This window comes from Myotis daubentonii, chromosome 15 (genome assembly GCF_963259705.1).
Source record: "Myotis daubentonii chromosome 15, mMyoDau2.1, whole genome shotgun sequence".
In the NCBI taxonomy this organism is placed as follows: Eukaryota; Metazoa; Chordata; class Mammalia; order Chiroptera; family Vespertilionidae; genus Myotis; species Myotis daubentonii.
In genome coordinates, this window is record NC_081854.1 from 2,907,083 (window position 1) to 3,047,883 (window position 140,801).

General features: G+C 51.8%; 6 protein-coding genes and 2 pseudogenes across 14 annotated transcripts in view; 3 read left to right on the forward strand and 5 right to left on the reverse strand.

The window, feature by feature from the left end:
- Positions 1-2,205: 2,205 nt before the first annotated feature.
- On the reverse strand, positions 2,206-13,663 carry LOC132216495 (leukocyte immunoglobulin-like receptor subfamily A member 6). The gene is made up of 12 exons (XM_059665732.1): positions 13,575-13,663; positions 13,380-13,415; positions 12,927-13,214; positions 12,480-12,782; positions 6,943-7,227; positions 6,494-6,796; positions 5,981-6,277; positions 5,425-5,727; positions 5,098-5,148; positions 3,679-3,786; positions 3,051-3,109; positions 2,206-2,972 (listed from the first exon to the last, which is right to left on the reverse strand). Exons 1-12 carry the CDS (start codon positions 13,606-13,608, stop codon positions 2,829-2,831), a joined length of 2,211 nt encoding a protein of 736 aa, XP_059521715.1. The 5' UTR covers positions 13,609-13,663; the 3' UTR covers positions 2,206-2,828.
- On the reverse strand, positions 12,219-86,571 carry LOC132216496 (leukocyte immunoglobulin-like receptor subfamily A member 6). Of its 2 annotated transcripts, XM_059665733.1 has the most exons (10): positions 86,339-86,571; positions 85,891-86,193; positions 49,059-49,343; positions 48,610-48,912; positions 47,094-47,378; positions 46,646-46,948; positions 40,950-41,234; positions 40,545-40,804; positions 29,217-29,259; positions 12,219-12,259 (listed from the first exon to the last, which is right to left on the reverse strand). In XM_059665733.1, exons 1-10 carry the CDS (start codon positions 86,433-86,435, stop codon positions 12,234-12,236), a joined length of 2,190 nt encoding a protein of 729 aa, XP_059521716.1. In that variant the 5' UTR covers positions 86,436-86,571; the 3' UTR covers positions 12,219-12,233. The 2 variants fall into 2 exon arrangements, with proteins under 2 accessions (XP_059521716.1, XP_059521717.1); XM_059665734.1 differs by lacking the exons at positions 12,219-12,259; positions 29,217-29,259; positions 40,545-40,804; positions 40,950-41,234 and adding exons at positions 43,347-44,915; positions 45,063-45,113.
- On the forward strand, positions 52,755-55,084 carry LOC132216503 (transcriptional adapter 1-like). Its single transcript, XM_059665747.1, has one exon. The coding sequence runs from the start codon at positions 52,808-52,810 to the stop codon at positions 53,813-53,815; it is 1,008 nt and encodes a 335-aa protein (XP_059521730.1). The 5' UTR covers positions 52,755-52,807; the 3' UTR covers positions 53,816-55,084.
- Positions 57,121-68,942, reverse strand: LOC132217147 (leukocyte immunoglobulin-like receptor subfamily A member 6; annotated as a pseudogene).
- Positions 86,572-92,319: 5,748 nt separating the features above from the next.
- Positions 92,320-119,288, reverse strand: LOC132217253 (leukocyte immunoglobulin-like receptor subfamily A member 6; annotated as a pseudogene).
- Positions 119,289-130,160: 10,872 nt separating this feature from the next.
- CDC42EP5 (CDC42 effector protein 5) lies at positions 130,161-135,747 on the forward strand. 4 transcript variants are annotated; one of them, XR_009448764.1, is made up of 4 exons: positions 130,161-130,591; positions 130,798-130,936; positions 131,521-131,574; positions 132,267-132,281. XR_009448764.1 is itself a non-coding variant. In XM_059665758.1 (4 exons), exon 4 carries the CDS (start codon positions 135,226-135,228, stop codon positions 135,685-135,687), a length of 462 nt encoding a protein of 153 aa, XP_059521741.1. In that variant the 5' UTR covers positions 130,167-130,591; positions 130,798-130,936; positions 131,521-131,574; the 3' UTR covers positions 135,688-135,747. The 4 variants fall into 4 exon arrangements, 3 of the variants coding, with proteins under 3 accessions (XP_059521741.1, XP_059521739.1, XP_059521740.1); XM_059665758.1 differs by lacking the exon at positions 132,267-132,281 and adding an exon at positions 135,226-135,747 and having other exon boundaries at positions 130,167-130,591; XM_059665756.1 differs by lacking the exons at positions 131,521-131,574; positions 132,267-132,281 and adding exons at positions 134,007-134,180; positions 135,226-135,747 and having other exon boundaries at positions 130,167-130,591.
- Positions 135,748-136,370: 623 nt separating this feature from the next.
- Positions 136,371-138,518, forward strand: LENG9 (leukocyte receptor cluster member 9). The gene has a single exon (XM_059665735.1). It carries the CDS (start codon positions 136,525-136,527, stop codon positions 138,079-138,081), a length of 1,557 nt encoding a protein of 518 aa, XP_059521718.1. The 5' UTR covers positions 136,371-136,524; the 3' UTR covers positions 138,082-138,518.
- The window catches only part of LENG8 (leukocyte receptor cluster member 8), an 11,225-nt gene continuing 8,570 nt past the window's right edge, over positions 138,147-140,801 (reverse strand). For 4 of the 5 annotated variants that reach the window (XM_059665729.1, XM_059665726.1, XM_059665728.1 and 1 more), the window contains one exon: positions 139,250-140,801. This exon is cut by the window's right edge and continues 1,013 nt beyond it. Coding sequence is in view for 1 of the 5 variants with exons in the window: in XM_059665730.1 (XP_059521713.1) it covers positions 139,231-139,393 (163 nt within the window). In the remaining 4 variants the exon portion in view is untranslated. The other variant, XM_059665730.1, reaches the window with a different exon arrangement.

Sequence of the window (140,801 nt, forward strand, 5' to 3'; positions counted from 1 at the left end):
ACTAGTTAAATATATTTAATGATTTTGTTGTTTAGATTAGACATTTAAGTGATTTTATGTGCAACCTGTCCTACTCTGGCTTATTTCACTCTGCATACAAACCGGCAGGTCCATCCATGCTGCGGCAGAAGGTAGGACTTCCTTCTTCCTCACAGCCGAGTAGTACTCCATCATGTAAACGTACCACAGCTTTTAAATCCACTCATCTCCTGATGGGCACCTGGCTGCTTCCACATCTTGGCTGTTGTAAATAATGCTACAGTGAACATAGGGGATGTGTATATTCTTTCAAATGAGTGTTTCAGGTTTCTTGGATGATATCCCCAGAAGTGGAATTATGGGGTCGAATGGCAGTTCCATTTTTTTTACTTTTTGAGGAACCTCCATGCTGCTTTCCACAGTGGCTGCACCTGGCTGCATCCCCAGCAACGGTGCACAAGGGCTCCCTCTTCTCCACTTGCCTTTCCCGGATGATTAGTGACTTTGTGAATATACAGTCGAGTGAGGGTGGGCTCTGCAATAAATGGTGCTGGGAAAATTGTACAGGTAAATGCAAAACAGAAAGAAAGAAAGAAAGAAAGAAAGAAAGAAAGAAAGAAAGAAAGAAAGAAAGAAAGAGAGAAAGAAGGAGAGAGAGGGAGGGAGGGAGGGAGGGAGGGAGGGAGGAAGGAAGGAAGGAAGGAAGGAAGGAAGGAAGGAAGGAAGGAAGGAAGGAAGGAAATTTACCACCCACTTACACCATACACAAGAGTACACTCAAAATGGATAAAAGACTTCAATGTAAGTCACAAAGCCATAAAATTCCCAGGAGAGTGAGACGTCCTGTGTTGTCACCTTAGAAGCAGGCTAGGAGCAGAAATTCAGAAACACTAACTCCATATTCAGCTCCTGTTGACCTGCACTTCCGGAGACTGAGGACTTGGGGACCAGGGTGCTTCTGAGGAAGAGGAGGCAAGGGCTGAGCCAAGCAGAGAAGGCCACAGGATGTGGGGGGCAGGGTCCTCACACCACCACCCACCCACTGTCCACAAGGTGCTTGCCTCACAGGAAGGCAACACCTTCTTCTCACCCTAAAAATAGCAGGTGCCGAGGGTCTGAGTGGAACCACATCTCCAAACAGCCTACATGTATTTGTTTTTTTATTGAATTTTTTATTTACTGGGGTGACATTGGTTAATAAAATTATATAGGTTTCAGGTATAGGATTCTACACTATGTCATCTGTATATGGTATTGTGTGCTTATCACCCTAAGTCTAGTCTATTTCAACAACACTTACCCCATTTTTATCCCCAGCATCCTTCCCTCTGGCAGTCACCATAGTATTGTCTGAGTCCATGAGTCTTTCTTTTATTTCTTTGCTTAATCCATTCACGCTTCTCCCTCAGCCTACCACCCCCTCTCCTCTGACAGCTGTGAGTCTGTTCTCTGTATACATGAGTCTCTCTCCACTATGTATTTTTTCTGTTTATTTTGTTTATTAGATTCCAAATATGAGTGAAATCATAGGGAACTTGTCTTTCTCCAACTGGCTTATTTCACTTGACATAATGCTCTCCAGGTCCATCCATGATGTTGCAAAAGGTAAGCGTTCCTTCTCTATTTTACAGCTGCACAATATTCAATTGTGTAAATATACCATAGCTTTCATCTGCTGGTGGGCACTTGGGCTGTTTCCAGATCTTGGCTTTTGTAAATTATGCTGCTGTGATCATAGAGGGGCATAGATACTTGTGGATTTATTGATGATAGCCATTCTGAAAGGTGTGTGGTTTGGATTTCTGTCTCTCTCTGATGATTAGTGATGTTGAGCATCTGTTCATATATCTACTGGCCATTGGTGTGCCCTCTTTGGAGAAGTGTCTATCTAGGTCCTATGCCCATTTTTTTTTATTGAATCGTTTGGGGGGTTTTGGTGTTGAACTTTATAAGTTCCTTATAAATGTTGGACAATAAGCCCTTATCAGGTGTATTGGCAAATAGTTCGCCTTTAGGTGGGTTGTCTTTTCATTTTATTGATGGTTTTCTTTGCTATGCAAAGCTGTATCATTTTCTCCGTACGCCTTCATTTGGAAAAAAATTTCTATTGTTTAAATAATCATTTTTTAATTGACCATTTTTATTAAAGCATAGTTGGCATACAATGTCATATTAGTTTCAGGTGTACAACACAGATATGATATTTATTATTGACTATCTTCCCTTCCCCTTCTCACCCATCCTTCTTTCCCTCCTGTCTGGCAACCATTAGTTTGTTATTTATTTCTATGGGTCTGCTTTTGTTTCCTTTGCTTTGAGGATGTGAAAAATCCCAGAGGTAAGTGACATCTTTCCTTGTCTGAATCATTTCACTCAGGTCCAAAATGGCAGGATTTAATTCTATTTATGGCTGGTTTATATTCCATTGTGCATACATGCCACATCTTTATCATCTAGTTGTCTACGGATCTAAAGATTCAATGTAATGTGTTTTTTTTGTTTTTCTGAATTCTTGACATGATAGATTACGCCATTGATTTTTTAAGGTTCTTAATTTTATTATTCCATAGGTTTGATGTGTCATATTTACATTACAATTCCAGTTAAAACATTCAGTTGTGTTTGTTCACACATTGATTCTTGGGAAGTCTGTTGCCTTGATTTCCAAATGTAGAGATATAGGCTTATCTTTGACTATAGAATAAGATGAATCCCCAAGAGTCCCAGGGGCACCTCAGGTATCCACGGTGCATGGGACACTAGCTGAGTGTCACTGGTGGCAGCTTTCCTGCCTACTGGGGTCCCTGCAGGCCCCCTCCCTGGAGTGTGGGGTCTGAGTCCCTCCTGAGCTAGTGGATGGCTAGAGCAGCGTACACACTGGGCTCTTCTGAGGGCTCCTTTGATGGGGAGGATGGGGGTGCACTTGTCTGTTGTCTATGGGCCAAGAGGTTCAGCTGCGCGTAGGTCACATCCTGGGGGGCATTGGATGCAGCCTGGAGCAGGGGGAGAGAGAGGGATGAAACATGGTTGGGGTTTGAGAAGCCTTGGGGCCTGGGGAGGATGGGACCCACCTGGTTGTCCTTCTGTCTGTTCTCTTCTGCTTGTCTGTCCTTCATGTCCAAACATTCCCCTGATAGGAAAGGAAGAGAGGTGGTCATTCCCTGCCTGAGTCTTGATGGTGAGCAGTTCACCTGGGCGTACAGACTCCCTGGGGGCCTTCATGCTGCCTGATCTGCTGGAGAGAGACAGTGAGACAGAACAGCGTCTCCTTGATTTCACTGTTGAAATCCTCCTGTCACTTATCTTCATGTTGCCAGATCCAGCAATAAATTAAAAAGATCACACACCATGACCAAGGAGGACTTTCTCTGGAGATGCAAGGATGGTTCAATATTCGCAAATCAATAAACGTGATACACCACATAAACAAAATGAAGGATAAAGATCACATGACCTTATCAATAGATTTGGAAAAAGCGCTTGTGAGAATGTTTCCTATTCATGAGATTGAAAAGGATGAAAGATGACCTTACCTCTGTCCATGTGTGCGGACAGTGAGTGTCTTCTTCCTAGGTTTTCTGATTTGAGATTCTGGAGAAATCCTTTTCCCAGCTGACCTTCTCCATCTATTTGATTTTCCTGTGGCAGGTGCTCTGAGCCCCCCATTGTGTGACCCAGGTCACCCCCTTCCCTACTCACCTGAGGTCCTGCCTTTGCTCTGACGCCGATGTCGGAGGAGGAGGAAGAGAAGAAGGGAGAGCAGCAGGACCAAGCCCACTAAGACAGCTATCCAGTACCATTTGGGACCTAGGACAATAGTGACCTCATGAATGAGCCAATGATGCTGTTTAATGATCACCTACTGTGTGCGAGGCACGTGCTGGGGTCTGTCATTCATCTCCTCTCACCTCACAGCAGTCATGCACCAGGCATTGCTGACCCACCACCCAATACACTGAGGCTCAGAGAGGTTAACCACATGCCCCAGGTCACCCAGCCTGGATGGGGCTGGACAGGGACTGGAACCCGGGACTGTGGGTTCCTTGTGCTGTCCTCACGAAAACCCCTCCCCACCTCCCAGGTGGGCAGCAGATTTGTGCTCTGGGCTCCTCCTCTGCAGGGGCCTGTCCACGTCTCATCTGGAGCTGAGGGTCCTTCCTCATTACCCGCCCCCAGCACGGCAGGGGCAGGGATGGGCAGGGTGTGGGGCGGACTCTGAGTCTCTCCTGGATCCCTCTCCACCCACAAGTCTCTGACAGCCCCCTAGGAAGGTCGGGCTGGGCTGGGGGTTCTGCCTTCCTGAGCTCTGTGAGGCCCTTCCGTCACCTCATCTCCCAGCAGCCTGTGAGCAGGATGGGACCAGGGATGAGCAGACAGGAACCCGACACTCAGAGGAGAGAAGGGACCGCCCAGCCCCACAGCAGGAGCAGCAGAGCCAGGAGCTGAACCAGGGTTGATCCACCCTATTCCCTCCTCTGAGCTGAGCCTGAGCTGAGGCGTAGGACTGGGTGCCTGGACCCTTATCCTGCCTGTCCCTCCCTGAACAGTGTCACCGTCACTGAGACAGAGGGGACAGGCCCCATAACATCACATCCTGGGGGCTTCCCTGTGAGGCCCCTCTCCCAGGAGGTCAGAGCCAGAACTGACAAGAAATCTGAGCTCTGGACAAGGATTCTGTCCTTTTACATCTGGAGACACTGAGGCCCAGAAAAGGGTAGGGCGTGTCCAAGTGAGAGACTTCAGAGGCACCAGAATCCCTTATAGCTCCCCATTCCCCGTTCCCCGTACCCACATGAAGGCACCTCAACCTCCCCACAGAGACCCTCACACACCGTGGGTGGGAGAGACCTATCCTCAGAGCCTCCAGGGTTCAGGATGGGGCAGGCAGGGTGGGGGCTGCCTTCTCCCCACATGAGCTCAGCTCCCACTCCCCAGCCTGTGCCCCATATCCCCCTCTGCATGACCACCCCACCCATCACCTGCCTCAGACCCTGGGACTCCCAGCCCCTTGGGACACAAGCCCGTCCTTGAGGATCTGGCTCACTCGATCCCCTGACAGACTCTCAGGACTTGCTGGGTGGGCTGTGCTCCCTCAGGGCAGAACTCCCTGAGACTCACCAGCTGTGGAAGTGGGCCCTGTGGGTGGGAGACTGGGGCCTCCAGAGGGTCCTGGAAATGAGGACAAGGAGAGGGTGAGAGGCTTGGGCTGAGCCTGGGCCAATTTCACACAGACACCCTCTTTCATCTGTGCTGTGACCCCTGAGACCCTCCCACTGCTTCAGTATCCAGGAGAGGAGAAGAGAGTGGACGGGGTGGGAGGCCTCTAAGGAAAAGATCTCCTAGGGATGACCATTCAAAGAGCACCACACTCCCTTTCAGCTCATAATCCTTATGGGAAGAGTTCTCTGAGTTGACAGCTCAGCAGACAGGGTCAGGGGCCCTCACCTGAGACCAGGAGCACCAGGGGCTCACTGGGGAGTGACAGCAGGAAGGGGGAGGTGCTGTGTGAGCTGTAGCACCTGTAGGTGCCCCCGTGGGCTGAGGTCACAGGACTCATGGGGAACTCCGCCTGGTACTGCTGAGCTCGGTACTTTGATCTCAGACGCAGGGGGGCATCTGATGCCCCCTCCTTGGACAGAAGGAACGTGTTCCTTGGGCTCTGTGACTGACACAGCAGGGTCACGTTCTCTCCTGAGGCCACGCTGGGGCCTGGCTGCACCGAGAGGGAGGGTCTGTCAGGCAGGTGTCCTAGAGAGAGGGAGGGAGGGTAAGGGCTGCCTGCCCACATTGTTCTGACCTGAGAGTAATCAGGCCTCTCTCTGAGGACCCTCCTCTCTGTCTGTCTCTGCTTCTCTGAGTCTCCCCCTCTCCCCTCCTACCCCCTGTCTCTCTGTCTCTCTCCCTCCCTGGGGCCTTCACTTTCACTCTGGCCTCACCGCCTGAGACCCACTGCAGGGCCTGTGCAGAGTCTGGTCCCTGACTGAACCCACTGGCTCCTCACCTGCCACCAGGATGTCCAGGGGGTCACTGGCCGCTGACCACTCAGAGGAGAGGTTGTATCCACCGTAGCATCTGTACCGCCCCCCGTGGGAGCTGCTCTCAGTGTTCAGGGGGAAGTGGGCCTGAGAGAGCCCAGCCTGGGGCTGCAGGACAAGGCTCTGGGGGAGGTCCCATCCCCCCTCCTTGTGCAGAGCAAATCTGTCATAGCCAACATCAGAGCGACACTGGAGGGTCAGACTCTGTCCAGAGGCCACGATGGGGCCCTGCTGGCTCAGGAGGGAGGGCTTCGCAGACTCACCTAAGGAAACCAGACGTGAATTATAGGGGCTGCTCCTCCCATAATCACCCTTCTCCTGGCCTGGCCTCCAGGTCTCACTGTCTCTCTCTGTGTCTCTGGCCCAAAAACCGCTGTGCTTTCCTCACCCCACTTTTTCACATGGGGCTCCCCTCACAGCAAAGATGCCAAAAACATGGCTGGTAGCTCAGTCCATGGATAAGCAATACTGGGACTCACCTGAGATCAGGAGCTCCAGGGGGTCACTGGCTGGTGACCACACCTGGGGGCTGTACCTGTAAGAGCCATAGCATCTGAACGTCCACCTGTTTCTGGGGGTAACGGGGCCCACAAGGAACAGGGCCTGGGACTGCCCCCTGGGCTTTGTCTGTGAGTCCAGGTTCCAGGAGAGCCTGTGGTCTCCTTCCTTAGTCAGAATGAACCTGCCAAATCCCTGCCCTGAGTTACACTGGAGGGTCACGTTCCCTCCTGAGGTCAGGACAGGGCTGGGCAGGGCTGAGAGGCTGGGTTTGCTGTAAGATCCTAGGGGAGGAGGAGGCAGCGTGTTAAATGGGGCTCACACCTCCCTCATGTCCCCCAGGGCTGGGCTGTGAGAGGGAGACACCCTGAGAGCAGACCCCCCTCCTGAGGGCAGAGCCTGAGGCTGGGACCCCTGAGTGTCCTCTCACCTGTCATCACCAGCTCCAGGGGGTCACTGCGCTCTGACCAGCCATCAGGGCTGCGATAGTAACAGCGAAATATCCCTGCATCATGCTCTGTCATGGATGGGATGGAGAACATCACCTTGTCTCTGGGTTTTAGTAGCTTCTCTCTTTTCCATGGTGCTGGGCTTCTCTCTTTATCCAGACGGTACTCCTCAGCCCCTGGGGTCCCCTCACACCAGATGGTCACAGGGCTCCCCCGGGGGATCACAGGGCCTGGCTCAGCCCAGAGGGTGGGTTTGGGGAAGGTCCCTAGAGAAAACAAGAGGCTGCATTACAAAGGCCTTCCCCACCTGCATCCCACAACTCAGCCCAAGACACTCTTATTATATTTCATCCACCCTAGCCTCACCTCTCCTGGGGACAGGACCCTGAGCTGACAGCTCAGCAAACAGGGTTAGGAGACACTCATCTGAGACCAGGAGCGCCAGGGGCTCACTGGGGAGTGACAGCAGGAAGGGGGAGGAGCTGTGTGAGTTGTAGCACCTGTAGGTGCCCCCGTGGGCTGAGGTCACAGGGCTCATGGAGAACTCCGCCTGGAACTGCTGAGCTCGGTGCTTTGATCTCAGACACAGGGGGGGATCGGCTGCCCCTTCCTTGGACAGAAGGAACGTGTGCCTTGGGCTCTGTGACTGACACAGAAGGGCCACGTTCTCTCCTGAGGCCACCTTGGGGTCTGGCTGCACCAAGATGGAAGGGCTGTCAGACAGGTGTCCTAGACAGAGGGAGGGTGAGGGCTGCCTGCCCACCTTGTACTTTAAATATAAATATATACTATAAACCCAGCCTGGGAAATTGCGTGAGACCCCAGACCCGCTGCATTGTGAGACTGAGACCCGCCATGCTGCAAGACCCATCAGTGCACCTCCTGGTGACCATTCGTTTGGGCATTACAGCCACTGGCCTTTCATAATATATACTAGAGGCCCGGTGTACAAAAATTTGTGCACTTTGGGGGGAGAGGGGGGCCCCTCAGCCCCGTCTGTGCCCTCTTGCAGTCTGGGACCCCTCAGGAGATAACAACCTGCTGGTTTAGGCCTGCTCTTGGGTGGCAGAGGGCAGGCCCAATCCTTAGGTGCAGCCCCTGGTTGGGCTCAGAGCAGGGCCGATTGGGGAGTTGGGGTGCCACCCCTGGTCAGGCACAGAGCAGGGCGATTGGGAGGTTGCGATGCCACCCTCAGTCACGCACAGAGCAGGGCCAATCAGGGGGATGGGGCGCTGCCCCTGTCACACACAGAGCAGGGCCCATCAGGGGGGTTGGGGCTCCATACCCTGTCATGCACAGAGCAGGGTCAATCAAGGGGTTGGGGAGCTCCCCCCTGTCACACACAGAGCAGGGCCCATCAGGGGGTTGGGGAGCTCCCCCCTGTCATGCACAGAGCAGGGCCAATCAGGGGGTTGAGGAGCTCCCCCCTGTCATGCACAGAGCAGGGCCGATAGGGGAGTTGGGGCACTGCCCCCTGTCACCCACAGAGCAGGGCCGATCAGGGGGTTGGGGCGCCGCCACTGTCACACTCAGGGCAGGGCCTATGGGAAGGTTATGGCTCTACCCCGCCACACACAGGGCAGGGCCCGTGGGGGTGTGGGGTTGGGGCGCTGCACCCTGTCACACACAGAGCAGGGCTGATCAGGGGGTTGGGGCGCCGCACCCTGTCACACACAGAGCTGCAGGGTGATCAGGGGGTTGGGGAGCTCCCCCCTATCAGGCACAGAGCAGGGCTGATCAGGGGGTTGAGATGCCTTCCCCTGTCAGGAACAGAGCAGGGTGGATAGGGAGGTTGTGGCCCCGCCCCCTGTCACACACAGAGCCGCAGGGCGATCAGGGGGTTTGGGTATTGCCCCCTGTCACTCTGATCCCGGTGCCAGGAGGCCTCGCGGCTCCGCTGATCCCGGTGCTGGGAGGCATATTACCCTTTTACTATATAGGATAGAGGCCTGGTGCATGGGTGGGGGCCGGCTGGTTTGCCCTGGAGGGTGTCCTGGATCAGGGTGGGGGTCCCCACTGGGGTGCCTGGCCAGCCTGGATGAGGGGATGATGGCTGTTTGCAGGTGGTCACACACCCTTCAGGGTAGGGGTCCCCACTGGGGTGCCTGGCCAGTCTGGGTGAGGGGCTGAGGGCTGTTTTCAGGCTGGCGGGTGACTGAGGCTCCCAACTGCTCCTTTTTTTCTTTTTTTATTCTGGGCCATCTTTAGCTCTGGCTCCAGCTCTGAGGCCTCTGCTGCTGAAAGCAGGTATCTGGATTTTTTGGGTTCTATAATCGAAATACTGTATCAACTCCAGCTCTGAGATCCCGGCTGGCTGAAAGCAGGTTTCTGGGGTTTTGTTTAGCTTCTATATTTGTAACAATGTTTCAAACTGCAAGCTCAGAGGCCAGCAAGGCAGGCCGGGAACGTTGGAGTCCTCTGTCACTGAAGCAAGCAAGCCTCATGTTCGCTTCAAGCTGCCTGGCTGCCGGCCACCATCTTGGCTGGCAATTAATTTGCATATCACCCTGATTAGCCAATGGGAAGGGTAGCAGACGCATGGCTAATTACCATGTTTCTCTTTTATTAGATAGGAGGATTGGTTTCACAGTGGACAGGAGAGGGACAGAGTGATAGAAATATCAATGATGAGAAAGAAGATATGATCAGCTGCCTCATGCATGCCCCTACCTGGGGATTGGGCCTGCAACCTGGGCATGCAACCTCAACTGGAATTGAACCATGACCTCCTAGATCATAGGTCAAAGTTCAAACTCTGAGCCATGTTGGGTGGGCTACCTACCTTGATCTTACCTGAGAGTCACCAGGCCTCTCTCTGAGGCCCCTCCTCTCTGTCTGTCTCTGTTTCCATCTCTCCTCCCACTCCCTGTCTCACTCTGTCTCTCTCCCTCTCTGGGGCCTGCACTTTCATTCTGGCCTCACCACCTGAGACCCCCCAGCAGGGCCTGTGCAGAGTCTGGGTTCCTGACTGAACCCACCACTGGTTCCTTACCTGACACCAGGATGTCCAGGGGGTCACTGGGGACCTACCTCTCAAAGAAAAGGTGGTTCTTACTCTAGCATATGTACCCGTCCCCTTGTCAGCCTCTCTGAGTGTTTAGGGGGAAGTGGGCCTGAGAGAGCCCAGCTTGGGGCTGCAGGACAAGGCTCTGGGGGAAGTCCTGTCCCCGCTCCTTGGTCAGAGTGAATCTGTCATAGCTGACATCAGAGCTACACTGGAGGGTCAGGCTCTGTCCAGAGGCCACGATGGGGCCCTGCTGGGTCAGGAGGGAGGGCTTCTGAGACTCACCTGGGAAGACCAGACGTTAATTACAGGGGCTGCTCCTCCCATAACCTCTTCTCCTGGCCTGGCCCCCAGGTTTCAGTGTCTTTCTTTGTGTCTCAGGTCCGGGAGCCCTTGTGATCCCCTGTCCTCACCCTCTAACATGGGCTCCCCTCAAAATAATGACCCTAATGACACCACAGTTTGGTGTCTGAATCAATGGATGGGATAATAATGGGACTCACCTGAGACCAGGAGCTCCAGAGCATCACTAGGGTTTGAGCACACCTGGGGGCTGTACTTGTAACAGCCATAGCATCTGAATGGCCCTTTATCGCTGGGGGTCACGGGGCCCACAGGGAACAGGGCCTGGAACTGCCTACTGGGATGTCGCTGCGAGTCCAGGGTCCAGGAGAGCCTGTGATCTCCTTCCTTAGTCAGAACAAACCTGCCAAATCCCTGCCCTGAGCCACACTGGAGGGTCACGTTCCCTCCTGAGGGCACGACAGGGCTGGGCAGGGCTGAGAGGCTGGGTTTGCTGTAGGATCCTAGGAGAGGAGGAGGCAGCATGTTAATGGACTCACTCTTCCCTCATGTCTCCCAGGGCTGGGCTCTGAGAAGGAGACACCCTGAGAGCAGACCGCCTCCCTGAGGGCAGAGCCTGAGGCTGGGACCCCTGAATGTCCTCTCACCTGTCGCCACCAGCTCCAGGGGGTCACTGGGATCTGACCAGCCATCAGTGCTGAGATAGTAACAGCGATATCTCCCAGCATCACGCTCTGTCATGGATGGGATGGAGAACATCACCTTGTCTCTGGGTTTTAGTAGCTTCTCTCTTTTCCATGGTGCTGGGCTTCCCTCTTTATCCAGACGGTACTCCTCATGCCTTAGGGCCTCCTGGCACCAGATGGTCAGGGGCCTCCCCAGGGGAATCACTGGTCCTGGCTCAGCCCAGAGGGTGGGTTTGGGAGAGGTCCCTGGAGAAAACAAGAGGCTGCATTACAAAGGCCTTCCCCACCTCATCCCACAGCTCAGCCCAAGACACTCTTATTGTATTTCATCCATCCTAGCCTGTTCTCTCCTGTGGCCACCATGGGGCCTGGCTGCACCGAGAGGGAGGGTCTGTCAGGCAGGTGTCCTAGAGAGAGGGAGAGGGAGTGAGGGCTGCCTGCCCACCATTATGTTAAATATATATATACTAGAGGCCCAGCGTGTGAAATCACACGAGACCCCAACCCTGCCAGCGGAACCGCAGACCCGCCTCGTCGCAAGACCCATCAATGCACCTCCTGTGCATTACGGCCACTGGCCTTTTATAATGTAGATTGGTTTCAGAGAGGAAATGAGAGGGACAGAGTGATGGAAACATCAATGATGAGAAAGAAGATATGAACAGCTGCCTCACGCATGCCCTTACCTGGGAATGAGCCGGCAACCTGGGCATGCAACCTCACCTGGAATTGAACTGCGACCTCCTGGTTCATAGGTTGAAGTTCAACCTCTGAGGCATGCTGGGTGGGCTGCCTACCTTGTTCTGACCTGAGAGTCACCAGGCCTCTCTCTGAGGACCCTCCTCTCTGTCTGTCTCTGTTTCTCTGAGTGTCCCCTCTCCCCTCCAACCCCCTGTCTCTCTCTGTCTCTCCTTCCCTGGGGCCCTGTACTTTCATTCTGGCCAAACCACCTGAAACCCCCAGCAGGGCCTGTGCAGAGTCTGGGTTCCTGACTGAACCCACTGGCTCCTCACCTGCCACCAGGATGTCTAGGGGCGGGGGTTACTGGGGTTCAAAGAAAAGGTTGTTCCTTCTCTAGCATATGTACCCACCCCCCTGTCAGCCTCTCTGAGTGTCAAGAGGAAGTGGGCCTGAGAGAGCCCAGCCTGGGGCTGGAGGACAAGGCTCTGGTGGACATTCCATCCCCTCTCCTTGTGCAGAGCGAATCTGTCATAGCCGACATCAGAGCGACACTGGAGGGTCAGGCTCTGTCCAGAGGCCATGATGGGGTCCTGCTGGCTCAGAGGGAGGGCTTCCCAGACTCACCTGGGGAGACCAGACAAGAATTACTGGGGCTGCTTCTCCCACAAAACCCTGCTCCTGGCCTAGCCTCCCGGTCTCACTGTCTCTCTCTGTGTCTCTTGCCCAGGAGCCCTTGTGATGTCCTGACCTCACCCTCTCACATGGGGATCAACTCAAAGTAATGACCCTAATAACACCCCAGTTTGGTGCCAGAATCAATGGAAGGGAAAATAATGTGACTTACCTGAGACCAGGAGCTCCAGGGGGTCACTGGGTTGTGAGCACACATGGGGCTTGTCCCTGTAACAGCCATAGCATCTGAATGTCCAACTGTGGCTGGAGTTGACTGGGCCCACAGGGAACAGGGCCTGGGACTGCCCACTGAGGTGTGGCTGTGAGTCCAGTGCCCAGGAGAGCCTGTGATCTCCTTCCTTAGTCAGAATGAACCTGCCAAACCCCTCCCATGAGCCACACTTGAGGGTCATGTTCCCTCCTGAGGTCACCACAGGGCTGGGCCTGGCTGAGAGGCTGGGTCTGCTGTAGGTTCCTAGGAAAGGAGGGGGCAGTGTGTTACATGGGCTAAGACTTCCCTAATTTCCCCCTGGGCTGGGCTGTGAGGGGGGACACCCTGAGAGCAGACCCCCTTCCTGAGGGCAGAGCCTGAGGCTGGGACCCCTGAGTGTCTTCTCACCTATCATCACCACCAGCTCCAGGGGGTCACTGCGCTCTGACCAGCCAGCAGGGTTGTAATAGTAACAGCGATATCTCCCAACACCACTCTCTGTCAGGCTTGTGATGCTGAACGTGCCCTTGTCCACCAGAGGCAGTGGTTTCACAATGCACCAGGGTGATGTGTTTCCCTCTTTCTCAAAACAGAACTGCTGGGACTCCAAAGTCCCCTGACACCAGAGGGTCACGGGGCTCCCCCAGGACATCACAGAGGCTGGCTCAGCCCACATGGTGGGTTTGAGGAGGGTCCCTGGAAGGAAACCAGAGGCTGCATTTCCAAGACGTTCCCCACCTTCATTTTCTAGCTTAGTGCTAGAGCCTCCTCTTTTATTACCTCAACCCAACACCTTCGTGCTCCCTCTTGAGCCCCAGGGGTGAAGTAAGAGGAGGGACATGGAGCCTGGTGAGGACTCACCTGCCTGCACGTGGATCCTCTGGCCCAGACTCAGCCCTGGAAGAGAGTGTCGGTGAGAGATTTGCACACGGACATCGGAGCAGATTTCCTTCCCATTAGGGCCCCGCCCACTCAAGCTGCCTGAGCCTGAGGTTCCCCATGAACAAGAGGATGCAGCTGCCCCTCCTGCTCCCCCTCCCCGTGTCCACAACTGACCGAGGCAGAGAAGAGCAGAGAGGATGGAAGCCATGGCGTCTGCTCTGAGGGCTCCTGCTCTGCAGATGGAGGAAGCCTGAGCCTGCAGAACAGAGCCTCACAGGATGTGACCAGTTAAAGGCTGTTGCAACCCTTCAGGGTTACCACACCCCACAGCAAGGAGTCAGCCCCGCCCTGGGCCTGGCACTGGATCTCCCCAGAACGAGGGCTCACGGGGCGTCCAGGTTTCAGGAGGCTGGTCAGCAGTGTCTGAGGTCTCACCTGATCCTCAGGGTCTCATGTGTCTGCTGGGCTGACTCCTGCTCAGGGAGGGCGGGACCCAGGTTCTGGTCCTGACTCAGCCCCTGAGAGTCTGGCTCTGAACAGCCCAATGGGACCCCCGACCATGGCTCTTGAGGGAGCTCATTTATGAAAGATTCTGCTGAGCAGATTCCCAGGGGCCTCAGCATTTCCTCGACTTTCCCTGGTTCAAGGGTCCTGGTAGGTTACATCCCTGCCCACCCTTTGTGTTTCCTGCCTTTTTCATGTTCCTTATTCAGTATTGGTACCAACCCTGTGGTTTGATGCATATTTATTTCTTCAATGACTTATAAAGCTCAGCACCTTTTATTTAAAAATTTGTTTTGTTACTCCTCACCTGAGGATATTATTTCCAATGATTTTTAGAGAGGATGGAAGGGAGAGAGGGAAGAAGAGAGCGAGAGAGAAACATCGATGTGAGAGACACATGAGGGCCATGGTCAAACCTGCAACCAAGGCACATGCCCTTGACCTGGAAGCAAACCTGTGACTCTTCGGTGGTCAGGCTGATGTGCTAACCACTGAGAAATACCAGCCAAGGTAGCTCATCACCTTAAACAATGTCACTGCACATTTGCAGGTCAATATCAGTTGCGTGTTAAGTTTTTGCTTGCTTCTCTATTGCTCTCTGCTGCCACATAACAACTTGTACATGTTTCCTAATGATCTGAGTGCCAGTCCGTGGTCTCATTTTGACATCGCAAATATCTATCATCTTCACTGTCTCGCTGGTGTCTATAAGGAACAGAAGTTCTTCATCTTAGTGGCTTCCACTGTGTCCATGTCCCCCCCTAAGTTCATGTTCTTGTGTCCACATTGCAGGAAAATGAGTCTCCCACAAACTAGTAAGATAGTTCCCCCTTTTCTTTTCACAAAAGAAAAAGAAATTGGTTTATTTTTCTTGTTTTGTTCCGTTGCCCATCTGACATTGATTATTGTAAATGGTGGAGGCAGGTAAGACGTTCACTGTGTCCCGCAGACTCACCCACTGGCCCAGCACCACCTGATGGAAAGGCCATGACCTCTCCGCAGCCCGGCAAAGGTCTGTCATGACCGAGGTGACTCCACCCAAGGGGTCTGATCTGGAGTCTTCCTTCTGCTCCTTTGGACAAGGCATCTCTGCCCTACAATTTCTCAAAACAGCAACATCTCCTTCTGCATTGAATGGCTGGTTTCGTTTCCTCCATATCGCAGGCCAGAAAAATTCTCATCATCTTTGTGTGGGAGGCTTTTGTTTTGCTGAGTAGTCAAGGGAGGAAGTAGCCTGCTCAAGTGTCCTTCAGCCACTCAGATGGTAGCGCCACAACTGATATTTAATGTGTTTGTGTGTGCTATGCCTTGGAACAGGACTCCCATGAATATTGTTCTTGTCTGAGTCCTGAAGAGTCTCCACAGTTTGAAGAGGAGAGTGACACCCGGCATCAAAGGTACTCTGAAGGGGCAGCAATGACTCCGATGATTCACCCCCAGGACATGGAGAGCTCCCGCTGCTCCGGGACAGAAAGTCAGGTGGAGCCTGTGTGAGACGTAGGACCTGTGTCCCAGGGCCAGGAGGAGGTGCTGAGCTGCCCTGTGGGAGCAGATGCATCTTGCACAGCCCCCAGGCTCCTCCCTCCCCCACCCCTGGGCTCACTGCCCTGAGGGCCCCTAGGTGTCCCCGGTCACCAAGGCAGGGAGGAGGTCACCTTCACACCCTCATGGAGCCATCACGTCCACCACCTTCCTGAGATCTGAGCTCCACACCCTCACTCCCTTCTCCAGTTCATCCTCCACATCTGCCCTTGCCACTCCCTTTCAGAAGCTGTTTATGGGTAAAACCTTCCATGGTCCTCACTGTCCTCAGGGTGAATCCAGGCTCTTCCTTCTGAACTCAAGGCTGTTCATGATCATCCTGATGTGACCCTCGCACCTCAGCTCTCACCTCTGCTTCCCTCAGACAGATGGGTATAGGTGCCCATGAACAAACATACACACACTCACACACACACACTATCACACGTACACTCTCACACACATATATACTCACACTCATACACCTGGATACTTACACACACATAAGCATACATATTTAACCACTCTTAGATACATACACTCACACATACACACTCACATCCATATATGCTAACACACACTGATGTCTACATACCGTTACACACATATTCACTCATACACACATATCCACTCTCATTACTAGTCACACAACTCTTACAGGGATAAGTGATCACAAACATACATACTCAGACACTCACACACATATACATTCACACACATGTACACAGTCACACTAAAACACCAGAACACATATACACTCAAACACTACACACTCACACATACACACCTACTGACACATATTTAGGCCCATTCAAACACACACAATACATACACTCACACCCAAAACACACAAATACACCTTCACACACACACACACACACACACACACACACATACAACTCTCTAACATTCACATATATATTCATACAGCCCACACATATATAGACTCACCCACACTCACACACATACACATTTATGCAAACACTTATACTCTCACACATATGCTCACACACATAAACACACACAAACACACATGGTTTTTTCTTTTTTCATTTCATAGGTTTGATGTGTAGTATTTACATTATCATTTAATCTAAAATATTCACTTCTGTTTTGTTTCACACATTGATTATTGCAAAGCCTGTTGATTTATTTCCAAAATGTAAGGAATACATTTTGGAAATAAATGTACTCTTTTTTGGTCTAGTAGGTTAGGAGAGGAGGGAGCTCTGTTCAGACGGGTTCAGGGGGCCCTGTGAGGGGCCACGATGTGGTCCTAACCCATGTTGTGTGTTGGGGGAGGGGAGGAGGTTCGCGGGATGAGTTAGGTTGAAGGAGGCATTGGCCTCACTCGGGCTGGAGAGTGTAGCTCAGCCTGATCATCAGCAGCATGAACTGCCGGGTGGAGATCCTGGATGTGGCTGGAGTCAGGGGGGACCTGTGGACAGGTTTTGTGCAGGCGATGGTCAGTGACAGGTATGTTTGGGGCCATGAGAATGAAACACCTGAGCCGACAGTGAGGGTCTGGAGGAGGCCAGAAGGAGCTGATGTGGTCACACCAACGAGCTGTCCTGGGTCTTCACCTGAGCTTGTCTGTGCGGAGAACTGGGTCTCAGGAAGAAGAAACGGGAGCCAGAACGCTGGGATTGGTTCAGTGTGTGAGAGAGAAAGGGGAGAATGGAGGGCTCCTCCTCTCTCCACCATGACTGCCTGCAGGAGCCAATGGGGCTGTATTCAGTTTGCTGACCCCAAGAGGAACAGGAGGCCTGGGGGACGTTACAAAACTTTCAACTCACCCACAGAGGCAACCAGCACCAGCCTCCAGGCCTGGGTGTGTGCTGCTGCTGCTTCTCCCTATCACTTCCTCTCTCTGACTTCCTTGTCTCCGTGAGCAGAGCTCCTGCTCTCCATCCCTCTCCATCAAACCTTCGCAGTCCTTCCTGCCTCCTCACCGCCTCTTGTCCCCCAGACTGTACCTCTTTGTCTAATGCTGTTTATTCCGTCTCCATGCTTTGGGTAGAAGAGCGTGTTGGAGACAATTCCCAGGTTGTAATCTACGAACTGGAGACACGTTTATTGACCCTCTATTTTGAGCCAGTCTCTTGTCCTCTTCCTCTTTGCCTGTTGGGCAAAATTGTGAAACCTCACTTCTGAGGGTTGTTATGAGGATCAGCAGTGCCTGAGTCATGAAGAGCACAAATCGGTTGTTAATGTCTTTCTTTTTTTAAAAAAGTATATTTTTATTGATTTCAGAAAGGAAGGGAGAGGGAGAGAGAGAGAGAAACATCAATGATCAGAGAGAATCATTGATCGCGCGCCTCCTGCAAGCCCCACACTGAGGATGGAATCCACAACCCAGGCATGTGCTCTGACCAGGAATAGAACCATGACTTCCTGGTTTAGAGGCCCACACTCAACCACTGAGCCACAACTGCCAGAAATCTGCTGTCATTTTCAGACCGGATGAAGGCGTGTGTATGGGAGGCGTGTGGTGGGAAGGGATATTTCGAGGCCACATGTGTATCCCCCAAGCCTACAAGGTGAATCAGAAGCTGTAGTGCATCCTTGGTTGAATGGTAGATGAGCGCAGACAAAAGGATGCAGGGGTGGTGGGTCTCATTTTGGCACCGAGACTCAGCCCCAGTCAGGAGTGAAGGTGGAAATTTAATGAGAGGGTTGGTCACTAAGCACTAAAGCACAGAGGGCACCTCTGACCTGGTGGGAGTCCTGCTCCCATAAAACTCCACGGACACAAATGGTGCTATCTCCAAGGTATAAGGGAGCTAAAGGGAACCACGCATGTTTCACTTGCATTTCTTTTTATTGAAGCAACATTCACATAAATTACAATTAGGCCTTTTGAAATATGAAATTCACTAGAATGCAGTAAATACACGATGTCTCAATGACAGTGTCTCTCTTGTTTCAAGAAAGTTTTAAACTCCCCCCCCAAAACAAACAAACAAACAAAACAACAACAAGAAACAGTCCATCTCCCATCTGTCCTCCTGGTCAGCCCCAGAGAAACCAATCTGATTTCTATTTCTCTGGGTTTCCTTCTCCTGGACATTTCAAATAAAGAGAATCACACAAAACCTGATTCCATTTTGTGTCCGGTTTCTGTCCCTGAGCTGCATTATTATGACATTTTCCCACTATGGACCAGGTACCTGTCCTTTGTTCTTTATGGTTTAAAAATAATTCCAGGTATGTGAAGATACCTCATTTTGTTGGGATGGATGTGATCCAGCATGAATGTATATAGATGTGAATCTAAACCAGCCATGTGAGATGGACCTTCACATCACAGGATCAGAACAGAAGGGCAGTGGAGGAGAGTGAACGAGGACAGGGAGGGAGGGAGAGCACCCAGGTGGATGGAGGGGGCGTCCTCTACAGGGACGTCGGCCCATGTTCTCCTGCACCCAAACCTCGCATACCACGTCTTCTCCCCTGGACATTCTCAACAGACAGATTCCCCAACTATGGTCCCCACTTTCCTTCGGCACCTCCTGGGATCCTCAGATGGGCTCCAAGCCTCCCTCTCTGAACGGTGCGTTGTTCCCTCTGTGTTCACATCCTGGCTGCATGGAGGGTCCTTATGGGGTTGTTTCGAGCCCCAAATAGCAGTACCCCGAGGACCACCAGGACCAAGCCAGCCACAACAATCCGGATAAGATTCTCCACTGTGTAGTCTTGGGGATGGGAAATGAGAATTGTGGGTAAAGAAGTCTCAGAGGTCAGGGCAGACCCAAATCTCTAGGTTTTGATGTTCAACCTGGGCTCCCACCTCCCCTTGACATCAGTGTCCCTGTGATGTCTGAACTCAGCACCTGCTCTGACTCACCTTGTTCAGAGTTCGCTGTGCCCACGAACTGAGGATGAGTAAGAAATGGTCTCAATTCAGAAATAACTAATAGCTGTGTGTTCTGTGTTCAGTCTGAGCATGAAGACCCCATGAGCTTATTCCCCTACAGCTGAGAGATCCCACCTTCTCAACAGCTGGGGACCCAGGGTCCATGGAGTAGCGGTTGGTGTCAGAGGCTCCTGAATCTCAGAAGCATGATGGGGTGAAAGTCTGGGCTGGGTCTCCTTCACCCCACCCCGCCCAGGCCCCTCCTCTCATGGGTCTGCTATGTTCTTCTTCACCTGAAGTTGTTCATCTATCGATTCTTTTATTAACTCATTTTATTTTACAATAACAAATACCTAAAGTGGTAGATAAATTTTCCAGATGAAAAATATGTGTATGTGGAAGGTAATCATGTGATATTTTTTTAAACTCAAAAGACAACTAAGATCGAAACCAAGGAAGTCCACATTTCTGATTCAAATTTAAATCACTGAGAAAATCCCCCTAATTTAAATAGTTATTGAGCACCAAAAGTAGGAAATTAGGTCAATCTCTTACCCCATTTTTATATAAATCCAATGATGTAAACAGAAATTATGGATTGTCCCTCATTACAGTGGTCCATGCATTAACTCTAAATGTCAGCTCCACAATTCAGAAAATGCACATGGATGATCCGCGTCACTCAGTTGGGTTAATATCCAAGTGGGTGATGCCAAGAAGCCTTTGTAATGTGTGTCATGTGGTTAAAAGTCAGAGAAAGGATAATTAGGAGGAGATGTGTGTCTGTCAGGAAAAGAGAGCATTCCTAGTAAACCCTAATGAAACAGAAGAATGGATTGGAACAAAGCGGCCAATATTGCTTTCAATATAAAATGTAGAATTCTAAATGGGTTTGCCATGACATAAGGTTGGGTGTGAATTAAGCTGTTTTCCAAAGGGAAACTCTGGAACATTTTAATCCCTCATTTCATTGTATTAGGTGTGGAGTGAGAAAACTAGGTATGCAATTGGGAATAAAGAAGTGACATTTCCTTGGCCTGGTGGGGATTATAATTTTATCAGCATGTTGGAGGGATCAACTGAAAAACAGTCCACAGGGAGAGAGTCTTTAGGAGGCTAACAGGTCGTGAGATAACTATGCCCAAACCAAGAGCTTTCCTATGTGCACTTACTACCATTTAGAAAATCTACAGGAATCAAACAGCTTTCTCACAAACTACAATGTTAGAGGTGCAATTCTCAAGTGGGCTGGGCATTTACACAGTTTTGCAAAGAGCTGTCAAGTGCTTCTAAGGTTCATGCATAAAGCTGATTTGAAAATGTGTAAATGTAGACTTTAAATAAACAAGAAGTTATTCTTCATTAAAAAAATGTCTGAATTTAACCTGCTCCCAATGAAAAGAGGAATAGAATGTTTATATTTCTATCTGGACTCCATATAATGTCAGTTAAATTGTGAGCTTATAGACTGAAGTATTGCCTGAAGGTTCTCTAAAGGGAGCCATAATAGACCCGTGTGCACAGACACTGAGCAGAGGGGAATGCACAGAGTCTGGGCAGGAGGCCCCAGGTCCCCACGAGGCCTGCAGGGTTCCTCCTTGTTCTCAGGTGAGCACTGAGGCCCTGGAGGCCTCCAGGTGAGCACAGGGGGCCGTGCAGTGTGGTACCCACAGGCAGGATGCTTCTCTATTGGAGAGTGTCCAGTGGAAGCTGGGACTACAGGGACCAAGTTTCTGAGATGATTGTCAGGAGGTGAGTGGTGGTGGTGGAGGGGCCGGGGTTATGTTCTCTGCTCAGTCTAATCACATTCCTGCTCATTTCGCTCACATCTCACTTGCCCTCCCTCCTCTTCTCTCTGTTGAGGTTCAGAAGTGGGGTCCAGGAGTGGGAGGTCCTGTCTGTCTCTACTCTTTCATGGGCTGGACTCTGCTCTGTGGAACTTCCTCCACCTCCTTGTTTATTACTGTCACCCACACTCCTACGGACAGGGCCCTGAGCTGACTGAGCACAGAAAGGACGGGGTCAGGGCTCCTCACCTGAGACCAGCAGCTCCAGGGGGTCACTGGGCTGTGACAGCAGGTAGGGGGAGGTGCTGTTTGAGCCATAGCACCTGTAGGTCCCCTGGAAGCCTGAGGTCACAGGACTGAGGGTGAAGGTGGCCTGAGAGGGTGCAGACGTGTGCAGATGGAGGTGCTGGGGAGGGTCCAGTGACCCCTCCCTGTGCAGGTAGAAGGTGTCCAACCAGATCTCAGAGCCACACTGCAGGGTCACGTTCACTCCCCAGGGCACTGAGGGTCCCGGCTGGGCTGAGAGGGAGGGTTTCCTGTACATTCCTGGGGAGAGGAAGGTTGTGATGTGTAGAGAGCCACCCCTCCCCTCACGCCCTTGACCCTGAGCTGAGGGACCTTGTCCTTTTCCAGAGACTCTGTCTGTGACCCCTCTCAGCTCCTCTCAGTCCCCCTAAGGGGGTGGGGTGTCTTTTTATCTCCTTTTAACACCTTTCTCACCCTCTCCCTCCTTCAGCAGATGGAAAGGGCCCCATGTGAACCATGAGCTACAGGAGAGGGACACGTTCCCTCCTGAGGCCACCACAGGGCTTGGCTGGGCTGAGAGGGAGGGTGCACCATCCACTCCTGAGGGAGGAGAAAGGGTCTGTGTTAAAGGGACCGTCACCCTCATGTCCCAGGTGTGTTCTGTGAGGGGTGAGGTCCCTCTGAGGGCACACTTTATTCCCTCTGCCTGTGACCTGGAGCCCACAGTGGGGAGGGACCCGGTGTCTCCCTTACCTGTCACCACCAGGAGCAGGGGGTCACCCAACTCTGACAGCATGTCCTCAGTGCTGTAATATGCACACTGGTACAGCCCTGCGTGGGATGGGGTCGTGGCTTCAATGAGGAAACTGGCCTTGTTGCTGGAGTCCTTTGGGGTCTTCGTATCCAAGGGCTCAGAGACCCTGTCATTATACAGAACGTAGACACTAGCCTGCAGAGACCCCTGACACCAGATGGTCACAGGGCTCCCCTTGCTGACGACGGGGCCTGGGTCAGCCCAGATGGAGGGTTTGGGGACGTCTCCTGGAAAGGAATCAGACATGAAAGGTCCTGGGGAGCCCTCATCCCCTCATGACGTCATGAATGAGGAAAGGATGCCATTTAATGAGCACCTACTGTGTGCGAGGCACAGGCTGGGGTTTGTCACTCATCTCCTCTCACCTCACAGCAGTCATGCACCAGGGAATGCTGACCCACCACCCATTTCTGAGGCTCAGAGAGATTAATCACGTGCCCCATATCACCCAGCCTTGATGAGGCTGGTCTGGGACTGGGACCCAGGACTGTGGATTTTCTGTGCTGTTCTCACATTGCCCATGCCCCCACCCCCCAGGAGGACACCAGCTTCGTGCTCTGGGCTCCTCCTCTGCAGGGGCCTGTCCACATCTCATCTGGAGCTGAGGGTTCTTCCTCATTATCTGCCCCCAACACAGCAGGGACAGCGAGGGGCAGGGTGAAAGGCAGAGTGAGGGGTGGACTCTGAGTCTCTCCTGGATCCATCCCCACCCACAGGGCCCTGATGCCCCCTTGGGAAGGAGCTTGGGCTGCTCCTCGCATAAACCCCCTTCTCCTGTCCTGGCACCCAGGACTCACTGTCTCTCTGTGTGTCTTTGACACAGTGGCCCCTGTACTTCCCCCCTAACCCACTCACAGGGGGGTTTCCTCCCAGCAAAGATGCCAATAATGTATCTGGAGCCTAAATCCATGGATGGGGCACTAATGGGACTCACCTGAGACCAGCAGCTCCAGGGGGTCACTGGGTTGTGACCACACCTGTGATCTGTTCCTGTAACAGCCATAGCATCTGAACGTCCACCTGTGGCTGGGGGTCACGGGGCCCACAGGGAACAGGGCCTGGAACCGCCCACTGTGCTGTGGCTGTGAGTCCAGGGTCCAGGAGAGCCTGTGATCTCCTTCCTTAGTCAGAATGAACCTGTCAAATCCCTGCCCTGAGCCACACTGGAGGGTCACGTTCCCTCCTGAGGTCAGGACAGGGCTGGGCAGGGCTGAGAGCCTGGGTTTGCTGTAGGATCCTAGGAGAGGAGGAGGCAGCATGTTAAATGGGCTCACACCTCCCTCATGTCCCCCAGGGCTGGGCTGTGAGAGGGAGACACCCTGAGAGCAGACCCCCTTCCTGAGGGCAGAGCCTGAGGCTGGGACCCCTGAGTGTCCTCTCACCTGTCACCACCAGCTCCAGGTGGTCACTGCTCTCTGACCAGCCTGAAGGGCTGTAATAGTAACAGCGACATATCCCAGCATCATGCTCTGTCATGTGTGTGATGGAGAACTTGGCCTTGTCTCCAGGCTCCTGTGGCTTCTCCATTTTCCATGGTGCTGGGCTTCCCTCTTTATACAGATAGAACTCTTGGCCCTTCAGGGGCCCCTGACACCAGATGGTCATGGGGTTCCCCGAGGGGATCACAGGGGCTGGCTCAGCCCAGACAGTAGGTTTGGGAAGGGCCCCTGGAAGGAAACCAAAGGCTGGCTTAGAAGGCATTACCCACCCCCACATTTCTAAGATGCCCCACATCCATTAACCCAGAACCATTGTTCTCTATCCCCAGATGCACAGGCTGTAACCCCTTGTCCCATGTGAGAGGGACCTGGGAATCCTGAGAGACTCACCTGCCTGCACTGGGGTCCTGAGGTCCACACTCAGCCCTGGAAGAGAATCCCTGTGAGAGATTTGCCCTGAACCCTGAGCAGCACCCTCCTCCCCATGAGCCTCCTGAATCCTGGGGTCCTGACAGACCAGAGTCCCCTCCCCGTCCCATCTCACCGAGGCAGAGCAGGGCCGTGACGGTGGGGGTCATGGTGTCTTCTCCCGGAGGCCTCAGCTGAGCAGATGGAGGAGGCCACGGTGCTAGTAGGGTGGACAGACAGATGCACTACCCACCCCCAGGGTCCAGGGTCCAGGAGAGCCTGTGGGTGATGGTCACTTGGAGGCTGACTCTGCCTGTCATGGGTTGTCACGCCAGTAGCCTACAGGCGAGGGCACAGCCTCTCTCTAGCAGCCTGGCTCTCACTTTCATAGTGAAGCAGAAAATAGACCCAGAGCCTCCCTCCTGAGAGGCCCCTTGCAGGTGAGGTGACCCAGGGCATGTCCTTCCCTGTCAGAGCCTCCACCATGGGGTCTCCTCCCACCTCAGCCCATCCATCAGCTCCTCACTGTCATCCTCACCGTGGATAGTGCCACCTGGGCCCTGGAGACGCTTCAGGAAGACGTGGGTCCCTGTGGCCTGCAGAGATCAGATCAGCAGAGACACGCTCACCCTCTCACTGCACAGCTCAGGGCGATGTCACTGTGATAGTGAGCACTGAGGGGAAACACAGAACAAATACAGGAAGGAAACAGGTCCCTTCTATGGCCCCAGATTGTAGCTTTCTCTCTATCACACCCCCTCTATGGACTTCTCCTTTTTCTTGCAATGGCATCCACCCAAGTTTCCTGGAAATAAGATATGGCTCATTCCTCCCTCCACAGTGATCCTTGTTCCTTAAGCAAAGCTGTACCCTCATCCTGTCCTCCTCTCTTCAGCTTTTGGGGTCAGTAAGGGGTCCAGTGCTCTGATGTTGGGGACAAAGCTCATATTTAAATATTTCACTATCCTTTATGGTCTGTGTGACTTGAGCAGTACTGGCCAATCTCTGCACTTTGGATTCCTGGTGTGAATCACGTAGGCATGAATCCAAATTCTCAGAGTGTTGTGGGATCAGTGGTGTCTGGAATGTGGGCAAGATCAGCCCTTGATAATTTGCAGACCTGATTAAGATGTGTGGGATGAGACATAAGAGGATCAAGGTGTCTCACTTCACAGTCAAAATGAGGGATGGGTGTGTCCACTCAAGAGCCCTCATCTGTTCCTACTTCTGAGAAATAATATTTCTAAAAGATGCAGCCACACTCAATGCAGTGGAAGTGAAATGAGAATTCCCCAAACAGAGAGGGAACCACAACAAATAAAAGGGATCAAGCGAGTGGCCACTTGTGACCACAAGTGGTCTTCTATGAGGAGTTCTCCACCTCCGTGTGGACAGGAGAGGGACAACAGGGTTGTCAAAGGCAGGGAGGGGATAGGGCACAAGGTGATAGGTGGGTTGCCCCATTTCTCATGCTTGAGGATGAGCATTGAGGCATTTCTATGCACTGACTCAGCCAACGGTCAGCACTGAACCGTGTGTGTGTGAGTGTGTGTGTGTGTGTGTGTGAGTGTGTGTGTGTGTGTGTGTGTGTGTGTGTGTGTGTGTAACAAATTCAATCAAGCCTAGTCCAACAAGAGCGTCTGTCCAGGTGTGAGTGTGAGGCTCACATTGGAGCCATCCCTGCTGGGCTCATCACAGTCAAAAGCTGAGTTTGGGAGAGTGGATGCTACAACTCACCATCCCCTTCAGATTCCAACATCAGGTGAGCCCTGGGATTAACTCTCTGTGGAGAATCAGGTGTGAGCATCTACAAGGAATAGATGCCAACAAGTACTCTAATTATGAAAAATAATGCTAAGAAGGGCTACCTACAGAGTCTTTAATGCAGGTAGTCATATATGAGACAACAGAACACTAGGAATATAAGAAATGCATTTTAATCAAAGATTGTTGAAATGTCAGAAACAATGAAGGCGAAAATTAATTATTGGAACAACCCCGGGGCTTATATGATAAAAGTGTAGAGAATTTTGGAAAGGCATTACTTAAACAACATAGTGGTAAAAAGGAATAAAAATAAAAGCATGATTTGATTTAACACTCTCAAATATTTTGTTTTCACCCAGGAGAAGATACAGCTGAAGATACAATAACAAAATTGGAAGACAACATTGAGGAAATTTTGTAGAATACAAGACAGAGAGACTGGAATTGAGAACTTTACATGCATGAGAATAGAGACTTCTGGTCAAGATGGTTGTGTAAGTAAGCATGGTAATTGGAACCTCCCACAACCACATCAAATTACAGCTAAACTACAGAACATTCATCATGCAGAATTGCCTGAATTGTAGCCTAATAGAAGTTGTATAGCTGAGTATATACAGAAGCCAAATAGAGACTGATAGAGAGGAGGGGAGGAAAAGGAACTGGTCCCATACCCATGTGGGCTGGTTAAAAACTGGAGCAGGGGGGCGTCTAGGTTGTGAAGGTCCTCCCTCAGTTGTGAGGGGTCCCAGACCACCATCAGAACCTCCAGCCCAGGGTTACAGTGCGGGGAAGAGAAGTCCCCATAACTTTTGCTTAAAAGAACCTGTGATGATTGTGGTTGAGACAGAGGGTTTCTGGAGTCCCAGGTGTTCCTCTTAAAGGGCCTATGAACACATTTACTTGGATTCCCTTGCCCTGAAGCACTCCAGGATCTCCATTGCAGCTTGGAAGCTACCAGGGACATACAGGGAGGACTTAATTATCATCATACTAAAGCTGAGGAGGCAGTTTCCTCCCAGACAGAAGTGCTGGCAGATGTACGGGAATAGAAAAAGAAGGGCCATGTGTGTTGTTTCAGGAAGAATGAGGTGAGGAGGACATTGGCTACACCTACGGGCCAGTGGGTGGCTATTTTTCAGAGAAGCAGAGAGAACACGCAGTGTCAGGTGCATGAATATACACATGAAATGTGTGTCTTCATAGTTCGTGTCAAGTGGAGGAAACAAATGAGAACTGACTTTATTGTACACTAGCTCTCCCTTACAAATAAAAAAAAAAGCCAATGGATATGGTAAAAGTATACTGAAGGGGTAAATTGTTAGTGAAGAATTTTATAAACACCCAAATTATTATATTAAAGGGCAAAGGGGAAAGGACCAGAGGGGAGAAATCTATAAGGAGGAGGAGAGAGTGGTCGGGACGGAAAGGGCCACAGTTCAAGGGCAGATGGTCCAGCCCTTGTTCCTGTACATGAGCGATGACTCCTCCATCTGTAAGGAGCCTCAGACAGGTCCCTCAGCATATGTCCCATGTTATCTTCCAGAACCTTCTGGGCACATGAGTTTCATTCCAAAGGCTTCCGCTCTGAACAGGGCATTGTTCCCTCTGTGATCACGTCCTGGCTGCATCCTGGGTCTGTTGCTGGCTGTTTCTAGACCAAAATAGCAGCACCCCGAGCACCCCCAGGACCAATCCAGCCACACCCAACCGGATGGAATTCTCCAAGGTGTAGTCTTGGGCCTGGGAAGCTGGGAATTATGGGTAAAGAGGTCACAGAGGTCAGGGCAGGACAAACTCACCCAGGACCCTGGATGTCCACCAGGGCTCTCACCTCCCCTTGATAGGATACGACCGTCTATGCTCAACCCCATAACTGAATAGCGTCTCATACTCACCACTCTTGGGGTCTGAGTTGTTCTGTGAGGGGCTGATGGTGTTGGCTGCTCCTGAGAACCAGAAACCAGTGGGGCTGTGTGAGGTGTTGATGTCACTCAAGCCCAGCGTCCCCACTACTATTCCCTTTCTCATGACCTAACTGCTACCAGTCCCTCCACAATCCCTTTCTCTGCTGGAGAAGGGTCCTGGCTGCTTTCATGCATTCTTCTGTGAGTCTCTTTGGGGCACAGATTGGCTTTGCCTGGAGAATTCAGGACTGGGGAGACATATGGTCTCTCATTGCAGAAAACAATGAGTTATGTCAATCATTCTTCTCATTGTGGGATTCTGAGCCATGGAAGCTACCTCATCTGGGTATAAGAGCTTATATTTAAGCAAAAGCTGAGGACCAAGTATCTATGGGTTGGTCTGGGATATACAGACATGCATTTATGTAGACCTTGAGCAATTCTTGAGCAAAGGGTGTGTTCAGTTTTATGAATACAACTGGTAAATGAATCTGGAAAAAAAATACACAACACCTTTGAAGCATCTTTTCTAAGACAGTTCGAGTAGAGTTACCTCGTTTAAGTCCTAAATGTTTGAACCTTAAATTTATATGTGTAAGTAACTATTGCTTAAAAGTTTTCATAGCAAAAGCAATAATAGAGAGGTGTGTGCAAAATATGTCAGAGGTTAAAATGCTAAGCAAAGTAAGCTAGTGACAGAAACACAGATATCACATGATCTTATATGTGGAATCTTATATGTGGAATCTAATGAACAAAATAAAATGAAGAAAAAGAATTGAACCAGAGGCCTGGAAACATGGAACAGACTGATGGGTCTCAGAGGGACAAGGGAAGAGGTGGGAAGAGATTAACAAATGAATTTACATGCATATACGCATAACCCATGGACACAGAGAATAGCGTGGTGAGGGCCTAGGAAGAACAGGAAGGGAACCAGGTGGAGAAGGGTTGAGGAAGAAAAAAGGGGGGGGCATCTGTAATACTCTCGACAATACAGTTGTGGGGTTTTTTTAAAATGTACAGAGCAGCCACGAATTTCACATAGAGTCTGGGCAGGAATCCCCTAGTTCCTCACTAGCTGTCCATGGTCCCCCTTGAGTCTCAGGTGAGCACTGACAGCCTGGAGGCCTCCAGGTGAGCACAGGGCCAGGCAGAGTGGTGCCCACAGGTGGGAACACATCTCACTCCAGCAGTGTCCAGTGGAATCATGCTCTGGGGAAGGTCCGTTCCCCCTCCTTGGACAGAGCGAATGTGTCATAGGAGACATCAGAGTGACACTGGAGGATCAGGCTCTGTCCAGAGACCATGATGGGGCCCTGATGGATCAGGGGGAAGGACTTCCCAGACTCACCAGGGGAGAACAGATGTGAATTACAGAGACTGCTTCTCCCATAACCCTCTTCTCCTAGCCTGGCCCGCAGGTCTCACTCTCTCTGTGTCTCTGGCCCAAAAGTCCTTGTGCTCCCCTCACCCTCTCACATGGGGCTCCACTCAAATTAATGACCCTAATAACACCCCAGTACTTGGTGCCTGAATCAATGGAAGGGACAATAATAGGACTCACCTGAGACCAGGAGCTCCAGGGGGTCACTGGGGTGTGACCACACCTGAGGCTTGTTCTGGGAACAGCCATAGCATCTGAATGTCCCCCTTGTGGCTGGAAGTCATGAGGCCCACGGGGAAGAGGGCCTGCGGCCACCCATTGTGCTGTGTCTGTGAGTCCAAGAGCCTGTGATCTCCTTCCTTAGTCAGAATGAACCTGTCAAATCCCTGCCCCTCACCTGAGACCAGGAGGTCCAGGGGCTCACTGGAGAGTGACAGCAGGTAAGGGGAGGGGCTGTGTGAACTGGAGCACCTGTAGGTGCTTTGTGGCCTGAGGTCACAGGGCTCATGGAGAACTCTGCCTGATACTGCTGAGCTTGGTACTTTGATCTCAGAATCAGGGGGCATTAGGGGCCCCCCTCCTTGGACAGAAGGAATGTGTCCCTCCAGCTCCGTGACTGACACAGCAGGGTCATGTTCTTTCCTGAGGCCACCCTGTGGCCTGGCTGAGGGAGTGGGAGGGCCAGTCAGGCAACCATCCTTGGGAGAGGGAAGGAGGGTGAGGATTGCCTACCCACCTTGTACTAGCCTGAGAGTCACCAGGCCTCTCTCTGAGGACCCTCTTCTCTGTCTGTCTCTATTTCTCTGAGTCTCCCCATGTCCCCTCCCTACCCCCCCCCTCTGTCTCTCTCCCTGGGGCCCTGCACCTTCATTCTGGCCTGACCACCTGAGACCCCCAGCAGGGCCTGTGCAGATCTGGGTGCCTGGCTGAATCCACTGGCTCCTCACCTGACACCAGGATGTCCAGGGTGGCACTGGGGGGTGGGGGGGGCTACTACAAAGAAAAGATTGTTCCTACTCTAGCATATGTACCCACCCCCACTGTCAGCCTCTCTGAGTGTCCAGTGGGAAGTGGGCCTGAGAGAGCCCAGCCTGGGGCTGCAGGACAAGGCTCTGGGGGAGGTCCCGTCCCCCTCCTTGTGCAGAGCGAATCTGTCATAGCCGCCATCAGAGCGACACTGGAGGGTCAGGCTCTGTCCAGAGGCCACGATGGGGCCCTGCTGGGTCAGGAGGGAGGGATTCCCAGACTCACCTGGGGAGACCAGATGTGAATTACAGGGGCTGCTCCTCCCATAAGCCCCTTCTCCTGGCCTGGCCATCAGGTCTCACTGTCTTTCTCTGTGACTCAGGCCCAGGAGCCCTTGTGCTCCCCTCACCCTCTCATATGGGGCTGCACTCAAATTAATGACCCTAGGAACACGCCAGTATTTGTTGCCTGAATCAATGGAAAGGACAATAATGGGCCTTACCTGAGACCAGGAGCTCCAGAATATCACTGGGGTGCGACCACACCCGGGGGCTGTTCCTGTAACAGCCATAGCATCTGAATGGCCCTTTATCGCTGGGGGTCACGGGACCCACAAGGAACAGGGCCTGGAACTGCCCATTGGGCTGTGGCTGTGAGTCCAGGGTCCAGGAGAGCCTGTGATCTCCTTCCTTAGTCAGAATGAACCTGTCAAATCCCTGCCCTGAGCCACACTGGAGGATCACATTCCTTCCTGAGGTCAAGAAAGGCTGGGCAGGGCTGAGAGGATAGGTTTCTAGGCTCACCTGTCACCACCAGCTCCAGGGGGTCACTGCGCTCTGACCAACCATCAGGGCTGCGATAGTAACAGCGATATCTCCCAGCACCACTCTCTGTCAGGCTTGTGATGCTGAACGTGCCCTTGTCCATCAGATATAGTGGTTTCACTCTGCACCAGGATGATGTGCTTCCCTCTTTCTCAAAACAGAACTCCTTGGCCTCCCCAGGCCACTGACACCAGAGGGTCACGGTGCTCCCCCAGGGCATCACAGAGGCTGGCTCAGCCCAGATGGTGGGTTTGAGGAGGGTCCCTAGAAAGAAACCGGAGGCTGCATTTCCAAGACCTTCCCCACCTTCATTTCCTAGCTTAGTGCTAGAACCTCTTCTTTATCACCTCAACCCAGCACCTCTGTGCTCCCTCCTGCACCCCAGGGGTGAAGTAAGAGGAGGGACATGGAGCCTGGTGGGGACTCACCTGCCTGCACGTGGATCTGCTGGCCCAGACTCAGCCCTGGAAGAGAGTGTTGGTGAGAGATTTGCACCCGGATGTCTGAGCTGATTCCCCTCCCATCAGTGCCCCATCCACTTGAGCTGCCTGAGCCTGAGGTTCCCCATAAACAAGAGGATGCAGCTGCCCCTCCTTCTCCCCCTCTCCGTGTCCACAACTGACCGAGGCAGAGAAGAACAGAGTGGATGGAGGCCATGGCGTCTGCTCTGAGGGCTCCTGCTCTGCAGATGGAGGAAGCCTGAGCCTGCAGAACAGAGCCTCACAGGATGTGACCAGTTAAAGGCTGTTGCAACCCTTTGGGATTACCACACCCCACAGCAAGGAGTCAGCCCCGCCCTGGGCCTGGCACTGGATCTCCCCAGAATGAGGGCTCACGGGGCGTCCAGGTTTCAGGAGGCTGGTCAGCAGTGTCTGAGGTCTCACCTGATCCTCAGGGTCTCATGTGTCTGCTGGGCTGACTCCTGCTCAGGGAGGGCGGGACCCAGGTTCTGGTCCTGACTTAGCCCCTGAGAGTCTGGCTCTGAACAGCCCAATGGGACCCCGGACCACGGCTCTTGAGGGAGCTCATTTATAAAACACTCTGCTTAGCAGATTCCCAGTGGCCTCAGCATTTCCTCAACTCTCCCTGGTTCAAGGGTCCTGGTAGCTTCCCATCCCTGCCCACCCTTTGTGTTTCCTGCCTTTTTCATGTTCCTTATTCAGTGTAAGTATTGGTACCAACCCTGTGGTTTGATGCATATTTATTTCTTCAATGATTTATAAAGCTCAGCACCTTTTATTTAAAAATTTGTTTTGTTACTCCTCACCTGAGGATATTATTTCCAATGACTTTTAGAGAGGATGGAAGGGAGAGAGGGAAGGAGAGAGAGCGAGAGAGAAACATCGATGTGAGAGACATGTCAATAGATTTCATCCCACATGAGGGCCATGGTCAAAACTGCAACCAAGGCACATGCCCTTGACGTGGAAGCAACACTGTGACTCTTCGGTGGTCAGGCTGATGTGCTAACCATTGAGAAACACCAGCCAAGGCAGCTCATCACCTTAAACAATGTCACTGCACATTTGCAGGTCAATATCAGTTGCGTGTTAAGTTTTTGCTTGCTTCTCTATTGCTCTCTGCTGCCACATTACAAGTTGTACATGTTTCCTAATGATCTGAATGCCAGTCCGTGGTCTCATTTTGGCATCGCAAATATCTATCGTCTTCACTGTCTTGCTGGTGTCAATAAGGAACAGAAGTTCTTCACCTTAGTGGATCCACTGTGTCCATGTCCCCCCTGAGTTCATGTTCTTGTGTCCACATCACAGGAAAATGAGTCTCCCACAAACTAGTGAGATAGTTCCCCCTTTTCTTCTCACAAAAGAAAAAGAAATTGGTTTATTTTTCATGTTTTGTTCCGTCGCCCATCTGACATTGATTATTGTAAATGGTGGAGGCAGGTAAGACGTTCACTGTGTCCGGCAGACTCACCCACTGGCCAAGCCCCACCTGATGGAAAGGCCATGACCTCTCCACAGCCCGGCAAAGGTCTGTCATGATCGAGGTGACTCCACGCGAGGGGTCTGACCTGGAGTCTTCCTTCTGCTCCTTTGGACAAGGCATCTCTGCCTTACAATTTCTCAAAACACCAACATCTCCATCTGCATTGAATGGCTGGTTTCGTTTCCTCCATATCGCAGGCCAGAAAAATTCTCATCATCTTTGTGGGGGAGACTTTTGTTTTGCTCAGAAGTCGAGTTAGGAAGTAGCCTGCTCAAACACTACACACTCACACGTACATACCTACTGACACATATATAGGCCCATTCAAACACACATAATACGTACACTCACACCCAAAACACACAAATACACCTTCACACACACACACACACACACACACACACACACACAACTCTCAAACATTCACATATATATTCATACAGCCCACACATATATAGACTCACCCACACTCACACACACACATTTATGCAAACATTTATACTCTCGCGCATATGCTCACACACATAAACACACACAAACACACATGGTTTTTCCTATTTTCATTTCATAGGTTTGATGTGTAGTATTAACATTATCATTTAATCTAAAAAATTCAATTCTGTTTTGGTTTACACATTGATTATTGCAAAGTCTGTTAATTTATTTCCAAAATGTAAGGAATACATTTTGGAAATAAATGTATTTTTTTCGGTCTAGCAGGTTAGGAGAGGAGGGAGCTCTGTTCAGATGGGCTCAGAGGGCCCCGCGAGGGGCCACAATGTGGTCCTAACCCAGCTTGTGTGGGTGGAGGGGAAGAGGTTCAAGGGATGAGTTAGGTTGGAGGAGGCATTGGCCTCACTGGGATTGGAGAGTGTAGCTCAGCCTGATCATCAGCAGCACGAACTGCCGGGTGGAGATCCCTGAATGTGGCTGGAGTCAGGGCGGACCTGTGGACAGGCTTTGTGCAGGGGATGGTCAGTGACAGGTACTTTTGGGGCCATGAGAATGAAACACCTCAGCGAAGACTGAGGGTCTGGAGGAGGCCAGAAGGAGGCTGATGTGGTCACACCAATGAGCTTTCCTGCATCTTCACCTGAGCTTGTCTGAGGGGAGAACTGGGTCACAGGAAGGAGAATCGGGAGCCAGAACGCTGGGATTGGTTCAGTGTGTGAGAGAGAAAGGGGAGAATAGAGGGCTCGTCCTCTCTCCACCATGACTGCCTGCAGGAGCCAATGGTGCTGTATCCAGTTTGCTGACCCCAAGAGGAACAGGAGGCCTGGGGGACGTTAAAAAACTGTCAACTCACCCACAGAGGCAACCAGCACCAGCCTCCAGGCCTGGGTGTGTGCTGCTGCTGCTTCTCCCTATCACTTCCTCTCTCTGACTTCCTTGTCTCTGTGAGCAGAGCTCCTGCTCTCCAGCCCTCTCCATCAAACCTTCGCAGTCCTTCCTGCCTCCTCACCGCCTCTTGTCCCCCAGACTGTACCTCTTTGTCTAATGCTGTTTATTCCGTCTCCATGCTTTGGGTAGAAGAGTGTGTTGGAGACAATTCCCAGGTTGTAATCTAAGACCTGGGGACACGTTTATTGACCCTCTATTTTGACCCAGTCCTTGCCCTCTTCCTCTTTCCCTGTTGGGCAAAATTGTGAAACCTCACTTCTGAGGGTTGTTATGAAGAACACCAATGGGTTGTTAATTTCTTTCTTTTTTAAAAAAGTATATTTTTATTGATTTCAGAAAGGAAGGGAGAGGGAGAGAGAGATAGAAACATCAATGATAAGAGAGAATCATTGATCGGGCGCCTCTTGCAAGCCCCACACTGAGGATGGAATCCACAACCCAGGCATGTGCTCTGACCAGGGATAGAACCATAACTTCCTGGCTTAGAGGTCCACACTCAACCACTGAGCCACAACTGCCAGAAATATGCTGTCATTTTCAGACCTGATGAAGGCATGTGTATGGGAGGCGTGTGGTGGGAAGGGATATTTCGAGGCCACATGTATATCCCCCAAGCCTACAAGGTGAATCAGAAGCTGTAGTGCATCCTTGGTTGTATGAGGGCAGACAAAAGGATGCAGGGGTGGTAGGTCTCATTTTGGAAATGAGACTCAGCCCCAGTCAGGAGTGAAGGTGGAAATTTCATGAGTAGGTTGATCCCTAAGCACTAAGGCACTTAGGGCACCTCTGACCTGGTGGGAGTCCAGGTTCCCATAAAACTCCATGGACACAAGTGGGGCAGCCTCCAAGGTATAAGGGAGCTGAAGGGAACAACGCGTGTTTCACTTGCATTTATTTTTATTGAAGCAACAGTCACATAACATACAATTGGGCCTTTTGAAATATGAAATTCACTAGAATGCAGTAAATACACAATGTTTCAATGACAATGTCTATCTTCTTCCAAGAAAGTTTTAAACTCCCTTCCCCCCCCCCAAAAAAAACAAACAAACAAACAAAAAACAACAGCAAACAGTAAGTCTCCCATCTGTCCTCCTGGTCAACCCCAGACAAACCAATTTGATTTCTGTTTCTATGGTTTTCCTTCTCATGGACATTTCGAATAAGGGAATCACACAAAACCTGATTCCATTTTGTGTCCGGATTCTGTCCCTGAGCTGCATTATTATAACGTTTTACCACTATGGACCAGGTGCCTGTCCTTTGTTCTTTATGGTTTAAACTAATCCCAGGTATGTGAAGACACCTCATTTTTGGGATGGATGTGGCCCAGCATGAAGGTATACAGATACGAATCCAAAGGAGCCTTGTGGGATGGACCCTCACATCACAGGGGAGAACAGAAGACAGTAGAAGACAGTCAGCAAGGACAGAGAGGGAGGGAGAGCACACAGGTGGATGGAGGAGGCGTCCTCTACAGGGAAGGGCTCATGTTCTCCTACGCCCAAAACTCACCTACCAACTCTACTTCCCTGACCATTCTCAGCAGACAGTTCCCCCAACTATGGTCTATATTCTCTTTCAGCAGCTCCTGGGATCTCAGATGGGCTCCAAGGCTCCCCAACTCTGAACGGTGCGTTGTTCCCTCTGCGTTCACATGCTGGCTGCATCAAGGATCCTTATGGGGTTGTTTCGAGCCTCAAATAGCAGCACCCCGAGGACCATCAGGACCAAGCCAGCCACGCCCATCCGGATGAGATTCTCCACTGTGTAGTCTTGGGGATGGGAAATGAGAATTGTGAGTAAAGAAGTCTCAGAGGTCAGGGCAGACCCAAATCTCTAGGATTCTGAGGTTTAACCTGGGCTCCCACCTCCCCTTGACATCAGTGTCCCCCTGATGTCAGAACTCAGCACCTGCTCTGAGTCACCTTGATCACAGTTAGCATTGCCCAAGAACTGAGAATGAGTAAGAAGTGGTCTCAATTCAGAAATAACTAAGAGCTGTGTGTTCTGTGTTCAGTCTGAGGATCAAGACCCCATGAGCTTATTCCCCTACAGCTGAGAGATCCCACCTTCTCAACAGCTGGGGACGCAGGGTCCATGGAGGTGTCAGGGGCTCCTGAATATCAGGAGCATGAAGGGGTGAAAGTCTTGGCTGGGTTTCCTTCACCCCACCCTGCCCAGGCCTCTCCTCTCATGAGTCTGCTATGTTCATCTTCACCTGAAGTTGTTCATCTATTGATTACTTTATTAACTCACTTTATTTTACAATAACAAATACCTAAAGTGGTAGATATGTTTCCCAGATAAAAAAATATGAGTATGTAAATGCTAATTATGTTGTTTTGGGTGTTTTTTTTTAACTCAAAAGACAACTAAGTTCAAAACCAAGGAAGTCCACAGTTCTGGTTCAAATTTAACTCACAGAGAAAATCCACCTAATTTCAATATTTAGTGGGCACCAAAAGTAGGAAATTAGGTCAATCTCTTACCTCATTTTTATATAAATCCAATGATGTAAACAGAAATTATGGATTGGATTGTTCCTTATTACAGTTATCCATGCAACAATTCTAAATGTCAGCTCCACAATTCAGAAAATGCACATGGATGGTCTGCATCACTCAGTTGGGTTAATATCCAAGTGGGTGATGCCAAGAAGCCTTTGTAATGTGTGTCATGTGGTTAAAAATCAGAGAAAGGATAATTATGAGGAGATGTGCATCTGTCAGGCAAAGAGAGCATTCCTAGTAAACCCTAATGAAACAGAAGAATGGATAGGAACAAAGCGGCCAATAGTGCTTTCAATATAAAATGTAGAATTCTTAATGGGTTTGCCATGACATAACGTTGGATGTGAGTTAAGCTGTTTTCTAGAAGAGAAACTCTGGAACATTTTAATCCCTCATTTCATTGTATTAGGTGTGGAATGAGAAAAATAGGTATGCAATTGGGAATAAAGAAGTGACATTTCCTTGGCCTGGTGGGGATTATAATTTTATCAGCATGTTGGAGGGATCAACTGAAAAACAGTCCACAGGGAGAGAGTCTTTAGGAGGCTAACAGATCGTGAGTTAACTATGCCCAAACCAAGAGCTTTCCTATGTGCACTTACTACCATTTAGAAAATTTACAGGAATCAGACAACTTTCTCACAAATTACAATGTTAGAGGTGCAATTCTCTAAGTGGGCTGGGCATTTACACAGTTTTACAAAGAGCTGTCACATGCTTTTAAACCTCATTTGAAAATGTGTGAAAGAAGATTTTATATAAACAAGAAGTTATTCTTCATTAAAAAATGTCTGAATTTAATTTGCTCCCAATGAAAAGAGGAATAGAATGTTTATATTTCTATCTGGACTCCATAAAATGTCAGTTAAATTGTGAGCTTATAGACTGAAGTATTGCCTGAAGGTTCTCTAAAAAGAGCCTTAATAGACCCGTGTGCACAGAGACACTGAGCAGAGGGGAATGCACAGAGTCTGGGCAGGAGGCCGCAGGTCCCCATGAGGCCTGCAGGGTCCCTCCTTGTTCTCAGGTGAGCACTGAGGGCCTGGAGGCCTCCAGGTGAGCACAGGGGGCCATGCAGTGTGGTGCCCACAGGCAGGATGCTTCTCTCTACAGGGGAGTGTCCAGTGGGGGCTGGACTACAAGGACCAAGATTCTGAGATGAAGTCGTCAGGAGGTGAGTGGTGGTGGGGGTCTGTGTTCTCTGCTCAGTCTAATCACATTCCTGTTCATTTCACTCACATCTCACTCCCCCTCCCTACCCTTCATCTCTGCTGAGGATCAGAAATGGGGTTCAGGAGTGGGAGGTACTGTCTGTCTCTACTCTCTCCTGGGCTGGACTCTGCTCTGTGGAACCTCCTCCACCCCCTTGTTTATTACTGTCACCCACACTCCTAGGGACAGAGCCTTGAGCTGACTGAGCACAGAAAGGACAGGGTCAGGGCTCCTCACCTGAGACCATCAGCTCCAGGGGGTCACTGGGCTGTGACAGCAGGTAGGGGGAGGTGCTGTTTGAGCCATAGCACCTGTAGGTCTCCTGGTGGCCTGAGCTCAGAGGACTGAGGGTAAAGGTGGCCTGAGAGGGTGCAGACGTGTCCTGCAGATGGAGGTGCTGGGGAGGGTCCAGTGACCCCTCCCTGTGCAGGTGGAAGGTGTCAAACCAGATCTCAGACCCACATTTAAGGGTCACGGTCACTCCCCTGGGCACTGAGGGTCCCGGCTGGGCTGAGAGGGAGGGTTTCCTGTACATTCCTGGGGAGAGGAAGGTGTGATGGGTAGAGAGCCACCCCTCCCCTCACGCCCCTGACCCTGAGCTCAGGGACCTTGTCCTTCTCCAGAGACTCTGTCTGTGACCCCTCCCAGCTCCTCTCTGCCCTCTTGGTGAGGAAACTAGCCTTGTTGCTGGAGTCCTATGGGATCCTCATATCCCAGGGCTCAGAGCCCCTCTCTTCATATAGAACATAGGCACTAGCCTGCAGAGTCCCCTGACACCAGCTGGTCAAGGGGCTCCCCTTGGTGATGATGGGTCCCGAGTCAGCCTAGATGGAGAGTTTGGGGATGATTCCAGGAAACAAATCAGACATGAAAGACCTGGCAGCCTGTCTCCCCCTCATAACGTCATGAATGAGCCAGTGATGCCATTTAATGAGCACCTACTGTGTGTGAGGCTCCTGCTGGGGTCTGTCACTCATCTCCTCTCACCTCATGCACCAGGGATGCTGACCTCTACCACCCGCTTCACTGAGGCTCAGAGAGGTTAATCACCTGCCCCAGGTTGCCCAGCCTGGACGGGGCAGGGCTGGGACTAGAGCCCAAGACTGAGTTTCCAGTGCTGTCCTCATGCTGCCCCCCAGGGAGACACCAGCTTCGTGCTCTGGGCTCCTCCTCTGCAGAGGCCTGTCCACTTATCATCTGGAGCTGAGGGTCCTTCCTCATTACCCGCCCCCATCACAGCAGGGACAGGAGGGGAAGTGTGGGCTGGACTCTGGGTCTCTACCTCATCCATCCCCACCCTGCAGGCCCTGATGCCCCCTTGGGAAGGTCAGGCTGGGCTGGGGTCTCTGCCTTCCTGAGCTCTGGGAGGCCCTTATGTCACCTCATCTCCCAGCAGCCTGTGAGCAGGATGGGACCAGGGATGAGCAGACAGGAGCCCGACACTCAGAGGAGAGAAGGGACCGCCCAGCCCCACAGAAGGAGCAACAGAGCCAGGAGCTGAACCAGGGCTGATCCACCCTGGTCCCTCCTCTGAGCTGAGCCTGAGCTGAGGGGTAGGGCTGGGTGCCCGGACCCTTGTCCTGCCTGTCCCTCCCTGTACAGTGTCACCGTCACTGAGACAGAGGGGACAGGCCCCATAACATCACATCCTGGGGGCTTCCCTGTGAGGCCCTTCTCCCAAGAGGTCAGGGCCAGAACTGACAGGAAATCTAAGCTCTGGACAAGGATTCTCTCCTTTTACAGTTGGAGACACTGAGGCCCAGACAGGGGTAGGGCGTGTCCAAGTGAGAGACTTCAGAGGTTCCAGAACAGTCTCATGACTCAGCCCTTGTTCCCTACAGGGAGGCACCCACCACCTCCCCACAGAGACTCCCAATTCCCCTCTGTGGGCCCAACTCCCTGGGTCGGGGGAGGAGGAGGGACCATTGCTCAGAGCTTTCTGGGATCAAGATGAAAGGCGAGGGGCAGGGTGTGCTTCTCCCCACTTGAGCCTGACTCCCCCTCCCCCAGCCTGAGCCCCAACATCTCCCTCAGCCATGACCTCCCCACCTGCCACCTGCCTCACTTCCCTCTCTAAGGCCTGACTCCATGTGAGGGGGGGAGAGGTGAATCCTCGGGGACCCTGGAGGCCTGTGCTTCCCCTGAGATCTCTCCCTGACTCCCTGTCCCCCTGGGAAACAAGCCTGGCCTTAGGTCTATAGGGGGTCATTAGATCTTCTGAGAGACTCAGACATCCTGGGGTGGCCTGTCTCTATCTGAGCAAAGAGGACACTACGTGTGCAGAGCTGGGGTCCCAGAGGAGGGTCCTGGGAAGGAGAACAGGAGAGGTGGGAGGCTGGGACTGACTCTGGAGTTCCCACCTCACTCGGACTTCTCCTGCATCTGCCAGGGGTCCCCACACTAAGACCCTCCCACTGCCCACCTGAGACACCTTCTGGCAACAGGGGAGGCAGAGGGGTGAACAGGGGTAAGGCTGTGTCTAAGGGACAAACACTTTCCAAGTGACCATCTCTACAGCCACCTCACTCCCCTTTCAGCCCATGATTGTTCTGAGGACTGGACCCTGAGCTGACAAGCAGAGACACAGGGTGAGGGGCCTCACCTGAGACCAGGAGCACCAGGGCATCGCTGGGGTGTGACCACACCTGGGAGCTGTTCCTGTAACAGCCATAGCATCTGAACGTCCCCCTGTGGCTGGGGGTCACAGGGCCCACAGGGAACAGGGCCTGGGACTGCCCACTGGGTTGTGGCTGTGAGTCCAGGTCCCAGGAGAGCCTGTGATCTCCTTCCTTAGTCAGAATGAACCTGTCAAATCCCTGCCCTGAGCCACACTGGAGCGTCACGTTCCCTCCTGAGGTCAGGACAGGGCTGGGCAGGGCTGAGAGGCTGGGTTTGCTGTAGGATCCTAGGAGAGGAGGAGGCAGCGTGTTAAATGGGCTCACACCTCCCTCATGTCCCCCAGAGCTGGGCTGTGAGAGAGAGACACCCTGAGAGCAGCCCCGTTTCCTGAGGGCAGGGCCTGTGGCTGGGTCCCCTGAGTGTCCTCTCACCTGTCACCACCAGCTCCAGGAAGTCACTGTTCCGTGACCAGCCAGTGGGGCTGAGGTAGTAACAGTGATATCTCCCTGCATCATGCTCTGTCATGTGTGTGATGGAGAACTTGGCCTTGTCCCCAGGCTCCAGTGGCTTCTGTTCTTTCCATGGTGCTGAGCCTCCCTCTTTATAAATTAGGTACTCCTGAGCCTTTCGTGTTCCCTGACAGCAGATGGTCACGGGGCTCCCGCTGGGGATCACAGGGCCTGGCTCAGCCCAGAGGGTGGGCTTGGGGAGGGTCCCTGGAAAGAATCAGAGGCTGTCACAGGACATTCCCACCATTGGTCCCCAGGTCTCAGTCTCAGATGTCCCCCATCTGTCAGACAGATCTGCACCCCTTCCCCTTTTGCCTGTGGGGTGGCCCATGTCCCCTGAGAACAGCGGTACCTGGGACACCTGGGGAGACTCACCTGCCTGCACTGGGATCCTGAGGCCCACATTCAGCCCTGGAAGAGAGTTCCTGTGAGAGATTTGCCCTGAACCCTGAGCAGCACCCTCCTCCCCATGAGCCTCCTGAGTCCTGAGGTCCTGACAGACCAGAGTCCCCTCCCCCTCCCATCTCACCGAGGCAGAACAGGGCCGTGATCGTGGGGGTCATGGCGTCTTCTCCCGGAGGCCTCAGCTGAGCAGATGGAGGAGGCCACGATCCTAGTAGGGTGGACAGATAGATGCATGGGTAATGATCACTTGGAGGATGGTCCTGCCTGTCATGGGGTTGTCACGCCAGTAGCCTACAGGCGAGGGCACAGCCTCTCTCTAGTAGCCTGGCTCTCATTTTCATGGTGAAGCAGAAAATTGACCCAGAGCCTCCCTCCTGAGATGTCCATTGCAGGTGAGGTGACCCAGGGCATGTCCTTTCCTGTCAGAGTCTCCCCCTCAGGGTCTCCTTCCTCCTCAGCCGGTCCATCAGCACCTTCCTGGGGTCCTCACCATGGACAGTGTCACCCGGGCCCTAGAGACACTTCAGGAAGACATGGATCCCTGTGGTCTGCAGAGCTCAGATTAGCAGGGACACGCTCACCTTTTAACTGTGCAGCTCAGGGTGATGTCACTGTGATAGTGAGCACTGAGGGGAAACACAGAACAAATACGGGAAGGAAACAAGTCCCTTCTATGGCCCCAGATTGTAGCTTTCTCTCTATCACACCCCCTCCATGGACTTCTCCTTTTTCTTGCAATGGCATCCACCCCAGTTTCCTGGAAATAAGATATGGCTCATTCCTGCCTCCTCAGTGATCCTTGTTCCTTAAGCAGAGCTGTCCCCTCATTCTGCCCTCCTCTCTTCAGCTTTTGGGCTCAAGAAGGGGTCCAGTGCTCTGATGTTGGGGACAAAGCTCATATTTAAATATTTCACTATCATTCCTGGTCTATGTGACCTTGAGCAGTACCAGCCGATCTCTGCACCTTGGATTCCTGGTGTGAAGCACGTAGGCATGACACCAAATTCTCTGAGTGCTGTGGGATCGGTGGTGTCTGGGAAGTGGGAGGGATCAGTCCTTGATAATTTGAAGACCTGGTTAAGATATGTGGGATGAAAAAAAAAAAGATATGTGGGATGAGACATAGGAGGATCAATGTGTCTCACTTCACAGTTAAATGAGGGATGGGTGTGTCCACTCAAGAGGCCTCATCTGTTCCTACTACTGAGAAATAGTATTTCTAAAAGATGCAGCCATAGTCAACGCAGCGGAAGAGAAATGAGAGTTCCCCAAACAGAGAGGGAACCACAACAAATAAAAGGGATCAAAGCGAGTGGCCACTGGTGACCACAAGTGGTCCTCGATGAGGAGTTCTCCACCTCCGTGTGGACAGGAGAGGGACAACAGGGTTGTCACAGGCAGGGAGGGGATAGGGCACAAGGTGATAGGTGGGTTGCCCCATTTCTCATGCTTGAGGATGAGCATTGAGGCATCTCTATGCACTGACCAAGCCCAGGATCAGCACTGAACCATGTGCGTGTGTGTGTGTGTGTGTGTGTGTGTGCACGTGTGTGTGTGTGAGTAAGAAATTCAATCCAGCCTAGTCCAACAGGAGCGTCTGTCCAGGTGTGAGTGTGAGGCTCACATTGGAGCCACCCCTGCTGGGCACATCACAGTCAAAAGCTGAGTTTGGGAGAGTGGATGCTACAACTCTCCGCCCCCTTCAGATTCCAACATCAGGTGAGCCCTGGGAGTAACTCTCTGTGGAAAATCAAGTGTGAGCATCTACAAGGAATAGATGCCAACAAGTACTCTAATTATGAAAAATAATCCTAAGAAAGGCTGCCTGCAGAGTCTTTGATGCAGGTAATCATATATGAGACAAAGGAACACTAGGAATATAAGAAATGCATTTTAATCAAAGATTGTTGAAATGTCAGAAACAATGAAGGCGAAAATTGAATTATTGGAACAACCCCGGGGCTTATATGATAAAAGTGTAGAGAATTTTGGAAAGGCATTACTTAAACAACATAGCGGTAAAATGGAATAAAAATAAAAGCATGATTTGATTTAACACTCTCAAATATTTTGTTTTCACCCAGGAAAAGGTACAGCTGAAGATACAATAACAAAATTGGAAGACAACATTGAGGAAATTTTGTAGAATACAAGACAGAGAGACTGGAATTGAGAACTTTACATGCATGAGAATAGAGACTTCTGGTCAAGATGGTTGTGTAAGTAAGCATGGTAATTGGAACCTCCCACAACCACATCAAATTACAGCTGAACTACAGAACATTCATCATGCAGAATTGCCTGAAATGTAGCCCAACAGAAGTCGTATAGCTGAGTATATACAGAAGCCAAATAGAGACTGATAGAGAGGAGGGGAGGAAAAGGAGCTGGTCCCATACCCATGTGTGCTGGTTAAAAACTGGAGCATGGGGGCGTCTAGGTTGTGAAGGTCCTCCCTCAGTTGTGAGGGGTCCCAGACCACCATCAGAACCTCCAGCCCAGGGTTACAGTGCGGGGAAGAGAAGTCCCCATAACTTTTGCTTAAAAAAACCTGTGATGATTGTGGTTGAGTGAGACAGAGGGTTTCTGGAGTCCCAGGTGTTCCTCTTAAAGGGCCTGTGGACACATTTACTTGGATTCCCTTGCCCTGAAGCACTCCAGGACCTACATTGCAGCTTGGAAGCTACCAGGGACATACAGGGAGGACTTAATTATCATCATACTAAAGCAGAGGAGGCAGTTTCCTCCCAGACAGAAGTGCTGGCAGATGTACGGGAATAGAAAAAGAAGGGCCATGTGTGTTGTTTCAGGAAGAATGAGGTGAGGAGGACATTGGCTACACCTACAGGCCAGTGGGTGGATATTTTTCAGAGAAGTAGAGAGAACACGCAGTGTCGGGTGCATGAATATACACATGAAACGTGTGTCTTCATAGTTCATGTCAAGTGGAGGAAACAGATGAGAACTGACTTTATTGTACACTAGCTCTCCCTTACAAATAAAAAAAAAGCCAATGGATATGGTAAAAGTATATTGAAGGGGTAATTCTTGTTAGTGAAGAATTTTATAAACACCCAAATTATTATATTAAAGGGCAAAGGGGAAAGGACCAGAGGGGAGAAATCTATAAGGACGAGGAGACAGTGGTTGGGATGGAAAGGGCCACAGTTCAAGGGCAGATGGTCCAGACCTTGTCCCTGCACATGAGCGATGACTCCTCCATCTATAAAGAGCCTCAGACAGGTCCCTCAGCATATGTCCCATGTTATCTTCCAGAACATTCTGGGCATATGAAATTCACTTCCAAGGCTTCCCCTCTCTGAACAGGGCATTGTTCCCTCTGTGATCACGTCCTGGCTGCATCCTGGGTCTGTTGCTGGCTGTTTCGAGACCAAAATAGCAGCACCCCGAGCACCCCCAGGACCAATCCAGCCACACCCAACCGGATGGAATTCTCCACGGTGTAGTCTTGGGCCTGGGAGGCTGGGAATTATGGGCAAAGAGGACACAGAGGTTAGGGCAGGACAAACTCACCCAGGACCCTGGATGTCCACCAGGGACCTCCCCTCCCCTTGATAGGACACGACCGTCTATGCTCAACCCCATAAGTGAAGAGTGTCTCCTACTCACCACTCTTGGGGTCTGAGTTGTTCTGTGAGGGGCTGATGGTGTCGGCTGCTCCTGAGAACCAGAAAGGACTGGGGCTGTGTGAGGTGTTGATGCCACTCAAGCCCAGCGTCCCCACTACTATCCCCTTTTTCATGACCTAACTGCTACCAGTCCCTCCACAATCCCTTTCTCTGCTGGAGAAGGGTCCTGGCTGCTTTCATGCATTCTTCTGTGAGTCTCTTTGGGGCACAGATTGGCTTTGCCTGGAGAATTCAGGACTGGGGAGACATATGGTCTCTCATTGCAGAAAACAATGAGTTATTTCCATCTCTCTGCTCATTGTGGGAATTTGAGCCATGGAAGCTACCTCATTTGGGTATAAGAGCTTATATTTAAGCAAAGGCTGAGGACCAAGTATCTATGGGTTGGTCTGAGATATACAGACATGAATTTATGTAGACCTTGAGCAATTCTCGAGCTAAGGGTGGGTTCGGTTTTATGAATACAACTGGTAAGTGCATCTGGAAAAAAAATACACAACACCTTTGAAGCATCTTTTGTAAGACAGTTCGAGTAGAGTTACCTCTTTTAAGTCCTAAATGTTTGAACCTTAAATTTATATGTGTAAGTAACTATTGCTTAAAAGTTTTCATAGCAAAAGCAATAATAGAGAGGTGTGTGCAAAATATGTCAGAGGTTAAAATGCTAAGCAAAGTAAGCTAGTGACAGAAACACAGATATCACATGATCTTATATGTGGAATCTTATATGTGGAATCTAATGAACAAAATAAAATGAAGAAAAAGAATTGAACCAGAGGCCTGGAAACATGGAACAGACTGATGGGTCTCAGAGGGACAAGGGAAGGGGTGGGAAGAGATTAACCAATGAATTTACATGCATATACACATAACCCATGGACACAGAGAATAGCGTGGTGAGGGCCTAGGAAGAACAGGAAGGGAACCAGGTGGAGAAGGGTTGAGGAAGAAAAAAAGGGGTACGGGGCATCTGTAATACTCTCAACAATAAAGTTTTGTATGTGTTTTAAATGTAAAGAGCAGCCATGAATTTCACATAAAGTCTGGGCAGGAATCCCCTAGTTCCTCACGAGCTGTCCATGGTCCCCCTTGAGTCTCAGGTGCGCGCTGACAGCCTGGAGGCCTCCAGGTGAGCACAGGGCCAGGCAGAGTGGTGCCCACAGGTGGGAACACTTCTCACTCCAGCAGTGTCTAGTGGAATCATGCTCTGAGAAAGGTCCGTTCCCCCTCCTTGGACAGAGCAAATGTGTCATAGGAGACATCAGAGTGACACTGGAGGATCAGGCTCTGTCCAGAGACCACAATGGGGCCCTGATGGGTCAGTGGGGAGGACTTCCCAGACTCACCAGGGGAGAACAGATGTGAATTACAGAGACTGCTTCTCCCATAACCCTCTTCTCCTAGCCTGGCCCGCAGGTCTCACTCTCTCTCTCTGTGTCTCTGGCCCAAAAGTCCTTGTGCTCCCCTCACCCTCTCACATGGGGCTCCACTCAAATTAATGACTCTAATAACACCCCAGTACTTGGTGCCTGAATCAATGGAAGGGACAATAGTGGGACTCACCTGAGACCAGGAGCTCCAGGGGGTCACTGGGGTGCGACCACACCTGGGGGCTGTTCCTGTAACAGCCATAGCATCTGAATGGCCCTTTATCGCTGGGGGTCACGGGGCCCACAGTGAACAGGGCCTGGTACTGCCCCCTGGGCTGTGGCTGTGAGTCCAGGGTCCAGGAGAGCCTGTGATCTCCTTCCTTAGTCAGAATGAACCTGGCAAATCCCTGCCCTGAGCCACACTGGAGGGTCACGTTCCCTCCTGAGGTCACCACAGGGCTGGGCAGGGCTGAGAGGCTGGGTTTGCTGTAGGATCCTAGGAGAGGAGGAGGCAGCATGTTAAATGGACTCACTCCTCCCTCATGTCCCCCAGGGTTGGGCTGTGAGAGGGAGACACCCTGAGAGCAGGCCGCCTTCCTGGGGGCTGAGCCTAAGGCTGGGACCCCTGAGTGTCCTCTCACCTGTCACCACCAGCTCCAGGGGGTCACTGGGCTCTGACCAGCCTGCAGGGCTGAGATAGTAACAGCGAAATATCCCAACACTAAGCTCCGTCATGTGTGGGATGGAGAACATCACCTTGTCCCCGGGCTCCAGTGGCTTCTCTCTTTTCCATGGTGCTGGGTTTCCCTCTTTATCCAGACGGTACTCCTGAGCCTCTGGGGTCCCCTGACAGGAGATGGTCAGGGGCCTCCCCAGGGGGATCACACGGGCTGGATCAGCCCAGAGGGTGGGTTTGGGGGAGGTCCCTGGATAAAACAAGAGGCTGCATTACAAAGGCCTTCCCCACCTCTTCCCACAGCTCAGCCCAAGACACTCTTATTGTATTTCTTCCATCCTAGCCTCACCTCTTCCTTGCAGAGAACCCTCAATGACTGAGCTCAGAAAGGACAGGGTCAGGGGCCCCTCACCTGAGACCAGGAGCTCCAGGGGCTCACTGGGGAGTGACAACAGGTAAGGGGAAGGGCTGTGTTAACTGGAGCACCTGTAGGAGCCTCTGTGGACTGAGGTCACAGAGCTTGTGGAGAACTCTGTCTGGAACTGCTGTGCTTGGTGCTTTGATCTCAGAATCAGGGGGGCTTCCGGGGCCTCCTCCTTGGACACAAGGAATGTGTCCCTCTAGCTCCGTGACTGACACAGCAAGGTCACGTTCTCTCCTGAGGCCACCCTGAAACCCGGCTGAGGGAGGGGGAGGGCCAGTCAGGCAGCCGTCCCCGAGAGAGGGAGGAAGAGTGAGGGCTGCCTGCCCACCTTGTTCTTCCCTGAGAGTCACCAGGCCTCTCTCTGAGGACCCTCCTCTCTGTCTGTCTCTGTTTCTCTGAGTCTCCCCATCTCCCCTCCCACCCCTCCCTCTCTCTGTCTCTCTCTTGGGGCCCTGCACCTTCATTCTGGCCTCACCACCTCAGACCCCCCAGCAGGGCCTGTGCAGATCTGGGTGCCTGGCTGAATCCACTCGCTCCTCACCTGCCACCAGTATATCCAAGGCATCACTGAGGGGCAACTACTCAAAGAAAAGATTGTTCCTAGTCTAGCATATGTACCCTCCCCCCACTGTCAGCCTCTCTGAGTGTCCAGGGGGAAGTGGGCCTGAGAGAGCCCAGCCTGGGGCTGCAGGACAAGGCTCTAGGGGAGGTCCCATCCCCCCTCCTTGGACAGAGTGAATCTGTCATAGCCGACATCAGAGCGACACTGGAGGGTCAGGCTCTGTCCAGAGGCCACGATGGGGCCCTGCTGGCTAAGGAGGGAGGGCTTCCCAGACTCACCTGGGGAAACCAGATGTGAATTATAGGGGCTGCTCCTCCCATAACCCCATTCTCCTGGCCTGGCTCCCGGGTCTGACTCTCTTTCTCTGTGACTCGGGCCCAGGAGCCCTTGTGCTCCCATCACCCTCTCATATGGGGCTGCACTCAAATTAATGACCCTAGGAGCACCCCAGTATTTGTTGCCTGAATCAATGGGAGGGACCATAAAGGGCCTTACCTGAGACCAGGAGCTCCAGAGGATCACTGGGGTGCGACCACACCTGGGGCTTTTCCCGGTAACAGCCATAGCATCTGAATGGCCCTTTATCGCTGGGGGTCATGGGGCCCACAGTGAACACAGCCTGGTACTGCCCCCTGGGCTGTGGCTGTGAGTCCAGGGTCCAGGAGAGCCTGTGATCTCCTTCCTTAGTCAGAATGAACCTGGCAAATCCCTGCCCTGAGCCACACTGGAGGGTCACGTTCCTTCCTGAGGTCACGACAGGGCTGGGCAGGGCTGAGAGCCTGGGTTGGCTGTAGGATCCTAGGAGAGGAGGATGGCAGCATGTTAAATGGACTCACTCCTCCCTCATGTCCCCAAGGGTTGGGCTCTGAGAAGGAGACACCCTGAGAGCAGGCCGCCTTCCTGAGGGCAGGGCCTGAGGCTGGGACCCCTGAGTGTCCTCTCACCTGTCACCACCAGCTCCAGGGAGTCACTGGGCTCTGACCAGCCATGAGGGCTGCGATAGTAACAGCGAAATATCCCAGCATCACGCTCTGTCATGTGTGTGATGGAGAACATCACCTTGTCCCCGGGATTCAGTGGCGTCTTGCTTTTCCATTGTGCTGGGCTTCCCTCTTTATCCAGACGGTACTCCTCAGCCTCTGGGATCCCCTGACAGGAGATAGTCAGGGGCCTCCCCAGGGGGATCACAGGGGCTGGCTCAGCCCAGAGTGTGGGTTTGGGGAAGGTCCCTGGAAGGAAACCAGAGGCTGGGTTAGAAGGCATTACCCACCCCCACATTTCTAAGATGCCCCACATCCCTTAACCCAGAACCACTGTTGTTTATCCCCAGATGCACAGGGTGTAACCCATTGTCCCATGTGAGAGGGACCCGGGACTCCTGTGGAGACTCACCTGCCTGCACTGGGGTCCTGAGGTCCACACTCAGCCCTGGAAGAGAGTCCCTGTGAGAGATTTGTCCCTCAATCCTGAGCAGCACTCTCCTCCCCATGAGGCTCCTGAGTCCTGGGGCCCTGACAGAGCAGGGCTCCCCTCTCCCTTGAAATCTCACCAATGAAAAGCACAGCGATGAGGGTGGAGGTCATGGTGTCTCCTCGCTCCGGTGCAGAGTGAATGCGATGGTGCCCTCTGGGCAGGCACAGAGGGTGTGGGCACTGGGAGACGGGCGCTCCCTCTCTCGTGGTTGTCACATCATCAGTTCCTCATGAAAGGGAACAACCTCTATCTAGCAGCCTGGCACTCATTTTCATGGTGAAGCAAAAAATAAACCCAGAGCCTTCTGAGATGCCCCTTGTGGGTGAGGTGACCCAGGGCACCTTCTTCCCTGTCAGAGCTTCCCCACGGGGTCTCCTTCCTCCTCAGCCCGTCTGTCAGCACCTCCCTGGGGTCCTCAGCATGGATATTGTCACCCGGACCTGGAGACGCTTCAGGAAGACGTGGGTCCCTGTGGCCTGCAGAGCTCAGATCAGCAGGGACACGCTCACCCTCTCACTGTGCAGCTCAGGGCGATGTCCCTGTGACAATGAGCACAGAGGCAAATGCAGGGAAATAAGGGAAGGGAAACCAACTCTTCTCATGACCCCAGAGTGTGGGCTTTCTGTGTCTCTCAGGCCCCTCATGACCTCCTTTTTGTTGCCACAGCAGCCACCCTCTCCTTCCTGGGAGCAAGATTATGACTCACTCCTGCCTCCTCAGTGCCTTGTTCCTCAGGCAGAGCTGTGCCCCATCCTGTGAGCCTGGCCTCCAGTCTTTAGCTCAGGAAACAGTAAGTGATCAGTGGCCTGATGTTGGTGAGAAAACTCATTCTTATGAGAATGTTTCTCCATCGTCCATGGCCCTTGTGCCCATGAGCAGTAACATTCAATCTCTGAGCCTCAGTTTTCCCATCTGCAACATGTTGTTATGAACCCAACTCCTCAGACTGGTTGTGGGTTCAGTATTGCTCAGGTCCTGGAAGGGGTCAATCCTGTTGATTCCCAAGTCGGATGAGGATGGGTGGGGTGACACAGGAGAGAATCAAGGTATCTGACTCCACAGTCAACATGGACAATGGATGTGCCCACCCAAGAGCCCCCATCTGCTCTCAATGCTGAGAAATGCTACTTATAATATTTCTGAAAGATATAGCACAGTCCATGCAGAAAAGGGGAAGTAAAAGTTCCCAATAGGAGAAGCATCTATAGCCAAGAAAATCGGCCCAAGCTGAGTGGCCTCCGATGCCTGGGACTCGCAAGGGGTCATCGGAGGGGAGGGTCCCACCTCTGTGTGATCAGAAAAGATTCTGAAGGTGCTCACATGCAGGGAGAGAGTTGCATGCATCGTTGGCTGTTCTACGTGCTTTGGGAATGGGCACAGGGATATCTCTACCCATCGACCCAGCCCATGGCCAGCACTGAGCCACATCCCCTGTGTGCGAGAAACAGAGTCAACAATCCAGTCTAGTCCAACATGGGCTTCTGTCCAAATGTGAGTGTGAGGCTCCTATTGCAGCTGAACCTGCCAGACACTACAGTCAGATGCTAAGTGTGAGAGAGTGGACACCATGGGGCAGGACACTTCCCCCCTTTCAGGTATGAATGTCAGGACAGCCTTGCGAAAACTCTTTAAGGAACTCTCCGGTGTGTGGGAGGTGAGTGTCCTACAGTAATGGATATCAAAGAGAAACTCACAAAATAATACATAGTGGTATGAAGGACTGTCCACAGGGTCATTAAGGGGATTATCATCATTTTTTTTGAGAAAACAATAAGAATATATATAACACATTTTGATTTAAGCATATTTAAATACCTGGGATAAGATGAAGAAGGAAATTGGATTCTTGGAACAACAACCAAAAAAGGTTATTATAGAAAAGAATATAGAATTATAGAAATAAATTAGGTAAATACGTTAGAAGTGAAAAGAAAGTAAAAATGTGATTTAGCCACACTTAAAACATTTTGTCCAACAAAGAGAAGCTACAGCTGAAGATAGAATTAGGAAACTGGAGGACAACATTGAGAAAATTTTGTGGGAAGCAATAGAGAGAGAATGGAATTAGACAATTAAGATACATGGAGAGCAGATAGAGATAAAGACCAATAGATATTGTGAGATTCAAGAGAAATGAGGTGAGGATGACATGGGCTATAGACCTAGAGACCAGTGACTGGATATTTTGCAGAGAAGTGGAGGGAGAGCACACAGTGTCTGGTATCATGAATATGCCAATGAAATGTGTGTCTTCATATTTCATATCAAGTGGAGGCAATAGATGAGAGCTGATTTTATTGCATGCCAACTATATATATATATATATATATATATATATATATATATATATATATATATATATATATATCTCGCTAATATGCTAAATGTTTGACCATCCAGGTCATGAAGTAACATAGCAACTCCGGCTTCCTCTCCCTAGCGACTAAGCTCCTTGAAGTTTCTTCAGCCCAGGGCATGACTTCCTTCATAGCCAGGAGGAAACATTTCACACTGTAACCAAAAGTCTGTGAAGCGTTTTCCCGTGCTTCATCTCATTTGATCCTCACAGAAGTCCTGGAGCGGGTAGATAGGAGACTCGGTGGAACACTATTTTTCTTTTCATTAGCCGGAAAATGGAGATTTAGAAAGCTCAGAAACTTGACCCGACTGAAAAGAAGTAAGAAATGGTGGACCTTGAAAATGACTTCAGGTTTTCTCACTGTGCAGAATATAGGCAAACATGGCTGCAGTTAAATATTTTACCCTTTGTTATCCCTGCGTGATCTACAATAATAATCTGCTTCATGTTGATATTTAGTGCTGTGTTGTTGACAATTACCTGAAAGAGAAGTTGCGGTGCTTCACTGGGCTGAAGAAAGTTTAGCAAAATCAGAAAGCCGGTCTAATTAACCAAGTTTATTCTATATCTATAAAAAGCTAAGTTGACGCATGCATGCGTGATACATATAAAGCTCTCTCAGGCGCCAATCACATGTGTGTGTTTCCATCTGTCATTGTCGATTGTGAATTTGGTTGACACTTCTATTATAGAGAAAGGGCAAATAGTGATATTAAAATATCTCTTCTAATTAATTTCCTTTCAATGTGCACAAATTCATGCACTGAAGCACTAGTCCTTTAATAAATAAAAAGAAGGCCGGGGTTCTTCGGTTGCGCGGCGCGGCGGCCGGCTCTGCGGTCGGGCCGGGAGCTGGGAGCAATGGCGACCTTTGTGAGCGAGCTGGAGGCGGCCAAGAAGAACCTGAGCGAGGCGCTGGGCGACAACGTGAAACAATACTGGGCCAACCTGAAGCTGTGGTTCAAGCAGAAGATCAGCAAAGAGGAGTTTGACCTGGAAGCTCATAGACTTCTCACACAGGATAATGTGCACTCTCACAACGAGTTCCTCCTGGCCATTCTCACGCGGTGCCAGATTTTGGTGTCTACCCCAGAGGGTGCCGGCTCCTTGCCCTGGACAGGCGGCTCCGCAGCCAAGCCCGGGAAGCCGAAGGGAAGGAAGAAGATGTCTTCTGTGCGCCAGAAATTTGATCACAGATTCCAGCCTCAGAACCCCCTCTCGGGAGCCCAGCAGTTTGTGGCAAAGGATCCCCAAGATGACGATGACTTGAAACTATGCTCCCACACAATGATGCTGCCCACGCGGGGTCAGCTGGAGGGGCGGATGATCGTGACGGCGTACGAGCACGACTTGGACAACGTCACCGAGGAGGCCGTGTCGGCTGTGGTCTACGCCGTGGAGAATCATCTTAAGGACATATTGGCATCAGTTGTATCACGAAGGAAAGCATATCGGTTGCGAGACGGTCACTTTAAATACGCCTTTGGTAGTAACGTGACCCCCCAGCCGTACCTGAAGAACAGCATCACGGTGTACAACAGCTTAATAGAAAGCCCTCCAGCCCTTCCTGCCTCCTGTGTCGGCCAGAACGCAGCTGCCCACCTGCACCCCGATGATGCGGAGCAGCAGGCCGCACTCCTGCTGGCGTGCTCCGGGGACACCCTCCCCGCACCCCTGCCTCCCGTGAACATGCATGACCTTTTTGAAGCTCTGCAGGTGCACAGGGAAGCCATTCCCTCGCACACTGTGTACGCCCTCAACATCGAGAGGGTCATCACGAAGCTCTGGCATCCCACCCACGAGGAGCTGCGGCAGGACCAGGTGCACAGGCAGCGCCTGGCCGCCAGGGGGGGGCTTCTGCTCTACTGAGTCGCCCCCTGCTCTGCCGAGTCACGCCGCAACATACTGGTTAGTGAGCATTGACTGTCTCGGGTCCACACTTCAAGACTGGAGTGGACGGTGTAAATATAGCCTTTCCTATGGAAATGTGACATTGAGTACATTTTGTGTTGCTACTGTGAAGCCATTAGTAGAAATCTGACTTCGCGAGGGACCCATATCTGTGTGTGGACGTGTCCCCGTAGGGTGGGCGCTGAAAGTTGCCTGCGTGGGAATGGCCTGGCCCTGAGCTGCCGGGTCCTCTGGTCTGCGTGTCAGGTAGGTGACCTCCTAGAACAAGGACGCTGTTAGAACTCTGCCCCCGTGACCTGCAGGACACCCATGTGTTCAGTGGCATCCTCTGCTCAGTGCCCAGCAGGCCCAAGGTTCCGCCTGCCTCCTGAGAGAAGCGCGCTCTTGGAATTCGGTGGAAGTAACGTACAGTGTTAACAGTCAGACGCCTCCCTCGGTGACCAGCTGATTGTCAGCAGATGTTACCTGGCAGCACCTACAAATCAACACCGCTCCGAGACAGGATGGCTCAGGCAGCCTGTGCTACTGGACATGCCACAGCAGACGCAGAATGAATTCATTCACCTCGTGAGATGTCTCCTCGAGACTCAGGTTCCCTTCATGTGGTTCATATTCCCGGACGCTGACTGGCAGGCTCACCTATTCGTCGTTCCCATAGGATGCTTACAGTTTATGTGAACGTGTTGCATTGTACGTGTAATTCCCCAGTTCCTGTGTCTATCCTTTCAAACGATAAAGTGAACGTAATTTACACTTGGCAGTGTTACCGACACCAGGCTTTTTTAGAGAGGTATTGCTGTTTACTCAAGAGGAAGTGCTGGTGGATATGCAGTTGACTCCTGAACAGTGTGGGTGTTAGGGGCGCCAACCCCAACGCATCGGATACGCACTCACAACTTGTGACTTCCCAAAACTTCGCTACCCTCAGTACCCGTGGGGGCTTGGTTCCTGGACCCCCACTGATGCCAGAATCCTCGGGTGCGCAGGTCCCCGATACCACATGGTGCAGAGCCACGGAGACTCCCAACCGCAGGCTTTAGTCCGGGTGTTCACCGGAGAAAATTCATGTATATGTGGCCCCGCAGTTCAAACCTGTGTTGTTCAGGATCGGCTGCATTAGAATGAGTTCTGTGGGTTAGTAACATGTATAAATATGTACAAATGGGAAGCTGGCTGTGTGTGCTGGATTTTGTACCTTCAATGTGACAAATAAACCTTTTGGGAGAAAAAAAAAAAAAAAGAAGGCCGAAACCGGTTTGGCTCAGTGGATAGAGCGTCGGCCTGTGGACTGAGAGGTCCCAGGTTTGATTCCGGTCAAGGGCATGTACCTGGGTTGCGGGCATATCCCCAGTAGGAGATGTGCAGGAGGCAGCTGATCGATGATTCTCTCTCATCGATGTTTCTAGCTCTCTATCTCTCTCCCTTCCTCTCTGTAAAAAATCAATAAAATATATAAAAAATAATAAATAAATAAATAAATAAATAAAAAAGAAGGCCAATAAATATGGTAAAAGTACATTGAAGAAATTTTGATTGAAGAATTTTATATTCACACAAATTATTATGTTAGGGGTAAAGGTGGAAGCATCAGAGGCGAGGATTCTATATGGTGTCCCCAAATTCACCCAAGATTTGCAATTCAATTCAATTGCAAATCTTGCGTGAATTTTGGGACACCCTATATAAGGATGAGGAGACTAAGGCACGTTTGACCAGCTTGAACTCACAGCTCACCTGTTAAAGCCACAGGTCAGGCTCTGTCTTCAGGAGGTTTGAGGAGGTTTGGGAGGTAGACACTCAACCATCACCTTTCTGGAAGCCTGGCAGTCTACCAGAGAAGGTACAGCATGAGGTCAAAGCAAAACTTTGGAGAAGAGACACATTAAAAAGAATGTGAAGAACACTTTCCTTTGGAACCAATCCCAATGCGGAACCAATCCTGAGATGGTGAGCCCCAATTCCTGGGGTCCCTTGGAGTTTAGGAGAAAAACAGCAGAGAAACAAAGTGTGGAGGCACTTTAGTGAGAGTGCCATGGCTCCTTAGTCTTGAGGCTTTTTATCTCAATGTGGCTCACTCTAGACTAGAGCACACCCTTACCCCATTCCGGGCATGAAGACGTTATTTCTTCCTGCATTGTAATGGTCTCTATGAGACTTGCAAACAGGGGAACAGTGGGGATTGGCACCTCATCCTGGGCTCACCCCCTGGTCTTGTTTCCAAGGCCCTCTTTTTCTCTGACTTCCCAGGGAGCTAACAGCAGACCCGCCCAGGGTCACTTCTTTCCTGAAACATTTCTAGAGAACAAAAGCAGATCCTAGGCTCTCCTGTTGCTTCTTACACTAAGTACCGCCCTTGTCTCACTGTCCCAAGTTGTAATAAACATGCTCTCTATATCCTCTGAACTTTTGCTGTGAAATCTTTCCAACAGGAAGTGAAGAACCCACACACTACTGACAAGCCTGAGGGGATCTGCTCTGAGCCGGAGTCTGACCAGTGACAACATGGGTACTTGACGTTGGCCATGAAGAGGACATATAGAACAGAGAAAATGGCAAATTCCAAAAATCAGTGTTTTTAAAATTAAGTTTATTGGCATGCCTTCAGTGAATAACAGGACATAGGTTTCAAGGGTGCACATCTGTAACACGTGGTCTGTGTTTCGCTGTGTTTTGGACAATGGGGTTTTCAGAGGCAGCACGGTCCAGGTGACCCCTTCAAACCACCAGGTCTTGATTCCAATGAGTGAGGCTGCTTCAGAAAGCACACAGGTGGCATCCGATGGCCAGGGAAGGGCGTGTGGAGTCCAGAGAGGGTGTTAGGACCTGCCTGTGGGTTTATCTCTTACAGGATGGATTGTGCACCTTGTAGATTACAATAGAGAACATTCTCTGGACTCAGGAGATGGGGACTTCATACAGACATGAAGGTCCGTGTAAACAGAAATAAAGAAAAACATATTCCATGAAAGTGTATGGAGGTGTGGACCTGTACCTGCCAAGTGGAATTAATGATAATTTCACCAAAATGAGGAAAGTGAGGATCCAGTCACAGGACTCACAGTGGTTATGAGGGAAAGGACCACAGTTCAATGGCAGAAGGTCCAGACCTTGGCCCTGCACATGAGCAATGACTCCTCCACCTGCTATGGGGTGCAGATAGATTCCTCAGCATATGTCCCAGGTTATCTTCCAGAACCTTCTGGGCACATGAGATTCACTTCCAAGGCTCCCCCTCTCTGAACAGGGAATGGTTCCCTCTGTGTTCACGTCCTGTCTGTATCCTGGGTCCTTCTCTGGCTGTTTCAGGCCTGATAGAGCAGCACCCCCAGCAGCACCAGGACCAATCCAGCCACGCCCAACCGGATGGAATTCTCCACGGTGTAGTCTTGGGGCTGGGAGTCTGGGGATTGTGGGAAAACAGGTCAGAGAGGTCAGGGCAGGACAGAGTCACACAGGACCCTGGATATCCCCCAGGGCACCCTCTCCCCTTGACAGGTCATGACTGTCTGTGCTGAGCCCATAACAGACAGTGTCTCCTACTCACCACTCTTGGGGTTTGAGTTGTTCTGTGAGGGGCTGGTGGTGTCAGCTGCTCCTGAGAACCAGAAAGGAGTGGGGCTGTGTGAGGAGTTGATGTCACTCAAGCCAAGCCTCCCCATAGCTCATGACCTAACTGCTACCATTCCCCGGAAGAACCCTTTCTCTGATGGAGAAGGGTCCTGGCTTCTTTCATGGATTCTTTGGTCTCCCTGGACCTTTTGAGTTTAGACTTTTCTTATGAGTCACTTTGAAACACAGTTTGGCTTTGCTTTGATAATTCAGGATTGGATTGGGAAGAATTATGGTCTCTCGTTGCAGAAAACAATGTGTTATTTCCATCTCTCTGCTCACTGTAGGATTCAGAGCCATGGAAGCTACCTCATCTGGGTATAAAAGCTATATTTATGCAACAGTGAGGACCCAGGAACATCGGTTGATCTCAGATATACAGACATGCATTTATGTAGAACTTGATCAATTCTTCAGCTATGTGTTGGGGAAATTATATGAATAAAACTGAAAAAAAATGGTTCTGAAGTAAAAAACAAAACACAGCACCTTTGAAGCATCTTTGGTAATTCCAGTTGAATTACCTCTTTTAATTCTTAAATGTTTGTAACTAAAATTTTAATGTGTAAGTAACCATCATGTAAAAGTTCTCAGGACAAAAGCAATAATAGAGAGGTGTGTGCAAAACATGCCGAGATCATTATGCTCAGTGAAATGAGCCAGTCAAGAAGGGCAAATATCACCTGATCTCACTTATATGTGGAATCTAAGGAACAAAATAAAGTGATGGATAAAATAAAACCCAAGGCATGGGAACACGGAACAGACTGAGGAATCTCAGAGGTAAAGAGGAGAGGGTGGGAAGAGATTAACCAAAGAACTTGTATGCATATATCCATGCCCATGGACACAGAAAATAGTGCAGTGAGGGCATGGGAAGGGCTGGGAGGGAGCCAGCTGGAGGAGGGTTATAGAGGAGAAAAGGTGCGGGGACACCTGGGATTTTCTCAATAATAAAGATTGAAATGCAGAGAACAGCCATGAATTTCAGAGTCTGGGCAGGATTCCCCTGATTCTTCATGAGGTGTCTATGGTCCCCCTGAGTCTCAGGTGAGCACTGAGGGCCTGGAGGCCTCCAGGAGCACAGGACCTTGCAGAGTGGTGCCAACAGGTGGGGATACTTCTCACTACAACAGGATGTCCAGTGGGGACAGCACCGTCACTCACAGCAGGTCCTACTTTGTTGAGAGCAGGCACTGTCCTGCTCTGAGAAGCTCAGGTCCCACCTATGTGGTGAGGGCTTCCATCTAAGGGGCTCAGGAAATGAGCAGCTGAGGGAGTGTTTCCTGTCCTCTCTCCACCTCTCCCGGCCTCTCCTCCCCCATCAGCAAAGCCATCTTCCCTGTGCTACAAGCCAGGCCTGGGCACCAAAGGCTGACCCTCTCCATCTCCCACTCCACACACTGTCCACTTGCTTAGGGACCCGGGGACCAACCTAACCATGCAGGGCTGCTGGCTTTTAGTGGAAAAACCCCACAGATTCTGTGTGGAACCAGGAGGAGCTGAGATGCTACGTGGGAGTTTCCCAACCTTTGGTGTCCATAACATTGTGGCTCCTCTTGCTGAGCTGAGCCCCCAGGCCTGGTGGGTAATCAGTGTACCTGCCCCCTGACTCCCTCAGCTTTTCAATCCCTACAAGGTCACAGTGACTGGGAGCAGCAGGACAGGCGCAGAGAGGCTGCACCCGGAGCAGGTCTAGGACAAGCCAGGTGTCAGGTGCCTCAGGAAGTCAGAAATGAAAGTGCCCCTGCAGGTCATGGCAGGCAGCCCCTTTGTTCAGAGGGAAAGGTTCTCAGAGTTCACCTCCCAGGAGAGCTGAGTCCACACACACTCAGCCCCATTTTCAGGGATCCTGCCTGTGGGATGTCCCCCTGGGAGCAGCAGTGCTCTGCTCTGAGGTGGAGCCACCAGGAGTCAGCGGGTAGGGCTTCTGTCTGGTCACTTCAGTTAAATCTCACTTCCTGTTAACATCACCGGAGTAGTGCCACTTCCTGCCCTCCCTCAGGCCTGTCTGAGACTGCAGGGCTGGGCTGTCCCAGGGGAGGGAGGTCCCCGCCTGTGTCCACCCTTTCAGGAGATGACCCTCCTCTGTGGAACCACCCAGTGCTCCCACTACTTTCATCACATCTCAGACTTAGATGAGGACAGAGACAGAGATGACCTTGGAGCCCAGAGAGGACAGGACAGGGCTGCTCACCTGAAACCAGGAGCTTTAGGGGCTCACTGGGCAATGACAGCAGGAAGGGGGAGGAGTTGCGTGAGCTGTAGCACCTGTAGGTGCCCCCGAGGGCTGAGGTCACAGGACTCATGGAGAACTCTGCCTGGAACTGCTTAGCTTGGTGCTTTGATCTCAGACGCAGGGGGGGATCGGCTGCCCCCTCCTTGGAAAGAAGAAACGTGTCTCTCGGGCTCTGTGACTGACACAGCAGGGTCACGTTCACTCCTGAGGCCACCCAGGCTCCTGAATGCATGACCATCGAGAGGGAGGGTCTGTCAGGCAGGTGTCCTAGAGAGAGAGAGGAGGATGAGGACTGACGGCCCAGCTTGTTCTGTCCTGAGAGTCACCAGGCCTCTCTCTGAGGACCCTCCTTTCTGTCTGTCTCTGTTTCTCTGAGTCTCCCCCTCTGTGCTCCCACCCCCTGCCTCTCTCTGTCTATCTCCCTCCCTGGGGCCCTGCACTTTCATTCTGGCCCCACCAACTGAAACCCGCAGCAGGGCCTGTGCAAATTCTGGGTCCCTGACTGAACCCACTGGCTCCTCACCTGCCACCAGGATGTTCAAGGGGTCACTGGGGGCCGACCACTCAGAGGAGAGGTTGTATCCACCGTAGCATCTGTACCGGCCCCCATGGGAGCTGCTCACAGTGCCCAGGGGGAAGTGGGCCTGAGCGAGCCCAGCCTGGGGCTGCAGGACAAGGCTCTGGGGGAGGGCCCATCCCCCCTCCTTGTGCAGAGCGAACCTGTCATAGCCGCCATCAGAGCGACACTGGAGGGTCAGGCTCTGTCCAGCGGCCACGATGGGGCCCTGCTGGCTCAGGAGGGAGGGCTTCCCAGCCTCACCTGGGGAGAGCAGACATGAGTTACAGGGGCTGCTCCTCTCATAAACCCCTTCTCCTCTCCTGGCCTCCAGGTCTCACTATCTTTCTCTGTGACTCCGGCCCAGGAGCCCTTGTGCTCCCCTCACCCCACCTTCTCACATGGGCCTCCCCTCACAGCAAAGATGCCAATGACTTGGCTGGTATCTCAGTCCGTGGATGGGGCAATAATAGTACTGACCTGAAACCAGGAGCTGCAGTGGGTCACTGGCTGGTGACCACACCTGGGGCCTATTCCTGTAGCAGCCATAGCATCTGAACCTCCACCTATGTGTGGGGGTCACGGGGCCCACAGGGAACAGGGCCTGGAACTGCCCACTGGGCTGTGGCTGTGAGTCCAGGGTCCTGTAGAGCCTGTGGTCTCCTTCCTTAGTCAGAAGGAACCTGTCAAATCCCTGCCTTGAGCTACACTGGAGGGTCATGTTTCCTCCTGAGGTCACCACAGGACTGGGCAGGGCTGAGAGGCTTGGTTTTCTGTAGGATCCTAGGAGAGGAGGAGGCAGCATGTTAAATGGGGCTCACACCTCCCTCATGTCCCCCAGGGCTGGGCTGTGAGAGGGAGACACCCTGAGAGCAGACCCCCCTTCCTGAGGGAAGAGCCTGAGGCTGGGACTCCTGAGAGTCCTCTCACCTGTCACCACCAGCTCCAGGGGGTCACTGTGCTCTGACCTGCCATCAGGGCTGTAACAGTGACAGCGATATCTCCCTGCCTGTAGCTCTGTCATGTGTGGGATGGAGAACTTGGCCTTGTCCCCGGGCTCCAGTGGCTTCACTCTGTCCAATGGCACTGGGGTTCCCTCTTTATATAGAAGGTACTCCTCAGCCTCTAGGGTCCCCTGACACCAGATGGTCACAGGGCTCCCCCAGGAGATCACAGAACCTGGCTCAGCCCAGACTGTAGGTTTGGGGAGGGGCACTGGAAGGGAACCAGAGGCTGGGTTAGAAGGCATTACCCACCCACACATTTCTAAGATGCCCCACATCCATTAACCCAGAACCACTGTTGTCCATCCCCAGATGCACAGGCTGTAACCCCTTGTCCCATGTGAGAGGGACCTGGGACTCCTGTGGAGACTCACCTGCCTGCACTGGGGTCCTGAGGTCCACACTCAGCCCTGGAAGAGAGTCCCTGTGAGAGATTTGTCCCCCAATCCTGAGCAGCACTCTCCTCCCCATGAGGCTCCTGAGTCCTGGGGTCCTGACAGAGCAGAGCTCCCCTCTCCCTTGAAATCTCACCAATGAAAAGCACAGAGATGAGGGTGGAGGTCATGGTGTCTCCTCGCTCTGATGCAGAGTGAATGCGATGGTGCCATCTGGGCAGGCACAGAGGGTGTGGGCACTGGGAGACTGGCGCTCCCTCTCTCATGGTTGTCACGTCATCAGTTCCTCATGAAAGGGAACAACCTCTATCTAGCACCTTGGCCCTCATTTTCATGGTGAAGCAAAAAATAGTCTCAGAGCCTTCTGAGACACCACTTGCAGGGAACGTGACCCAGGGTACCTTCTTCCCTGACAGTACTGCCCCCACAGGATCTCCTTCCTCCTCAGCCCGACCATCAGCACCTCCCTGGGGTCCTCACCATTGACAGTGTCACCCGGGCCCTGGAGACGTTCAGGAAGATTGGGTGACTGTGGCCTGTAGAGCTCAGATCAGCAGGGATGCGCTCACCCTCTCACTGTGCAACTCAGAGGGATGTCCCTGTGACAATGAGCTCAGAGGGAAATGCAGGGAAATAAGGGAAGGAAAACCAACTCTTCTCCTGGCCCCAGAGTGTGGGCTTTCTGTGTCTCACAGGCCCTTCATGACCTTCTCCTTTTTGTTGCCACAACAGCCACCCTCTCCTTCCCAGGAGCAAGGTTATGACTCACTCCTGCCTCCTCAGTGCCTTGTTCCTTGGACAGAGCTGTGCCCCATTCTGAGATCCTGCCCTCAGATATACAGCTTTGGGGAAAGTGAATGGTCAGTAGGGTTGGTGATAAAGTTCATTCTTATGTAAATTCTCCTTCATCATCTATGGGCCTTGTGCTCTTGAGCAGTACCATTCAATGTCTGAGCCTCAGTTTCCCCATCTGCAACATGTTGTTATGAACTGAACTCCTCAGAGTGCTTGTGGGTTCTGTGGTGCCCGGGCCATGGGAGGGGTCCGTCCCTGTTGTTCCCAGATCAGATGAAGATGGGTGGGTGGAAACATGAGAGAATCAAGGTATGTAACTCCAGAGACAACATGGACAATGGATGTTCCCACCCAAGGGCCTCCATCTGCTATTAATACTCAGAAATGCTACTTATTTCAGAACTAGAGTCCTGACACATGAAATTTGTGCATGGGTACAATCCCAAGGCCTGGCCTGCGATCAGGGCCATCTTCCCACCTGATGGCAGCTGGTCCTGCCCCCCGCTGCCATGCACTCCCAGTTCACCATAGGGTGATCAAAGCCTGCCGGCTGGGGAAAGGGACCGAGAGGTGATCAGTGCACCTCATAGTGACTGGTCGAGCGGTCGTTCTGGTCGTTCCGATGTTAGGGTCAATTTGCATATCACCCTTTTATTATATAGGATTATGTACCACAGTCAATGCATAAAAGAGAAGTAAAAGTTCCCAAGATCAGAACCACCAGCAACAAATAAAATCGGTCCAAGCTGGGTGGCCCCTGATGCCTGGGACTCCCAAGGGGTCATCAGAGGGGAGGGTCTCAGCTCTGTGGGGTCAGAAAAGCTTCTGCAGGTGCTCGAATGCAAGGAGGGATGTGGAACAGAGAGATGTCTCCACCCATTGATCCAAACCATGGTCAGCACTGAGCCACACGGCCTGTGTGTGTGAAACAGATTCAATAATCCAGGTGAGTCCAGCATGGGCATCTGTCCAGGGGTGAGTGTGAGGCTCACAGTGGAGCTGTCCCTGCCTTGGCTCACTTCTTTCCTATAACTTTCCCAGAGAGCCAAAACCCTGCCTAAGCTCTCTCCTATGGCTTCTTCTACCCTAAGCCCTCCCTGTGTATCACTGTCCCCAGCTGTAATAAACATCCTCTCATCGTCACCTGGACATCGTTGTGAAGGCCTTCCTACATGAAGTCAAGAGCTCACACACTGCCAGCTGGTGTGGCTCATGGTTGAGCATCGACATAAGAACCAGGAGGTCACAGTTTAATTCCCCGTCAGGACACCAGCCCTTGTTGCAGGCTGGATCCCAGTATGGGGCGTGCAGGAGGCAGGAGATCAATGATTCTCTCTCATCATTGATGCTTCCCTCCCTCCCTCTCCTTTCCTCTCTCAAATCAGTATAAATATATATTTTTTTAACAATTTTAAATAACCCACAAACTATGGGCCAGCCTGAGGCTGACCCATTCTGGGCGAGTCCCTCTACAATAACAACATGGGCATTTCACATTGGCCATGAAGGAAGCATATATACCAGAGAAAGTGTCAAATGCCAGGATTCAGAAGTTTTTTTTAAATTAAATTTATTGAGGTGCCATCGGTGAACAACAGGACATAGGTTTCAAGGGTGCACGTCTGTAACACGCTGTCTGTGTGTTTCACTGTGCTTTGGACAATGGGGGGTTTCAGAGACAGCACAGACCAGGCAAGCCCCTTCAAACAACCAGGTCTTAATACCAAGGAGTGAGGTTTCTGCAGAAAGCACACAGGTGGCCTCCGAGGGTAAGTGAGGGGCGTGTGGAGTCCAGAAAGGGCATTGGGACCTCTTGTGGGTTCATCTCTTGCAGGATGGATTGTGCTCCTTGTAGAATGATTCCAATAGACAGCATGCTCTGGACTCAGGAGATGGGGACTCCACACAGACATGAAGGTCCATGTAAATAGAAATAAAGGAAAATGTATTCTATGAGAGTGTGGGTTGTTGTGGACCTGTAGCTGCCATGTAGGATGAATGCAAATTTCACCAAAATGGGGAACGTCAGGAACTGTTTCTGGTCAGGAGGGAAAGGACCACAGTTCAATGGCGGAAGGTCCAGACCTTGTCCCTGCATGTGAGCGATGAATCCTCCACCTTCAAGGAGCCGCAGACAGGTCCCTCAGCATATGTTTCACGTTATGTTACAGAAACTTCTGGGCACATGACATTCACTCCCAAGATCCCCCTCTCTGTACAGTGCATTGTTCCCTCTGTGTTCACTTCCTGGATGTGTCATGGGTCCTTCTCTGGCTGTTTCAGGCCTGATAGAGCAGCACCCCGAGTGCCACCAGGACCAAACCAGCCACGCCCAACCGGATGTAATTTTCCACGGTGTAGTCTTGGGTATGAGAGGCTGGGGATTCTGGGAAAACAGATCACAGAGGTCAGAGCAGGACAAAGTCACCCAGGACCCTGGATGTCCACCGAGGCACCCGTCCCCTTGACAGGACATGACCATCTGTGCTAAGCCCATAACAGAGAGAGTCTCCTACTCACCACTCTTGGGGTCTGAGTTGTTCTGTGAGGGGCTGATGGTGTCGGATGCTCCTGAGAACCAGATAGGAGTTGGGCTGTGTGAGGGGTTGATGCCGCTCAAACCCAGCATCCCCATAACTCTCCTCTTTCTCATGACCTAACTGCTACCAGTCCCTCCATGAACCCTTTCTCTGCTGGAGAAGGGTCTTGGCTAGTTTCATGGATTCTTTCCATCTCTCTGGGGATTATGAGTTTAGACTTTGCTTCTCAATCACTTTGGAGCACAGTTAGTCTGTGATGGAGAATTCAGGATTGGGAAGAAACATGATCTCTCATTGCAGAAAATCCATTAGTTTCATCTTTGTGCTCCCTGTGGGATTCTGAGCCATGGGTGCTAACCCATCTGGGTACAAGAGCTTATATTTATGCAACAGCTGAGGACCCAGCATCAATGGGTTAGTCCCAAATATACAGACATGCAATCATGCAGAACTCTAACAATTTCTTAGCTACTGGTGTGGATAATTTTTGAATAAAACTAGAGGCACAATGCACGAAATTTCATGCAAGAGTAGGCCTTCCTTCCTTGAGGTTCTAGCACCGGCTTCCCTCCATCACTCGGGACCCAGACTTCCCTCCTCCGGCCACCCGTAGGCACCTGGGACCCAGGCTGGCTTCCCCTGAGCCACATGCAGGCACCCGGGATCCGGCTGGCTTCCCTCTGGCCCTAGCTTCATCAGGAAGGACGTCCAGAAAGATGTCTGGTCTAATTAGCAAATTACCCTTTTATTATTATAGATTGCAAAAACCATCTAAAGTAAAAAAAAAAAATCTGAAGCAACTTTTATAAGACAGTTCATATTAATTAAAATTATTCTTCATAATAAATGTATAAATTTAATATATTTCCTATTAAAATAAGAGTAGAAATATCATTTTGAACTCCTAAATATTTCAAACTTAAATTTATATGTGCAAGTAACTGTTGCTTAAAACTTCTCAGAACAAAAGCAATGATAGAGAGGTGTGTGCAAAATATATTGGAGATTAATATGGCAAGTAAAATACATTAGTTAAAGAAAAATATCTCATTATCTCGCTTATATGTGGAATCTACTGAACAAAATAAAGTGATGAATAAAATAGAACCAGAGGCATGAAAACATGGGGCAGACTGATGAATCTCAGAGGGAAGTGTATCGGGGCAGGAGGCGATTAACCAATGAACGTATAAGCATATTTGCAGTGCCTGTTGTCACAGACAATAGTGTGGTGAAGGCCTGGGGCAGGACAAGCCCCAGATGGAGGGAGGTTATGGAAGGAATGGTAGGACATCTGTAATATCCTCAACAATAAACATTTTTTTTAAATGCAGAGAGTAGCCATGAATTTCACAGTCTGGGCAGGATCCCGCTAGTTCCTCATGAGCCTTCCATGGTACCCTCTCAGTCTCAGGTGAGCACTGAGGGCCTGGAGGCTTCCAGGGGGCTCAGGCATCTTGCAGAGTGGTGCCCACAGGTGGGGACACTTCTCACTACAGCAGGGTGTCCAGTGGGGACAGCATCATCACCCACACCAGGTCAGAGCAGCCACCGGTCCTGCTCTGAGAAGGCTCAGGGACCCCACCTGTGTGGGTGAGGGCTACCATCCAAGAGGCTCTGGAAATGAGCAGCCATGGGAGTGTCCCCTGTCCTCTCTCCAGCTCTCCCTGCATCTCCTCCCCCTTCAGCCCAGACATCGTCCCTGTGCTGCAAGCCAGGCCTTGACACCAAAGGCTTCCCCCTCTCCATCTTCCACTCCACACACTCTCCACCCTGCTTAGGGACCCAGGCTCCATACCAACTATGCAGGGCTGCTGGCTGTTAGTGAAAATCCCTCAGATCTCTGTGGAACCCGGAGGACCTGAGATGCTAAGTGGGAAGTTCTCTGAGTAACCATCCCCAGAGTCCACACTCCCTTTCAGCCCATAATTATTCTGGGGAGAGGACCCTGAGATGACAGCTCAGCAGACAGGGTCAGGGGCCCTCACTTGAGACCAGGACCTCCAGGGACTCACTGGGGAGTGACAGCAGGAAGGGAGAGGAGCTGCGTGAGCTGTAGCACCTGTAGGTGGCCCCGTGGGCTGAGGTCACAGGGCTCATGCAGAACTCTGCCTGGAACATCTGAGCTCGATGCTTCGATCTAAAACACGGGGGAGGTGGGGAGGCTGCCCCCTCTTTGGATAGAAGGAACGTGTCCCTGGGGCTCTGTGACTGACACCATAGGGTCACGTTCACTCATGAGGCCAAACTGGGGCCTGGCCGCACCGAGAGGGAGGGTCTGTCAGGCAGGTGTCCTAGAGAGAGGGAGGGTGGGTGAGGGCTGCCTGCCCACCTTGTTCTGCCCTGAGAGTCACCAGGTCTCTCTCTGAGGACCCTCCTCTCTGTCTGTCACTGTTTCTCCGAGTGTCCCCCTCTCCCGTCCCACCCCCTGCCACTCTCTGATTCTTTCCCTCCCTGGGGCCTGCACTGCCATTCTGGCCTCACCACCTGGGACCCCAGCAGGGCCTGTGCAGAGTCTGGGTCTCTGACTGAGCCCACTGGCTCCTCAACTGACACCAGGATGTCCAGGGGATCACTGGGAGCCGACCACGCAGAGGAGAGGTTGTATCCACCGTAGCATCTGTACCGGCCCCCATGGGAGCTGCTCACAGTGTCCAGGGGGAAGTGGGCCTAAGAGAGACCAGCCTGGGGCTGCAGGACAAGGCTCTGGGGGAGGTCCTAACCCCCCTCCTTGTGCAGAGCAAATCTGTCATAGGCTCTGTCCAGAGACCACGGTGGGTCCCTGCTGTGTCAGGATGGAGGGATTCCCCGACTCACCGGGGAAGACAGACGTGAATTACAGGGGCTGCTCCTCCCATAAACCCCTTCTCCTGTCCTGGCCCCCAGTTCTCACTGTCTCTCTCTGTGACTCTGTCCCAGGAGTCCCTATGCTCCCCTCTACACACCATGTCACATGGGGCTCTGCTCCCAACAAAAAAAGCCAATAATGTATCTGGTGCCTCAATCCATGTGTGAGACAATGATGGGACTCACCTGTGACTAGGAGCTCCAGCGGGTCACTGGGTTGGGAGCACATGTGGGGTCTGTACATGTAACAGCCATAGCATCTGAACGTCCACCTGTGGGTGGGGGTCACGGGGCCCACAGGGAACAGGGCCTGGAACTGCCCGCCGGACGGTCGCTGTGAGCCCAGGGCCCAGGAGAGCCTGTGATCTCCTTCCTTAGTCAGAAGGAACCTGCCAAATCCTTCCCCTGAGCCACACTGGAGGGTCACGTTCCCTCCTGAGGGCACGACAGGGCTGGGCAGGGCTGAGAGGGTGGGTTTGCTGTAGGCTCCTAGGAGAGGAGGAGGCAGCATGTTAAACGGGCTCACACCTCCCTCACGTCCCCCAGGGCTGGGCTGTGAGAGGGAGACCCCCTTTCTTAGGGCAGAGCCTGAGGCTGGGACCCCTGAGTGTCCTCTCACCTGTCACCACCACCAGCTCCAGGGGGTCACTAGGCTCTGACCAGCCATCAGGGCTGTGATAGGAACACTGATAGCTCCCTGCATCAAGCTCTGTCGTGTGTGTGATGGAGAACTTGGCTTTGTCCTTGGGCTCCAGTGCCTCCTGTCTTTTCCATGATTGTGGGCTTCCCTCTTTATCCAGATGGTACTCCTTGGCCTCTGGGGTCCCCAGACACCAGATGGTCACAGGGCTCCCCCAGAGAATCACAGGGCCTGGCTCAGCCCAGATGGTAGGTTTGGGGAGGGTCCCTGGAAGGAAACCAGAAGCTGGGTTAGAAGGCATTACCCACCCCCACATTCCTAAGATGCCCCACATCCGTTAACCCAGAACCACTGTTCTCCATCCCCAGATGCACAGGTTGTACTCCCTTGTCCCCAGTGAGAGGGACCTGGGACATCTGGGGACATTCTCACCTGCTGTCACTTGGTTCCAGAGGTCCATACTCAGCCCTGGAAGAAAGTCGCTATGAGAGATGTGCCCCTCAGTCCTGAGTAGCACCCTCCTCCCCATGAGCCTCCTGAGTCTTGGGGGTCCTGACAGAGCAGGGCTCCCCTCTCCCTTGAAATCTCACCAAAGCAAAGCACAGTGATGAGGGTGGTGGTCATGGTTTCTCCTTGCTCAGATGTGGGGTGTGTAGATGGAGACGATGCTCCCGTCTGGGTGGATATAGAGGGTGTGGGCACTGGGTGGCTGGCCCTCCCTCTCTTGTGGTTGTCATGTCAGCATCCCCACACGATTGAGAACAGCCTCTTTCTAGCGGCCTGGCTCTCATTTTCATGGGGAAGCAGGAAAGAGACCTGCAGCCTCCTGAGATGCCCCTTGCAGATGAGGAGACCCAGGGCACGTCCTTCCCTGTCAGAGCCTCGCCCACGGGGTCTCCTTTCTCCTCAGCCCGTCCATCAGAACCTCCCTGGAGTCCTCACCATGAACAGTGTCACCCGGGCCCTGGAGACGCTTCAGGAAGACGTGGGTCCCTGTGGCCTGCAGAGCTCAGATCAGCAGGGACACGCTCACCCTCTCACTGCGCAGCTCAGGGCGATGTCACTGTGACAATGAGCACAGAGGCAAATGCAGGGAAATAAGGGAAGGAAAACCAAATCTTCTCATGACCCCAGAGCGTGGGCTTTCTGTGTCTGACAGGCCTTCTCCTTTTTGTTGCCACAGCAGCCACCCTCTCCTTCCTGGGAGCAAGATTATGACTCACTCCTGCCTCCTCAGTCCCTTGTTCCTCAGGCAGAGCTGTGCCCCATCCTGTGAGCCTGGCCTCCAGTCCTCAGCTCAGGGAACAGTAAGTGATCAGTGGCCTGATGTTGGTGAGAAAACTCATGTAAATGTTTCTCTACCATCCATGGCCCTTGTGTGCACGAGCAGTAACATTCAATCTCTCAGCCTCAGTTTTCCCATCTGCAACATGTTGTTATGAACCCAACTCCTCGGAGTGGTTGTGGGTTCAGTATTGCCCAGGTCCTGGAAGGGGTCAATCCTGTTGATTCCCAAATCGGATGAGGATGGGTGGGGTGACACAGGAGAGAATCAAGGTATCTGACTCCACAGTCAACATGGACAATGGATGTGCCCACCCAAGAGCCCCCATCTGCTCTCAATGCTGAGAAATGCTACTTATAATATTTCTGAAAGACATAGCACAGTCAATGAAGAAAGGGGAAGTAAAAGTTCCCAATAGGAGAAGCATCTACAGCCAAGAAAATCGGCCCAAGCTGAGTGGCCTCCGATGCCTGGGACTCGCAAGGGGTCATCGGAGGGGAGGGTCCCACCTCTGTGTGATCAGAAAAGATTCTGAAGGTGCTCACATGCAGGGAGGGATATGGAACAGGAAGACAGTTGGAAGAAGGGTTGGCTGCTTTACATGCTTTGGGAATGGGCACAGGGATATCTCTACCCATCGACCCAGCCCATGGGCAGCACTGAGCCACATCCCCTGTGTGTGAGAAACAGAGTCAATAATCCAGTCTAGTCCAACATGGGCTTCTGTCCAAATGTGAGTGTGAGGCTCATATTGCTAGAACACTGCCAGACACTACAGTCAGATGCTAAGTGTGAGAGAGTGGACACTATGGGGCAGGACAAGTCACCTCTTTCAGGTATGAATGTCAGGACAGCCTTGGGAAAACTCTTTATCGATACTCAGCTGTGTGGAAGGTGAGTGTCCTACAGGCATGGATATCAAAGAGAAACTCATAAAATAACACATAGTGGTATGAAGGACTGTCCACAGGGTCATTAAGGGGATTATCATATCTGAGAAAACACTACAAATATATAAAACACATTTTGATTTAAGCATATTTAAATACCTGGGATAAAATGAAGAAGTAAATTGGATTTTTGGGACAACAAAATACAGGTTATTATAGAAAAGAATATAGAATTATAGACATAAATTGGGTAAATACCTTAGAAGTAAAAAGAAAGTAAAAATGTGATTTAACTACCCTTAAAATATTTTGTTCAACAAGAAGATACAGGTGAAGATACAATTAGGAAACTGGAGGACAACATTGAGGAAATTTTGTGGGAAGCAACAGAGAGAGACTGGAATTAGACAATTGGGATACATGGAGAGCAGAAAGAGATAAAGACCAATGGATATTGTGAGATTCAAGAGAAATGAGGTGAGGATGACATTGGCTGTAGACCTACAGGCCAGTGGCTGGGTGTTTTGCAGAGAAACAGAGAGAGCACACAGGCCAGGTACATGAATATGCAAATGAGATGGTGTCTTCATATTTCATATCAAGTGGAGGCAATAGATGAGAGCTGATTTTATTGCATGCCATATATATATATATATATATATATATATATATATATATATATATATATATATAATGCTAAGTGTCCAACCATCCTGGTAATGATGTAACATAGCAACGCCAGCTTCCTCTCCCTAGCGACTAGCGTCCTTGAAGTTTCTTCAGCCCAGGGCATGACTTCCTTCATAGCCAAATGGAAACATTTCACACTGTAACCAAATGTCTGTGAAGCGTTTTCCCGTGCCTCATCTCATTTGATCCACACAAAAGTCCTGGAGTGGGTAGATAGGAGAATCGGTGGAATCCTGTTTTCTTTTCATTAGCCGGAAAACAGAGATTTAGAAAGCTCAGAAACTTGACCCGACTGAAAAGAAGTAAGAAATGGTGGACCTTGAAAATGACTTCAGGTTTTCTCACTGTGCAGAATATAGGCAAACACTGCTACAGTGAAATATTTTACCCTTTATTCTCCCTGTGTGATCTACAATAATAATCTGCTTTATGTTGATATTTAGTGCTGTGTTGTTGACAATTACCTGAAAGAGAAGTTGCGGTGCTTCACTGGGCTGGATAAAGTTTAGCTAAATCAGAAAGCAGGTCGAATTAACCAAGTTTATTCTATATCTATAAAAGGCTAAGTTGACGCATGCATGCACGATACATATAAAGCTCTATCAGGCGCCAATCCCATGTGTGTGTTTCCATCTGTCATTGTCAATCATGAACTTGGCTGACACTACTATTTATAGAGAGAGGAAGAATAGCGATATTAAAATATTTCTTCTAATTCATTTCCTTTCAATGTGCATGAATTCGTGCACCAGGCCACTAGTCCTTAATAAATAAAAAAGGCCAATAGTTATGGTAAAAGTACATTGAAGGAATTGTGAGTGAAGAATATTATACTCACACAAATTATTATGTTAAGGGGCAAAGGTGGAAGCATCAGGTGGCTGGTGCGGGGGCGAATCTATAAGGATGAGGAGACCAGGGCATGTCTGACCAGCTTGAACTCACACCTCACCTGTTAAAACACAGGTCAGGCTCTGTTTTCAGGAGGGTTGAGGAGGTTTGGGAGGTAGACACTCAACCATCACCTTTCTGGAAGTCTGGCAGTCTACAAGAAAGGTACAACACGAGGTCAGAGCAAAACCTTGGAGAAGAGACACATTAAGAAGAATGTGAAGAACACTTTCTTTTGGAAGCAACACCAATATGGAACCAATCCTGAGATGGTGAGCCCCAACTCTGATATCTCCCCCACATCCCTTTGCTGGGCTTCCTCCCAATTTAGATTTTAGGGCCACTGTGGGTTAGAAACTCTCATGGAGCCAGTTTAAATTCCAAATTGCACATCACGAACTATTGGCCATGGGTTTCCTTCTGACCCCAGTTTGTCACCTGCAAGGACTCGCTGTGGGATTGGTAATCGGTGGGGCTGATGAGGCAAGTGAGCCCATGGGTGTGCGAAACACAATGTGAAGTGTTTGCTGCACGGGATCAGAACCACTTTGTGGTAGATGTGGCCACTCATGTAGGGCATGGCTTTCAGATCCTTCCCTTCACTCAATTGTGTGGAAAATAATGATGGTTATAGAGGAGAAATGCACTACCCACCAGCTGTGATGTTATCAGACAGGAGCCAGGCTGGGGGCAGGTCTGCCTGGGACCTGCCTGTACTGTGTGGATTTTTGACTTTGTATAGGAATGATTTCTCAACCTGAATCCAGATAATTTTGAGAGTAAGTTTATTAAAGCTACAATCCATGAAACAAAAGAATGTCTTAAGGTAGAAGAGGAAAGAGGAGAGATAAAGTCAGGGGAAAAAAGGGAACCTTGAAGATAGGATGAGGGGTAAGCCCAACATGGGCTGCCGCTGCCCGCTACTCCCCTGGTTGCAAGTCTCCTGGGGTCCCTTGGAGTTTAGGAGAAAAACAGCAGAGAAACAAAGTGTGGGCACACTGTAGTGAGAGTGTCATGGCTCCTTAGTCTTGAGGCTTTTTATCTCAATGTGGCTCACTCTAGACTAGAGCACACCCTTACCCCATTCTGGGCATGAAGATGTTATTTCCTCCTACATTGTAATGGTCTCTATGAGACTTGCAAACAGGGGAGCAGTAGGATTGGCACCTTGTCCTGGGCTCACCCCTTGGTCTTGTTTCCAAGGCCCTCTTTTTCTCTGACTTCCCAGGGAGCTAACAGCAGACCCGCCCAGGGTCACTAATTTCCTGAAACATTTCTAGAGAACAAAAGCAGATCCTAGGCTCTCTTATTCCTTCTTACACTCAGCACTTCCTCTGTCTCACTATCCCCATATGTAATAAACGTGCTCTCAATATCCCCTGAATACATGCTGTGAAATTTTTCCAACAGTGTTGGAGACCGGGTGTAAACTGACAAGGTCTTTGCACCTGAACGGGCTAGCAAGGCTGGGACCCTTATCCACACAGTTTTCCCAGACTTGTTTGGATGGCGATTATCAGTAGAATGAGAGCAACCTTTGTAGAATGAGAATAGCCTTTCATGGCTTACCAAGAAGTCTGTAACTATTTACTGAGATTTGCTGTACCGAGAATTTGTCCTTCTGCTGTGTCTCTCCATTAGAGATTAAGAGGAAACAAAGAATACATTCCTCTTGACAGACCTCCTATTCAGTGTCATGTATAAAAGGCGTTATGTGCTTAATAAACTTGCTGCAGTTCCTCGATTGAGCTGCAGTCCTCCTGATCCCGCTTTCCTGTCTTTCTTTCTTTTCTCAATTCCCACCTCCTTACCTCAGCCCAGCTCAACCTGTCAGGCTGGCCCTGACACAACAGGAATTGAAGAACCCACGCACTACAGACCAGTCTGAGGAGACCCGCTTTGAGCCGGACTCTGACCAGTGACAACATAGGTGCTTGACGTTGGCCATGAAGGGGACATATATAACAGAGAAAATGGCAAATTCCAAAAATCAGTGTTTTTAAAGTTAAGTTTATTGGCATGCCTTCAGTGAATAACAGGACATAGGTTTCCAAGTTGCACGTCTGTAACACGTGGTCTGTGTGTTGCACTGTGTTTTGAACAATGAGGATTTCAGAGGCAGCTCAGACCAGGTGACCCCTTCAAACCACCAGATCTTGATTCCAATGAGTGAGGTTGCTGCAGAAAGCACACAGGTGGCATCCAATGGCCAGGGAAGGGCGTGTGGAGTCCAGAGAGGGCGTTAGGACCTGCCTGGGTTTTTATATCTTACAGGATGGATTGTGCACCTTGTAGATTGATTACAATAGACAGCATTCTCTGGACTCAGGAGATGGGGACTTCGTAAAGACATGAAGGTCCATGTAAATAGAAATAAAGAAAAACGTATTCATGAAAGTTTAGGGAGGTGTGGACCTGTACCTGCCAAGTGGAATTAATGCTAATTTCACCAAAATGAGGAAAGTCAGGATCTAGTTACAGGATTCACAGTGGTCATGAGAGAAAGGACCAAAGTTCAATGGCAGATGGTCCAGACCTTGGCCCTGCACATGAGCAATGACTCCTCCACCTGCTATGAGGTGCAGACAGGTTCCTCAGCATATGTCCCAGGTTATCTTCCAGAACTTTCTGGGCACATGAGATTCACTCCCAAGGCTCCCCCTCTCTAAACAGTGCATTGTTCCCTCTGTGTTCACATCCTGGCTGTATCCTGGGTCCTTCTCTGGCTGTTTCAGGCCTGATAGAGCAGCACCCCCAGCAGCACCAGGACCAATCCAGCCACGCCCAACCGGATGGAATTCTCCACGGTGTAGTCTTGGGGCTGGAAGGCTAGGGATTGTGGGAAAACAGGTCACAGATGTCAGGGCAGGACAGAGTCACCCAGGACCCTGGATGTCCACCCAGGGTACCCCCTCCTTTGACAGGTCATGACTGTCTGTGCTGAGCCCATAACAGACAGTGTCTCCTACTCACCACTCTTGGGGTCTGAGTTGTTCTCTGCGGGGCTGATGGTGTCGGCTGCTCCTGAGAACCAGAAAGGAGTGGGGCTGTGTGAGGAGTTGATGCCACTCAAGCCAAGCCTCCCCATAGCTCATGACCTAACTGCTACCATTCCCCGCAAGAACCCTTTCTCTGATGGAGAAGGGTCCTGGTTTCTTTCATGGATTCTTTCTGTCTCCCTGGGCCTTTTGAATTCAGACTTTGCTTCTGAGTAACTTTGAAACACAGTTTGGCTTTGCCTTGATAGTTCAGGATCGGGAAGAATTATGGTCTCTCGTTGCAGAAAACAATGTGTTATTTCCATCTCTCTTCTCACTGTGGGATTCAGAGCCATGGAAGCTACCTCATCTGGGTATAAAAGCTATATTTATGCAACAGTGAGGACCCAGGACCATGGGTTGATCTCAGATATACAGACATGCATTTATGTAGAACTTGAGCAATTCTTCAGCTATGTGTTGGGGAAATTATATGAATAAAACTTAAAAAAAATGGTTCTGAAGTAAAAAACAAAACACAACACCTTTGAAGCACCTTTGGTAATTCGAGTTGAATTACCTCTTTTAATTCTTAAATGTTTGCAATTAAAATGTAAATGAGTAAGTAAATATTGCTTAAAAGTTCTCAGAACATAAGCAATAATAGAGAGGTGTGTGCAAAACATGCCCGAGATCATTATGTTAAATGAAATGAGCCAGTCAAGAAGGACAAATATCACATGATCTTACTTATATGTGGAATCTAACGAACAAAATAAAGTGATGGACAAAATAGAACCAGAGGCATGGGAACACGAAACATACTGAGGAATCTCAGATGTAAAGAGGAGAGGGTGGTAAGAGATAAACCAAAGAACTTGTACCCATATATGCATAACCCATCGACACAGAGAATACTGTGGTGAGGACCTGGGAAGGACAGGGAGGGAACCAGCTGGAGGAGGGTTATGGAGGGAAAAAGGGGGAGAAACATCTGTAATACTCTCAACAGTAAAGATTAAAAATGCAGAGAGCAGCCATGAATTTCACAGAGTTTGGGCAGAGACCCACTAGTTCCTCAGGACACATGCATGGTCCCCCCTGAGTCTCAGGTGAGCACTGAGGGCCTGGAGGCCTCTACGTGAGCACAGGGCCTTGCAGTGCGGCGCCCACAGGTGGGGACACTTCTCACTACAGCAGGGTGTCCAGTGGGGATGGCACAGTCACCCACACCAGGTCTCACCTTGGCCAGAGCAGCCACCTGTCCTGCTCTGAGAAGCTCAGGGCCCCCACCTGTGTGGGTGAGGGCTTCCATCCAAGGGGCTCTGGAAATGAGCAGCCAAGGGAGTGTCCCCCTGTCCTCTCTCCAACTCCCCCAGCCTCTCCTCCCCCATCATCCCACCCATTGTCCCTGTGCTACAAGCCAGGCCTGACCCCAAACGCTGCCAAATAGGCGCCCTCTCCATCATCTACTCCACACACTCTCCATCCTGGTTAGGGACCCGGGCGCCGGGCAAACTATGCAGGGCTGCTGGCTTTTAGTAAAAAACCCCACAGATTCTGTGTGGAACCAGGAGGAGCTGAGATGCTAAGTGGGAGTTTCCCAATCTTTGGCGGCTCCATACCATGGTGTCTCCTCTTGCTGAGCTGAGCCCCCAGGCCTGGTGGATAATCAGTGTACCTGCCCCCTGACCCCCTCAGCTTTTCAATCCCTACAAGGTCACAGTGACTGGGAGCAGCAGGACAGGCGCAGAGAGGCTGCACCTGGAGAAGGTCTAGGACAAACCAGGTGTGAGGTGCCCCAGGAAGTCAGCAATGAAAGCGCCCCTGCAGGTCATGGCCAGCCAGCCTGGCTCCTCCTTTCACAGCCTGGACCCCAAAATCTCTCTCTGCCATGACCACCCCTCCTGTCACCTGCCTCACCTCCCCCTCTTGGGCCAGACTACATGGTGGGGGGTGAGGGGATATGTGAATGCTCAGGCCCCTGGAGCATGCTGGTTCCCCTACCATCTCTCCCAGGCTCCCAGGCCCGTGGGACACAAGCCACTCTTAGGAGTCAGGGGGCATTAGATCCTCAGAGACTCAGAACTGCCCTGGGGTGGTCTGTTCTCTCTGAGCAAAGAAAAACTAGTGGTTCATCAGCTGTGGACATGGGCCCTGTGGGTGGGGGCTGGGGTCCCAGAGGGTCCTGGGAAGTAGGACAAAGGTGTGAGAGTCCGGTGCCAAACTTGGCCTCCCCACCTCACTCAGACTCTACCTGCATCTGCCCTGTGGCCCCTCAGACACTCCCTTGAACCACCGGGGACCTACTGCTTCCAGTGAGGGTAAAGGCTGAGCAGGGGGAGGGGACCCTCTAACAGGAAGACCTCTGGGTGGCCATCTCTAGAGCCCCTCACTCCCCTTTCAAGGCATAATTCTTCTGGGGACAGGACCCTGAGCTGACAGGGTCAGGAGGGAGGGCTCCCAGACTCACCTGGGGAGACCAGATATGTGTTACAGGGACTGCTCTTCTCATAACCCCCTTTTCCTGGCCTGGTCCCCAAGTCTCAAGGTCTCTCTCTATGTCCCTAGCCTAGGAGCCCTGTGCCCCCCATTCCCTCTCCCATGAGGCTCCCCTCCTAGCCAAGATGCCAATAATGTATTTGATACTTAATTCCATGGAGGGACAATAATGTAACTCACCTGGGACCAGGAGCTCCAGGGGGTCACTGGGGTGTGAGCACACCTGGGGGCTGTTCCTGTAACAGCCATAGCATCTGAATGGCCCTTTATCTCTGGGGGTCACGGGGCCCACAGGGAACAGGGCCTGGGACTGCCCACTGGGCTGTGGCTGTGAGTCCAGGGTCCAGGAGAGCCTGTGATCTCCTTCCTTAGTCAGAAGGAACCTGTAAAATCCCTGCCCTGAGCCACACTGGAGGGTCACGTTCCCTCCTGAGGTCACCACAGGGCTGGGCAGGGCTGAGAGGCTGGGTTTGCTGTAGAATCCTAGGAGAGGAGGAGGCAGCATGTTAAATGGGCTCACACCTCCCTCATGTCCCCCAGGGCTGGGCTGTGAGAGGGAGACACCCTGAGAGCAGACCCCCTTCCTGAGGGCAGAGCCTGAGGCTGGGACCCCTGAGAGTCCTCTCACCTTTCACCACCAGCTCCAGGGGGTCACTGCGCTCTGACCAGCCTGCAGGGCTGTAATAGTGACAGCGATATCTCCCTGCAGGTAGCTCTGTCATGTGTGTGATGGAGAACTTGGCCTTGTCCCCCGGCTCCAGTGGCTTCACTCTGTCCAATGGCACTGGGGTTCCCTCTTTATATAGAAGGTACTCCTCAGCCACTGCGGTCCCCTGACACCAGATGGTCACAGGGCTCCTCCAGGGGATCACAGAACCTGGCTCAGCCCAGACTGTAGGTTTGGGGAGGGTCCCTTGAAGGAAACCAGAGGCTGGGTTAGAAGGTATTACCCACCCTCACATTCCTAAGATGCCCCACATCCATTAACCCAGAACCATTGTTCTCCATCCCCAGATGCACAGGCTGTAACCCCTTGTCCCATGTGAGAGGGACCTGGGACTCCTGTGGAGACTCACCTGCTTGCACTGGCATCCTGAGGTCCACACTCAGCCCTGGAAGAGAGTCCCTGTGAAAGATTTCTCCCTCAATCCTGAGCAGCACTCTCCTCCCCATGAGGCTCCTGAGTCCTGGGGTCCTGACAGAGCAGGGCTCCCCTCTCCCTTGAAATCTCACCAATGAAAAGCACAGCGATGAGGGTGGAGGTCATGGTGTCTCCTCGCTCTGATGCAGAGTGAATGCGATGGTGCCCTCTGGGCAGGCACAGAGGGTGTGGGCACTGGGAGGCTGGCACTCCCTCTCTCGTGGTTGTCACGTCAGCAGTTCCTCCTGAAAGGGAACAACCTCTATCTATCAGCCTGGCTCTCCTTTTCATGGTGAAGCAGGAAATAGACCCAGAGCCTTCTGAAATGCCCCTTGTGGGTGAGGTGACCCAGGGCACGTCCTTCCCTGTCAGAGCCTCCCCCACGGGGTCTCCTTCCTCCTCAGCCCGTCCATCAGCACCTCCCTGTGGACCTCACCATGAACAGTGTCACCCGGGCCCTGGAGACATTCAGGAAGACGTGGGTCCCTGTGGCCTGCAGAGCTCAGATCAGCAGGGACACACTCACCCTCTCACTGTGCAGCTCAGGGCGATGTCCCTGTGACAATGAGCACAGAGGGAAATGCAGGGACAATGAGCCCCAGAGTGTGAGCTTTCTGTGTCTCACAGGTCCCTCATGACCTTCTCCTTTTTGTTGCCACAGCAGCCACCCTCTCCTTCCTGGGAGCACGATTAGGACTCACTCCTGCCTCCTCAGTGCCCTGTTCCTCGGGCAGAGCTGTGCCCCATCCTGAGATCCTGGCCTCAGATGTCCAGCTTCGGGGACAGTGAGTGGTCAGTAGGGTTGGTGACAAAGTTCATTCTTATGTAAATTCTCCTTCATCAGTTAAGGCCCTTGTGCTCTTGAGCAGTAACCTTCAATCTCTGAGCCTCAGTTTCCCCATCTGCAACATGTTGTTATGAACTGAACTCCTCAGAGTGCTTGTGGGTTCTGTGGTGTCTAGGCCATGGGAGTGGTCCATCCTTGTTGATTCCCAGATCAGATGAATATGGGTGGGTGGAAACATGAGAGAATCAAGGTATGTAACTCCAGAGACAACATGGACAATGGATGTTCCCACCCAAGGGCCTCCATCTGCTATTAATACTCAGAAATGCTACTTATTTCAGAACTAGAGTCCTGACACATGAAATTTGTGCATGGGTACAATCCCAAGGCCTGGCCTGCGATCAGGGCCATCTTCCCACCTGATGGCAGCTGGTCCTGCCCCCCGCTGCCATGCACTCCCAGTTCACCATAGGGTGATCAAAGCCTGCCGGCTGGGGAAAGGGACCGAGAGGTGATCAGTGCACCTCATAGTGACTGGTCGAGCGGTCGTTCTGGTCGTTCCGATGTTAGGGTCAATTTGCATATCACCCTTTTATTATATAGGATTATGTACCACAGTCAATGCATAAAAGAGAAGTAAAAGTTCCCAAGATCAGAACCACCAGCAACAAATAAAATCGGTCCAAGCTGGGTGGCCCCTGATGCCTGGGACTCCCAAGGGGTCATCAGAGGGGAGGGTCTCAGCTCTGTGGGGTCAGATAAGCTTCTTCAGGTGATCGAATGCAAGGAGGGATGTGGAACAGAGAGAGAGTTGGAAGCAGCGTTGGCCCCTCCACATACATGTTTGGGGGATGGGCACAGGGATGTCTCCACCCATTGATCCAACCCATGGTCAGCACTGAGCCACACGGCCTGTGTGTGTGAAACAGATTCAATAATCCAGGTGAGTCCAGCATGGGCATCTGTCCAGGGGTGAGTGTGAGGCTTGCAGTGGAGCTGTCCCTGCCTTGGCTCACTTCTTTCCTATAACTTTCCCAGAGAGCCAAAGCCCTGCCTAAGCTCTCTCCTATGGCTTCTTCTACCCTAAGCCCTCCCTGTGTATCACTGTCCCCAACTGTAATAAACATGCTCTCATCATCACCTGGACATCGTTGTGAAGGCTTTCCTACATGAAGTCAAGAGCTCACACACTGCCAGCTGCTGTGGCTCATGGTTGAGCATCGACATAAGAACCAGGAGGTCACAGTTTAATTCCCCGTCAGGACACCAGCCCTTGTTGCAGGCTGGATCCCAGTGTGGGGCCTGCAGGATGCAGGATATCAATGATTCTCTCTCATCATTGATGATTTCATCTCTCCCTCTCCTTTCCTCTCTCTAGTCGGTAGAAATATATATAAATTTTGTTTTATTGCTTAAAATGTTACAAAGAGTAGTACATGTGTCTCCTCCCCCCCCCCTCCGCCCCGTTGGGATAGGGGAGGCCAAGGGAAGGTCAAGGGGAAATATATGTTTGGTTTTTTTTAACAATTTTGAAGACCCACGAACTATGGGCCTGCCTGAGGCTGACCCATTCTGGGCAAATCCTTCTCCAATAACAACATGGGCATTTCACATTGGCCTTGAAGAAAGCATATATATCAGAGAAATTGTTAAATGCCAGGATTGAGAATTTTTTAAAAATTAAATATATTGGGGTGCCATCGGTGAACAACAGGACATAGGTTTCAAGGGTGCACAACTGTTACATGCCGTCTGTGTGTTGCACTGTGTTTTGGACAACGGGGGGGGGGGGCGGTTCAGAGGCAGCGCAGACCAGGCAACCCCTTCAAACAACCAGGTCTGGATACCAAGGGGTGAGATTGCTGAAGAAAGCACACAGGTGGCCTCGGAGAACAGGTGAAGGGCATGTAGAGTCCAGAGAGGGCGTTAGGACCTTCTGTGGGTTTTTCTCTCAGGATGGATTGTTCACCTTGTAGACTGATTACAATAGATGGCGTGCTCTAGACTCAGGAGAGGGGACTCCATACAGACATGATGGCTCGTATAAATAGAAATAAAGGAAAACGTACTCCATGAAAGTGTAGGGAGGTGTGGACCTGTACCTGCCACGTGGGATAAATGCTAATTTCACCAAAATGAGGAGAACCAGGAACCAGGCACAGGACTCACAGTGTTTGGGAGGGAAAGGAGTCCAGTTCAATGGCAGAAGGTCAAGACCTTGTTCCTGAACATGAGTGATGACTCCTCCACCTGCATGCAGCCAAAGACAGGTCCCTTAGCATATGTCCCACGTTATGTTCCAGAACCTTCTGGGCACATGAGATTCACTCCCAAGGCTCCTCCTGTCTGAATCATGCATTGTTCCCTCTGTGTTCACATCCTGGCTGTATCATGAGTTCGTCTTTCACTGTTTCAGGCCTGATAGAGCAGCACCCCCAGCAGCACCAGGACCAATCCAGCCACGCCCAACCGGATGGAATTCTCCATGGTGTAATCTTGGGGCTGGGAGGCTAGGGATTGTGGGAAAAGAAGTCACAGAGGTCAGGGCAGGACAAAGTCACCCCTGGACCCCAGATGTCCACCCAGGCACCTCTCTACCCTTGACAGGACATGACCGTCTGTGCTGAGCCCCATAACTGAGTGTGTCTCCTACTCACCACTCTTGGGGTCTGAGTTGTTCTGTGATGGGCTGATGGTGTCGGCTGCTCCTGAGAACCAGAAAGGAGTGGGGCTGTGTGAGGTGTTGATGCTACTCAAACCCAGTGTCCCTATAGCTCTCCCCTTTCTCATGACCTAACTGCTACCAGTCCCTCCATGAATCCTTTTCTGCTGGAGAATGGTCCTGTGTGCTTTCATGGATTCTTTCTGTCTCCCTGGGCCTTTTGAGTTTAGACTTTGCGTCTGAGTCACTTTGAAACACAGTTTGGCTTTGCCTTGATAATTCAGGATTGGGAATAAATATTGTCTCTCATTGCAGGAAACTATGTGCTATTTCAATCTCTCGGCTCACTATGGGATTCAGAGCCATGGAAGCTACCTCATCTGGGTATAAAAGCTTTCTTTTATGCAACAGCTGAGGACCCAGAATCCATGTCTTGATCTCAGATATACAGACATGCATTTATGTACAACTTGAGTAATTCTTCAGCTACATGTGGGGGAAATTTTATGAATAAAACTGAAAAAATGGTTCTGAAATAAAAAACAAAACACAGACCTTTGAAGCATCTTTGGTAATTCAGGTTAAATTACCTCTTTTAATTCCTAAATGTTTGTAATGAAAATTTTAATGCATAAGTAACCATTGCTTAAAAGTTCTCAGAACAAAATAATAATAGCGAGGGGTGTGCAAAACATGCTGGAGATCATTATGCTCAGTGAAATGAGCCAATCAAGAAGGACAAATATCACCTGAACTCACGTATATGTGGAATCTAAGGAACAAAATAAAGTGATGGATAAAATTGAACCAGAGGCATGAGAACACAGAACAGACTGAGGAATCTCAGAGGTAAAGAGGAGAGGGTGGGAAGAGATTAACCAAAGAACCTGTATGCATATATCCATGCCCATGGACACAGAGAGTAGTGTGGTGAGGGCTTGGGAAGAGCAGGGAGAAAGCCAGCGGAAGGAAGGTTATAGAGTAAAAAAGGGGGTGGGACATCTGTAATACTCACAACAATAAGGATTTAAAATGCAGAGAGCAGACATGAATTGCACAGAGTCTGGACAGGAGCCCCCTGGTTCCTCATCAGTCCTCCTTTGCCCCCCCTGAGCCTCAGGTGGGCACTGACGACCTGGAGGCCTCCAGAGGGCACAGGGCCTTGCAGAGGGTGCCCAAGGTGGGAACACTTCTTACTACAGCTGGGTGTCCAGTGGAGACAACACTGTCCCCCACAGCAGGTCCCACCTTGACCAGAGCAGCCACCTGTCCTGCTCCAGGAAGGCTCAGGGACCCCACCTGTGTGGTGAGGGCTTCCATCCAAGGGGCTCTGGAAAGAGCAGGAAAGAGCAGGGAGACGAGGGAGTGTCCCCCTGTCCTGTCTCCAAATCTCCCGGCCTCTCCTCCCCCATCAGCCCAGACATCTTCCCTGTGCTGCAAGCCAGGCCTGGGCACCAACGGCTGCCAAATAGGCACCCTCTCCATCATCCACTCTACACACTCTCCACTGGGGCTAGGGACTGGGCACCAGGTGAACTATGCAGGGCTGCTGGCTTCTGGTGGAGAACGGCACAGATCCTGTGTGGAACCAGGAGGAGCTGAGATGCTAAGTGGGTGTTTCCCAATCTTTGGCGGCTCCATACCATGGTGGCTCCTCTTGCTGAGCTGAGCCCCCAGGCCTGGTGGATAATCAGTGTACCTGCCCCCTGACTCCCTCAGCTTTTCAATCCCTACAAGGTCACAGTGACTGGGAGCAGCAGGACAGGCCCAGAGAGGCTGCAGCCGGAGCAGGTCTAGGACAAGCCTGGTGTCAGGTGCCCCAGGAAGTTAGAAATGAAAGCGCCCCTGCAGGTCATGGCCAGCCAGTGTTGTTCCTCCTTCCACAACCTGGACCCCAAAATCTCCCTCTGCCATGACCACCCCACCTGTCACCTGCCTCGCTTCCCTCTCACAGGCCAGACTACATTGGCGGTGGGGCGGTGGGACGTGAATGCTCAGGCCCTCAGAGCATGATGGTTCTGCTACAATTTCTCCTAGGTTCCCAGGCCTGTGGGACACAAGCCTTTCTTATGAGTCGGGGGGGGAGGGCATTAGATCCTCTGAGAGACTCAGAACTTCCCTGGGGTGGTCAGTGCTCTATGAGCAAAGAGTACCCTGTGGTTCATCAGCTGTGGACATGGGTCCTGTGCCGGGGAGGAAGCTGGGGTCCAAGAGGGTCCTGGGAAGGACTACACAAGGTGTGAGAATCTGGAACCAACCCTGGGCTCCCCACCTCACTCAGACTCCTCCTTCATCTGCCCTGTGGCCCCTCAGACCCTCCCAATACCCACTTGGCACCTTCTGGATCCACGCGAGGGGGAGGGCTGAGCAGGGGGAGCAGAGCCTCTAACAGGAAGATTTCTGGGTGACCATCTCTAGAGCCCCTCACTCCCCTTTCAATGAAGAATTGTTCTGGGAACATAACTGAGCTGACAGCTCAGCAGACAGGGTCAGGGGCCCTCACCTGAGACCAGGAGCTCCAGGGGCTCACTGGGGAGTGACAGCAGGAAGGGGGAGGAGCTGTGTGAGCTGTAGCACCTGTAGGTGCCCCCGTGGGCTGAGGTCACAGGGCTCATGGAGAACTCTGCCTGGAACTGCTGAGCTCGGTGCTTTGATCTCAGACGCAGGGGGGGATCAGCTTCCTCCTCCTTGGACAGAAGGAACGTGTCCCTGGGGTTCCATGACTGACACAGCAGGGTCACATTCATTCCTGAGGCCATCCTGGCTCCTGAATGCACCACCACCGAGAGGGAGGGTCTGTCAGGCAGGTGTCCTAGAGAGAGGGAGGAAGGGAGGGTGAGGGCTGCCTACTTAGCTTCTTCTGAGCTGAGAGTCACCAGGACTCTCTTTCTGAGGACCCGCCTCTCTGTCTGTCGCTGTTTCTCTGAGTCTCCCCTCTCCCCTCCCACCCCCTGACTCTCTCTGTCTCTCTCCCTCCCTGGGGCCCTGCACTCTCATTCTGGCCTCACCACCTGAGACCCCAGCAGGGCCTGTGCAGAGTCTGGTCCCTGACTGAACCCACTGGCTCCTCACCTGCCACCAGGATGTCCAGGGGGTCACTGGGGGCCGACCACTCAGAGGAGAGGTTGTATCCACCGTAGCATCTGTACCGGCCCCCGTGGGAACTGCTCACAGTGTCCAGGGGGAAGTGGGCCTGAGAGAGCCCAGCCTGGGGCTGCAGGACAAGGCTCTGGGGGAGGTCCCATCCCCCCTCCTTGTGCAGAGCGAATCTGTCATAGCCGACATCAGAGCGACACTGAAGGGTCAGGCTCTGTCCAGAGGCCACGATGGGGCCCTGCTGGCTCAGGAGGGAGGGCTTCCCAGAGGGACCTGGGGAGACCAGAAGTGAGTTACAGGGGCTGCTCCTCCCATAAACCTTTTTCTCCTGGCCTGGTCCGCAAGTCTCAAGGTCTCTCTCTATGTACCTAGCCCAGGAGCCCTGTGCTGTCCCGATTCCCTCTCTCATGGGGCTCCCCTCCCAGCAAAGATGCTAATAATGTATTCGCTGCTTCATTCCATTGATGGGACAATAATGCGACTCACCTGAGACCAGGAGCTCCAGGGGGTCACTGGGGTGTGACCAAACCTGGGGGCTGTTCCTGTAACAGCCATAGCATCTGAACCTCCAGCTGTGGCTGGGGGTCACAGGGCCCACAGGGAACAGGGCCTGGAACTGCCTACTGGGCTGTCGCTGTGAGTCCAGAGTCCAGGAGAGCCTGTCATCTCCTTCCTTAGTCAGAATGAACCTGTGAAATCCATGCCTTGAGCCACACTGGAGGGTCACGTTCCCTCCTGAGGTCAGGACAGGGCTGGGCAGGGCTGAGAGGCTGGGTTTGCTGTAGAATCCTAGGAGAGGAGGAGGCAGCGTGTTAAATGGGCTCACACCTCCCTCATGTCCCACAGGGCTGGGCTGTGAGAAGGAGACACCCTGAGAGCAGACCCCCTTCCTGAGGGCAGAGCCAGAGGCTGGGACCCCTGAGTGTCCTCTCACCTGTCGTCACCACCAGCTCCAGGGGGTCACTGCGCTCTGACCAGTCAGCAGGGCTGTGGTAGAGACAGCGATATCTCCCTGCATCATGCTCTGTCATGTGTGAGATGGAGAACTTGGCCTTGTCCCCGGGCTCCAGTAGATGCTCTCTTTTCCGTGGTGCTGGGCTTCCTCCTTTCTCCAGATGGTACTCCTCAGCCCCTGGGGTCCCCTCACACCAGATGGTCACGGGGCTTCCCCAGGGGATCACAGGTCCTGGCTCAGCCCAGAGGATGGGCTTGGGGAGGGACTCTGGAAGAAAGCCTGTGTCAGGGTCACAAGACATTCTCACCCTCAGTCCCCAGCTTTCAGTCCCAGATGTCCCCCATCTGTCAGGTCAGAATTGCTCTTCTTCATCCCCAGCTTCCCATGGGGTGGCCCTTTGTCCCCAGGGAGGAGTGGGACCTGGGACACCTGGGGAGACTCACCTGCCTGCACTGGGGTCCTGAGGCCCACACTCAGCCCTGGAAGAGAGCCCCTGTGAGAGATTTGCCCTGTACCCTGAGCAGCACCCTCCTCCCCATGAGCCTCCTGAGTCCTGGGTATTGAGAGACCAGGGGTCCCCTCCCCCTCCCATCTCACCGAGGCAGAGCAGGGCCGTGATAGTGGTGATCATGGTGTCTCCGTGCTCTCGTCAGGGGTGTGCAGATGGAGATGATGATGCCCTCTAAACAGACATAGAGGGTGTGGGCACTGGGAGGCTGGCCCGCCCTCTCTTGTGGTTGTAACATCAGCAGCCTGCAGGCAAGGCCACAGCCTCTCTCTAGCAGCCTGGCTCTCATGTCCATGGTGAACCAGGAATTAGACCTGGAGCCTCCCTCCTGAGACGCCCCTTGCAGGTGAGGTGGCCCAGGGCACGTCCTTCCCTGTCAGAGCCTCCCCCATGGGGTCTCCTTCCTCCTCAGCCCGTCCATCAGCACCTCCCTGGGGTCCTCACCATGGACAGTGTCGCCCGGGCCCTGGAGATGCTTCAGGAAGATGTGAGTCCCTGTGGCCTGCAGAGCTCAGATCAGCAGGGACAGGCTCACCCTCCAACTGTGCAGCTCAGGGCGATGTCCCTGTGACAATGAGCACAGAGGCGGGACGAAGGGAAATAAGGGAAGGAAACAGGTCTCTTCTCCTTGCCCCAGAGTGTGGCTTTCTTTCTACCATAGCCGCCCTCAAACGTTTTTTTGTGACAGCATCCACCCCACCTTCCTGGCAACAAGCCTATGAGTCATCCCTGCCTCCTCAGTGCCCCTTGTTTCTGGGTTGAAGTCTCTTCCTCATTCTCTGGTCCTGCCTTCTAGCTTTAGGGGACATTCATTGAGGTTAGAGTGCTGATTTTGACTTAAAAATGACTTTTATTTAAATGCTCATCACCCGTGTAACCTTGAGTGGTGATGTCCTATCTCTAAGCCTCAGTTTTCCCATTTGGATCCTCAGAGTGGTTGTGAGTCAGTGTGGCTGGGCCCATGGGAGGGAGACATCGACTTCAGACCAGATGAAGACCTGAGTGGGTGGGCGATGAGGAGATCGAGGCATCCACAGTGAAGTGCAGGATTGTTACACCCACTGGAGCCCTTGTCTGCTCTGAAGACCAAATAAAGCTTCTTACAATAGTTCTATAATTTTAGGAACAGACAAATGCAGAAAAAGGGGAAATGAAAGTTGCCCAAAAGGAGAGGGAACTACGGGGAAAATCCGTGACAAAAGCTGAGTTGGTCACCAGTGTCTGAAACCATCAGCAGGTCATGAGAGAGGAGATTCTATCCTGTATGGACACAGAGAGGGCCCCCAGGTCCTCACAGGAAGGGAGAGGTCAGGGTCCAGGTGAAGGTCGGAAGCCCTGGTCACCCTGCCCGTGTTTCTGTACATGAATTGGGACATCTCTGTCCACTGCAGTGAGCCCATGCTCAGCAGTGAGCATCCTCCCCTGTGTGGCCTGAAAAAGACCACGTCCAGCATTGTCAGCCACGAGTGTCTGTCCCCTGTGTGCCTGTGAAGCTCCCATTGGACTGGCCCTGAGGAGCAGAACCCTGGGCAGATACTGAGTCTGAGAGAGTGGTCACCATGCGGCAGGGGCAGCTGCCAAAGCCCCTCCCTCAACAACCTGACTCCCAGGACAGTCCTGGTAACAACCTATGGAAGGTCAGGTGTGTGAGGGGCGAGTCTTCCAACAAGAATGCACAGTAGAGTCATCCTGATAATGATAAACAGTGCTACGGACAGCAATCTCCTGATGATGGGGACTGTCGTGTGCAATAGAGTAGAGCCAGTAGGAAAGTATGAGAGTAATTGGAGATTAATCATGCTTCAATATCTGGAACATAAAAGGCAGAGTCAATTTTTGGCACAAGAAGAATATGGATTCTTTTCTAGAAGAGCCTAATGAGTTAGAACTTTGAGAGATGAAAAACCCAAGAGAAGGAGCACATTAAAACAATTCAACCCCTCAGGGAAGAGACACAGCTGAAGAGACGATCATGAAAGTGGAGTATAATACTGAGGAAATTCCCAGAACACAGCATAGGGGGACTTGAAGTGGGGATGTAAGGTACTTGAGGAGTACAATGAGGATGGCCAGTGTCATATCCCTGATGTCAGAAGGAAAGAAGTGAGAATGATGTCTAGTAACCACTCAAGAGATAAATAATTGAAAATTTTACAGACATGAGAAAAGACCAAACAAGTGATAAGGTGCGCATGCTTAAAAATGAAATCCCCAAAATCTGCAATCATGATCTTGATCTTTTGTGGTAAATGAAGGATAAATTTTTTAAAAGTATATCCTACACTGAACTGTACACATTAAAATGGTTGATTTTATGTGAATTTCAACTCTAAAACAAATCAAGGAGGACTAGACTGGGTTTCTAAAAGTGTCATCACCTTACTTTCTAGAGAAAAAAGCAAATCGCCATAATGACAAGCTCCCTGGGACCAGACTTCCTCACAGGAAAAACCGATACCAGAAGATAGTGGAGAAATACCTCCATGGAGCCGACTGTTAGTGAACATTGTGTCCTGAGCCACATTCATTTTAAGGGACAAAGGTGAACGTGTCAGCAGGGGCAAATCCCTGAGCAAGAAGTAGTGTCTCCCTCCTTAAACCCACCAGGTCAGGCTGGGTCTCCACGAGGGAGACCAGGTTTTGGGGGAGAGATTCTTCAACCTCCAGGCGTGGTTTTCTGCTCTTTGGAAATGCCTGTGTAAGTTTGGGATGTGTGTGTGTGTGTGCGGGGGGGGGAGGGGTAAGTGCATAAACATTTGTAAGAAACCACCAATGAAGCCTCCTGAACTGATATATCTATACTAGAGGCCCAGTGCATGAAATTCGTGCAATGGTAGGCCTTCACAACCCACAGGTCATTCCAGAAGGTCATTCTGAAGGTCGTTCCACCATCCAGTCTAATTAGCATATTAGCTCTTTATTATATAGGATATTGCAAGAGGAGGACCACCCTGGCCTTAGCTACCAGCTCTCTCCTGTCCCTGAGTTGCCGTCTCTCTCTCAGCAACACACAAGAATAAGATAACTGGGGTTTTAGCTATAACACCATGCTGTGCATTAGAGTCCCGGGATTTGCCAGTCTTGTAACTGGAAGGTTGTACCTTTTAACCAATCTCTCCCCATGTCTCCCTCCCTCCCCTGACTGCTCTACTCTTTGTTTTTATCATATTCCACAGCGCTCATGTGCAGGGCAATGTTTATCATGTGTATTTACTATATACATAAGGTGACACCGATTTTCTACTAACTCTGATGTCTACTTAGTAAACTGTACTTTTGAACATGTCCACTTTTTAAAAAATATTTTTATTGATTTCAGAGAAGAAGGGGGAGGGGAGAGAGAGATAGAAACATGATGAGAGAGACTCTATGATCAGTTGCCTCCTGCATGCTCCAAACTGGGGATGGAGCCCACAACCCGGGCATGGGCCCTGACTGGGAATCAAACCATGACCTCCTGGTCCATAGGTCCATGCTCAACCACTGAGCCACACCAGTGGCTAATACGTTGGCATCAAATTTTATTTTCTTAATTAGAGAGAAAGAGAAAGGGAGAGAGAGAGAGAGAAACATTTATTTGTTGTTCCACTTATTTATGCATTCATTGGCTGATTCTTGCATGTGCCCTGACCAGGGATCGAACCTGCGGGCTTGACGTATTGGGGTGATGCTCTAACCAACTGAGCTAACTGGGCAGGGCCTGGCATCAAATCGTTTATCATGTTGTGGTATCTGTTTAAAGTCTATAGGATCTGTGATGCTGTCCTCATCATGGGAATGTGTGCCTCTTCCCCTTTTTCCTTGTCTAAGGTGGCTAAGATTTATCAGTGCGATTACAGTTTTCAAGAATAAAATTTTTGGACTTTGCTGCTTTTTCTGTTTTTGTCTGTCCTCACTAGTAGCTACTCATTATTGCATCCCTTGTTCTACCCTCATTTAGAATAATTGTCTATTCGTCTTCTAAATTCTTGATGTAATAAATTAGGTCTTGACCTTTTAGGTTTTTCTTTTCTAATATATTCACTCATGCCTCTTAATTCTTTTATTTCATAGGCTTGATGCATAATATTTACATGATCATTCATTGGAAGCGTTCGCTCACTTCCTGTCAATAATCAATTCACACGTTGGTTATTGAGAAGTCTGTTGCTTTGATTCCATAATGTAGGGATACTAGTCATCTCTGATTGCAGAATCAGGCGACTCCCAGGGGCATCCCAGGAGCAGTGGGGGGTCCACATCAGATCTCCAGACTGGCCAGGGCACTGAGTGTCCATGGGGGCCGCTCCAGTGCCCGCAGGGGTCCTGGCAGGCCCTCTCCCTGCACTGTGGGGTCTGGGCTAGTGGATGGGCAGAGCAGCGTACACACTGGACTCATCTGGGGGCTCCTCTGATGGGAGGAAGGGGGTGTTGTCCTCTATCTGAGGGCCGAGCAGTTCAGCAGGGCATAGGCTGTATGTGGGAGGGCATCCGATGCAGCAGCCTGGAGCAGGGGGAGAGAGAGAGGGGGATGAAACGTGGTTGGGGTTGGGGATGTCCTAGGGGCCTGGGGAGGATGGGACCCACCTGACTGTCCGCTTCTGCTTGTCTGCCCTTCTGGTCCAGCAACCCCCCAGAAGGGGAGGAAGGAGAGGTGGCCATTCCCGGCCTGGATCTTGGTCTTGAGTGGTTCACCTGGGCGTACATCACTCCCTGGGGGCCTTCACCCTGCCTGTTCTGCTGGAGACAGTGAGACACAACAGTGTCTCCTTGATTCCACAGTAGAAATCCTCCTGTCTATTATCCTCATGTTGCCAGAGAGATGATTGACACTTTAGATAGATCAGGCCCCTCTCCTGGTGGAATCTGCAGGGCCTTCCCGAACCTTGGGGCCTCTGGGTGCTTCTATGGTTCTGACTCTTATCCTAACGCGCTCTCTCTTGCTCACTGGGCTCCAGCCTCATGGCCCGTCCTCCTGAAGAAGCATGTCCTGCCCCAGGACCTTTACACCCGCTCTTTCCCTGTCCCCCCACCATGCACTCTATCCCCTCCTCTTGCTTTATGTTCCTTCACAGCACTTTGCTCTCTGGGACACTGTCCACTTGTTTGTATATTGTGTCCCTCACCCACAGGGGAGCTGGAGGCGTGTGGAGACAGTGTGGCTCAGGGCTGCACCGTGGCCCCTAAATGGAGCCGGGAAACAGTGAGCCTGGTCACATCTGCTGGGGGAATGAATGAAGGGGATCCTGGGGACCTGTGGGTGAGTCACTCATTCCTGCCTCCTCCTGAGACCTGGGGCTGCACAAGGTCAGACAGAGGACGAGGGGCCGGCAAAGGGGACCATGCAGGAGGGACCATGAGGTCACAAGGAAACCAGGAGAGTGAGACACAGCAGGACGACCTAGGGGCCCAGAGGGAGGTCAGTGTGGACGCTGCTGAGAAGCAGGTGAGGTGGGACAGGGAAGGGTCCATTGGATTAAACTGGGCAACAGAAGGTCCTTGGTGGCCTGAACAGGAGCAGGGGTCTCACCGAAGGGTCCAGCTCCACACTCTCCCCAGGCTGCGGGTCCATCACATCAGCATCTGCTGGGGCAGAATGGGTGGGTTGTCTCCTGGCAGGTCCTCCAAGATCTCAGGACCTCAGACCCACCTGCTCCCAGATGGGCCACTAACCCAGGGTGAGGTGCAGAGCCAGGTCACACAGTGTGGGTCTCAGTCCTTCTCACCCTGACCCCCATCCTCCCAGCCTAACCCTCCCCATCATCTCCCCAAAACCCTGTTCCCCCTCCCCAAGGGCAGCTGTCTCTTCCTCTCACAAAGGTGCTCCTCTTGGGTGTGCACAGCTGGGCTGGAGCTGAGGGAGGAGACAGGAGTGTTAGGGGCAGAGCTGGGCTATGGATGGTCGGAGTCTGGGGTCTTCAGGGTAGGAATTACCTGATCTGCAGGCCTCTGTCCTTGAGCTCTGGGCCTGTGGTCCCTGCAGGAGGTTGGACATGAGCCCCTCTCTGGGCTGGACAAGAGGGACAGTCTCAGCCCTGGGAGGTTAGAACCCTTCCCCCCCCCCCCCCGTGATTCCACAGGAAAGATGAAAACATAACACACACTTATGCATAACTTTCATGTTTCATGGCATTGACAATAATGAAAGATTACCTAAAATACATACACGTGTGCTGACATTGAGTGCTACATTTTCTGATACGAGATCCTGGAGAAATCCTTTTCTCAGCTGACCTTCTCCATCCATTTGGTTTTCCTGTGGCAGGTGCTCTGAGCCCCGCTCCCTCCTATGACCCAGGTCACCCCATTCCCTACTCACCTGACGTCCTGCCTTTGCTCTGACGTCGGTGTCGGAGGAGGAATAAGAGGAGGAGGGAGAGCAGCAGGACCAGGGCCACCGAGACCCCGATCAGGATGATCATGTACCATTTGAGACCTTGGACAAGGGTGATGTCATGAATGAGACAATGATGCCATTTCATGAGCACCTACTGTGTGCCAGGGTCTGTCACTCATCTCCTCTCACCTCACAGTAGTCAGGCACCAGGCATTGCTGACCCCACCACCCACTTCACTGAGGCTCAGAGAGGTTAATCATGTGCCCCAGGTCACCCAGCCTTGAAGGGGCAGGGCTGGGACTGGAAACCAGAACTGTGGGTTCCCTGTGGTCTCCTCACACTGCCCCCCAGGGGGACACCAGCTTCATACTCTGGGCTCCTCCTCTGAAGAGGCCTGTCTATGTCTCATCTGGAGCTAAGGGTCCTTCCTCATTACCCGCCCCCAGCACAGCAGGGACAGGAGGGGAAGGGTGTGGAGTGGACTCTGAGTCTTTCCTGGATCCAACTCCACCCTGCATGCCCTGATGCCCCCTTTGGGAAGGTCAGGCTGGGGTGGGGGCTCTGCCTTCCTGAGCTCTGTGAGGCCCTTATGTCACCTCATCTCCCAGCAGCCTGTGAGCAGGATGGGACCAGGGATGAGCAGACAGGAACCCGACACTCAGAGGAGAGAAGGGACCGCCCAGCCCCACAGCAGGAGCAGCAGAGCCAGGAGCTGAGCCAGGGCTGATCCACCCTGTTCCCTCCTCTGAGCTGAGCCTGAGCTGAGGGGTAGGACTGGGTGCCCGGACCCTTGTCCTGCCTGTCCCTCCCTGTGCAGTGTCACGGTCACTGAGACAGAGGGGACAGGCCCCATAACATCACGTCCTGGGGGCTTCCCTGTGAGGCCCCTCTCCCAGGAGGTCAGGGCCAGAACCGACAGGAAATCTAGGCTCCAGACAAGGATTCTCTCCTTTTACACCTGGAGACACTGAGGCCCATGCAGGGGAAGGGTGGGTTCGAGTCAGCGTCTCCAGTGGCACCTGAAGCCCCGCATGGCTCTGCTGCTGTCCCCATGGAGGCACCCACCACCTCCCACAGAGACCCTCACTTACCCTTCTGGGGTCCTGACTCCATGGGGGGGAGCTGCGGATCCTCAGAGTCTCCTGGATATCAAAATGTGGGGTGATGGGTGGGGCCTGCCTGCTCCCCCCTTGAACCTGGCTGCTCCTACCCAGCCTGGGCTTTAATATCTCCTGCTACCATGACCTTCCTGCCTATCACCTGCCAGTCTCAGAGCCTAGGAGCCTGTGGTTTCCCAGCATCCCTTCCTGACTCTCAGCCCCCCTGGGACACAAGCCTGTCCTTAAGTGTGAGGAGGGTGTGTGTGTGGGGGGGGTGGAATTTAATCCTCTGCAGGACTCAGAACCACCCTGGGGTGGTCTGTCTCCCTCTGAGCAAATGGGCTCCTGTGGGTGTGGTACTGGGATCCCAGAGCATTCTGGGGAGGAGGACAGAAGTGGGTGAGAGCCTGGGGCTGACCCTGGAGTCCCCACCTCACTCAGATTCCTCCTACATCTGTCCTGTGGCCCATGAGACCCTCCCAATGCCCACCTGGCACTTTCCGAACCAAGGTGAGGGGAATAGGTGAACAAGGATAGCAGGGTCTCCAAGAGGAAGATCTCTGGGTGACCAGCCCTAGAGCCCCTCACTCCCTTTCAGCCCATAATTCTTCTGGGGATAAAACTCTGAGCTGAGCGCCCAGCAGATAGGGTGAGGGGGGGCCTCACCTGGGACCAGGAGCTCCAGGGGGTCACTGGGGTGTGACCAAACCTGGGGGCTGTTCCTGTAACAGCCATAGCATCTGAATGTCCACCTGTGAATAGGGGTCACAGGGCCCACAGGGAACAGGGTCTGGAACTGCCCCCTGGGCTGTGGCTGTGAGTCCAGGGTCCAGGAGAGCCTGTGATCTCCTTCCTTAGTCAGAATGAACCTGCCAAATCCCTGCCCTGAGCCACACTGGAGGGTCACGTTCCCTCCTGAGGTCACCACACGGCTGGGCAGGGCTGAGAGGCTGGGTTTGCTGTAGTATCCTAGGAGAGGAGGAGACAGAGTGTTAAATGGGGCTCACACTTCCCTTGTGTCCCCCAGGGCTGGGCTGTGAGAGGGAGGCACCCTGAGAGCAGACCCCCTTCCTGAGGGCAGAACTTGAGGTTGGGACCCCTGAGTGTCCTCTCACCTGTCACCACCAGCTCCAGGGGGTCACTGAGCTCTGACTCAGCAGCAGGGCTGCGATAGTAACAGCGATATATCCCTGCATAATGCTGTGTCATTGTTGTGATGGAAAACTTGGCCTTGTCCCCGGGCTCCAGTGGCTTCTGTCTGTCCCAGGGCACTAGGCTTCCCTCTTTATACAGACGGTACTCCTGGGCTTCCAGGGTCCCCTGACACCAGATGGTCACGGGGCTCCTCCAGGGGATCATAGAGCCTGGCTCAGCCCGGATGGTGGGTTTGGGGAGGGGCCCTGGAAGGAAACCAGTATCAGGTTAACAAGATAATCCCACCCCCAGTTCCCAGCTCTCATCCCACATCCCTCTCAGACATCTCCCATTTGTCAGCCCAGGAGTGGTGTTTTTCTCCAGCTTCCCATAGGGTGGCTCTTGCCCCCATGGAGGATTGAGGTCTGGGACACGTGGGGACAGACTCACCTGCCTGCACTGGGGTCCTGAGGCCCACACTCAGCCCTGGAAGAGAGTCCCTGTGAGAGATTTGCCCTGAACCCTGAGCAGCACCCTCCTCCCCATGAGCCTCCTGAGTCCTGGGGTCCTGACAGACCAGGGTCCCCTCCCCCTCCCATCTCACCGAGGCAGAGCAGGGTCTTGAGGGTGAGGGTCATGGTGTCTCTCTGGTCGCAGCTGTGCAGATGGAGGAGGCCACAGTGTCCTCAGAACAGGCTGACACAGGGTGTGGCCCCCAAGAGGCTGGTCCTCCCAGTCATGGGGCTGTCACGTCAGCAGCCCCAGGAAAGGGAACAGCCCCTCTCAGGGAGCCTGGCTCTCATTTCCTCAGGGCTGAGGACTGGGCAGGCAACAGGCCTCTGCAGACATTTCTGATCCCGTCTCAGGCCCCATTTCATCCATAAGCTTCTGCCTCACTGGCCTGAACTCCTCTTTGACCCAAGCATCCACCCGTATTCCTTGAGGATTTGCCATGTGCTTGGCCCGGGAATGCACCACTGAACCAAACAGATTCCAACTCTGAGCTTGCAAATCTCAGATTAGCCAAAACAGAGCAAAGCTGCATCACCACCTCCAAAAATGAGAGAGAGAGAGAGAGAGAGAGAGAGAGAGAGAGAGAGAGAGAGAGAGAGAACTAGTGTCCTGTTGCTGCTATAACAAATAACCATATGCTTAATGGGTTAAAGCAACACAGATTTATCATCTTTCCATTCAGGAGTCAGAATGGGATTCCTTGTCTCTCAAGCTTCACAGACTGCCCATATCTTGTGCCCATTCACCTTCAGGGCCAGCAGTTAATCACTGTCCACGCTTTCTTCGTCACATCTCTTTGGCTCTGTCCTCCTGCCTCCCTCATTCAATTCCCAGGACTTTCTGATGGCATGGAGCCCACCCGGGTCACCAAGGGCCATCTCCCATCTCAACATCCTTAACTCCATCACACCTGCAAAGTCCCTTGTGCCATGGCAAGTGACATAGGCACGGGTGCTGAGGAGTAGGAGATGCATATCTTTAGACGGTCCTTGCTGTGCCTGCCTCATGCCTTTGGGGACTTCTTGAGCCACATAAACCACTTCTTTCTGGGGCTGGGGTGCTGCTGGGCACGCTCCGTTCAAGTTGTGCTCAGGTATCACGCCCCATTCCATGATGGGCATCTCATGCCTCATGGTGATTTGGCCAAGATGACCTCTGGTAGAGCCCAGTATCAACGCCAACATTGTTTCACAGAGGAGAATAGTCCTCCACGGAAATGCATAGTGTGACTCCAAAGTAGCAAATGTCTGTGCTTTATTATTGATTGATTGATTGATTGATTTTTGTTAATCCTCACCTACGGATATTTTCCCATGGATTTTTAGGGAGAGTGGAAGAGAGAGGGGAAGACAGAGAGAAACACTGTTGTGAGAGAAGCACATCGATTGGTTGCCTCCTGTATGAGCCCCGACCAGGACCCAGGCCAGGGAGGAGCCTGCAACCAAGGTAGGTGCCCTTGACTGGAATCAAATCCATGTCTCTTTGGTCCACAGATCAACGCTCTATTCACTGAGACAAACTGGCCAGGGCCAAATGTCTGTGTTGTAACTCATCTGTAGTTCCCTTCAAGATTCTGTATAATGACCTCATCTGCCATAAGTTCTGAACACAATTGGATCTCCTGGGTCACACAGCCCAGGCAGCCTGGACCTGCTGCAAAGCTGTCTCTTGTTCGGGTCCCCACCCAAAACCAGCAGCCTCTCAAGACGCTCATGCGTGGGTGGAGGTGACATGCCCAAGGAGGAATATGTTGTCTCCAACTTCCAAACAAGGTCCACCAGGAATTGTGTTTGCTCCTCGTTCACAAGAGGGTCCGATGGAGCTGAGTCCTCACCATGGATGGGCTATCTCACCATGCCCCGGGGAACTGGACTCCTAGGAATTTCCCCCGGACAGCAAGGCCGGAGATGTGGGCAGATCCCTGCCCCACACTCTGGAACGCATCAGTCTTACGAAGGGCCTGGATCAGTTGCTAACGTCCTATTTCTTCAGGTCCAATCCACGTGGTACGTAATGTCCTGTGGGATGTCCTGCCCAGTAGAGGGGTGATCCTGGTCCCTGTGGCCTAGGTTAGGGCTCCGGAGAGTTCCTCTCTCCTAGGAGAGGGCAGTTAAGTGTGTTGTTGGCCCTGACACGCAGAAGCAGACTGACATTGTAGCCATTAGAGATAGACCCAGAGAGAGTCCGTTTTCACCAGATGAAGAGCTGTACACCAGGAGATGTCCGGGTGTTTTTTTTGGGGGGGGGGCGGGTCTAGTAATGAAGACTCCATTGAGGCAGAAATTAAAATCAACACCTAGTACACAGGAACCCACTGCGATTCTTCAAGGTCCATTTGTCCTCGGCAGAAGCCAAACAGGGGAGTCGCATGGGGATGCAGATGGAATCCTGGTCCCTGTGTCTTCCACGTCCTTGGTGGCGGCACAAATCTGTGCAGTCCTACCAGGTGGGAAGGGCATTTCCAGTGCCGTCCACCACACCCCCGGTCTTTCCTCCATTGTATCTCTTACTCCACAGCTCGGGTGTTGAGGATGTCCATACCATTGGGGAATTCCAGAACTAGGGAAATAGCTACAGGGCAGGTTCAAAGACCCAGGCAATCTGCATCCATCGCCTCACCTTTTTAAGCCTCCACTCTGACTGGCAGGTGCCAGTGGTTTGGAGATATCCAGGAGTAATTGAATATTTAACAGAATGACAAGGTCAAAAATCAATAGAAAAGAATCTGCAGAAAATTACAGGAATTACAGGTTACTATTTTACCAGTAAAAAGGGTGATAATGCCCAGGCAGTGTTTCTCAGTGGTTTTACCTATGAACCAGGAGATCATGGTTTGATTCTGGGTCAGGGCATAAGCTCTTGTTGCAGGCTCTGCCCTGGTAGGGGGCATGCGGAGGTAGCTGATCAATGATTTGCTCTCATCATTGATGTTTCTCTCTCTCTCTTCCTCTCCCTCTCTGAACTCAATAAATATATATATTTTTAAAAGGTGAGGACATAGCCCTAACCAGTTTTGGCTCAGTGGATAGAGTGTCGGCCTGTGGACTGAAGGGTCCCAGGTATGATTAAGGCCAAGGGCATGTACGTTGGTTGCGGGCACATCCCCAACAGGGGGTGTGCAGGAGACAGCTGATTGATGTTTCTCTCTCATCGATGTTTCTGAATCTCTATCCCTCTCCCTTCCTCTCTGTAAAAAATCAATAAAATATATTTTTAAAATAAAATAAAAGGTGAGGACATTGTTTTTAAATGATGGGAGACTCAATGACCAGAAAATAAAAAGCCCACACACAGAGACTGGTGACACCCACTCCGTTATCAACTTCCAAAGTACTTTCCAGAACGTGAATGTGCATGAGGGCCAGCTCGTAAATCTTTCTCTTCCCTGGAGAAACGGGCTCTTGGAAAGAAGTCCGCATCTCTGGTTATCCCACTAAGAAATTCCTGCTCGGTGACTTCCCATTCCACGGCAGGTGTCAGATTTGAATCTGCCTCTCTTGTCGATTGTCCACTCCCATCTCACCTTGACCTCTCCCAAACCCTCCCCCAGCCCCATAAAAGCATCCTGTCCCCTGTGGATCCCAGCATCATCTTCTCACCTGGTGTTCAGGACCTTCAAGTAAGCGACCACCTTTGCATTTCAAACCAAGTTTATACTACCTACACGTCCGATGTCTCGCCCCTGTCTAAGTAAAGGGCTGTCCCTGGTTGGGGAAGGAGTGTGTCTCACAATTTGTTGTCGTGATCTTGTAGGCAAAAGAAGGTAAGCAAATATGATGCCCCATGGAATTTAAGCCGCATCTTCTCCTTGTGGAATCATCAGCCCTTCTCACACTGTGCTCCAGCTCATAAAATTCAACAGATGAACATTCACATAGCCAATAAATCCATTAAATGATTAACAATTGCTTAATTGATCACCAGTGCTTAACTTAAGAATATTTACTGATGGATAATAGATTGGTAAAACACCAATGAGACGACTAATGAAGGTGACATAGTGCCAATAGACAACTGCTGGTTATGGATCACTTTGTTACCAAGCCTTAATTTCAAAATACTTGTGAACAAATAATAAATCAATAACACATCAATGCAAAGACCAATTAGAAATGACTTTGAAGTGAAATCCAAGGCTTTTTCTAAAACTACGAAGTGATAATAATAAAATAGGACTCAACTTTTCTTCCCCACAGAATAAGGCAGAGCAGGGGGGTGAGTTTCAGAATTACAGGGATTTTCTTGTCCTGCCCACGCTGTGCAGAGGGATGACAGGACAGAGCCTGGAAGGCAATGCTTACTAAGAGGATGTCGTGGGTAGGCATCCATCGCCCCCAGCCCATGTTTCAACACTGACCTTTCAAAAGGAAGCAAAGCAGATATTTCACCACAGGCCAATCTCTGTGATGGTCCAAAATAAGATGCATGACTTCTCCTTTTTCAGAAAACAAGTTCTGCCTTTTGTAAACCCCCAGTTCTGTATTCTAGACACTGTTCCTAACACACCATGGAGTGACCGCTGGGTGTAGAGCAGGACATGGCCTTGGTCTCTGCCCAAGGCATTATGTCTCCCCACACTACAGGGGCTGTGTGCGTCTCTAAATCCTCCCAGGTTGCACTTGGATTAATGAAGCTTAGATAAAGCAAGGGGCCTCTTCTTACAGCCACTGGTTATAGAAGAGTTGTTGAGTAGAGATGACTGGGGGCTGATGGACAGGGGCGGGGGTTCTGGTGAGAAAGAAGCTACGATAGACATGAAAGAGGAGATTTGTCCAATGGCAACTCATGCTCAGATTCAGATTATGCATTTTGGGGTGGAATACCACTCAAGAAACATTGTCCTTAGTCTTCATTTTTCTTTATTTTTTTGAATACTATTCTTTCATTTATTAGCTACATCTTTTTGTTTTATTTATTTATTTTTAATTTTTAAGGGCATATCATGGCCCTTTTTTCATTTAAAGTTGACATTCAGCATTATTTTTTGTTAGTTTCAGGTATTCCTCATAGTGGGGAGGCATTGGTATAATTTACAAAATGATCCCTCCAACAAGTCTAGTAGCCACCTTAACCATCAATAGTTATTACAATGTCATTGACTATATTCCCTATGCTGTACTTTGCACCCCTGTGACTGTTTAATAACTACCAATTCATACTTCTTAAATCCCTTCATCTTTTTCACGCAGTTCCCCAATCCCTCCTCTTCTTCGGCAACCTTCAGTTTGTCCTCTGTACCTATGAGTTTGTTTCTGTTTTGTTTGTTCATTTATTCCTTACAATGTTCCTTTCTGTAGTTGTTGACATTCAAGGTGAGGATGGGACTCATTTGTGTGTATGAAACCTGTTGGTTACTATAAATTAATTGTACATAAATTCCTTATTTGATCTTTTTTACTGTTGGGTGACTTTGATCATTGAGTCTCTAAGGGCTTTCGAGTCAACTTCCCTTTTTGTGCCTCTGCTCTCACTTCCCGACACATTCCTCCTCGCCCACAGCCTGTGTTTGCTCAGTTCCCCAAGATATGCACATTCAAATTCTCCCTAGTATTCAAGGCCTTCAAAGAAATACTTCATCCTACCTTTCCCTACCTATTTTCCATGCAATACCCCCACCAGAGGAGAACAGCTATCATACATGTGAGGGCGGATTCTTGCATTGCCAAAAATTCACTAAAAAATGGCCACAGTCTATTCTAAGTCTTATAATACTCCCCACCTTTTTTCTTGACAACAGGCCTGGTATCCTAATTCATGGAGAAAAATGAAAACTTTGTGAAAATGCAGAAATTGTAAAAATATGTCTGATTTAGAGAAATTATATTACTACACAATAATAATCCAAAGGTACAAATCAATAAGAATAAACTCTTCCTCCAGGGCAGAATTTCCAGAAGTTTCTATGAGAGTTCATGAAACCTGATGACTTGTTAGGCAGGTTATGACCCTTTCTTTCCCTTGAGCCTCCAGAAAATTCTCACATGCTTCCTCCCACATCATAGCTCACTCTGTCCACTCCAGGCCATAGGTACCTGAACTCTCTGCATCTATCCAGGAAGGTCCAGGCAGGTAACCAATGCTCAATTCTTGTTCTGTCTCACTCACTCAGCCACCTCAGATGGCCCAGATGTAGTTTCCACCATTAGAGAACTACTGTGTTAAGTACTGTGATTGTTTAACTCTTTTTTAAAAAAAAAATTGTACTGGATTTATTGGGATTCATTTTCATGGGCATTGCCTGGAAAGATCTGGAACTGTGGTCTGCTGTAGGTGGTGAAAATCATGGTTCAGTTGTGTTCTCTTAATTTCAGATTGAAGCAAAAGATGGGAGAGGAAAGAGGAAGCAGGGATTAAACCAAATGTAGAGATTGAACCATTTCACTCTGTGCCTATTTTACCTTGTGGCTATTTAATTAGGTTTATTGCCACCGTACCCACTCTGCCTTCAGTCACCCAGGAAATATGGGTGCCAAGCCACCAGAGGATAGCTGTAGTATTTGCTGAACCAGATAAGAGAAAACATGTATCCTAAAGTCTAAATGCCTCCACCCCCACACGAGTGACAGGAAAGGAATATTATTGTTTGTCTTTTTAAGGTAGGAGCCAGAATTCCTCAAGATGTGGCTCCTACTCCAAGAGAGAAGAGGGAGGATCAAGATGGATGATATGGGACATTGACAGGATGTTGGAAGCCAAGAGCATTTTCTCTCTTTCTGTCACTTCTCTTTTTTTCTTCTCCTCCTCTCCTTCTTCCTCTCATCATCTTCCCCCTTCTTCTTCAACTCATCGATACCTCCCTCTACATCCCCACTTGCTTTCTCATATCATAATCTCATATGATATGAGAAATAGAACCCATTGGAAAGACTCAATAATTTCCTGAGATCTTTACATCAGGGGAGAGTTCACTTGGATTCAGAGAATAGTTCCCATTTTAAGGATTTAAGGTGCAGATATCCCAATTCCTAGCATGGCCTCAAAGGAGGTGGGAGCAGCTGTAATTGGCTTTGCTCCAGGCACACCCTCCAGTCTCTCCATCTCTTTGCATGACCACCTTTCCCATGGCTTTGGACTCTGGACAGAATTCTGGAACTTAGCAGCATGTCAAGTCACAAGTTGTTAGCTGAGAAGAACCCACCATCTTAGAAACATCAAGGTATCCCTTTTGCTCGCGTCTCAATTTGAGGCAGTGAGCAGAGCTCTTCGCCATTGAATAGGGAGTTTTTCGCTTGACCCTGGCCCATCACCTGCATATGGGATTGTCTGAGCCTCTCAGTGCATCGCCAATACCCTTATTTTCATCCTCCCCAGCTAACTCCACTCTCCAATCTCATTACTCAACTTTATCCCGCACACTGAAGGCCAACTAAAATGTATGAAGTTTTCCACAATTGACATTTTTGCATCAATCTGAATCTTTGCATACACTGCTTCCCACAAGGTCTGTAGTCTCCATCTACTGGGAAAATTCTGTGTCTTTGTCTATGTGTTATAGTAGTCTTTTCAATATTTGCAAAACCTAAATATTCCTCTTTTATTTCTAATTTTTAAAGAGTTACTGAGACAAATGCCAGATGATTTCATTTATATGAGGAATCTAAAAACACTCACACACAAAATAAACAAGGAGAACAGAAACAGACGCATAGATACAGAGAACGTTTTGATTGTTGCCTGATGGAAGGGAGCTTATGGGTAGAAAAAGTGAAGAGCCCTGGCTGGTGTGTTTCAATGGATGGAACATCAGCCTGGGCACCGGAGCGTCTGGAGTTCATCTCCAGGTCAAGTGCACATACCTGGGTTGCAGGTTCAATCCCCTGCACAACTGGGACATTTTTAGGAGGCAACGGATCAATGTGTCTCTCTCATCTAAATGTTTCTCTGTCTCTCTCTCTCTCTCTCTCTCTCTCTCTCTCTCTCTCTTCCCCATCCCTTCAACTCTCTGTAAAAATCAATGGAAAAAATATCCTCAGGTGAGGATTAACAAAACAAAAGAAAATGGAAAGGATTAAGAATCACAAATTTGTAGTTACAAAATACTCATGGGAATGTATAGTACAGCATAGAGATTACATAGAGATTATAGTCAGTAATATTGTAATAACTATTTATGATGTCAGATGGGTACTATATTTATCAGGGTGACCACTTTGTAAGTTATATAAATGTCAAATCACTTGGTTGTACTCCTGAAACTAAGTTAATATTGTACATCAACTGTGTTGGAAGATAAAAAGTATATTTAATGTTTTAAAAATAAAGAGTTTCTGAACTTGGAAGGAAGAAAAGAGAATTTTGTTTATCTCCAACATATGTGGTTTTTGTTTACTTCCAGCACAAGGAGATGGAAGTATTGATTAAAACATAGTGATAATATGGGTGACGAGGATAATGAGGATGTCATGATAATGATCATATTATTGGTTATAATGATGATGATGATGATGAAGGCAATCATGATGATGGTCATGTGATGATGATAATAGTGGTGGTGGTGATGGTGATGGTGAGGGCGGGGATAGTGATGATGATGCCAATGATGATATCATGATAACAATGATAGCAATAGTAATGGTGATAATGATGATGAGGGCAATGATGTGGTGGTAATGAAGATGATGGTGATAATGGTGACATTGATGATAGTGGTGATGGAGATGATGATGATGATGATTATGTTATAATAATGAGGACAGAGTTGGTGATGATGATGATGATGATGATGATGATGAAGAAGGTGATGAAGATGGTGGTGACATCAATGATGGTGGTGAGGGCAATATGAAGGTGATGAAGATGATGGTGATATTGATGATGGTGTTGAGGGTAATATATTGGTGATGATATGATAATGATGAGTGTGTTGGTGATGAAGCTGATGATGATGGTGATGATGATGGTAATGATGATAATGATGGTAGTTGTGATGGCAATGGTAATGATAATGAGGGTGATAGTGATTATGATGATGTTGGTGATGGTGATGATGATGATGGTGATGGTAAGGATAATGATAATTATAAAAATAGTGAGGGAGATGGTGATGTCGTGATAATTATGATAGTGTCGGTGATGATGATGAGGAGGGCGGTGATAATGATGATGGTGATAATGATATAGTGATGATGGTGGTGATGATGATTATGATAACAGTGATGTTGATGATGGAGAGGATGGTGGTGATGGTGATCATGGCATGATGATTATGTTGATGATAGTGATGATGATAATCATAGTGATGGTGATGAAAAGGGTTATGGTGATGATGGTTATAGCTATGGTGACAATGATGATGGTAATAGTGATGGTGATGATGGAGATGATCGTGGTGATGAGTATGGTGATGATGGTGATGGTGATGATGTTGATAGTTATGGTGATGACTATGATGATGATGATGATGATTATAGTAATGATGGTGGTAATGATGATGCTCATAATGGTCATAGTGATGGTGATGATGATAATGATGTGATGATGATCATGAAGGTCATGATGATGATCATCATCATAACTGAAAATCACTCTCTCTAAAACAGAAAATTCCCCAAATTGGCAGAAAAAAATTTGTACACTTGCCAATAGTGTGTGAGACACTACTTGCTTAATCCTCTCTCCAGCAGTTAATATCAAAAAGAAAATAAACAGCAACAACAAACGAACAGAGTTTATTGTCCTACAATTCACAATCTCATTTCATTGGCACCACAGCCATGAAGGACCCATCATCGCTACCAGCTTCAAAGGAAGGCAAGAGAGGGCTGTCACTTGCATGAAGCCACGCAGGAGAGTGTGGATTCCATGCGCTGATGTGGTGGGAGTTGCCAAACGAGAAGCACCAGGTGAAGAGAAAGGAACCAGCAGAATCCAGACAGGGTCCTGGGGTGGCATTCTCAGGGTGCACCCTCCGGGCTGGATGTAAATATTAGTTCATTGATTTAGTTACTCAACCGCTGTTACCGGAGTCACTGCACTTAGAGCTCAAGGCACAGAGCACCTCACACCAGGGAATGCAGGTGTGACCAAGAAGACATGTGCAACACAGTGTAGGAACAAGCATGAGACAAAGTGGAGTTATGAACAGAATCTCTTCATGTGGACGTAGCGTTGGGTCATTGAGATGGGGAATAAGAGCAGCCAAACAGGAGAGGGCAATGCAAGGGCAAGGCTCATGGTGGAGGAGTCTCCCACAAGGAATATTCCCAGCCACTGTCACCGCCTCAGGCACTAACAATACTGTTTCATTTCCTTTAGGTCCTCAGCACAGAGCTCACACAGCTTGCGGCTCCAGCTTTCAGTACCTTCTTTGCCATCACACCCTTGCCTCTGTGGTTTGGGTCTCAGGTTGTGTCACAGTTCCTGAGGAATGGGTGTGCTCCATCTTCAGTTTACCCCTGGGGACCTCCTCTCGCTGTACCACGCCTGAAACACCAACACACCTAACACCACCAGGATCAATCCAGACAGGCCCATGGCAATGAGATTCTCCACTGTGTAGTCTGGGACCTGGGGCCCTGGGGACAATGGGAGAAAGTGGTCATGGAGGGTAAGGTAGGTCGCACTCAACACAGCACCCAGAACAGATGTGTAGCCCCCCCACCACCACCCCCGTCCATGGCACTTCCCAGTCCCCGAGGTAAACATGTGTAGCTACTTACCACTTGTGGAATTTGGGGTCTGCACTGATGGGATGATATTAACAGGTTCCCCTAAGAATCAGAAAACCGAGGGGGGTGAGGGGCTGAAACCATAGACTATACCCAGCATAGACTCAGGATCTACCTTATTATTATCTCCCTACTCACAAACATCTCATACACACGTCTCGTATAGGTGAGGGGGCAACCCTAGCGTCTCTGATTTCCTCACACTTGGACTTAGCTTTTGGGTCTTAAAAAAGGGGGCGGGCTTAGGAAACACCCTGTGCCACAAGATTACAGTGAACATGTTCAAAAACAGTTGAAGTTTAGATTTCAGTTGGTCTCTTTCGGTCTGGAGCAATAGCCCCAGCTAAACTTGATCTCCTGAAAATTAGTCTTTGGTTCATCCTCAGATGAAGGTCCCTGGATCCATGGATGAGAGGTGGTTGTCCAGGGGATCCTGAGGATCAGAAACAAATAGGAGTGGAAACCTGGGGCTGTACTAGTCTTTGCCCAACCTCAGCCAGTTCACCGTTCTACTGAGTCTGCAGGGAGAACCTTCAACTGATTTTCTTTTGTTATTTCATATATTCTTTCATTCACTCTCCAAATAGTTATGAACTATCTAGAAATAGATAGATTCGTATATGGATGAATGTATACACATATACGTGTATTATGTATATTATACATGTATATTTACATAAGTTATATTTTATTTAAATAAAACATGTATACTATACATATATGTATACAAGATACATGCATGATATAATACAGAAAGACAGGGTCGGGGTACCTCACCTGCGACCAGGAGCTCCAGGGGCTCACTGGGGAGTGACAGCAGGAAGGGGGAGGAGCTGTGTGAGCTGTAGCACCTGTAGGTGCCCCCGTTGGTTGAGGTCATAGGACTCATGGAGAACTCTGCCTGGAACTGCTGAGCTCGGTACTTTGATCTTAGATGTAGGGGGGGATCGGCTGCCCCCTCCTTGGACAGAAGAAACGTGTCCCTCGGGCTCTGTGACTTACACAGCAGGGTCACGTTCTCTCCTGAAGCCACCCTGGGGCCTGGCTGCACCGAGAGGGAGGGTCTGTCAGGCAGTCGTCCTAGAGTGACGGAGAGAAGGTGAGGAGATGCCTGCCCACCTTGTTCTGCCCTGAGAGCCACCAGGCCTCTCTCTGAGGACCGCCATCTCTGTCTTCCTCTATTGTCTCTGAGTCTTCCCCTCTCCCCTCCCACTCCAGTCTCTCTCTGTCTCTCTCCCTCCCTGGGCCCTACACTTTCATTCTGGCCTCACCACCTGAGACCCCAGCAGGGCCTGTGCAGAGTCCTGGTCCCTGGCTGAACCCACTGGCTCCTCACTTGCCACCAGGATGTCCAGGGGGTCACTGGGGGCCGACCACTCAGAGGAGAGGTTGTATCCACCGTAGCATCTGTACCGGCCCCCGTGGGAGCTGCTCACAGTGTCCAGGGGGAAGTGGGCCTGAGAGAGCCCAGCCTGGGGCTGCAGGACAAGGCTCTGGGGGAGGTCCCGTCCCCACTCCTTGTGCAGAGCGAATCTGTCATAGCCGCCATCAGAGCGACACTGGAGGGTCAGGCTCTGTCCAGAGGCCACGATGGGGCCCTGCTGGCTCAGAGGGAGGGCTTCCCAGACTCACCTGGGGAGACCAGACATGAATTACAGGGGCTGCTCCTCCCATAACCCCTTTCTCCCATCTTGGCTCCCAGGTCTCACTGTCTCTGTGTGGGTGTCTCTGGCTCAAACACCCTTGTGTCTCCTCTCCCCAATTTTCCCCCTTGGGCTCCCCTCACAGCAAAGATGCCAATAATTTATCTGGTGCCCCAATCCATGGAAGAGACAACCATGGGACTCACCTGAGACCAGGAGCTCCAGGGGGTCACTCCGCTCCGACCAGCCAGCAGGGCTGTGGTAGTGACAGGAATAGACCCCTGCATAATGCTGTGTCATGTGTGCGACTCGGAACTTGGCTTTGTCCCCGGGCCTCTGTGGGGATTTTCTCTCCCAGGGCTCTGGGCTCCTCTCTTTATCCAGACAAAACTCCTTCACCTCCATGGCCGCCTGACACCAGATGGTCACGGGGCTCCCCGCTGGGATCACAGAGCCTGGCTCAGCCCAGATGATGGGTTTGGGGAGGGACCCAGGGAGGAAACCAGTGCCAGGGTCAGAAGACATTGCCCGATAGCTCGGTGAAGGCCTGGGATGGGCCCCGGATGAGGGGGTCCATGTGGGGAGGGAAAGGGAGCCATCTGTAATAATTTCAACAACAAAGATAAATGTATTAAAAATAAATACATAAAAGTTTTATCATTTCAGCTCTTAAAAAAATAAAAGTACTAATGCTTTCAGCTCTAAAAAACAAAATGAAGACATTCTCCCACCCCCAGTTCCTAGCTCTCAGCTTCAAAACTCAGAGATGCCCCCCATCCATGACCCCCAACCTGCTTTTCTCCATCCCCAGCTTCCTAACTTGTGGCCTGGAATCCCCTATAAGAAATGAAACCTGGAACACCTGGGATGGACTCACCTGCCTGCACTGGGGTACTGAGGTCCACACTCAGCCCTGGAAGAGAGTCCCTGTGAGAGATTTTCCCTGAACCCTGAGTAGAACCCTATCCTCATGCACCTCCTGAGTCCTGAGGTCCTGATTGGCCAGGGCCTGGCTGTGGTGCAATCAGGGCTTCCCCTCCCCGTATCAGGGCTTCCCCTCCCTTTCCTCCCATCTCACCAAGGCAGAGCAGGGCCCTGAGGGTAGAGGTCATGGTGTCTCCTCTCTCTGCTCCTGGTTGTCCAGATAGAGGAGACCACAGGGCCATCAGGAGAGAGAGACACACAGGGTGTGGCCCCCGGGAGGCTGGTCCGCCCCGTCATGGGGCTGTCACATCAGCAACCCCAGGAAAGGGAACAGCCCCTCCCCGGGAGCCTGGCTCTCATTTCCTCAGGGCTGAGGCCTGGGCAGGCAACAGGCCTCTGCAGACATTTCTGACCCCGTCTCAGGCCCCATTTCATCCATAAGCTTCTGCCTCACTGGCCTGAACTCCTCTTTGACCCAAGCATCCACCCTTATTCTTTGAGGATTTGCCATGTGTCTGGACCAAGAATATACCACTGAACCACACAGATTCCAACTCTGAGCTTGCGAATCTCAGATTAGCCAAAATAGAGAAAAACTATATCACCACCTCCAAAAATGAGAGAGAGAGAGAGAGAGAGAGAGAGAGAGAGAGAGAGAGAGAGAGAGAGAAAACAAGAGAGACAGAGAAAGAGAGAATTAGTTTCCTGCTGCTGCTATAACAAATACCCATATGTTTCATGGGTTAAAGCAACACAGATTTGTCATATTTCCGTTCAGGAGTCAGAATGGGATTCCTTGTCTTTCAAGCTTCTCACGCTGCCCATACCCCATGCCCCGCATCCTCTTCCATCTTCAGAGCCAGCAGTCACATCCCGCTGTCCACTGCTCTCCTAGGCACACACATCTCCTCGGCACTGCTTGAGCTAGTCCTCCTCTACCCCCACAGCTGTGCTGTGTTGGTGTTCTCCTAGCTTTTCTTCGATTTTTCCTTTTCCATATAGACTTTCGTGTCACCTCGTTTAGTTCTTGCTGTATTTGGGAACAGACGTGCATTTATCAATTAACCTGTGGGGAAATGATGTCTTTATGATGCTCAGTCATTGTGTCTAATGACCCCCCATCTCTTCACCAATATGAGTCCTTGTGCTGTTCAGACATGTTTGAAAGTGTATATGTGTGTAAATTTGACCCCATTCTTATCACATTTATTGCTTACAATTTTCCTTTTCGTGGTTGTTGACGTTCAAGCTGAGGTTGGGACTTATTGGTGCATATAAAAGCTGTTGGTTACTATAAATTAATTGTACATAAATTCCTTATTTGATCTTTTTGAATGTTGGGTGACTTTGATCATTGAGTCTCTAAGGGCTTTCGAGTCAACTTCCCTTTTTGTGCCTCCGCTCTCACTTCCGGACACATTCCTCCTCGCCCACAGCCTGTGTTTGCTCAATTCCCCAAGATACGCACATTCAAATTCTCCCTCGTATTCAAGGCCTTCAAACAAATGCCTCATCCTGACTTTCCCTCCCTGTTTTCCATGCAATACCCCCAATCAGAGGAGTACAGCTATCATACATGTGAGGGCAGGTTCTTGCATAGCCAGAAATTCACTAAAAAAATGGCCACAGTCTATTTTTAGTCTTATAATACTCTCCACCTTTTTTTTTGACAACAGGCCTGGTTTCCTAATTCATAGAGAGCAATGAAAGCTTTGTGAACGTGCAGGAATTGAAAAGATGTGTCTAACTTGGATAACTTGTAATACTACACAACAGTAATCCAAAGGTACAAATCAATAAGAATAAACTCTTCCTCCAGGGCAGAATTTCCAGAAGTTTCTATGAGAGTTCATGAAACCTGATGACTTGTTAGGCAGGTTATGACCCTTTCTTTCCCTTGGGCCTCCAGAAAATTCTCACATGCTTCCTCCCACATCATAGCTCACTCTGTCCACTCCAGGCCATAGGTACCTGAACTCTCTGCATCTATGCAGGAAGGTCCAGGCAGGTAACCAACGCTCAATTCTTGTTCTGTATTACTCACTCAGCCACCTCAGATGGCCCAGATGTAGTTTCCACCATTAGAGAACTACTATGTTAAGTATTGTGATTGTTTAACTCTTTTTGGGGAAAAAAAATGTGCTGGATTTATTGGGATTCATTTTCATGGGCATTGCCTGGAAAGATCTGGAACTGTGGTCTGCTGTAGGTGGTGATTAATCATGGTTCAGTTGTGTTCTCCTAATTTCAGACTGAAGCAAAAGATGGGAGAGGAAAGAGGAAGCAGAGATTAAACCAAATGTAGAGATTGAACCATTTCACTCTGTGCCTATTTTACCTTGTGGCTATTTAACTAGGTTTATTGCCACCATACCCACTCTGCCTTCAGTCACCCAGGATATATGGGTGCCAAGCCACCAGAGGATAGCTGTAGTATTTACCAAGCCAAATAAGAGAAAACATGTATCCTAAAGTCTAAATGCCTCCACCCCTACATGAGTGACAGGAAAGGCACATTGTTGTTTGTCTTTCGAAGGTAGGAGCCAGAATTCCTCAAGCTGTGGCTTCTACTCCAAGAGAGGAGAGGGAGGATCATGTCAGTTAGATGATATGGGACATTGACAGGATATTGATGGTCATGTGATGATGATGATAGTGGAGGTGATGATGATGATGATGGTGACACTGATGATGATGGTGAGGATGAGGATAGTGATGATATCGTGATAACAATGATAGTGATGGTGATGGTGAAGGTGAAGGTGATAGTGATAAAGATGATGAGGGCAATGATGGTAGTGGTGTTGATGATGGTGAGGATGATGATGATGGTGATGGTGATGTTGATGATGATAATCATTGTAATGGTGATGAAAAAGATGGTGGTGATGATGTATATAGCCATGTTGACAATGATGGTTGTAACGCTAATAATGATGGAGATGACAGTGATGATCATGGTGACAATGGTGATGGTGATGATGGTGATAGTTATGTGATGATGTTTGTGGTAATGGTGATGATGATGATTATGATATTGGTGATGATACTAATGATACTGATCATCATAATTAAAAGCTAATATGCAAATGGTCATCACACTGTAACATTGATCAGCCAGGACCTGAGGTTACGTGGTGCTGGGCCGGGGCAGGGGACCTCAGGCTGCGCCCCCTGCCCCAGTGCTGGGCTGGGAGACCTGAGGCCGTGCCCCCCACCCCTGCACCAGGATGTGAGGCTCCGTGCCTCACCCAGTGGCACTTGATGGGAATGTGGCCAGCCGGGTCTTGGTGTCACCCAATGGGGGTGGGGCCAGCCAGACACTTCCATTATAGAGAAAGGGAAAGTAGCAATATTAAATTTTTCCTCTAATTAATTCCCTTTTAATGTGCACAAATTTTGTGCACCGGGCTACTAGTGATGATGATGATGATGATGATGATGATGATGATGATGATGATCATAATGGTTATAGTGATGATTAAAGTGATGGTGTTGATGATAATAATGATCATGAAGGGCATGATGATGATGATGATGATCACAGCTGGAAATCACTTTCCCTAGAGTAGAAAATTCCCCAAATTGGCTGAAACAATTTGTACACATGCCAGTAGTGTGTGAGATAGTACTTTCTCGATCCTCTCTCCAGCAGTCAATATCAAAATGAAAACAAATAGGAACAACAAACAAACATGTGTTTATTGTCCTACAATTCACAATCTCACTTCATTGGCACCACAGTCACGAAGGACCCATCATCGCTACCAGCTTCACAGGAAGGCAAGAGAGGCTCACAGACGGACTGTCACTTGCATGAGGCCACGCAGGACAGTGTGGGTTCCAAATGCAGATGTGGTGGGAGGGGCCACACAAGAAGCACCAGGTGAAGAGAAAGGAACCAGCAGAATCCAGACAGGGTCCTGGGGTGGCATTCTCAGCGTGCACCCTCTGGGCTGGATATAAATATTACTTCATTGATTTAGTTACTCAACCACTATTACCGGAGTCTCTGCACTTACAGCTCAAGACACAGAGCACCTCACACCAGGGAATGCAGGTGTGACCAAGAAGACATGTGCAATACAGTGTAGGAACAAGCATGAGACAGAGTAGAGTTATGACATAATCTCTTCATGTGGACGTAGCGTTGGGTCATTGAGATGGGGAATAAGCAGCCAAACAGGAGAGGGTAATGCAAGGGCAAGGCTCATGGTGGAGGAGTCTCCCACAAGGAATATTCCCAGCCACTGTCACCGCCTCAGGCACTAACAATACTGTTTCATTTCCTTTAGGTCCTCAGCACAGAGTTCACACAGCCTGTGGCTCCAGCTTTCAGTACCTTCTTTGCCATCACACCCTTGCCTGTGTGGTTTGGGTCTCAGGTTGTGTCACAGTTCCTGAGGAATGGGTGTGCTCCATCTTCAGTTTACCCCTGGGGACCTCCTCTCGCTGTACCACGCCTGAAACACCAACACACCTAGCACCACCAGGATCAATCCAGAAAGGCCCATGGCAATGAGATTCTCCACTGTGTAGTCTGGGACCTGGGGTCCTGGGGACAATTTGAGAAAGTGGTCATGGAGTGTAGGGCGGTTCGCACTCAAATCAGCACTCAGAACAGATGTGTAACCCCCCCCCCATCCATGGAACTTCCTAGTCCCCGAGGTAAACATGTGTGGTTACTTACCACTTGTGGAATTTGGGGTCTGCCCTGATGGGATGATATTAACAGGATCCCCTGAGAATCAGAAAATCAGAGAGGGTGAATAGCTGAAAGCCTTTCAGCCCATCATGGACTCAGAATCTACCTTATTATACCTCCCTACTCACAAACATGTTTTATCTACATTCACGATGATGCCTTATACAACTATAGTTGAGGGGGCAACCCTAGTGTCTCTGAGTTCCTCTCACTTAGACTTAGCTTTTGTGTCTTTTAAAAAAAAGCAGAGGGATTGGTCACACCCTATGCCACAAGCTTAGAGTGAACATGTTCAAAAACTGTTGAAATTTAGCTTTTTCTTGGTCTCTTATCTGTCTGGAGCAACAGCCCAAGCTAAACTTGATCGCCTGAACATTGGAGCTCATCCTTTGATGAAGGTCCGGGGTCCGTAGATGAGAGGTGGGTGTCCAGGGGTTCCTGAGGGTCAGAAATAAACAGGAGTGGAAACCTTAGGCTGTTCTAGCGTTTGCCCAACCTCAGCCAGTTCACCTTACTCCTGAGTCTGCAGTGATTTTCTTTTGTTATTTCATGCATTCATTCATTCTCCAAATAGTCATGGACTTTGTAGAAATAGATTTATGTATGGATGTATAGACATATATGTGTGCCATGTATATTACATATGCATTTACATGTGTTATATTATATATGTATATATAAATATGTAAATAATATGTGTATAATGTACATATATGTATACAATATATAGTACATGCATTATATAAAAATATATAAATGTAAGGAGATGTGTATAAAAACATATACATGGGTGTGTGTGCACATACCTACCTACATGTGTCTTGGTAAAAATGATAAAGTATAATTAATATTATTAATTAAAATATGCAGCAGATAAGTTAGATCTGTAAGGAGAAAAGTATACAATACAGTTAGGATTGCTCAAACACTTAAAAAATTATGAAAGGTGTTATAAGGACAGGGTCTATTTGAATAGGGTCACCAGCCAAGGTTTTATCTGAAGAAAAATTTTTAAATCACAACCTGAAGGGTGAAAAGGAGTGAGCCATAGGAAGAAACTGTGAATATTTATCACATAATAAGTGTCCGTGTCCTCTGCCTAAGCTATTTCATTCTAAAAATTTAACCACGACGTAAGGGGTAGTTGTTTCCACCTACATCTGTGCTTTAGGTATGTATGGGGATATTCATTGAAGGGTGGTTTGAAATATAAAATGGTTGGAAACAAACAAAATACCAAATTTTAGGGTGTTGGATAAGGTGATAGCTTCAAGCACAGGAGTACTATACATCCATTAAAAAGTCTACAGTGGATTCATACCAGATCATTCTTTAGAATGCATTAATTCATTTTTTTATTGCTTAAAGTATTACAAAGGGTATTACATATGTATCCATTTTATCCCCCCGCCCTAGACAGTCCCCTAGCCTCCCCTATCACCCAGTGTAGACCAGTTTATGTCCTGGCTGGTGTTCTTCAGTGGTTGGAGAATTGGTCCACACACCAAACAGTTGGGGGTTCAATTCCCGGCTCTGGTTGGGGTGTATTCAGGAGACAACCAATCTATGTGTCTCTCTCACATCAATGTGTGTCTCTCTCCCCCTCCTTCCCTTCCATTCTCTCTAAAAATCAATGTGCTTCTCTCACATCAATGTTTTTCTCTGTCTTTCCCTCTCTCTTCCACTCTCTTTAAAAGATCAGTGGGAAAATATCCTTGGGTGAGGATTAACCAAAAAAAAGAAGGAGGAGGAAGAGGAGGAGGAGGAGGAGGAGGAGGAGAAGGAGGAGGAAGAGGAGGAGGAGGAGGAGGAGGAGGAGGAGGAGGAGGAGAAGGAGGAGAGGAAGAGGAGGAGGAGGAGGAGGAGGAGGAGGAGGAGGAGGAGGAGAGGAAGAAGAAGAAGAAGAAGAAGAAGAAGAAGAAGAAGAAGAAGAAGAAGAAGAAGAAGAAGAAGAAGAAGAAGAAGAAAGAGAGGAGGAAAAATAAAGACCTATTTGTCTTTTCTGATGCTGGTGCATCAGAATGAAAGCCCAGTCAGAGACAGTGGTGCCTGGACTCTGAAGAGGGCAGAGGAGGGAAAGTCGGACAGATGTAGTTCACGGGGGGAGGTGGTTCAGACACCAGGATGGATGGAATGGGGTGGGAAGGCAGGAAGACACCATGGACAGCTCCTCACCTTCCACCTTGAGCTCCAAGGGGTTGCTGGGATGTGACAGCTGAACGGGGGTGCCGCCGAGTGATCCGTAGCACCTGTAAGTACCCCCGTGGTCCAGGGTCACGGGACTCATGGGGAAGTTTGCCTGAAACACCCCGTCTTGGTACCGAGACTTGAGGTGCAGAGGAGGACCGACACCCCCCTCCTTGAACAGGAGGAACGTGTCAAACAGACTCCCAGCCTGACACCTCAGGGTCACATTCTCTCCTAGAGCCACTGTGGAGCCCGGCTGGGCTGACAGAGCGGGCAGCGTGTCCTGAGGGCGTAAGGCTGGGAGAGACACATCCACGGTGTTAGTGCAAACTCCTTCCTCGTTCCCCTTTCCCTGGACCTCAGCAGAGATGCCACTTGGGGCCTCCACTCAAGGGTGTTCCATTCTCCTTCTGTTCCCACTGTTCTAAGATCTTCCCATCCCTCATCCCATCCCCCCTTCTTGTCTGTGCTCACTGCCCTCCATTGCCAACAAGATGCCAAGTCTGCATGTGAGCTGGGGATGGGCACCTTACCTGTCACCTGGATGTCCACGGGGTCACTGGGGGTTGACCACTCAGAGGAGAGGTTGTATCCACCATAGCATATGTACCGGCCCCCGTGGGAGCCACTCACCGGGCCCAGGGAGAAGTCCGCCTGAGAGAGCCCAGCCTGGGGCTGCCGGCCACGTTGCTGGTGGAGGTCACGTTCCCCCATTTTGAAGAGAGCAAATCTGTCATAGTTGACATCAGATTGACAACGTAGGGTCAGGGTGTCTCCAGGGGCCACCATGGGACCTGGCAGGACTGAGAGGGATGGTTTCCTAGAATCACCTGGCAAAAAAGGTGGTCGTGTTTGTAAGAGGGTTAGGCTCTCTGCACTCCCCTCTGTCCTGGGCCTCTCCATGGCAGAGTCTTCTGTGCCACCACCAGCTCCTGGAGCCTGAGACCAGACTCCTCCTACCTGTCTGGAGACCCAGGGGATTCTGGGGGCAATGACTAGACTTTCTCACCCGAGATCAGAAGCTCCACGAGGCCGCTCGAGGAAGACCACGCATGAGGAGAACCTGAGAAGACACCGTAGCACCTGTATGTCCACCAGTGAGTTGGTCTCACGGGGCCCACGGTAAAGAGGGCCTGGAACCACCCGTCTTCTCGGCGCTGTGAGTCCAGACGTTGGTAGTGGTCATGCCATCCTTCGCCACACAGATAAAACCAGTCAAACCCCTGCCATGAGCCACACTGCAGGGTCACGCTCCCTCCGGAGGTCACGACGGGTCTTGGCAAGGCGGAGAGGGTGGGTGGGTCAAACATTCCTGGGAAAGAACAAGAGGGAACTGTTAAAAGAGGAGAGGGTGCTGCCCTACCTCATAGGCCTGCAGACTGAAGGGTCCTGGATTTGATGTCTGTCAAGGGCACATGCCTGGGTTGCAAGCTCAATCCCCAGTAGGGGGCGTGCAGGAGGTAGCCGATCAACGATTCTCTCTCATCATTGATGTTTTGATCTCTCTCTCCCTTCCTCTCTGAAATTAAAAAAAAAAAAGTTGTGTTTTTTTTTTTAAAGAGGAGAAGGTACTGAGGACATTATACTAAGTGACATGGGCCAGTGACAGAAGGACAAATGCTACATGACCCCACTGCTATGACACACCAAAAGAGTGAAGCGTGCCCTAGCTGGTTTGGCTCAGTGGATAGAGCATCGGCCTGTGGACTGAAGGGTCCTGAGTTTGATTTGGGTCAAGGGCACTTGCCTGGGTTATGGGCTTGATCACCAGTAGGGAGTGTGCAGGAGGCAGCCCATCAGTGATTCCCTCTCATCATGGATGTTTCTCTCTCTCTCCCCCTCTCCCTTTCTCTCTGAAAACAATATTTTAAAAACAAAAAACAAAAAAGGAGTTCTCCCATGTCATTCCCTTCCTCCTGTCCTTCCCACACAGGCATGTATCTCCTAAATGGCAAGGGACGCCCCAAGACTTGCAACCAGGGGAGCAATGGGCGGTGGCAGCTCATCCCAGGCTAACCCCCTGAACCCTGAGGCCCCTTTTCTCTGACTTCCCAGTGAGCCAAGGCAGCCCAGCCTGGGCTCTCCTGTTGCTTCTTCTATGCCCTTCCCTGTTTCACTGTCCTACATGTGTGATCAATAAATTTTCATTTGCTTTTCTAACACAACAAGGGAAGGAGAGGACCAGCGACCCCCCCATGGTCCACAAGGCTTGGCCGTGGGAAGAGTGGTCCCTCCTGGGCAGCGCCCCTTCACTTGTGCCTGAGGAAGTGTCTGCTCACCTGTGACCACCAGGTCCAGAGGCTCGCTGGGCGCGGACGAGGCTCTTCGGCTCTCATATGTGCAGTAGTACCTCCCAGCGAGGCCTTGGGTCATGAGTGGGATGGGGAACTCGGCCTTGTCTCTGGGTCCCTGTGGGAATACACTTCTCCGGGACACTGGGGCCCACTTCTGGTGCAGGTAGTACCTGTCCGCCTTCCAAGACCCATGACACCAGATGCTCACGGGCCTCCCTGCAGTGATGACAGTGCTCGGCACCGCCCAGATGGTAGGTTTGGGCAGAGGCTCTAGAAGAGAGTCAGAAGTTGCGGCCCCCTTATGCCCCATGCCTCAGTTTCCCCCCTCCACCAGCGATCAGCCTCCGGGCTCCTCAGGCATGTGCCCTGTTCATCAGTTCAGAGTTCCACTCCTCCTTCCATCCCCCAGATGCCCTGGGAGGGGTCCCACGTTGCCCCCGGGCAGGAGGCAGGACCTGGGATGCCAGGGGGTGGGCTCACCTCTAGTCCTGTAGACCTTGCGGCCCAGACACAGCCCTGGAGGAGAGATCCCGGTAAGACCGCCAATTCCTGAGCAGAAGCCCCTTCCAGGTCATGGGATTTTTTTTTTTTTAATCCTCACCCAAGGATATTTTTCCATTGATTTTTAGGGAGAGTGGGAGAGAGAGGGAAAGACAGAGAGAAACATCGATGTGAGAGAAACACATCGATTGGTTGCCTCCTGCATGAGCCCTGACCAGGGTCTGGGCCTGGGAGGAGCCTGCAACCAAGGTACCTGCCCTTGACAGGAATCGAACCCAGGACCCTTCGGTCCACAGGCCGATGCTTTATCCACTGAGCAACACCGGCTAGGGTCAGTTCATGGGATCTTTCAAGAGATGGCCTCCCCCGGGGGTGTTCATCCCTGTCCTCCCCAGAACTCACCAAGGCAGAGAAAGGCCGTAGAGGTGACGGTCATGGCACTGCCTCCCACCGGACAAGGCTGTGCAGAGGGACAGAACCAGGCAGCCTGGCAGAGCAGACAGACCCACAGGATGTGGGCAGAGGGCAGCATTCCCATGCCTGGGCTCGGAGGAGGGCAAGCGGCTCCCTCCCCGTGCGTGCGCCCGAGGGCTCCCGTGTCCCCTGCAGACAATGGAGGGCAGACCCGTGGTGTCCTGTGCCCGGAGCTTGAGCCTGCCAGCCGTGGCCTCTCCCTGGAGGGGACCAGGCTCTGGTTTCCCTCCAGAGTCAGCCTCGTGGGTGTGCCGGGTCATGAGTGGGATGGAAACTTCCCACTTCCCACTTTCTCAGGAACTCCCTACATGGAAATGTCTTTCTTCCTGTCCGCCAGCCCTCTAACCAATGTCTCTTTGAATCCTGGGATGTTTGCCTGGTGCGGGATGTCCATCTGTGAACCAGACAGATGGGGTCAGAGTGCTAGCTGAGGTTGGGTCATCAGAAGGCAAATGGCCAGTAGCTCATTGCACAATGCATTGCTTGTTCAAAAAAAGAGAGAGAGAGAGATAAATACACAAAAATATAAAAGCCGAAACCGGTTTGGCTCAGTGGATAGAGCGTCGGCTTGTGGACTGAAAGGTCCCAGGTTCGATTCCGGTCAAGGGCATGTACCTTGCTTGCGGGCACATCCCCAGTAGGAGATGTGCAGGAGGCAGTTGATCAATGTTTCTCTTTCATCGATGTTTCTAACTCTCTATCTCTCTCCTTTCCTCTCTGTAGAAAATCAATAAAATATATTTTAAAAAAATATATAAAAATGTATGACAGCCTTGGCCGGTTGCTCAGTGGCTAAAGTGTTGGCCTGCGCACTGAGGAGTTGTGGGTTTGATTCCCCGTCAAGGGCACGTACCTGGATTGCAGGTAGTAGATCTCCACCAATTGATGTGCCCCTCTCTCTTAGATGTTTCTCTCTCTCTCTCTCTCTCTCTCTCTCTCTCTCTCTCTCTCTCTCCCTCCCTCCCTCCTTTCCACCTTCCCTTTCCCCCTGTTATGCCCAGATTTCAGGATCCCCAAGAAACCACACCAGGGAGCCAGCCATGTCCGATGCAAAAGCATAAGAGTCTTTTATTCAAACCCGGGCTTGGCTCCCCTACCCTCCTTACTGATGCAGCAGCAAGTGGCAGAGCGAGAGCTAGCCCTGTGGGAAGAGGGGTTAGAGTAAGGGGAGGAGAAAGGACTGTGGGCCCTGCCAATTGGCCAGGCACAAGTCACTGTCTTGTTACACAGGATGTGGTGCGCACTTCCCTTGATTGTCATTGGTTAGTTTAAAGAAATCCTGGGTGTGGCTAGCAGAGGCTTGGGCTTCCGGGAAGAAGCCTTGCCAAGCACGTGGCTGCCCAAAAATGGAGGATCCAGGGTAAGATGGAGGGCGTAGCCCTTACCCTGGGGCAAGATGGAGGGCGTAGTCCTCGCCCTTTCACCCCCTTCCACCCACTCTAAAAATCAATGGGAAAAAAATATCCTCAGATGAGCAGTAACAAAAAAATGGGTGGAAGTAAGAGCTGTATATTACAAAAAATAAATGATTCTCTCTCATCGTTGATGTTTCTATCTCTCTCCCTCTCCCTTCCTCTCTGAAATCCATAAAGATATATTTTATAAACAATAAAAAAATAGTAAAATGGATTGTGAAGAAACCACACAAGCCTGCAAATGTAGTCAAAACAAAACAAACAAACAAAAAAACACATTGAATTCTACACCTTGAAATGGGTGAATTGTATGACATGGGAAGTATGCCTCAATAAAGCCATGACCAAAACAACAATGAGGTACCATCTCACACCTGTCAGAGTGGCCATCATCAACAAATCAAGAAACGCCAAGTGCTGGCCAGGACGCAGAGAAAAAGGAACACTCGTGCACTGCTGGTGGGAATGCAGACTGGTGCAGCCACTGTGGAGAACAGTATGGAGCTTCCTCAAAAAAACTAAAAACGGAACTTCCATTTGACTCAGTGATCCCACTTCTAGGAATATATCCTAAGAAACTAGAAACACCAATCAGAAAGGATATATGCACACCTATGTTCATAGCAGCACAATTCACCATAGCGAAGATCTGGAAACAGCCTAAGTGCCCATCAGCAGATGAGTGGATTAAAAACTGTGGTACATCTACACCAGTGGTTCTCAACCTTCCTCATGCCGCAACCCTTTAATACAGTTCCTCATGTTGTGGTGACCCCCAATTTCATTGTTACAAATTGAACATAATTAAAGCATAGTGATTAATCACAAAAACAATATGTAATTATATATGTGTTTTCCGATGGTCTTAGGCGACCCCTGTGAAAGGGTTGTTCGATCCCCAAAGGGGTCGCGGCCCACAGGTTGAGAACCTCTGATCTACACAATGGAAGAAGGAACTTTTACCATTTGCAATAGCATGGAGGGACCTGGAAAGGATCGTGCTAAGCGAAATAAGCCAGTCAGAGAAAGATGAATATCACATGATCTCACTCATATGTGGGATATAATGATCAAAATAATTTGATGAACAAGAATAGATCCAGAGACAAATGGTAGGGGAGGGGGAATTAGAGAGCAACCAAAGGTCTTGTGTGCATGCATGTTAGCATAACCGATGACACAGACACTGGGGCGGTGGGGGCTTGCCCGGGTGGGAATGGCGGGTCAATTGGGGGAAAAGGAGACATATGTAAAACTTTAGACAGAAAGAAAGAAAGGAAGGAAGGAAGAAAGAAAGAAAGAAAGAAAGAAAGAAAGAAAGAAAGAAAGAAAGAAAGAAAGAAAGAAAAGAAAGAAAAGAAAGAAAGAAAAGAAAGAAAGGTAGAATCATGTGAGGACACAGGGAGAAAGCAGCTGTTTATAAGCCAGAAGGAGAGCTCTCGCCAGAAACTAAAACTCTCACTGACACCTCGAACTTGAACTTCTAGCCTCCAGAACTGTCAGAAAATAAATGTTTGTTGTTGATAAAAATAAAATAAAATAAAGCCGTGACCAAGGACACAATGTGAGGCAAATGAGGAGATACTAACGCCCAGTTCACAGCAAGCACTTGCAGAGGATGTGCAATCGTATAACCAGATGCTCAATCCAGTCATGAGACAAGCCAGCCTAGCCAAAGCCGCAGGGAGAACCTGTGTGCTACCTATCAGATCGGAGCGCTTCCGATTGTGGCCACAAAGGCCGCCGGGGAGGATGTGGGGAAGCAATACTCGTGTCACACGCGGCAGGAAGGACTGACAGGAGAAGGGTGACGGTTTCGCCCAGCCCGCTAAGTTGCATAATGAGTCAACTTTCTCTCGAGGAATCTACCTTGAAGACATCTGACCACAAAGGCGAAATGACATCTACCCAGCGTTTGGGGCCAGAGGAATGGCAGCGTGGGAGATCCCCTTCATCCCTCCCCTAGAAGTTACAACCATCTGTACGGCCATATCTCAAAAATGGAGTCCCCGCTCAGCACACAGATATGCCTGAGAGACCCACACGTTGACACTCCTAAAGGTGGGCGATTGGGCTGGAAAAGTGTGGCTCAGTGGTTGAGCGTTGTTGACCCATGAACCAAGAGGTCAGGTTTGATTCCAGGTCAGGGCAGATGCCCGGGTTGCAGGCTCAATCCCCAGTAGGGAGCATGCAGGAGTCAGCCGGTCAATGAATTTCTTTCATTATTGATGTTTCTCTCTCTCTCTCTCTCTCTCTCTCTCCCCCCTCTGCCTTCCTATCTAAAATCAATCAAAATATTTTTTAATTGAAAAATAAAGGTAGGACCCTAACCGGTTTGGCTCAATGCAATAGAGCTTTGGCTTGCGGACTGAAGGGTCCTGGGTTCGATTCCCATTAAGGGCACATGCCTGGGTTTCGGGCTCCATCCCCAGTGAAGGATGTGCAGGAGGCAGCCCGTTCATGATTCTCTCTCATCATTGATGTTTCTATCTCTCTCTCCCTCTCCCTTCCTCTCTGAAATCAATACAAATATTTTTTTAATATATATTTTATTGATTTTTTACAGGGAGGAAGGGAGAGAGATAGAGTCAGAAACATCGATGAGAGAGAAACATCGACCAGCCGCCTCCTGCACATCCCCCACTGGGGATGTGCCCGCAACCCAGGTACATGCCCCTGACCGGAATCGAACCTGGGACCTTTCAGCCCGCAGGCCAACGCTCTATCCACTGAGCCAAACCGGTTTCGGCAATATAAATATTTTTAATAAAAATAATAAAATAAAGATGGGCGAGTGGATCAAAAGGGGCAGGTGAAAAGGGAGTGGGGGGATCCCAGCCAGCCAGAAAAGGATCCGGGCAGCGGGGAGGGCATGAGAGGCTCAGCGGGGGAATGGGAGGAGAGGATTCTGGTTGTTGCTGACACCCCTTCAGCTGAGCCCAGAGAGCCGGGCAAGAGCACAGCAGGAGAGAGCGGCTGGGGCAACTCAGTGAGAAAAAGCCACACAGCCTGGCCACCTCCCCTTAGCCTCCCAGCGCTCACCTCCCTTCGCCCTGATGTGGGCTGTGGCTCCCATGCACTTTGTGCCCAAGGACAAGCGCCCAGTAGCTAATACGGCAGGATCACACCTCTCCCCGGGCAAAGGGTACACTCTGCGACCGGAACACAGGGGGCACCGGGGCAGAGGGCCAAGGCCACCATTATCCCTGCCTAAACCAGCAAAGAACCTGGAGGAATTCACCCCCACCCGAGCGAGAGAGACAGCGCTGCGAGCTCTCAGAGCTTAAAAAAAAAAAAAAAAAATTCACCTTGTGATCCAACGCCACCTACTGGAACAAAATAGAAAGACATCTTCAAGTTGATGGGCTAGAGAAGAAATAACATCAAATACTACCTTCAGTAACCAAGGCAGCTCGAAAAGACAATGAAAAATCCCCAGAAAACAAACTTAAAGATATGGAAGTCGGTGGCACAAATGACAGGGAAGTCAAGGCTGCGGTTCGGAAAAATACTCAAGGAGATGTGAGAACATACGGGCAGGCAATTCAGCCAGCGAGCTCAGAGAACAATGGACAACATGGGTGCTTCACCAGAGACATTGAAACTTTTAAAAAGACCCGAGCAGCCCTGGCCGGTTTGGCTCAGTGGTTGGAGCATCGGCCTGAGGACTGCAGGGCCGGAGGTCGGGGAGGGGGAAGGTTGTTTTTGTTTTTTAGCATTTTTGGTAATCCTCACCTGAGGATATTTTTCCATTGATTTTTCTTGAGAGAGTGGAAGAGAGATGGAAAGACAGAGAGAAACATCGATGTGAGAGAAACACATCGATTGGTTGCCTCCTGCACGCACCCCAACCAGGGCCCCAGCTGGGGAGGAGCCTGCAACTGAGGTACATGCCCTTGACCGGAATCGAACCCAGGACCCTTTAGTCTGCAGGCCGATGCTCTATCCACTGAGCCAAGCTGGCTAGGGCTGCATAGTATTTTGTATCCACTCCTCTATTGATGGGCACGTGGGCTGTTTCCAGATCTTGGCTTTTGTAAATGACGCTGCTATGAACACTGGGGTGCATACGGTATATTCCTTCAGATGGATGTTCCAGGATTCTTTGGATATATTCCCAGAAGTGAGATTGCTGGATCCGACGGCAGTTCCATTGTGTGTGTGTGTGTGTGTGTGTGTCTTTCATTTTGTTTTGTTTTGTTTTTTTAATATATTTTATTGATTTTTTTACAGAGAGGAAGGGAGAGGGATAGAGAGTTAGAAACAACGATGAGAGAGAAACATCGATCAGCTGCCTCCTGCACGCCCCCTACTGGGGATGTGCCCGCAACCAAGGTACATGCCCTTGATCGGAATCGAACCTGGGACCCTTCAGTCCGCAGGCCGACGCTCTATCCACTGAGCCAAACCAGTCAGGGCTTGTTTTTTTTGTTTGTTTGTTTTTTGAGGAAGCTCCATACTGTTTTCCACAGCGGCTGCACCCAGTCTGCACTCCCATCGACATGTGCTGGCGAGGATGTGGTAAAAAGGGAACCCTCACTGCACGGGATAGTACACTCTTCAATGGTAAACACTATGATTTGCAAACTTCCCTGCAATGGGGGGGGGTAGTGATGTAATGTTTGTAAAGCAGGCGGCGCTACACACTCATAGCAAATAAACAGGAGACAACATTCTAGCCAAGCCCAGCCCAGGCTGCTCTCACTTTCGCTTCCTGTCTGCCTGGCCCCGTGCTGAGTAGATAAGAAATGGCCTTCTCTGGATGACCGCGCTCTGTGGTCACACTGGCCCTCATCCATGCGTTGAGCTTCCCTGCTTCCTGCAACGTTCGGGCTCCTTCTCTGGGTGACTCCAGCAACTCTGGACCTGTCTCTAGACACCATCCCGAATTCTTTTTTTTAAATATATTTTTACTAGAGGCCCGGTGCACAAAATTCATGCACAGGGGTGGGGGGGGGAGGTTGTCCCTCTCCAATCCGGGAACCCTCAGGGGATGTCTGACTGCTGGTTTAGGCCAGGATCAGGGCCTAAACTGACAGTTGGACATCCCTCTCGCAATCTGGGACTGCTGGCTCCTAACTGCTCAGCTGCCTGACTGCCTGATCGCCCCTAACCACTCTGCCTGCCTTCCTGATCGCCCCTAACTGCCCTCCCCTGCAGGCCTGGTTGCCCCTAACTGCCTCTGCCTCGGCCCCTGCCACCCTGGCTTCGTCTCTAGAAGGATGTCAGAATGGATGTCCAGAGCATGCCTGGTCTAATTAGCACATTACCCTTTTATTAGTATAGGTTGTTGATAGTATCATAGATGTCTCCCATTTTCTCCCTGTTCCCCCCTCTCCTCCCAGCCCTGCCCCAGGTCTTCACCACCCTATTGCTGTGCCCGTGGGCTGTGCATATAGGTATATAAGTTCTTTGGTTTATCTCTTCTTGTCCCCCCCAACCCCACATCGAGGTAGGTCAGTCTGTTCTGTGCCTCTGTGCTTCAGGTCTTGTTTTGTGGGTCAATTCATTTTGTTCATTAGATTCCACAGGTAAGTGAGGTCATGTGATGTTTGTCCTCCTCGGTTTGGCTTATTTCACTTAGCATCGTATTTTCCAGGCCCATCCATGCTGCCCCAAAGCGTAAGAGATCCGTCTTTTTCACAGCTGCATAGTATTCCATGGTGTAAATGTCCCACAGCTTTTTTATCCGTTCATCTAATGATGGGCACCTGGGTTGTTTCCAAATCTTAGCTATTGTAAATAAGGCTGCTGTGAACATATGGGGTGCATATACTCTTTCTGGTTGGTGTTTGGGGGTCACCTTCCCTAATTCGACCATCAGGACCCAGCCCCAGGACAGGGGCAGGAGGGGGGTGGGGGTCTGCGGCCGCTGTCCGTGGTACTGACTGTGATTGCTCTGTGGTTGTCTGGTTTCAGCACCATGGTCAGAGTCTATGGCACTTCTGCATTCGCTGAGCCCTTGTCATTGGTCCGCTATATGGCCTCTATGCAGGAGTCAAATCCTATATAATAAAGAGGTAATATGCAAATTGACCGTCACGCCCTCACACAAGATGGCCACACCCATGTCATCACAAGATGGCTGCCTCCGTGTGGTCACAAGATGGCTGCCTCCGTGTGGTCACAAGATGGCCGCCCCATGTGGTCACAAGATGGCTGACTCCATGTGGTCACAAGATGGCTGCCTCCGTGTGGTCACAAGATGGCCGCCCCATGTGGTCACAAGATGGCCACACCCATGTGGTCACAAGATGGCCGCCCCATGTGGTCACAAGATGGCTGACTCCATGTGGTCACAAGATGGCCGCCCCATGTGATCATAAGATGGCCGCCCCATGTGATCACAAGATGGCCGCCCCATGTGGTCACAAGATGGCCGCCCCGTGTGATCACAAGATGGCCGCCCCATGTGGTCACAAGATGGCCGCCCCATGTGATCACAAGATGGCCGCCCCATGTGGTCACAAGATGGCCGCCCCGTGTGATCACAAGATGGCCGCCCCGTGTGGTCACAAGATGGCCGCCCCATGTGATCACAAGATGGCCGCCCCATGTGGTCACAAGATGGCCGCCCCGTGTGATCACAAGATGGCCGCCCCGTGTGGTCACAAGATGGCCGCCCCATGTGGTCACAAGATGGCCACACCCATGTCATCACAAGATGGCCACACCCATGTCATCACAAGATGGCCGCCCCATGTGGTCACAAGATGGCTGCCCCCATGTGATCACAAGATGGCCACCACAAGATAGCCGGCCATTTGCCTCTGGGTCTATTCTAGTTCATCAGTTTATGTTGATCATTATATCCCACATATGGGTGAGATCATGTGACATTGATCTTTCTCCGACTGGCTTATTTCGCTTAGCATGATGCTCTGCAGTTCCATCCATGCCGTTGCAAATGGTGGACGTTCTTTCTTTTATATAGCGGCGTAGTATTCCACTGTGTAGATGTACCACGGTGTTTTACTCCACTCATCTGCTGGTGGGCACTTAGGCTATTTCCAAATCTTAGCTGTGGTGAGTTGTGCTGCTGTGAACATAGGGGTGCATATGTCCTTTCTGATGGGTGCTTCTGGTTTCTTGGGATATAGTCTTAGAACCACCACAGCTTTTTTTTAAGTCTAATGTCTAATCACACATGTATTGGTGTTTTTTTGTTGTTGTTGAATCCTCACTTAAGGATTTTTTTCCCCCTGATTTTTAGAGAGTGGAAAGGAGAGGGAGAGACGGAGAGAAACACCAATGTGAGACACATCGATTGGGTGCCTCCCACCTGCCCCCAACTAGCCCAGGAGCCTGCAACCAAGGTAAGTGCCCTTGACTGGAATCAAGCCTGGGACCCTTAAGTCTGCAGGCTGATGCTCTATCCACTGAGCCGAACCAGCTAGGGCTACATGATATAGGGAGCGGCTCTAGGGTCAATCCTCGGGCTGCCCTGTGGCAGGGCCACAAGCAAGTCCCAGCCTGGAGGGCAGAGCTCTCCTAGCATAATTAAGCCTGACCTTGTAGCCCTCCCTAATTCCTTCCCAAGGAGCTAATGGGCTGTGGGAGGTGCAGCAAGTGTTGCCAAAAACAAGAACATTTGTATACATGTTAACTACCCTTGTTTTAATCAGACTATAAAATAAAGCATCAGCTTGCAGGCTGGGTCTTCTGTGTCCTCATCCAGGCACAGGAGATCCACCAAGCCCCAGCTGTATTCTCTTGTCTGTCTTTTCTTCAATCCTTCACCGCCCCTCCTCAGGTTCACCCTTGGCCATGCTGGTGCGGCACAACATACAGCTTGTTTTATCCACTCATCTACTGATGGGCCCTTGGGCTGTTTCCAGATTTGGGCTTTTGTAAATAATGCTGCTATGAACGCAGGGGTGCATACATTCATTCTGATCAGTGCTTCAGGATTCTAAGGATATATTCCCAGAAGTGGGGTCCCTGGGTCTAATGCCAGTTACATTTTTTTTTATTCTTTATTGTTTAAAGTATTATGTAAGTCTCCTTTTCCCGCCATTGACTTCTCGGCAGCCGCCCCCACCCCCCAGCACATGCCCTCACCCCCCCTACTGTCTGTGTCCATGGGTTATGCTCATATGTATGCATACAAGTCCTTTGGTTGACCTCTTATACCCTCACCCTGTCAGTTCCACTTTTAACGTTTTGAGGAAACTCCATACTGTCTTCCACAGTGGCTGCACCAGTCCGCATTCCCACCAGCAGTGCACGAGGGTTCCACCTTCTCCACATCCTCGCCAGCACTTGTCTGTTGATTGGTGGATGGTCCCCATGCTGACAGGTGTGAGGTGACACCTCATTGCATCTCTCTGATGATCAGTGACTTTGTGCATCTCTTTATACGTCCATTGGCCGTCTGTATGTCCTCTTTGGTAAGGCATCTATTCGGGGTGTTTGTGTTTTTGTGCCACTCCATCTCTCCGTTACGCTATCCACTGCCCACCCCCATGCCATGCGCGTCTTTTATTTTTTATTTTTTCTGTCTCTCCTTCCTTGTGTGTTGTGTGGGTATGTCATTGTGTCTCCATCTCTCTGGGCCCCTGCCCCTGCCTCCCTCTCCCACTGAGCCAGCCTCCTCCCGGGGGCCCCTGTGGGCCTCCAGGTCAGGCCCACCCTCACACTGGCCCCTGAGGGATCGTCCTCTCACCCAGATCTGACCCTCTGTGGTCACCTGTCGCCGCAGGCACTCAGGGCGATACAAGGGCCTGCCTATGGTGATGGGCAGCTTAGGGCTGGATGTTCTGGCGGGAAATTCCCACCACAGGGTCCGAGCTGCCCCTGGAAAACTGCCTCCACCGCCTGGGTCTCACTGCCTGGCCTCCTCTCTCTCTCTCTCTCTCTCTCTCTCTCTCTCTCTCTCTCTCTCTTTCAGGTAATTCTATGGGGTGATGGGAGAAAACCCATTTTTTTTAAAAGATATGTTTATTGACTTCAGAGAGGAAGGGAGGGAGAGAGAGAGATATCACTGATTGGCTGCCTCCTGCAACCTCCCCCCCCCCCCGCACCCCCCCACTGGGGATTGAGCCCGCAACCCTGACATGTGCCCTGACCAGGAATCGAACCCGGGACCCTTCAACCCTTCAGTCGGAAGGCCCTCTATCCACTGAGCCAAACCAGCTAAGGCTCTCCCCTTACCTCTCTCTCTCTCTCTCTCTCTCTCTCCCCCTTCTCTCTCCTCTCTCTCCTTCTCTCTCTCTCTTCTCTCTCTCTCTTCCCTTCTCTCCCCCTTCTCTCTCTCTCTCTCTCTCTCTCTCTCTCTCTCTCTCTCTCTCTCTCCCCCCTTCTCTCTCCTCTCTCTCCTTCTCTCTCTCTCTTCTCTCTCTCTCTCCCCTTCTCTCTCTCTCTCTCTCTCTCTCTCTCTCTCTCTCTCTCTCTCTCTCTCTCTCTCTCTCTCTCTCTCTCTCTCACACACACACACACACACACACTCTCCAGCAGCTGCAATCTGGAAGAAATTACTGGCCCCACAGCCAGACTTCCCCAGTTTCAGGAAATTCCAGGCTGCGCGGGGGGGAGGGGCCGGGCCGGGGGCGCGCCCCGCGCATCCCCCACCCCCTCCGCGTGTCCTCCGCGCACACCCAGGCCCGGCCCCCTCCCGCCCCCACACTCAGCCCCGAGGGGCCTCCGCGTCTCCACCGCCTCTTTCTAGTCCTTTAAATCCTAGAGGCAAACTTGGGGGGGGGGGCGGGGGGGCGATCAGGAAGGCTGGGCGGGGCCTGCGCCTTAACCCTGTGCGCCCCAGGCGGACGCAGCTGGACTGGGCGGCCACTCGCGCCCGTTTGGGCTCCGACCATGGCCCCCGAGAGGGGCTGACCCTTCCGCCCGGGTGCAGGTACGAGGGGACCGAGGCCAGGGGTGGGGCCCGGACTACTGGGGACATGGGGGGTGGGGGCTGGCACCCCCTACTCCTGGGCTGAGGGGGAAGCGCTGGGAGCCAGGACACCTGGACCTGGGGCCCGCGGGGGTGGCCTCGGGGGCCGGGACGCCTCCCTGGGGCCGGATCCCCTCCCAGGTTCCGCCTGACACTCCCTTTGGCAGGTGAGGCCCGGCCCGGAGGAAGGAGGAAGAAGGCGCGGGCCCGGGACCCAGAGGCCGAGGCGGGCTCCGAACCCCGGACGGGGCGTCCCAGCCTGAGCCGAGCCCGAGCGCGCCGGACCCGCCCGGCGAGGACCACGAGGTAAGTGGGGGGCAGCGTGGGCCGGGGTCCCGGGGTCAGGGCCGGAGGGGGACGCGCCCGACAGCCGGGGAGACGGCGGGCGGCGGAGCGTCCGGGCCTCAGCCACGTGGCCCCCGGGAAGCGCGCCCCGCGGCCCCGGGAAGCGGGGACTGTCCCCTCCGGGTCCCCCCGCCGCGCGCGCCGCCTCTCCCACGGGGCTGGGAACCAGTCGGGCCGGATCCGGAGCGGGTTGTTATTTCCGTCCCGTTGGAGCGGGGGCCGGAGGGGCCGAGGGGAACCAGCTGTGCGCTCCCCCTCCCTTCCCGCCGCCTCCGCAGCTGGAGCGCAGCGAGGGGAGGGGGCGCGCGGGCGGGGCGCGTCCTGGCTCCTGCCCCTCTGGCCGCGTCCCGTTGGCCCCAGACAAGGGCCCCTCTGTGGGAGCGTCGGCCGAGGAGGGACAGACGTTTTAGGATCATAAGCTCATTGCATGGAGCGCAGGGCGCTGCCGGAGGGCGGGTGTCTGCGAGGACAGGAGGACAGGAGGACAGGAGGACAGGAGCCCTGGCCGGGGCTCCGCGGGTGAGAGTGTCCTCCCCTGAGGCCAGGATTACAACCGGACCTCGGTGAGGGCACATACCAGCGCCACCAATAATGCACCGGTATATGGAACCGCAAATCAATGTTTCTCTCTCTTTCTCTTCCTCTCTCAAATCAGTCAATTAAATTTTTTTTTTTTTTTTACGAAAAGAGGACAGGAGGCTTAGAGAAGTGGAGGGAGGGACTTCACCCCGAGGTTTCAGAGCTGGTAGGAGGAGGAGAGGTGGCATTGAAAACTCAGAACAGCCCTGGCCTGGGTGGCTCAGTGCATAGAGCACCGGCCCGTGGATGGAAGGGTCCCGGGTTCGATTCTAAGTCAAGGGCACGTACCTGGGTTGCAGGCTTGATCCCGGGCCCTGGTCAGGGCGCAGGTGGGAGGCAACCAATCGATGTGTCTCTCTTACATCGATGTTTTTCTCTGTCTCTCCCCTTCCCTTCCCACTCTCCCTGAAAGTAAAAAATAATAAAATAATAAAAGCAGAAATAAAATAATAAAAGGAGAAAATAGCCTCGGGTGAGGATTAACAAAAAAAAAAAAAAACAAAAAGAAAAAACACATAAAAGCCATTTCTGTGATTGTTCTCATCTGGAATGGAAAATAAAAAAGGAAAAAGAAGGGAAACCAAACCACCACGGCTGAGGGTATAGGAAATCCCTGGCCTTTATATCAAATCAAAACATCATTTTTTCCACCGGGAAGCTCGCGGCCCGCCCCATCCTCTGGGGGCTGTCAGCAATCTCCTGCCACCCTTAGCTCTGCAGGCCACCCGCTGACACCCAAACCCAGCCCTCGACACTGCTGCTGTGTGACGCCGGGCCAGGCACCCCCCCTCTCTGAGCGAGCCTTGGCCACCACCGCTGTAAAGCAAACAGGATGACAGTGGTCTCCCCCTGGGTGGGATGATGTGAGGATTACAGACTTCGTCCATCTGCGGGGCCCTCCTGGCCCGGAATAAGTGCTTGGGAAAGAAATCTTCAGCATCGCGAGAGTACCTTTCGACCGCCCCTTGCACCCGGGCCTTCTGCTCCCTGTCTTTCGGCTGAGTCGACGGAGGTTTAGGGTTGGGGAAGTGGGTTCCGGGTCCCACAGAAAGGAAATAGCAGAAACGGAGACCTGGGGAGAATGCTGGTGATAGGGCCATAGGAGGGCGGGGTGTGGGGGCAGCTAGGGCCGGGCAGGGAGAAGCAGCGGCCGAGAGCTGCCCGGGGAGGCACCGGAGCCAGGGGCTGGAGGCAGTCGAGGCGGTCGGGTCGCTCTGGACTCTGGAGCCCCACGGAGCTGGCTTGGTTATCTTGGGCGAGTCGCCTCCTCTCTCTGAGGCCTGTCTGCTTCCTCGTCTGGGGCAGGGCACAATGACCCGAGGTGGGGCTGCCCTGAGCACATACTGAGCGTTCACTCTGTGCCTGCCGGGCACCGTTCATGGCCCACAGCGCGCCTGTCCTTGCAAAGAGACTCTGCAGTATCGTGTGAGTATCATTCCATTTTCAAGCCGAGGACGTGAAGTCAGAAAGGTTAAGTCGCTGGTCCAAAGCCACACAGCAAAGGGCACACACAGGCTGATCCAAACCGGGGCAGTTGGCTTTCTGAGTAATACTGGGCACCCAGAGAGAGGATTTATTAAAAATTGATTTTAGAGAGAGGAAGAGAGACAGACCGAGAGGGAGAGAGAGAGAAACATGGATGTGTGAGAGAAACGCCGGTTGCTTCGAATGCACCCCAACTGGGGGTGGAACCCACAACCTAGGTGTGTGCCCTGCCGGGGCGTCGAACCCGCCACCTTTTGGGGTACAGGTTGATGCTCCAACCAACTGAGCCACCTGGCCGGGGCAAGGATTTTGTCTTTGAAACTGTGAATTGAGATGCATTCGTGAGCGGAGGTCAGCATTTAAAAAAAAAAAAAAAAAAAAGGTTAGAATTGAAAATATTCCAGTGCTTAGCATGTTTTAACAGTAAATCTTGTTTTGTACTTTTTTCCACTCACGCAGCTGACAGAGGGGGAGGAGGGGTGGTTGTTTGCACAGGTTGCAATAAAAATGTTTATTCGTCTCTAGATTGAGGTCAGAGAAGTCTGAGAAACATAGCTGAGGTGGTGAATCAAGACTGGTTCTCCCAGAGAAATAAATGCAGAGTGTGTGTGTGTGTGTGTGTGTGTGTGTAGGGTAGAGGGCAGTTCTCATGCACGTCCATCTACCACAATTTTACGTTCTTCCGGCCTTACTTTTCATCGCTGGTCTTTCCCAGAGTGCCTCATTACTAATGCCGGTTTCTTTGCTTTCCTCAAAGGATTCTATCAAACCTATAAATCTTGTTCCTCCGTGATGGCTGGGGACGCACACCTGCCCCCCCCAACACACACACACACACACACACACACACACACACTAGCACTACCAATGGGCCTGCGCCCTTGCAAATACAGTTTTCCATGTCGTGTTCGTTGAGGTTTTCCCTGTGCCCTGGGAGGGAGCTGGTGATGTTTCATCCATGTTACAGAAAGGAAACAGAGAGATTCCCGTCACGGATCCCAAGACCTGCAGCTGGCAAAGGGTGGGGCCTCGGTTCAAATAGAGGCTTCGTCACAACCGACGGTTAGCACAAAGGCCGAGGTCATCACAGGCCCTCCCAGAGGTCTCATAACAGCAGCCCGGCTGCAGGATGTGGGCAAAGGTTGGCAAGCATTTCCCTGTAACATGAACCCTGAGTGTCCACGTGGCCGGGGACACCTCGCTTACAGGGTATGCGCTGCCCGCCTCCAATTCATGCCATGGGGCCGGAAAACAGTTTGCTTTATCGTCATTATCTTACAAAAAGTGAGACATTATATTGTCTCTTTCTCTTTTTTTTAAATAACTATATATCACAATCACTATTTTTTAAATATATTTTATTGATTTTTTTACAGAGAGGAAGGGAGAGGGATAGTTAGAAACATCGATCAGCTGCCTCCTGCACACCCCCCACTGGGGATGTGCCCACAACCAAGGTACATGCCCTTGACGGGAATCGAACCTGGGACCTTTCAGTCCGCAGGCTGATGCCATATCCACTGAGCTAAACCGGTCAGGGCTATATTGTCTCTTTCAAACTCAAATCATTCTCATCAGGGCACACTGTGCCTCGATGCAGATTCCCAGGCCAGCCCTAAAAAAAGGTTAGAATGCCCGGTTAGCATCTTCAGGCAAGCCCCTTCCTTAGAGATGAAGTTGTATTTTGCGACTGCGTTTGGTAAAAACACAAATATAATCTGGACATTTTAAAAACAAATAAAACAGCTCAGCATTTTCCCCGGCCTCCGGAAGCGTGTGGGCCCCAGGCTCCGAGCCGGCTGCCCCCACGGGTGCCCGTCAGACCTGGGTTCGGGGACCCCCATGTGTGAGGAGCTGGGTTTTTGCCAAGTTTGGGGAGCACCCCCGAGGGTGGCTCACTGCCTGGCCTCTAGGCACCTCACATGTTTGTTCTTACTGGAATCAGCACCGCGTGGTGGTCACGGGCAGACCCAGGGCTGAGTGAGATGTGACTGTAGCAGCTGCGACCTCGGGGCCTCGCGGGGCCTCAGTTTCCCCATCTGTAAAATGGGAGCAATCCCCGCACCATCATCCTGTCTCTATGGGAGGCGTCCTGGGAGCGGCTGGCTAGACCCAGCGCTGGGGGTGCGGCTCCTACAGGGGTCCCCTCTAACGGAGGCCCCGCTGACCCCCCTCCTCCCCCGCAGATGCCGGTGCTGAAGCAGCTGGGCCCCGCGCAGCCCAAGAAGCGGCCGGAGCGCGGCGCCCTCTCCATCTCCGCGCCGCTCGGCGACTTCCGGCACACGCTGCACGTGGGGCGCGGGGGCGACGCCTTCGGGGACACCTCGTTCCTGAGTCGCCACGGCGGGGGGCCGCCCCCCGAGCCCCGCGCGCCTCCCGCGGGGGCCCCGCGCTCCGCGCCGCCGCCCGCCGTGCCCCAGCCCCCGCCGCCCGCCCTCCGAGCGCCCGCGCCCGCCGACCCGCTGCTGTCCTTCCACCTGGATCTGGGCCCCTCCATGCTGGACGCGGTGCTGGGCGTCATGGACGCCGAGCGTCCGGGGGCCGCTGCCGCCAAGCCCGACGCGGACCCCGGCTCCGGGGCGCAGCACCCCAGGGCTCGCTGCCGCCCCAGCGCGGACCTCGAGCTGGACGACGTCATCGGCCTGTAGGCTCCCGGCTCCCCTGCCTTCCCGCACCCCACTTCTTTATACATAAACGACTAAGGTCTGCGCCCGCCTCTGTCTCTTCACTGTGCACGTGGGCAGAGGGTGAGGGGGTCCCGGCGCCTTTAAGAGTCAGGTGTGTCACCTGCGGCTCCGGTACCGCGGAGACCGGACCCGTCAGATGGACGTGGCCCCTGTAGGAGAGCAGGGGGCGGGTCCCGACGTGGCCGCGCCCACAGGCCATTCATTCGTCCTGACAGCGCCGCTGCGGGCGCGGGGCGGTCTGACTCCTCCAGCTGCGGGGCGGGGTGCAGCGGCCCGGCCCCGCGAGCCGGCGGGAAGAAGGCGCGGTCCCTGGAGGAGGCCCCCTGTCCTCCGAGGTGCGTTGGCTCGAATGCGAGGACGGCAGCGGCGTCGAATCTGAGCTACGAAGTTCGGTTTGATCTTGCAGACGCCTGGCGGGCCCTGCGCCCGCGGAGGACGCGACCGAAGGGCGGGGCGGCACAGGCCGATCCCGAGGCGGGGCCGGAGCAGCTCGCCCAGCCCGGTCCGGGGAGGCGGGACGGCACGTGCACGCATTAGCCGGGCGGAGCCGTACAGGTAACCAGTGGCCGGCGGCCAGCGGGGGCCCGGGCGGGAGGTGCACAGGTGGAAGGTTGGGGCGGGGCGGGGCCGCACCTGTCAGCCGCGGAGCGGGTGGGGACAGACTCCAGGTGACACCGTGGGGCGGGCCCACGTGGGCCTGAGTCAGAGTCCCTGGCGCGCGAGGGCGGGCTTCCCGGATCGGGGCGCGGTCGGAGCGACCGCCGCTGACGACACAGCCGGGTCACCGCCCGGGTTCCTATGGCGGCGGCCGAAGAGCCCGCATCGACCCTGGAGTCTCCCGCCGCGGAGACCCCGCCGCCGCCGGCCTGCCGCTTCTTCCTAGAGGGCCGTTGCCGCTTCGGCGCCCGCTGCCGCCAGCCCCACCCCGGGGATCCGACGCCGGCGCAGCCTAGAGGCGGGGCCGGGGCAGGGGCCGAGGCCGGGGCCGGGGCCGGGGCCGGGGCCAAAAAGCCGCCGCTGCGCACCGCCGCGGCCGTCATCCAGCGCATCCGCTGGGACCCGCGCCTGGACCCCGCCGACTTCGCGGTGGGCTACACCGACCGCTTCCTGGGCGTGGTGGAGGAGCCCTTCGGCGCCTTCTGCTGGGACGAGCCGCTGGCGGCGCTCGGGCCCGGCTTGCTGGCCGTCCCGCAGCACCGCGTCCGCTACTTCCGCTTCCGCGGCCGCATCGTGTGGGATCGCGACTCGCGCACCGACCACGTCTTTGGCTCCGGCTCCGCGGAGGGCCGCGGGCCCACCATCCTGGACGCGCTCGACGGAGGGGACGTCCTCGGGGACGGAGAAGTGCGGGATGACGCGGACGCGCACGAGGACGAGCACGCGCCCGGAACCAGAGAGGCGCCCGACAGCGGGGACGAGCGTAGAGTCGAGGACACATCAGGGACCCGGGAAGCACAGGACTGCGCGGCTGCGCCCCGCTCTGGCGCCCCGGCAGGAGGGCTCGGACAGCCGCCTGGGACGGGCCCCGAAGCCCCGAGCCAGGAGCTGGCGGGGACTTCGGTGAAGGGCCAGGAGCTGGGCGGGGCCCGCAGTCCCGCTTCCCCGCCGATGGAGCCCGAAAGGGCGCTGAAGCCGGCCGCCAAAGCCAGGACCAGAGAGGCGCAGACCCGGGTGGTCCCAGGGCAGCCCCCGGATGTCCTTTCCGAGACGAAAGAGGGGTGTCAAGTGGAGTGGGGTACTGAGGCCTGGCCCGAAGCTGGCGGAGAGGCCACCGCGGCCAGGGCCACAGCCCCTCGCCAGCCTCGGCCCACGCATTTTGTGGCCCTCATGGTGACAGAGCCCGGGCTGCAGGCGGGGGTGGCCAAGGCCCAGGAAGAGCTGGTCCGAGCTGCGCCATCGTGCGCTGCTTTCCTGGTGCCCCCCCAGGCCCTGCACCTGACGCTGGCCCTGCTGAGGCTGGCGGGCCCCGGCGAGACAGCGGCCGCGGTCAGTGCGCTGAAACGCGCCCTCTCAGATCCGGGACTTCAGGTACCCCCGCAGGTGACGTTTAGGCAGCTGGTGCTCCTGGGCCCCCATGTGCTCTGTGCGCCCCCCTCCCCGTCCCTGGAAAACATGGCTCAAGTGCTGAGCCGGAGGCTGGAGGCTGGAGGGCTCAGAGTGCTACAGCCCCTAGGGGGGCTGCACCCCCACCTCACGCTGGCCAAGGTCCCCCGGGGCTCTCAAGGCCACCTCCCCGTGCCTGGGTCCAGCCCAGGTCAGGAGCTGGGGAGCCAGCTCCTGAGACAACTCTGGCTGTGCCGCATGGGGAGGGCAGGGGACACCTACCAGCCCCTGGCTGAGATCCCCCTGGGGTGACAAACCGGATCTCGGTGCCAAACACGGGAGGAGATCCAGTCCAAGCAGGAGGGACAAAGCACACGCTCGCTCTCTCTCTTTAATTGTGGTTTCTCTCAAGCTTCCACACGTGCTCAGTGATCCAAAGAAAGAATGAAGGAAAGAAAGGGGGAGGGGGAGGAGGGGAGGGGAGGCAGAGAAGGAATATCTGGAAAAAAAGCAGCCTGACAGTCCAGCTGTTTGCAAACTCATTGCACAACCTCCAATTACATGGCAGAAGAGGGAGGGAGGGGAAAAGAAAAGGGGAGGAAGGAGGGAAAATAACTTAAATAAACACACAAAAAGAAACGAGAAGGAAATGTGACGTGAGCTGGTGATCCATGAAGGCGGGGAGGGGAACCGTTTACCTGTGCTGAACCAAGGGAGGAGGGAGCAGGAGGGGGAAGAGGGGGGAAGGGGGGAAAAAAACTAGAAGAAACACTGGGGTGGCAGGAGGAGGGGACACGAGACAACTTAATACAACTGCAGACGAGGCGGCCCGGCCGGTGAGGTCCCGCGATGGCCTCCGGAGTCTTCCGTGCAGGTGGCAACGTGGATCTGCTGGTGGCCTGGTGCGGCGATGGCGTTTCTGGGGCGGGAGCCGAGGGCAAGACACAGTCTCTGCGGCTCCCCGCGCCCCGAGCACTGAGGCCCCGGAGGGCTGGGCAACAAGAGTCTGTGGTGAGGTAGGCAGATGGGCGACGAGCGACGAGCGGCGGGCAGCGTGCTGGTGCCCCCGCCGCAGCGGGCACGGGCAGAGCGGCCTGTCTTCTTCTGCTGGCCCCCTGGCATGAGATGGGCCAGGGTGCCGAGTTGGTACTGGAGTACAAGCTCGAGAGAGAGAGAGAGAAAACACTGAGACAGCATTAGTAGAGGTGCAGTGTGGACAGACCAAGCCCCCAACCCTCGGCTGCCCCCCCTCCTTCCCATCCCATTCCTCTGAGGCAAAAATAAAAACGTAGAAAAATCTCTGTACAGACTCCCCGGTAGGAAAACGGGGGCAGGGATGGCGGCTCTTCCTGGAGCTCACTCCCCACAATTAATTTACAACCCAAGTCCATGGCTCAAAAACAAAATCTGCAGAGGTGGCGAGGGGCCGCAGCCCTGCCCCCCACCCCCGTGGCGCGGTGCTCAGAAGGCGGACAGCTGCGCCAGGCTGAGGCGGCAGTCGATGCTGGTGTTGTCCGGGCCCGTGTAGGCCAGGCCTAGGGGCTCTAGGAAGGCCCGGCAGGCGGCCTCGCCCTCGAAGGCCAGCTCGGCCTGCAGGTAGGAGACTGGCAGCGCAGGGCGGAAGCTATGGAAACAAGAGGAGAATGTGATGAGGCGGGCGGCGGGCAGGGGCCCCACGAACAGGGAGTGGGTGCCCCCCTTCCGACACCCAAAGGGTTTCCTCAGCACATTACCTGCTGACCTCTGGTACCCACCCCTCACCCACCTCCCTACCTCTGGAGCTTGGGGGGCCCTGACAGGGGGCTGAGAGCCCCAACCCCAGGTGTGCGCCCTTTACCCTCACTTACCTGTGCGGGAGGCCAGGAAGGAGGGGGAGGGAAGGGCCTCACCGGCTCTTCCACTGCTCCCAGGCCTGAGCAGTCCCTCAGAAGAGGGCCTCTGTGGCCGAGGGCAGGGGCCAGGCAGATGGCCCATGGGGACAGGCACAGGACGGGAGGGTTGACTGCTACTCTGGGGACCCGGCTCTCACGGGACCCCAACCCTGGGTCTGAGCGCCTCAGGGCTGCCCTGGGCACAGGTGTCAGCCAGCACTTCCTACACATCCCACACTGGGAAGTCTGGTTGTCACAAGAGATACCACTTGTTGAGCACGGGGCCTGTGCCCGGAAGCAGCTGTCTAAGTGCTTGCTGCCTGAGCGAACCCTCGCCTGTAGGCTGAGTCATCTCCCTCACAACCACCCCCCCCCCCCCCCGAACTGCTGGGCCAGGGCACAGCCACTGCGTGTCGCCTAGGATACTAGTGGCTCAGAGAACTCGGAATGGGCCTTGCCCCAAGCCCATGTGTGGCCCCAGCCCTGCTGTCCATGGAGCCCAGGAGAGCCTGCTGCCCCCCCGAGCTGGTCTTTTGGCCAGCCTGCAGGGACCCGTCTGCCAAGGAAAGGCAGTGCCAGGCCAGGCCCCTCTCACCTAGGCAAGCACACACACTAACAAGGAAGAGTCCCGGCCCCGCAACCCAAGCTGGAGGCAGCTCAGGAGCTCCCCCGCCGGGGCCTGTCGGGCTGCAGAGGGCGGACGCACTGCCAGGAGGCAGCTCCTGTGCATCCTCACCCCGTTTCTGCCCATGTCCCCCTCGACTTCCGTGGCCCTAGAGCAGTGGTTTGCAACCTTCCTAATGCCACGGCCCTTTGGTACAGTTCCTCATGTGGTGGCCCAACCATAAAATTACTTTTCATTGCAACTTCATAACTGTAATGTTGCCACTGTTATGAATCGTAATGTAAATATCTGATATGCAGGATGTATTTAGGCGACCCCCGTGAAAGGGTCGTTCGACCCCCCCCCCCAAAGGGGTCGCGACCCACAGGTTGAGAACCGCTGCCCTAGAATGTCCCTAACCTTCAGTTCGAACGTCCCGTCCCTGGCTCCAAACCATCCACATGGATCGAAAGCTAACAGACATGGCGTTCAGGGCCCTCACCCTCAGAGAGGCTGACAGCGGGCCCCATTAGTGCTGTGGGGTGCCAGGCACTGTG

Coding starts and splice junctions, on each gene's coding strand:
- LOC132216495 (XM_059665732.1), bottom strand. CDS start 13,608: ATGGCTTCCATCCTCTCTGCTCTTCTCTGCCTCG. Junction 6,797..6,942: donor CCTGGAGCTGGTGATGACAG/GTGAGAGGACAC, acceptor CTCCTCCCCTAG/GATCTTACAGCAAACCCAGC. Junction 5,728..5,980: donor CCTGGACATCCTGGTGGCAG/GTGAGGAGCCAG, acceptor CCCTCTCTCTAG/GACACCTGCCTGACAGACCC.
- LOC132216503 (XM_059665747.1), top strand. CDS start 52,808: ATGGCGACCTTTGTGAGCGAGCTGGAGGCGGCCAAGAAGAACCTGAGC.
- LOC132216496 (XM_059665733.1), bottom strand. CDS start 86,435: ATGACAGAGCATGATGCAGGGAGATATCGCTGTCTCTACCACAGCCCT. Junction 48,913..49,058: donor CCTGGAGCTGGTGGTGACAG/GTGAGAGGACAC, acceptor CTCCTCTCCTAG/GATCCTACAGCCAACCCAGG. Junction 46,949..47,093: donor CCTGGAGCTGGTGGTGACAG/GTGAGAGGACAC, acceptor CTCCTCTCCTAG/GATCCTACAGCAAACCCAGC.
- LENG9 (XM_059665735.1), top strand. CDS start 136,525: ATGGCGGCGGCCGAAGAGCCCGCATCGACCCTGGAGTCTCCCGCCGCG.